Genomic DNA, 143,303 nt, shown 5'->3' on the forward strand with positions numbered 1-143,303 from the left:
GGGACAATGCAACTGCAGAAGCTGTGGTCATGGGGCCAAACCTGTCTATCGTCTGTCCTTCTCTCTCTCTTCCTCTCTCTCTCTCTCTCTCTCTCTCTGTTCCTCTCTGTTGGGTAGCTACTGGTGGCCAAAGGCCTGTGCTGTGGGGGGACCCCTCCCACCTGCAGCCCGGGGGGGCTCTGCCCTTTTACCTAGAGGAGAGCTGGGTGTTCTCGGCCGCCTAAGCCCTTGGGGGTTGAGGCCCCGTGAGAAGGGCCGAGCGCTGCGGGCGAGCCTGCAGCCGCTGCCCGGGAGAGCCGGGGCGCAAGCCCAGTCCACCGCCTCCTCCTCGCAGGTCACACGCGTGGGGCGCGCTGCCCTGCAAGGAAAGGAGACGTTGGGTTCAGTGCGGTTCCCCCGGCCTCCAGCAAGCAGAACACATCCCAAGCCTCAGAGGTGGGGAGGGGAGGGTGGCTGAGTGAGGGCCACACTTTCCAGAACGTGGGGGGAGGGGCGGGCTTGGTGGTGTGGGCCCCAGAAGAGGAACGGAGCTGGGGACCCCAAAACCACCTTCCTGCCACCCAAATGTTCCAGGAAAGCTCTCCTCACTTTACTAACACCTCGCCCAGCAGAACATCTCGACTCCTGTCCAGGCGGACCCTCGCCCTGACCCTAGCCCAGGGCCTGCTTGCACCACTTCACACAGATGCTAGTGTCTGCACTGGATGCAAGAGTCCTATCCCACCAAGTCCAGGTTTTTATTTCGACAGAAGGCTCAGATTGGGGCCTGAGGAAGAAGCTGGGCTCCACAGACGTGAGCAATATTAAGTGCGTGAAAGGAATCCCCTGGAAAGATTCCCAGGGTAGCTGAGATTCAAAGCCCAAATGCATGCCCGTTTGTTTTGCATTAGCTAACCATTTTAGACCATCACAGGGTGTGGGGGGGTCTCATTCATAAAATATCTTGCAGGCAGCAACGGCTGCACAGACACCTGCCCGTGCCACCTTCTCCTGCATTCCCATCGGCAAAATGATAATAATAATAGTGCTTTTCCCATTAAAACCATAGACTTCCCCACACACACACACAAGAGCCCAGGGTCAGAGAATCTAAGCTACGACAGTCCTGCACTCCTACAGCCCTTCCTTTTGCTTCCTCTGAAAGTTGCTTTTTCCTCTCCACCCCTTCCCCGAGGGGCTTGGTTAACCAAGTTGATTCAAAGCCGCTAGCCCCCGTCTGGCCACTTTCTCAATGATTCCCTTTGAGCTTCTTTAAAGAAGAGAGCCTGCAGAATCCTGGCACACTGGCTTTGATTAAAATAAAGTAAAATAAAAACCACAAATCAGATTGTGTGTGTGTGTGTGTGTGTCAGTACCTTATAGATTGTGTAGGAAGCTCGAGTCTTCTTTGAACAAGCTCATAAACCATGCGGGCAACGCTTTGGGAAACAGAAGAGAATGAAACGGTACATACCCCTGGAAGGAATTACATACTAACCAATGTATTCGTGGTGGTGGGATTTGTGTGTGTGTGTGTGTGTGTGTGTGTGTGTGTGTGTGTGTGTTTACTCTACTTCTTAAACTTGGTAGATGACACAAATGTTAGGACAAAGGCGAAACTTGCTGCAGGTGCCGGGAACGCATCACCTTTGTGAGAGGAATTTAGGAGGGATCTGAACCAAGTTATTTGCCTTGAATTTCCTCTGCCGTTCTGCAGGCGGGAACCATAAACAAGTGGAGGATGAGCTCCTACACGCCCTCCCCTACTCCACCCATTTCCGGCCCTCCCTAATTAGGCACCCAGGGCCCAGGAATTGCAAGGTGGGTGACCTGGGACCCTCTGGGCCTGGAGTGGGAGGGAGGGGCTGCTGGGGGAGGGGGCTAAAGCCACCCAAAGGGGCTGATCACACTCCTTTGCACCCCCACGGGCTCCCCACCACCGCATGAGGGAAAGGAAGGCCGTGTGGAAAAAAAGGCTGGCGGGGAGAAGGATCAGGTGGGATGGAGGGGGAGCTTCAAGGATTGCCTTTGAAAAACCAAACCAAACCCCAAAACCTAAGAATTAAAAAGTTCGTGCATCCCAGTGAACCCGCTCTCAAAGGTCTTGCCACCAACGCGTCTCCGCTGTTCTTCCAATAAGTTAGCGTCGTTTCACGTTTAGTCTTAGGTTTATTTTCCAAAAAGGGTAAGGGGGACACCGTAGTGTCTTTTATTATCGGTATGACTAGGCTGGAAAGAACGGATTTGTAGAAGGTCCGGAGGGCAGTCCTCAAGGGCATCTTGACATTGGCATTGAGAGGCGACATCGACGCTGTGGTCAAGCCTCGGTCTGTAAGTTATTTAGCTTTCTCGTCTCGTTAAACTTGGTTTTGTGTTTTTTTTTTTCCTCCATGATTGTATGTGTCGTCTACCTACTGAAATTCTTCCAAAGCCAATCCAATATTGTTTTAAAGCTAAAATTAATTTTTGTTCTGTTCTCCTTTTGTATTTAAAACATTTTTTTCCTTCTTTTTTTTAAATTATTATTTGTTTTTTCATTTCCTGTGTTTTTCCTCCTTGTCGCCAGTTTTACTACCTGGGCCTTCCCCAGACGTGTGCCTGTTAGTGGAGGTGGTGTTCAAGAACATCTTGTCCAAGCCTTTGAGGGCTTCGGTGAGATAGTTCTGCAGGGCTGTCAGGGCTGCGCAAATGGCCGGGGCGCCGAAGCCGTGCGTGATGAGGCTGAAGTGCGTGAGACAGCTCTGGATCCCGGGTTCCAGGATGGGGCTGGGCCGGCTGTTCCCGATTGGGGTGCGGTCCTGCGCCAGCAGGTCGGTGAACTCTTTGCAAAGCTGCCTGCAAGGGGGGAGGAGGGGGGATGGAGAAGAGACTTCACCACGGGGGCCCTGGGGTCACCCAGAGCGCGGCTAATGCAGCCCTTCCGCTCTGTTTCCTTCTTTCCTTCCCCCAGCTCCTCCGGGGGCCCCACCCCCACCCTGACCCCAGCAGCTGGGGAAGGAGCGAGGTTCCATCCCCCATCCCCCCCCCCAGCCTGCCTCTCTGCACCTCTGCGTGGCAGACACCCTATGCGTGTTGTGCTGTGAACCATCCCGTTTTTTATCTCTTACCTGGCATTCTTTCCCCCCAAATAAATAAATAATAAACAAAGAAATCGTGTTCCCCATCTTTCTCCTGCTTCTCCAACCTGCCTCTTAGAAACACACACACACACACACACACACACACACACACACACACACACACACACACACACACCGAGCCCCAGCCCTGGAAGATTCAGGACCCACAGCCACAAGACTGTCCCTCTCCCACAAACAGATTGCTAGAGCCTTGGCGCATGGCCCCGGGGCAAGAAGCTGTTTATTCGGAGACAGAATGCTGATTCTGTTCAGAAAGCAGAAACCTGTGTACCTGCAGTGTTTGGGGACTGAGGTATTTTCTACCTTCTTTTCAAAAAGAAAAATCTCTCTCTCTCTTTCTTTCTCAATTTTTACAAGTGTGAACTACTCCAAAAAAAATCACTGCATAACAGGATTGTTGCCAATAGAGCAGATTTCCACAAACTTGAAATCAGACTTAAAGGCAGACTGTGAAGACACTAGGGAGGAAAGATTTTGTTGTTGTTGTTGGTGGTGGTTTTTCAATTCCTCTAGGCACCTACAATTTCAGACATTTCCCAGCGTAAGGAGTCCTGTGCACTAACTATGGATTGAGCTTCTTGAAGAAATGTCTAATATCGAGGTGGGCAGGAGGGATGTAGGCCTGAAGGTAAAATGTCCAGCTCTGCCGGCCAGCCGTGCACCGGCCAGCAGAACTGCTCCCGGTCACCTGCCCCCACCCAGCTTCTGGTTCCTGGGGTCTTAAGAGAAGCAAAACTGTTAGGATCTTTGTCCTGGTCCCTAGGGCAGAGCCTGGGAGCTGATTGACAGTGCCCAGTGGTGATCAGGCCCAGGTTTTGGTGTTGAAGGATCCTGGGACCTCCTTCCCCAGAGTTCTGCCACTTTAGGAACAGGCCAGAGGTCAACCTACACCCTCCATCCCCTCAGCTGAAGGATGGCCTTGTAGATAGCAGATGTAGATAGCAGATACAACATACTGACAGGCTCTGTATTCAAACTCTGCCTTTTCATTCCCAACAGGCCCAGATGTCTTCCCATCTAGGGAGGAAACAAGGAACTGTTTCCAACTACCAAAGGTAAAGTGTGTGTGAGTGTGTGTGTGTGTGTGTGAAAGCTAAAGAGAGAGAGAGAGAGAGCTGCACTATCCTTGTTTTTTGGTTGTTTTGTTTTGTTTTCTCAGTGTTAATGCTCTACCACTGGAGGCACAGCTCTACTTTTTGGTGGTTAATTGGAGGGAAAGTCTCATGGACTTTCCCTGCCCAGGCTGGCTTTGAACCATGATCCCCCAGATCTCAGCCTCCTGAGCAGCTGAGATGACAGAATTACTAGAGGGACAAAACAATACAAACAACAACAACAACAAACTCTCCCACTTAATATCCTCCTAACCTTTCCAGTCAAAGGCTTTGGGGGAGAAGTCCAGGTATACATTTCTTGGGAAAGTTCCCTAGGTAATTCTGATTTTCACTCCAGGTTACAAAGTACTGGCAAAAATAATAATAATTTAAAAGGCCACAAAGCTCCAAAAGGGCAGACACACTGCCCTGAAGGAAGTACAGAGGCTTTGTGAGAACCTGTTATCTGGCGCACATCCTGCTTCTGTGTGTCTGTTTTTCCCACAAGGCACAACAGGTTCTACTGGCACCAGAGAGGGAGAAAGGAGCAGTAGACAACCCCCGGACAAAGATCTGTCCCATGCTAGCTGTTACATTAGGAGGGGACAAAGATCTGTCCCATGCTAGCTGTTACATTAGGAGGGGACAAAGATCTGTCCCATGCTAGCTGTTACATTAGGAGGGGACAAAGATCTGTCCCATGCTAGCTGTTACATTAGGAGGGGAAGCGGTACGTGCCAGGGTTTGATCACTGCGGGGAGATGGTTAAAGTCTTTCCGTAAGTTTGTACTCATTACCCAAGTGCCAAAAAAAAAAAAAAAAAGAGGAGAGAACAAATGTTTAAGAGTTAAACATTTTAAATCTTCAAAGCTTCACCCAGGGTCTGTAAGCAATTAAAGTTCTGGGACATTAATATTTTTTGACCCTGTGGAAAGGGGCAATCAAATTCCAATCACGTCTCAAAAACATCTGGACAAATTTGAGCAAATGATTTTTCAGCCTTCCATATATTTCTTTAAATTACGCTGTCAACGGAACAAACCGCGTCCTGAAGCACTAAATAAATGAGAGCTGCTGGTTAGGCCAGCCCAGCCGGCCCGGGAGGGAGGGAGGGAGGGAGGGGGAGGGAGGAAGAGAGAGAGAGAGAGAGAGAGAGAGAAAGACAGAGAGAGAGAGAGAGAGAGAGAGAGAGAGAAAGACAGAGAGAGAAAGAAAGAGAGAGAGATCGGGAGGGAGTGCAGGCAGGCAGGCGCATGCTCTGAGCACCGCCCACTTCAGGCCTGAGCCTGCTATAAAACACCCAACAATATGACACGGAACCCAAAGACAGGAGTAAATCAAATAAATAGAAAACCCACTGTAAAAGTTCAAATGAGCTCGAGACCTAAATTTAGCCAGAGATTTACTATTTTTCCCTCTGGAGTTGTAGTAAATTTTACAAGTCCACGGAAGATGACAAACACCACCATCACAATTGGAGTAATCAGAGCTGTGGGTAGAGATGGGCCCTCGTGGGTGACATACAGACACCCTGGGCGGCACGCACGGCTCTGGCAGGGAGTAGATGGGAAATCAAGGCAAAAATAGGCATCAGGGGTCCTGGGATGAGCTGGGGGGCAAAGGAGCCATTGGGGGAAGGTCTGCCTGGTATGCCTAGTGTTATGGAAGAGAATGGGGACCACCTGCATTTGGATTAATAAACGCCAGACTTGGAGACTCACCCCCAGCCCCTCAACCCTCCCCAACCCGAGGGAAGAGGAGGTGGCACCCCAGCCTGGAAGCCCTTGGCACTTTCCTGTCCCAGAAGAGAACATCAACCTTGCTTCCCAAGCCGGTGGACCAGCAGGGTAGGAGCTGGGAAGGAAGGCTCTAGAACACTCACTTGGTGGCCAACAGCATGTTCTTTCTAGAGTGCAGGTCGCTGGGGTCTGTGTGCTGCCGGTTCAAATACTCAGAGACGGCTTTGGCAGGAAACTCTGTTTCACAGATATACCCAAAATCCCGAGCTAAGTGAACAGCTTCGCCTGCAAAGACAGTGGGAGAGAATCGTCGCCCTGTCCCAAAACGTCTGAGGGCTGGAGTCACACACTTGTGAGCTCTGTTCAGATTTCCACAGGAGGCCAGGTGTTAGTGCAAGAGAAATGTAGGACAGATGCCCAACAGCCACAAGGGGTCAAAGCTAATCTTTGTTCCCGGCCTCCCCCTGAGCCAGGTCCTAGCTAGGCATCTCTTTGAATGGCCACAACATTTTCATGTGTTGTCTAAATGGGGAGTTGGACTGATCAATTCAAGAGCTACCTTTTCACTGAATCTAGACATTTGGCTAGATAGGCCAGCCAGATTCCTCCCCCGACACCTCCCATTTCTTTATAAAGATTCAGTTACACCTGTATTAAATAAAATTTCAACATCACTACCACCTTCCTGTAGATGTATTAGGAAAAATGGCCTTTATTAATAACTAATACGTACTAGCATAATCTACACTGGTGAATGTCCACAGATATTGAGGAATATATGTAAGAAGTCTATGGAAAGATTGTTCTTTTCTGTTGAGCAGTGCAACAGTGATTCTCCTTCCCAACTTTCCACCAGGTAGTGTTCAGGTTTCTCTCCTTGGTGCATTTCTGTCACCAACGATCCTTTCAAGATTTTCCACTGCTCAAAGATGCAGCTACAGAAAACCCGGGCATCTAAGGTATTTCAGAGCTTATGAGGAAGCCCCTTTTGAATAAAGATTATTAGCCTTTAAAGCACAGCCTTAGGGGGTTTGGGGAAGGATCACAAACATGAAAAGGAAGCATGTTGAATTATCCCATAGCTACATTACTTTTAAGGAGCGTGACTTACTTTTAATCATCATTATCATAATAACAAAGACTCCAGGCATGATGCTTACAAGGATCTATAAAACCCCAAACTGCCAACTGAAAGATTGGAATTTCAGTGGGATTTCCAGTTTCTTCCCTTCTCCAGCCCAAATCCTGCTCTCTGGGCTAAGATTACCTTTGACTATTTTTCAAAATGAGGATTGTGATATGAGCACAACCTACCCCCCTTCCAAGGGCTCAAAGTCAGCTGCCGATAAAGGGTAGTTGAAAATGTTGGAGGGCAAGTATAAGGCAAACAAATGTGCCCAAAAGATGGCAAAACGTAAGGCTGGTAAAGACGATGCTCCGGTGGTTGCTGTTTCAAGGTTTTTTTTTTTTTTTTTTGGGTCCGGTTGTGGGGCCTGAACTCTGGGCCTGGGCGTTGTCCCTCAGCTCTTCAGCTCAAGGCTAGCGCTCTACCACTTGAGCCACAGCGCCACTTCCGGCTTTTTTCTTTTTGCTTATGTGGTGCTGAGGAATCGAACCCAGGGCCTCTAGGCTTACAAGGCAAGCGCTCTACCACTGAGCCACCTTCCCAGCCCTGTTTCAAGGTTTTAAGATGCCCTCCTCCAAAAGCCAACTCCTCCGTGAAAAAAAATGGCAGAAAGAGCCAAGACCAACAAGCCAGAGTCTAGAGAAAACTCTGCCTTCCTCGGTGAGTGCCATCTGGCTGGGTTTCCCGCCTGCTTCCACTCCCGGCAAACTGAACTCTAGATATGCTTGTTCTAGATTATGCAGATGAGCTTCTTTATTACATACCAGAAGATCACCCACAAATCCAATCTGATGAGCAAATTCCAGGCTGCTTATTACAATCATGGCTAGGCGCTAGTGGCTCACACCTGTCACCTTAGCTGCTCAGGAGGCTGAGATGTGAGATTCAAAACCAGCCTGCCAGAAAGGCAGTGAGATTCTTATCTCCAATTAAGAAGCCGGAAGTGGAAGTGTGGCTCAAATGGTAGGGTGCCAGCCTTGAGCAGAAAAAGCCAACCCAGAGCTCGAGGTCCTGTATTCAAGACCCAATACCGGCCCAAACAAAACAACTACTACTACGGCTATTTCCTTCACAACTGGTGACATTTCGACTGAAGACCTAACTTGACACTTTCCCATCCATATTTTCCCATCACGCCTTTGCCAGTTTTCCCCCAGGCAGCCCGGCCTTCCCTGAGGCTGGCATCTTTCCCAACTGCCAGGCAGGCTGCAGCAGACAGGGCCCACGGCTTTCAGAACCAGCAGCCTGGCTCCTGCCTGCAGTGTGTTTTCTAGCAGTGAAAACAGGTATGGATTTCTGCTTGAGGAATTTCTATTGCAAGAATGCCTAAGAAGGGGCTTGCCAGGCTGTAGAGAGCTGAGGTGAACCCCCCCTAGCTGGCACTGATCACACTTGAGGACACAGGAAAGCTTGACAGAGTCCCTTGGCCATTCTATAACTGCTGGCTCCTGCTAAGTCAAAGGATCTTTGAACTTCTCCCCAGCGGCCGCTTGACATCCAACTCATAGAGGCCCGACCATTGCAATGATTTCCCCTTAATCATGAACCGTGTAAAATGTCAGCCTCCAGCCGACAGGGAGGCTAGCCCCTGGAGCCGCTGTCCAGGCGGCCTCGTGTTCTTGCTTACCTTCCACCAAGGAGGTGAGCAACGTGACGTTCGCAGCTTTGCGTCTGCCCGCAGGTAAGTTCAAACCGATCTTTTCTAGCCTCTCGCGCAAAGATCTCCCCCCATTTTTCGATTTGGCTCTGAAATGGCAAGAATTAACATTCTGATTAACCTCAGTGTGCTCCTGAAACGAAGTTTAGACTTAGCGATCCCAAGCCCAGCCTAGCCTGAAGACGTTTGAACTGGAGGTTGGCACTCCCCGCCACCCACCCCCTTTTTCCCCCTTTCGGATATTGGCTGATAGTTTGCTGAGGTTTGCTCAATTTCTGCAATACAGAGCATAAAAAATTCTTTAAAAAAAAATCTTTGAGGGGGGGGGCAGGGAATGGATCCCAGATGAGAGTCATTAGGATGCAGAGTGTCCGCACAGACACAAACATCCAGAGCCCTTAAACAAAACAAAGGAGGAACTGGGACCTCGGCGCTGAAGAAACAGAAAGACACACCCAGGTGGAAGTCCAGAGTAAGAGTTTTAGGAGGGGAGAGAAGACTGGACTGGGGGTTCACCACCAGCCTCCCAACAGCGAGGTTAACGCTTGGGTGGGGTTGCAGGGGGACCTTAAAGTACTGAGGTTCTCCAACTCTGAACAAGTTGTCTGCACCCAGGCACCAAGGCGGAGCTGGAGACCTCCCGGCTCCAGTGCTCAGAGGACTCACTCCAATACCCACCCGGAAGGAGAAGGAGAGGGTTCCAACTAAGAAAGTTTCTGGGCCACACCCCAGCTTTTCCCTGCACCTGCTGAAGTCTGGACAGACATAGGCGGGAAAAGCCACCCCTGCATTCATTCATTCATTCATTCTCTCTCTCCCTCTCCCTCTGTGCTATTCGCCTGGGCTCTGAACGTGGATTCATTTACCAACTCTTGTCCTAACGTCTCTTCATAAGCCACAGTGTCCCAAAGAATTTAGCAGGGACTTGACCTGGGAGGTCACAGGCCACCTCTCCCCTGGGACCTGGGGACCCCTGGGACCCAGGGACCCGAGTGCCGACAGTGGACGCTGTGAAGTGCCCTGTGTCTGTCTGTCTGTCCGCGGTGGGAGTGATCCCGAAGGGACTCGGTCGTGCTTAATGGAGGGCCACCGCGCACGACGCCGCGCAGCGGTGGTGAGATCCAGGCCAGCGTCTCCAGCGGCATTTTCAAGCACGCCATGGAGGAGAACCGAGTCGGATTACACGAGTGGAGGAGGACGGTTCCGGGATGCTCTGGGGGTGCAGAGCAGCACCCCGAGGTGCTTAGGAGCAGGGGGTAGGGCCGAGCCCGCGGGGGCGAGCGAGGCTGCGCGCGTGCGCCCCGGGCGCGCGCAGGGGCTCGGCCAGCACGTGGCCCGCGGCCGCGCACCGAGCCCGGGCTGCGCTGGGTCTCCGGTTGCTAGGCAACCGCGTGGGGCTCCCCCCTCCGTTCCCAGCGAGCCTGCGAACCCTACTCGGCGCGGTCGTGGGAAGTGGTTTGGGGGCTCCCGTACCTCCGCAGGACGCCGCCCAGGAGAGAAGCGTTGAGGCACTCGGGGGGCGAGAGCCGGCGCTGGACCTCCCCGACCGTCACCTTGTACTTGGAGGTGGAGCTGAGCAGGGACAGGCGGCCGGGCACCGAGCAGAACACCTCGCCCGTGTTGACCGACATGCCGCCCAGAAAGCCATCTTTATTCATCATCAGCGAGGTCACGGACTTGGGAGGAACCGGAACTAGAGAGAGGGAGACAGACAGACAGACAGACACATTCCATCAAGGTGACCGGGTTTCCATCCTGGCGACCTGGCCGGCAGGACGCGCGCGTGGGGACCCCGGCGGGGAGGCCCGGGGGCCGTGGAGCCCCTGCCGGGGGCGGGGTGGGGGTGGGCTGCCCACCCCTGGATGCGCGGCCCGGCCCGGCCCCCCTAGGCCACTGACGGGACCCTAGAAGCCAGGCCCCCCCCCCCGTGCGTCCTCTGGAGAGGGGACAGCCCGCATGCCCGGGGAGTCACCAGGGGCTGGCTGAGGACAGGGTCCCCCCAGGGCCTTGACCACCGTCCCCTCCTCTCCCTCCCTCTCTCTCTCTGGATTCAGATCTAGGACGGTCCCCGGGACCCCTGTACCCAAGACCGGGCAGGCCACCTGCGCAGAGGAGGTGGGGTGAGCGCCACACGCAGCTTTCCAGTGGGGTCCCTTCCTCCTCCCCTACCCCCCATCTGCAGGCTGGGGGCGACGCCCACCCGGGGGAAAGGCCACCGGCCAGCGACAGAGCCCCCGGGCCGGCGGGGTGGTGATTTACACCGCTGCCCCCCATCCTCCGCCCTCCCCTCGGCCCGCGCCAGCCGCGGCCTGGCCTCGCCCCCGTCTCTCCTTTCGGCACAGAACTGATAACAAACGCAGCCCAGGTATGCTTCCTGCAGAAGTTAATCGGAGCTGACAGCCGGTGACCACGGCTGCCCTGCGCGCCGGCCTGGCCAGGCCCCGCCCGGGCTCGGGTCTAATTGTGTTTCCGTGTCATCTGCACGTCAGGAGAGAGGCTGGGAACGGGGAGCAGTCAGCCCCCACCCCCAAACCCTGAAGTCTGGCCCCGTGGAATCGGACACCGCCCCAGCCCATTTTTCTCGCTCCAAAGCAGAGAAGATACACGTGCAGGTGACTTCTGATTTGCCTACACTGAGATGCCAGCCATCTGCTGTGTGTGTGTGTACACGTTTGAGGGGGGGTCCCTATTCCTATCTTGCTGATAAAGACTCTCTCCCCCCTTATATTCCTGACAGGAGAAAAGATGTACTCTCCTAGCTCTTCCTAGCATCTGGAGTCTAGAATCCTAGATGTGAAATAAGACGTACCACCTCCCTAGGTGGAGGGGATGAACTCACAGGATGCTCCTCACCGACCTTCTCCCACACATAGATCACAGCAGCCGGACGTCTATGATTGGCTGGAGACTTGTAAAAGCCAGACCGAGCCCCAAATCTTTTATTTACTACGACTTTTCATTTTGCTTTTCGTAAACACTTTATATAAAGTGAACATAAAGCTTCGCCAGCCACAGGGAATGAAGACAAGGAAGCAGTTCCTTCTGAGACTGCTGCTTGGTAAATGTATTGGGTTTCTCCAAAATTGAGGAGTGGTCTCAGAAGATCCCCTGTGCTATGGCAGAGGGAAGGACTGGGGGGAGGGGGTCCCCTTTCTTCTTGGGTCCTCATCTTCTTAGCAGGGAAGTTGCTTGCTTACCATGCGAGAAGTCAGTATAGCAACCAGACTTATGCAGCAAGTCAGTAGAGTAACCCGATTTCTATAACATCTGGAGTTTAAAGTCACTAAGTAAGTGGGTGATAGAGCTAGAGGAAACAAACCCTCCATCATTTTGCTGTGGCCACAGCACGCGCATCTAATCTAATCTACCTGATTTCCCGTGCCGTTCTCAAGACACTTCAGACTCCCATTCGAGGCACTCCATCCAAATGGTTCCAGAAGTTACCATTTAGTAAACTACTCCCCCATAACTATTGATGACTCTTTGCAGTTTTAATATGATGTATACTGTAGAAATAAATTCTATGAAACCCTCATTTTTTGCCACTCAGTAACACTTTCAGAATACTACGTTAACAAAGAGCCCTACTCACTAAGTGGAAAACACCACGTCTGGCCTCAGCTTTCTGCCCCTTTACACATTGGAATTTTACCAGCGTGGGGTGGGGGGAGTTGGGACTTTGGGAAACACTTTATAACCTGCCCACACACGGTACAGTCGTTAATTGCCTGATTTGCCTGACAAGGGCTGTTTTCTCTGAGGATGTGTATCTCTGTCTCCCCGGGGTGTTACTTCTGCACACCTTCATTATCACCTCAATGCCCTCCTTCTAGTGCCAGCCCCTCCCCCACCACGGAGCGATTCCCCTCCCCCAACCATCTTGAATGCAAGCAGAGGGGTGTCAGATTATACCTGCTTCTTCTGATGGAAGTGCCACAATCTGGTTCCTCTAACCAACCCTCTGTCCACCCCGGGGCCTAGCGCTGGTCCCTTCGACTGTGTCCTGCAGATTCCTCACCCCAGTTTCCCTTTTGGCCCAAAGCTTCTACGTGTGCCCCTTCCACCCCGACACCTGCCTTACTCAGCTGATTAACCTCGTGTTTTATTCTCTTTGTCTTCCCCCTTCTGCTTTCCTCCAGCTTATCAATAAATGCACCCAGCACCAGGGCCCGGTTGATTTGTTAGTAATTACGAGCTCACCGCTCCAGCTCAGGCAATGCGGAGATGACTAAGATAGGTTTAAAGCAACAGCAGGAAATAGTGAGGAGACGGAGCGTGGCAGAACTCAGCGTGAACCTATTGGTTCTTTACGTGTTTACAATTTTCTGCGCATACATTAGAAGTAGTCTTCCCCCCTTCCATTCTCCATTGGGTGGCAAATGCAACCTCTGGGTGCCGCCTCCCCAAACCTTTCTCATCCCTTTCCTTGAATGAAACGGTGAGGATGGAAATGGTTTAACGACGGATCGCTGGCTTGTGAGGGTGACTTGGAGCTGGCAGGAAGGAAGGGAAAACACTTACGAGAAAAATCTCCTTTCCTTATTTGTTGACTAAACAGAGCTAACGTGTTAATAGTCTAGCTGGTCATCTCTAATTTAGCGCAAACTTCCGTGTGAAAGCGTAGCTTTGAGAACTGTGTGTCTGATGAGCTCCTGTGGATGGGAAGATGGGGGCGGGGAGAGAAATCTTCCCCCATAGACTCCAGGGTTCAGGTGCTCTAAGAAGGGAGCAGCAGCAAGGTAATACCTCAGACCACTCTTCACCCCTGCCTCCTAGAGGATCTGGGTCTGCGAGGTGGAGCACGGCATTAGCTCTCATCTGTGCCTCGCCTGAGGAGACCTGGAGAAAGTCACTCACGTCTGCTCGGCCTCCACGTGCTCAGAGCTCGTGTCTGGGTTAAACCGCTCTGAACTGCAGCTGTTCCCTGGGTGGCCCCAGTCTATCTCAGGCTCTGTGGCTGGGAGAGGTGTTGAGCTCCAAGCCAGCCTCAGACATGGAAGCTGCTCTCGAAGCTTTTAGGGGGCACTGACAGACTCTGTGTACCTCCTCTTCTAGGCAAGAAGAGACCATCTCCCACAGACCCAGTGGAATTAAGATTTGGGCAGTTGCCTTGTCCCTCCTGCTGAAGAAAATCCTCATCGAAATGTGCGGGGCAGGGGTGGGGGTGAAGAGGCCAGCATTTATGGAAGAAGCAAAAACAAATGTAGAAGAGAGCAGAGACTGAAGTGAAACTAACCAAACAGGGCATCCCCAAGATCAGGAAAAACCCCACAGCCACACCTGTGAACTTGGACTCCAGCCTCACTGCCTTTCCAAGAAACTCCAGCACATTTTTTTGCTGTCTAAGGTGTCCAACAGATGGCATCCTGGCCCCTGATTGGCCCTCCCCCCCAAACCTTCCGAAAGCCCAGGTAAGCCGTGTTTTAGGGTGTAGGACAGTAGCCACGGTCGTTTCTGTTAGCATGGCACCTCCCCCATGCCCCGCCCACATTCCTAATCTTAATGGAACTGAGGGTTAAGAATGATTTTTTAATGTCTCGTTGGATTTTTAGACTGTTAATGTACCGAATCCTTCTCATTATTACTTTATTGATTGCTCATTGACCAGCCCCCTCCAAATCGTATTAACCACCCTCTGCCGGTTTAGATTAGGAGAGCTTAAAAAGCACCTTTCATTACCCCCTCCCCGGCTACCCCTGCCACCGACTCGAGACTCGGAGGCTTAATGGGAGCTCTAATGGGGCCGCCACGAGGAGAGGGCCGCGGTCCCTGCCGATTGCATTAATAGCTCAAAGGGGGCCAATACAGAAAATTAGCCGTAAACGAGCTCTGGAGATCTTCAAATGAAAGAGCCATTTATCAGGCCGGCTACCTCCCTCCACTCTACTGGGAACAACTCATTTCCTCTTAACTAAATTACTTCAGAAATGTCAGCTAAGCCCAGATAGCAAACATCACGAGAGAGGGAGCCGATCAGCGCCGGGGTGATACCAAAACAACAGCTGAAAAATGAGGCTGGTGACGTGCGAGGAGGGCCCGGCCCTCATTAGAGCGAGGGACGGGGAGAAACGGATCCCCGAGCCGCCCAGACGCCAGGAACGGCCACGCTGCACCGCCGCTGCCTCGCCAACAAGGTGCCACTTCCAGAAAACTCTGTGTCCATGCCCGTTAGAAAACAGACGATGCCACTCAGACCCTGGCTACTTGTTGAAAATCAGAATACTCAGTTCGGAAAACGTTCTCCCCCTGGACAGAATGGACCCGTTGAATCCTCCCTGGCGAGGAAGGGCAGAGGGCACGCAGGGCCTTTAACCAGTGGTGCTAAACCGAGCACTTCTTAGTTTGCCTGCGGCTCTTTAAAGATATAAATAGGATATCAGGAACCTTTCTTCATGTAATAAACTAAAAAACATCCCAAGTATCAAAGAATGGAACTGACACTCGTGCTCACCATCTCTCCACCTCAATCAGTTAAGGTGCTCAGGATGCGGTGTAGACTTTTTAAGCTGGAAGCAGGAGGAAGAAGGAAGAAGGAAGCAAGGAAGCAAGGAAAAAAAAGAGAGAGGGAGGGAGGGAGGGAGGGAAGGACAAAGGAGATGAAGAAAAGGGAAGTGAGGAAGAAGGGGAGGAGGAAGAGGAGGAGGAGGAGGAAGAGGAGGAGGAGGAGAAAGAAGAGGAGAGGAAGAAGAAGAAGAGGAGGAGGAGGAGGAGGAGGAGGAGGAGGTGGAGGAGGAGAGGAAGAGGAGGAGGAGAGAAAAAGGAAGAAGAGGAGGAGGAGAGGAGGAGAAAGGAAAATAATGAGGAGGGGAAAGAAGAGAAAGGAGGAGGAGAAGGAAAGGAAAGAGGAAGAAAGTAAAAGGCACTTGGTGGAATATTTTTAAAATATCCCCCACTTTGTTTAAATGTATAAACAAACCAAAAAAAAAAATCTAGACTCTGCAATTTCGGTCAATAGTCTCCTTTCCTTATTCCTGGAGATACGCGTGTATATACACACTCCCATATTGCTGACACATGCAGGCCGGCAACCAAAGCGCCCTACATCTAAGAATATTCTCAGCCCCATTTTGCTAGGCAAGCGAAGTTCCAAATATTTTTATTGGCCTGACTATTAATAACAGTTCTGATTGGTCATCTGTTTGGGCCCGTGCTAGTGCCAGCCCAGAGGACGTTGCTAGGATACAGAACCCAGAGCTAAGTGGTTCTAGCTTTCTGCGAAAGAGGGGGTGGTAGATTTGGAACAACAACCACCGCCCGAAGCGCCCCGGACAAGCTCCTCCCTCACCCCCGCCCCGACCAGCTCGCAATTAGCCGGCAGAGAGGACTCCAAGAGAATGGCGGCACCCAGCCTCAGTACCCCAGTGCACACAAACACTGCCCTGAAAGCCTGAAATGGTACGGAATGATCTTCTCTAAAGAACGAGAGGTGCTTGAGCAGCCCTGGAAATCCACACACACACTCCCAGAACTTTGCACCAGCCTCCAGAACAGTCATTCCAAAGCTAGATCACATCAGTTCAAGTATTGCCTTTCCTGGGTACCTTCTCCACGCTCCTCTGCCTGCCTCTGTGGGAGGAGAGCGTGTAGAACACCTCACGGTCTTCACTGCAGACCCCTTCTATTGTTCCAAATTGGCCCTGAGTAGCCTGCTTCCCAGATCATCTCCTCTCTCAAGGAAAGTCAGGTGTCTCAGGTGGATCATAAGTGCGTGTACTGCCCACACCAAACATAAAGACAGCCTTTCTCGGGCATCAATAAGAAAGGAGGGGTTACGGTAGCTAGATTTGTGTTTTCAACTACCGGTTCCTTCGATAATTAAAGATTGCACTGTTTACACATTCAGACTCCTAAATATGGGGCACGCGCAAGGCACTCAGACCTTTTTCTGCAGTTACACTAATTTCCATGCTTCCTCTCAGTGACTGTCAGAGGAGGGGGAAAAAAATTAAGCAGCTGCAATATGCCTGAAATGAGTTATTGTAATTACATTTAATTAGTTTAATTAGTTAATTATTTTGCTTACAGCTGTACAAGAGACTGCAAACATTTGTTAATATCACATGATGTTTAACAGTATGGGGGTGATTCCACAGTTATATTAAATCACGGGTGCATGTGCAGGAAGATTTAGATATGTACATAGCTTGTCTGGGCTTCTCAGGGTGTGCATCTTTAGCAACACATTTGGCACAATTAAAAATAATAATAAAAAGAAGCAACTCGTAAAACACAGGGAACTGGGGAGAAAATTACCACTGGGGGGGGGGATAAACAAAAAGCATGGAAAAGAAAAATAACATGAAGCAGTCAGGATGACAGAAGAGTTTGGTTCAGGAAAGTCCAGTTATCAACGAAATAATGACAGCACCACGTTTTGGAAGCTACCATTCCCGGCCGGTGGTACACATGATGACTGTTTAGTTATGTAAGATGCATGTAGCTTGGCTACTGCATGTATTATGAGAAAGAGAGAGCAGTAGTCTAGGCCCCTCGATTTCTCTCTTCCGGGGTTCTCCGTGCATTTTCCCCACTGAGATCCCATTCTCTTCTTCATCCTCCCTACCTAGTGATATCGGCCACTGCTGCTCAAGAACAAACATGTATATCATAATAAACCAATGAATCCCCCTAACGTGAAAGCTCATCACAAAAACATTAAAGCACAAGAAAACTTTGCTTCCTTTGGGAAGGAAAAAAAAAAACAAAAATCAAAACCTCATACCTTTTTTAATGACAGACTGGTCCAATAGATTCATGCCGCTGCTATTGGCATCTTCAACGGACTGTAAATATAAAAACACCACCATTCAAAACGACTGGATATTATTACAGAGTCCCACACATAAATCATGGTGCTCTCCACCTGACTCTCTGCTATTTCCCTTTATATTCACCCACAAAGGGAGATTTTGATTATTATCATTGTGACTTCCAGACTGACAGAGAAAGGGAATTTGCCCAATGTGGAAACTCTTCCAATGGAAGGCAAAGGAAAAGGAGCTCGGTGACGACCCAGACGTAGCCATCTTTGAATCATTTGCTTCGATGCATTGTGAGGCACAGCCAAGAGCTGCTTTTCACAGTATCAGTGGAGCCCGATGTCTGTGTTCTCTCCCAGTGCAGCTTAACCCCAAAGCGATTTTTACAAATACATAATCGCTTACACTATGGGATTTTAATTACAGTCTGAGCAATTTGGAATGGAATGCAAAGAGGAGTCCACAGGAACGGGTATGCAAGCTTCCCAGCCTGCTGCCGTCCGCAGCACACTCGCTTTCCTGGGAGCTGGGAGCTTTCTCCTGTACCCAGACAGTCCCTGCGAGAGCCTGCCCCATCCAGTGTCCCAGTCCCAGCCCCGAAGGTGCCCTGATCCACCCAGGGCACACCTGTGAGGAAGGCAGTAACCACACACACACACACACACACACACACACACACACACACACACACACAGCTGGACCCTTGCAGCCGGCCCCCAGGTAATCACAAGGAACATTCCTCTTCCTTGCCACCATTTCAGCCCTGTAGAGGGAAGTTTCAACTCTAAGCATTGGCACAACTTCTGAGGGAAGTAAGCTGTCGAAGCGTGTTTCTGAGTTGTTGGGGTGTGGGGTGTGCGTGAACAGAGTTCTGGCTGTACATCCCCGGGCATTCCAAAGCAGATCCACTCCACCTACGCCTCCCCATACCCAGTGCAAAGAACACAAACTTTCCCTGCACAACAGCTCCTTCCCACCTGGGGTGTGCAGAAACTCTCGAGTTTGTCTAAAAAGGTCTGAAGAAAAAATGCGGGAGAGACAGAGACAGATAGAGGGGAGCAAAGAGATAAAGAGGCGGGCAAGGGGGACCTTCCCACCGCTCCCTGAACTTCCACACACGCCGCATCCTCAGACAGGGTGGTGTGTGTTTATCACAAGTAAAAAGCCTGTCTACCCCCAAACAAGCAGAGCTGGGGAAAGGCGATGATCGAAGCCCTGGAGAACCCTGGTGGTGTGTTTCTTTTCCTTTTTCAGAGTGAGTCTTCCTCTCTTGGGAAGATGAGGAGACAAACTGTTAGCCTCTCTCTCTCTCTCTCTCTCTCTCTCCCTCTCTCTCTCTCAACTTGTTTTCCTCCCTTGCTCACCTTAGGGTCCGGGGAAAGTGGTTAGGATTTTTTTATTGTTTCAATCCCTTGTTTGTGACTCCGCAGGGACCTGATCTCGGACCCTGGCCCCTCCCCGCACACGCAGCCCCCCTGGGCACTCGCGCTGCGTGAGAACCGCCTCGGCCCGCGTCTGTGGGTGGGGAGCTCCGTGGTGCGGGGCCGGCCCTCACGTGGGTCCTGGATGTGCGTACACGCCTCAGCAGCGACGTGGGGTACTTGTGGTAGTTAATGAGAAGGCTCTTGTCTGATTTTCGATCTAATTACGGCCCCCGCTGGGTCCTTGTCCCGGGTATTCACGCCGCATGCTGGCGCTTAATCGGCACACCGAGGATCGTAAAGATTTAATTAGGACTGCATGCGGAAACGCAGCAAAACAACTCAGACTCGTAATTACTAGACTTCTTTAGTTAAAAGTGATACCAGGGCTTGCTTTAAGACACAGGGGTGTGTTTGAGTGTGTGTGTGTGTGTGTGTGTGTGTGTGTGTGGAGAGAGAGGGAGAGAGAGGAGTTAACTTCACATCTTTATACGTTTGCACTCACGGGTGGCGGGGGTGGGGGGGTTACACAGCAAAGTTGTGGCAGAGTTAGAAGGAAATTAAACAAATCCCAAACTAGGAGTTGGCACCCCCTTCCCTCTTCCTTTCTGTAGCCATTTCTCCCCCCTGGGTTTTAAACACTATCTCCTAACCTACCCACCCCCAACGCACACACACACACACTCACACACACGAGTGCAATGTAGCATACCAAGAACCCAAACAACGATTTGCTAGTTTAATAGCCCCTGTGAGTAAATTGAAATAGAAATTGACAGGGTTTTATAGTTTCATTTAAAAAAATATTAGAAGCATTTGGTTAATGAGCTCTCCTCCTCCTCCTCCTCCTCCTCCTCCTCCTCCTCGTTTCTCTCGGGGTGGTGCCCTGTGTGTGTGTGTGTGTGTGTGTGTGTGTGTGTGTGTGTCTGGGGTCCCCCAAGCCTCAGCGCAGAGTCCCGGGCAGCAACCTCCGAGGCGCTGGGGAGCCAGTCTGCGTTGGGGGAGCGTCTGGACATGGGACTAGTGACTTTAAGGTCCAGACTGAGCCACTGTCCCGTCCTCTGCTGTCCCTGCGGAGGCCGGAGGCTGGAGGGGAGAGGCCGGCCCCTTTGCTAGAGAGGTGAGAAGAAGGCCCGGAGGCGTGGGGGCTGCTGGAACTTTCTCTTCGGTTCTCCAGATCCCTGGCACTATCTCTCAGGAGGTGGATCCCATTCCTGACCCAGCCGCCTTCCTGGTGACCTGTCACCTGCATCCGGGCCCCGGGGGCTCGGCTGGCAGGGTGGAGACCAGTCTTCCCCGCACCAATCGAATCTCTACAATTCTCTCTCAGAAGCTTGTTCAAGGGACAGTGTGCAGGCTGCCCTGCCCCGCCGGGACACCGGCCAGGCCGGGAGAAGCTGAAGGGAGAACCGGGAGGCCGGAAACAGTGTGGAGGCCGCGGTTGGCTCTCTCTACCTCCTCGTGGGTCAGTCCCTAAGCCTCCCTAGAGTAACTCAGCCACAGTATTCCCGAGGGCCTTCTCCCACGACACCTTTGGCTGAACAGCTAAAAACCAATCACAATTCTGCCTTAAAAAAAATCTAAATCAAAGAAACTTGCTTTTCCTTTTGTGGGTTCAGTTCTCTGAGCCGCCCCCACCCTCCAGACAGCAGGGCAGTGGGAGGCCTTGGGTGCCGGAAGGATGTGTGGATTCACTTTCATTATCCAGCACGTCGAACCGCACTCAGAGAGGTTCATTTCAAAACTTTCTCCCCTAAGACATATATCCCCCCCAATCCCGTGCATTAAAAAGAAACTGTTAAATGTTTCCTTCCTTATATGCTAACCCCAAATGAACACCAGCTCCCAAAGGGACACAAGACTATCATCACTTCAACCGGGAGGGAGATTCAGCCACAAGACCAGATCACACACACACACACACACACACACACACACACACACACACACACACACTACACATAGATAATGTTTCTTTTTAAAACAATCGTCAGCTCTCGCACACCACTCAGACAGCATTTCATGTGGCCACATTTTAACTGTTGGGAAATACTTTTTTCACCCCCCACCCCCACCCAGGAAGGTGGTGCACCCTTTCTCTTCCATTTCCTCTCCCTTTGCTTCAGAAGCACGTCTAAAACAATGATGGGTCACATCTGCAACTCTGCCAATGAGGTCTAAGCCGGCGATTAAATACTTTTCCAACCATATTTCTCTTTTCTGGGGACTCTGACGTGGGGGATGGGGGCAGTGAAGTTCTGCTCAGAGTCCCACGGCCAGGTTTTGGGGAAATCAGTTCTTTGATGTTTCTTTGTTTAGTTTCCAAGCGTTCTCCACCCAAATCAGCCCCTGTGTGCAGGGTGCAGATGGAGCAGTAGGTGGGCCCGGAGGCCTGTGGGGCCTTTTGTTTTAAGAAGTAAGCACGTGACACCTCTTCCACTGGGGTGGTGGCTGCCGGTGTTCATAGCAGGAGGGGAGGAGGGAAGGATAAATGTAGAGCCTTGCTTCGCCCTCACTGAATGGACCGAAAGACAAAACTCCCACAAATACCAACCAACCAACCAACCACACTCAGCAAAGGAGCTCCATAATGGTTCATCGGTTCTCAGGGACTAACCCAACCTAACTGTGTGGCTTTCTGGGGTGTGTCCCTCACCAATAGAACCTGGACTCTGTGTGTGTGTGGGGGGGGGGGGGGGAGAAGGCTGTGGTTCTGGTGACAGTTGAAGCAAGATCTGGTTTAAGGAAGCAGATCTCAGCCTCTTTCTGATTGTCCCTGGGCAACTTTTTGTGGTGGTGGTTGTGGGCACGTGTGTCAGAGCCTGCCGGTCCTCAGCAGGCCCTGAGCCTCGAAGTGGCCTTGCACCTTGGGGGTGCTACCTGGGAGAGCTCTGTAGGCCGCTCTGGTGCGTGTGTGGTAGCAAGCCACAGGAGAGTAACACCATCCTGGGTCCCAGGGATCCTTAGCTACACACGCACACGCATGCACATGCATGCACACACACCTCCTTTGTCAGACTTGGATGTCCAGCGGCTCTTCCAAGCTCCCACCTCTAGCCATCTCCCTGTCCCAGCCAGGGAGCCCCCCAGCCTGCACCCCGACCCCCCTCCCTCCTCCCCCCCCCCCCGCGGGCCCCTCCCCGCCCTGGTTACCTGGACGTCCTCCATGGCCGGGTGGCCCAGGCCGTGCAGGGACAGGCTGTCGCCCATGCCCGCGTCCAGGCCGTGGTGCGCCGAGTGCAGCAGCACGTCGGGCCGGCGCACGGCGTGGTAGTCCCGGCGCGGGTCGAGGCCCGACAGCTGCGGCAGCGCGGCGCGGGGCTGGGGCAGCAGCGCGCCCGCGTCGGCGCCCACGTCCTGCCGCTGCCGCTGCCCCCACGGGTGCTGTTGCGGCTGGTGCAGCGGGTTCAGCGCGTACGGGTCGTTGACGTGCGAGTAGGGGTCCTGGCTCTGGTGGTAGGGGAGCGGCTGGTAGGGGGGCGGGAAGTAGGGGGGCTGGAAGTCCGAGGACGGGGTGTGCGACAGCGGCGGCGCGCTCGAGTACGGCCCCTGCGACACGGAGCCCAGCTGGGAGAGCCGGGAGCTGTGGCTGGGCACGCCATCGTGCCGGTCCTGGGGGAGGAGGGGGCAGGGGAGGGAGAGAGAGAGAGAGAGAGAGAGAGAGGCAACACATGGACAGGCCGCACGGCCTTGGCCGGACAGGGTAAGGGCAGCCCCCCGTGCCCCCCGAGATGGCGGGGTCCCCTTCCCAACCGGGTCCCCTTCCCAACCAGGGGGGCCTTCGGGGAGAAGCGGGAAATAATCGGAGCGGCTTTCTTTTGGGGGTGCACAGCAGGCCCAGGGGGCTGGGGTGGGGTGAGGTGGGGGGTGGGGGGGCCGAGCTACTAAATGTAGAGAAGTGCGGGCCCCACGCGGGGCGTGCGCTCCCCCGTCCTCGAAATCTCTCAGAGACACCCCCAAAGTAGCACAAAGGAAAGAAACTTCGCGGCCTCTGCCCCGGGTCCCCCGTTTTTATTTCTATTTATATATATGGATGGATATTAAAAGGCCGAGTCCTGCCCGCGCTGACGCGGGAGCGGGGCTGGTGACCACTTCGTTCCTCCCGCAATCTGGAGATTCCAGGACCTTCCAGGAACCTGCCCGGCCTCAGTTTCCACACCCCCCTCACCCGGCTCCCCAGAAGGAATGAAGAGAAACAAACTCAGTCGTGTCTCCAGGAAAGAGGGCTGGGGAGGCGCCCGCACCCGCCTGCGCCCCAGCCCGCGCCCCAGCCCGGCTGACTGGAGCTGTGCTGTGCAGGCGCTGCTTCTAAAGCCGGCTTTTTTTGGGGGGGGGCATCGCCCTTGGGGGGTGCAAATGCAAGATCTGCAGTTGGAGGAGACGAGCCTCCCCCTCGCCTCTCTCCACACCACGTTTTTGGGGTGTCCTGTCTAAGCAGGGTGCAAAATCCAGGGGAAAGAGCAAAGGGGAAGGGGGGGGGGGCTGGAAGTTTTCTCCCTCTGTGGAAATGCCCAGGTACAACCCACGGTGTGTGCATGTGTGCGTGTGCGTGTGATTGCAGAAAGCATCATCACAATGTCCCCGCTGCAGCGGCCAAGTTTTGTGCTTCTTTCCCTAGTCCGGCCGGTCGTGTTCCCTCCTCCACCGACTCTCGGAGTGGAGCCCGAGACGGAGACGCGCCGCGCGCAAGGCCGAGCGGCCTCCGCAGACCCCGGGTGCCCGGCTAAGCCACCCAGCTAGAGGCGCTGCCAGGAAGACAGACAGACAGACACTCACACACGCACGCGCGCGCACACACACACACAGACAGAGAGAGACAGAGAGAGGATGAGAAGAGAGAGCATGCAATGCTGGCCCAACGGGAATCCGAACTCACCATGGATGAATAGGTGTGGACTAACATCTGGAAAGAAAAGCCTGGTTACTGCTCAAAATCAAACAGCGAGCTTTAAAAACACATCTATCTATCTATCTATCTATCTATCTATCTATCTATCTATCTATCTATCTATCTATCTATCTATCTATCTATCTATCTATCTATCTAATCCATGTCTGTCTGTCTGTCTGTCTCTCATCTATAGCTATAGTCAGCAGCTATCAGCAAGTCCAGCAAAGAGTCTGGCGCTGGACACCCGAACCCGGCCTGAGCTGCGGCCAGGACCAGCCATGAAAACCATGAAAAATTAAAAACTGACCCCCTCCAACCAGAGTGGCCGCGCCCGCCGCCCGGGCAGGGCCGGGCATCTGCTCTCCCTCTCGCTCTCCTCTCTCTCTCCCTCTCTCTCTCTCTCTCTCTCTCTCTCTCTCTCTCTCTCTCTGGCCTCTTTCTTCTCCGCTTCCCGCGGGGATCCTCCTCCTCCACCCCGAGCCGGGAGCCGGGCTCACTCTGCCTGGGCGCCCTCTCCTTCCCCCCGCACTCGCCTACACCGCCTCATCATCATTGATATTCATGACTATTAATATGACACGAGCACTTTAAAGGGAGAATGGAGACAAATGGAGCGTGAAGCGGCGGCCGCGCGGGTCTCCCTGCCCGGGCGGATGACGTCCTGCGGCGGGCGGAGGGTGACTCGCTGTAATCAGAGCCGGGGGCCGGCCGGTCGGCCGGGGGGAGCGCGAGGGCCCCGCGCCCCGCTCGCTGCGGGTCCCGGGCCGCGGCTGCGGGCGCCCCGCGCCGTCCCGGCCAGCTGCGCGCGCGCGCGGGCGAGCGCGGGGGCCTGGGGCCCGCGGTGGGGGGCCCGCACCCCGAGAGGGACGCCCCCCCGGGGGAGGGGAGTGGGCGCCTCCCCCGCCCCGCCCCGGGCCTGGCTTTGTGTGCGGATCCCCACGGCGTCCAGAGCCCGGCCGGAGCCCGGCCTCCCCCTCCCAGCCGGCCGGGGAGCGCCGGGCCGCGGCCCGCGTGCGGCCTGCGCCGCCCGCTCCTTCCTGCCCTCCTTCCTGCCCTCCTTCCTTCCTTCCCTCCTTCCTTCCCTCCTTCCTTCCCTCCTTCCTTCCTTCCCTCCTTCCTGCCCTCCTTCCTTCCTTCCCTCCTTCCTTCCCTCCTTCCTGCCCTCCTTCCTTCCCTCCTTCCTTCCTTCCCTCCTACCTTCCCTCCTTCCTTCCTTCCCTCCTTCCTTCCCTCCTTCCTGCCCTCCTTCCTTCCTTCCCTCCTTCCTTCCCTCCTTCCTGCCCTCCTTCCTTCCCTCCTTCCTTCCTTCCCTCCTTCCTGCCCTCCTTCCTGCCCTCCTTCCTTCTCTCCTTCCTTCCCTCCTTCCTGCCCTCCTTCCTTCCTTCCTTCCTTCCCTCCTTCCCTCTCTCCCTTCCTCCGTCCTTCCTTCCCTCATTCTTTCCTTCCCTCCTTCCTTCTTTCCCTCATTCCCTTCCTCCTTCCTTCCCTCCCTCCTTCCTTCCCTCCTTCCTTCCTTCCTTCCCTCCTTCCTTCCTTCCCTTCCTCCTTCCTTCCCTCCCTCTTTCCTTCCTTCCCTCCCTCCTTCCTTCCCCCTTCCCCTCCTTTTTTCTCCTTCCCTCTCTTTTTTCTCTCCTTCGTTCCCTCCTTCCTTCCTCCCTTCTCTCCCTCTTTCCTTTTTTTACTCTTTCCTTCCTTTCCTCCCTTCTTCCTTCCTTTCCTGCTCTTTCTCTTTCCCTCCTCCTTCCTTTTTCTTTTTCCTTCCTTCCCCTCCTTTCTTTTCTTCCTTCCGTTCCTTCCTTCTCTTTCTTTCCTTCCTTCCTTCTCCTCCTTTTTCTTTTCCTCCTTCCTTTCCTCCTTCCTTCTCTTTCCTTTCTTCCGTCTCTCTGCTTTCTTCCTCTCTCTCGTTCTTTCTTTCTTTTTTTTTCTTTACCTCGATTTACACTCTACGCAATCCATCTTCAAGAAACACCGCACTTCTCCTTTCCAAGCCAGGCCAGGGGCCACAGGGAACCTTTTTGGCTCTTGGCAGAACCCGTGCAACCGGCCGGACTGCGGCCATTTCTGTTAAAGTTCAACCTCCGTCCAGACTTAAACAAAATCCTGCCTTCCACCACGCGCGCCCCTGCCCGCAGAGCGGCCGCCGCCGCGCCGGCCCTCGCCAATACCTCCACCGCGCTCGCTCGCTCGCTCTCCCTCTCTCTCCCTCCCCTTTTCTCTCCCCCCCCCCATTTTCTCCACCTCTCTCCCCCTCTCTCTCTCTCTCCCTCTCTCTCTCTCCCTTCTTCCTTCCTCCTCCGTCTTCTCCATTGCCCTTTATTCATCGCGGATCGGGGGTTCTCGGGGTGTCGGAACGCGGCCATCCCAAGCCGTCGGCCTCCGCTCTCCGCGCCCCGTGGATTTATTGCGCGGGGCGACTTTGCTTCCAGAGAGTTCTAGCGCCCCGTCCCGCTTGGTACGGAGAGGAGAGGCGGCCGAGCCCGCGGAGCCGGCGGGGCCGGGCCGGGCCGTGCGCCCCGCGCGCCCCTCCGCCGGGCCCGTCCCCCCCCCCCCCGCCCCGGCCCGGCCCCGCGCCCCGCGGCCCGGCCCCCGGGAGCCCCGCCGGGCGTCCGGCCCGCTGCGCCCGCTTCCCGCGACTTCGCCCGGCTTTCCCGAAGCCCCGCTGGCGGCCCCGGCCCCGCGCGCCCCGCCGCCTCCCCGGCGCCCGCGGCCCGGCCCCCCCCCCCCCCCGGCCTCGGCCCCCCGCGTCCGCGGGCCGCGATGGGGGCGGCGGGGCCGCGTCCTCGGGACTCAGCGCGGAAAGCCCGGGCCTCCGCCCGCGTCCAAAACGGAGTAAAAATGCCGCGCGGGCGCCGGCCGGACCCCGCGGGCCCCGCGCCCTCCCGTCCTCCCGGACACCCCGTCGGGGCGCGCGCGGGGAGGGAGACGGGGAAAGAGGCGCAAAATAGCCGATCGGAGGTTCGCGGGCCTCCCCAGCCGGCCGCAGCCGCCCGGGGCCCCGGGCGGAGGAGACCGCGGTCTGCCAGTCGGGCGCCTAACCGGCTCGTCCGACCGTCCGTCCGTGCGTCCGTCCGTCCGAGCGCGCGTCCGTCGGTCGGTGCGCCCGCGCGGGCCGGCGCGGGCCCCGCGCTCACCTCGTAGATGTCCTCGTACTTGACGTTCTCCACCAGCTTCCAGAGCATGGCTGCGCCCGGCTCGCTCCGCGGCGAGTGCATTCATGTGAACCGCGCCCGCCCGCGTCTCCCGGCCTGCGCGCCCCGTAATGAGCCATCTATAATTGAAAATGCGGGCGCGCGGCGCACACGGCGCCCCGCGCCCATCGCCACTTATATCTGCTGCCTCAGACAATGGGCGGCAGGAGGAAGTCTCAGCAGAGGGGGGGGAGAGGGAGAGAGGGAGAGGGGGAGAGGGAGAGAGGGAGAGAGAGAGAGAGAGGGAACATTAGATGCTAGGCTCCGGCGACGTGGGTGCGCGCACACACACACATTATTTTAAAGAATAACACGCGGATTTGCACTCAGGATCACAGCATCCGCTGGTGTGCAGCGCGCGTGGAAGACAAGATCAGCGTTCCCCGTGATTATTATAAATGTACTCACTACAAGTAGATGCAGGGTAAAGAGATACATTGTATCCATGTGTGTACATGGCTGTATAGATATGTATAGATGTGTATGCATGGGTGTTTAGATGTGTATAGGCGTGTGTGTATGCATGGGTGTATAGACATTTATAGACGTGTGTACATGGGTGTACAGATGTGTATAGACGTGTGTACATGGGTGTATAGATGTGTATAGACATGTGTACATGGGTGTATAGATGTGTATAGACGTGTGTACATGGGTGTACAGATTGTATAGACGTGTGTACATGAGTGTACAGATGTGTATAGACGTGTATACATGAGTGTACAGATGTGTATAGACGTGTGTACATGGGTGTATAGATGTGTATAGACATGTGTACACGGGTGTATAGATGTGTATAGACGTGTGTACATGGGTGTACAGATTGTATAGACGTGTGTACATGAGTGTACAGATGTGTATAGACGTGTATACATGAGTGTACAGATGTGTATAGACGTGTGTACATAGGTGTACAGATGTGTGTAAACCCCCTTGGCTGGAAAACGATGAATCATGGTAACCTCTCAGAAAAAGCCATGCACGATTCTGCAAGAGAAACGGGGGCCCCCACCCCCTGTGCTGGGCCAAGGGACCAAGGCCAAGGCCATGTCCAGCCTGGGGCCCAACAAACAACCAACAACCCACCCACCCACCCACCACCAACCAACCAACCAACCAACCAACAACCAAACAACCAACCAACCAACCAACAACCAACCAACCAACAACCAAACCAACAACCAAACAACCAACCAACAACCAACCAACAACCAAGCAACAACCAAGCAACAACCAAACAACCAACAAACAAGCAAACAACCAAGCAACCAACCAACCAACCAACAACCAACCAACAAGCAAACAACCAACAACCAACCAAACAACCAACAACCAACCAACCAACCAACAACCAAAGCAACAACCAAACCAACAACCAACCAACCAACCAACAGCCAACCAACGAACAACCAACCAACAAACAAGCAACCAACCAACAACCAACCAACAACCAAACAACCAACAACCAACCAACCAACAACCAACCAACCAACAAACAAGCAAACAACCAAGCAACCAAGCAGCCGCCACGCTGACCGGGCGCGGGTTCCCAGTCACTTCCCCAGCGCGTGGAGGCGACTTCCCGGGGCGCATCGCGGTGGCCACGGTGCGGCTGGCACCCGCTTCCCGGTGGCGGGGGGGGGGGGGGGGGGGGAGGGGTGTCCCCCTTCGGGTCCGGGCCCGGCCGCCCCCCCACCCCCTGATGGCCTCCAGCCTCTGGCTTGACCCCTCTCGCTGTGGCCAGCCACGCGCGCCCGCCTTGGCCCACGCGAGGGCAGATGGGGGGACGTTGTGCGTTGGGACGTTATGGGGGGGGGGGGTCTGGCGTCTAGAAGTTTCAAGTGATCTTCATTTTGGGGACGGCCGGGTCGCCGCGGTGTTTGGGTCTGGGCTGCGCGTGTTGCTGGGGGCGCGGGGCAGCGCGGCGTTCGCGGGGTTCCGCCGTGGGCGTCCCCAGAAAGTGACGGCGACACAGACGCGGTTCAACAGAGAAAATGAAAGAACCATCCAGAGTCACGTTCCTCCAAGCCCTTCCAAGGTGTGGAAGACGCAAGTTTCCGGGGTGGCTGGCGCACTGCACACGCAGCCCCCCCTTTCTTCTGCTCCCTCCCAGGGTGCCGAGCGCCCCCCCCCGGCCACCAGAAGGGGGGCTCTGGGAAACGTCTTGCCCCCCTCCGGGGCAGAGGGCGGAGGGCGGGCGCGGCCGGCGGGGCGGGCCGCGCGGTGGGGTGCGGAGCGGCCGCCCCGCCCCGGCCCCGGCTCCTCTTCGGACGGCCCCCGGCCCACGCCACACAGCCGCGGGGCGCCCGGGGAACCCCGACTTCTTCTTTAATTTGTTGTTGTTAAAAAAAAAACCCGTAAGTCAAATGATAGAAACAGGGAGGCGCGCGGAGGAAAACGCAGCTCCGAAACCCGCTTCAGTCCCAGCGCACAGGTCGCGTGACCCCTCCCTCCCTCCCTCCCTCCCTCCCTCCCCCCCTCCTTCCCTCCCTTCCTCCCTCCTTTCCTCCCTCCCTCCCTTCCTCCTTTCCTCCCTCCTTTCCTTCCTCTCCCTCTTTCTCCCCCTTCCTCTTTCCCTCTCTTCCCGTTTCCGACCCTCCCTCTTTCTTTGCTCCCATTCTCCTTCCTTTCCTTCCTCCTTTCATTTCTTCCTTTCTCCCTTCCTCTTTTCCTCCCTCCCTCCCTTCCTCCCTTCCTTCATCTCCCTCTTTCTTCCCTTCCTCTTTCCCTCTCTTCCTGTTTGTCTTTCCCTCTTTTTTTGCTCTCATTCTTCCTTCCTTCCCCTTCTTTCCTTCCTTCCTTCCTCCCCCCCTCTCTCTTTTTCTTCCCTCCTTCCTTCTTTGCTAGCAATGTAAAGCACACAGAATCGTCAGGCTTCTCCTCTGCAAAGATTTTATTTTTCGCCCGTGGGGTTGGAAGGCGCCGCTTCTGCTCGGGTTCCGTGGGGTGCATCGGGTCTCCGCCCGCCCGGCGCGGCCTTCAGCCCGATCCGTGCCCGCGAGGGCCGTCCTGGCGGACCTGGAGCTGGACCCTCGGGCTCCGCGGTCCCGCGCACCGCACTGCACCGCACTGCACCGCGGCGAGGAGCAGCCCGCCCCCCTCACGCCCGCCCCTCTTTGTTTTTTATTATGTAACGAACATCCTGACCCAACCAGAGGCATCTGGACAAATGGTCTTTCAATGTCTTAAACCTTCTGCTACAATGCTAATCACCTTTCCACACCCAACCGACTCGTCAGGAAGAAAGGGGGAAAATGAGCTTCAAGGAAACAAAGCAACCCACAGCCAGCAGTCCAGATACTCAACTTTTTAAACGATCTAGTGGGTGGGTTTTGCTGTTTTGTGGCTTCCTTAAAACGTATTTTCATAGAGGACACGTTACACGGATGCTAGGTTTGTGAACAGTAAACACGTCCATCCATCTGGTTATCATTCACTTTAGACTACAAGAAATGAAAACAAAACTTTTTTTTTTTAAAAAAATTAAGAATGGAATAGACCTGAAAGAAATGAACGTGCACGGCAGACAGGCAAACCCTGAAGCAATGCACAGGCGAACCCAAACCGCAGTGTTTTGTGTCTTTTCCGATGTGGACAGCCGCGGGGGAGGGGGCGGAATCCTAGAAAATTTGAAGGGAAAAACCCCATCCATCCATCTATCCATCCATCCATCCATCCATCCATCCATCCATCCACCCATCCATCCATCCACCCATCCATCCATCCACCCATCCACGCACCCACCCACCCTCCCATCCACCCACCCACTCATCCATCCACCCATCCACCCACCCATCCACCCACTCACTCATCCATCCACCCATCCACCTACCCATCCACCCATCCATCCATCCACCCAGGCCGTCCCTGGGCGGCTTCCCAGCATCCGGCGGGCGGCAGCGCCCTCTGTCGGGGCTCTGTGGAAGGACGCTCACAACCAAGCCGCCTTTCCCCTTTCCCTTGTGGCACTTTCCTGGGTGTTTTTTTGGGGGGTTGGGGGTTCTGGTGAGGAGTCTTTCAGAAGTTCAGCTGCCCATGACATCGATTAATTTTAGAAACGATCGCTTCGACCTCTACACATAACCCCAGGGCCTCAAACACGTGCCAACAACAACAACAACAATAGTAATAATACTCTCCACTGGACCAAGAAGAATGAATGACTGAATGAATGAATGGCGTCGCTAACGCCAGCCTTCCTCGGGTTGCCTTTCTATCCAGCTTTGCTCTTAAACGCCAATGCACGCCGGCCGGGAAAAAGAAGTCATTCCCGCAGGAACAAAGAGCGCCAAGGGGACTTCCCGGCCGGCCGCCTGTCGGTCCGCCTGTCCGTCCCCCCGGCTGCCCTCGGTCCTCCTCCAAGGCTCCTCCGCGGGGAAGGGCTTCCCCGGACGCCCCCGCCACCCCCGCCACCCCGATCGCCACCTCTGTCCCCCGGACCAGGACCGCGGAGACCCACGCGGCGCGCGCAGCAACTCCGGCGCCGGGCACCGGGGTCCCGGGCCCGGCCTGCGCGCGCCCGGCCGCGCGCCCTCTGCTGCCGGTGCTCGGAATCGCTCGGGATCACAGTGGGAAATGGCACCCAGACAGGGTTTAGCATTCTCTCTTCATTCTCCAACCCCCACCCCCCCCAAAGGAATAATCCGAATTTCTTGAAAATTCCCTCTAGTTAGTATTCCTCACCTCGGAGCCGATAGGTTAAGGTTATCTCCTGCTACAAATGCCAGAGAGTTCGCCTTTCCCCTTTTTCCTCCAGTGAATAATCTCTCCAGCTTTCCCTATAACAAACAGTAAATACTAACAATAACAACAGTAAAGGCAGAAAGCCTAAGACTTAGAAGTGCCCTTGCAGTGGTAAGTTCGAGCCCTGTCTCTTTCTCCTGGGTGGTGGGAAGCGCATCATACCTGATCTTGGCATCGCAAGGAGACTTGTGAAGGAACCAAGGGCGGCTGTCTGCATGGCTGCCCCTCGCCCACCTGGCAGGTGCTCTACCCCTTGAGCCAGGCCTGAAGCAAGGTGGGAAACGATTTAAGTTCTTGTCATCGCCTCAAAGCCCTGAGGTGGGTGCCGGGGAGACGTGGTTTTGCTCCCAGTCAGGAACTTGGGAATGTTTCTGCTTAGAAGAAAGTGGGGTCCGGAGCTGCACCCCGCTTCTCCCCACAGCACTGTGTGTGGCTCTGCCCGCCTCCGAACATTACAGTACTTTTCGACTGTCCAGGGTTATTTTGTCCTGGATTTATAAATAGGAGAGAGGCAGAGAGAGAGAGGGAGAGAGAGGGAGAGAGAGAGAGAGACAGAGAGACAGACAGACAGAGAGAGAGAGACAGACAGACAGAGAGAGAGAGACAGACAGACACAGAGAAGACAGACACAGAGAGAGAGAGACAGAGAGAGAATTGTTTAATACACTCTCAAACTGGCCACCATCCTGAAGCTCACTCCTCCAGGGGCTGGTAATGAAGACATGAAGATTCATTTTTGAAAACTGTGTTTGTTGTATATTTATTTATCTGATTTTCTACCCAGCTTCTGCCTTGACCTTCCCTCATGACTCTATTTCATTTTTCCTGATAGACGTGTCACACATCTTGACATCCACTTGGAAAGACAAACATCGAGCAGGTGCAAACCGAGCTCCAGACCCTGCTCCCACAGCTGCTGGCTTTGATACCACACAGGTTCGAACCCAAGTCCCTTGTACTGAATTGACATGAACTTTCTCCTGCACTTCTGAGGATCCATAGTAATTTCAATGACTATCTTAAAACATTTCTTATGATTAAGGTGCTGCCCAGAGAGGTTACCATTTCCTAAGTCAGGTAATGAGGACATCTTTTTTTGGACGTCACCCTCCCTCCCTCCCTCCCTCCCTCCCTCCCTCCCTCCCTCCCTCCTTCCCTCCCTCCCTCCCTCCTTCCTTCCCATTTCCCCCTCCCATGTCCATCAGGTTGCATAGTTCACTTTCAAGGTAATGTCTCCTGAGCCGCACTGCTTCGTGAAGAGCTTGAATGCTCTGAAGCCCCTGTTTTTCTGGCTAATTGTGAGCATATGAGCAATCGTTCAGTTTCTAGCTCCTGGGGGATATGAGGTGGGCCTGGAATACTGGGGTGAGTCCACGCAGCAGCCTTCCCAGCACCGGAGCCTTCACACTGTGTGAGATGTGAGCTCCCCTCTGTCCCCTCTGTCTCCTCTGTCCCAGGCAGAGCAGGAGACTTGCACTACGTGGACCTGACTCAGTGTATTGCTTTAAGAAGGAGCCAGTCTAGAAAGGTGAGGAGACCCAACGATTTTCTTTCAAAATGCAACCAGTAGACTAATACACATCTCTGAGAAGAAGAAAAAAATAGCAGATGAAGACTGGGAACAATATAGAGCAGAAATCTAACCTTTACAGCATGACTAAACACAGGCCGCAGACAGTATCAGAGCCAAAATATCTCCTAGGTGCAAGGGTCATTTGAGAGAAATTGTACCTTGTAACTGCGGAAAGTTCACATTTGTGCATAAGGGAGATTTTAGTTGTTGTGTTCTTTTTCAGGTATTGAACTATCTTCTCCTCGTTTGACCTTTCTGGGTATTGGATTTTCTATCTTGAAATGAGAAGAATGGTGTGGCCTCTCTGCCTTTCTCTTAGGATGGAACTTTGAGGAATATGTTCAGAAAAAGCACTGACAAAAGTACGAGTAGTAATGAACGGAAAATGTGAGCCGAAGGTGATCTTTTCTAAACGCAGACCAGCCAGCAAAATCTCAGCTCTTGGATACCTTGTCCTCCACGAGCCACACTTCTTGATATTCCCATGTTAGGGTGAGATTTTTGACATAAAAATTGTGCAAGGACACACATCTTAGTGTACCGTGTGAGGGGAGAGGAGAGCATTTCAATAGATCATAGTTAATGGACACTTTAAGAAGGGAAGCATCTACCTCTAGAGTTACATGTTAGGCTCCTAAAACAGTTTGCAGTGGTCATCTCCAAGTTGTGGTGACATATATATCAGGGCCTGGGCGCTGGCCCTCAGCTCTTCAGATAGGCTCCTGCTCTACCGCTTGAGCCACAGCGCCACTTCTGGTTTTCTGGTGGTTCATTGGAGATAAGAGTCTCAGTGACTTTCCTGCCTGGGCTGGCTTTGAACCTCAATTCTCAGATCTCAGCCTCCTGAGTAGCTAGGATGACAGGCATGAGCCACTGGTGCCTGGCAGTAATATATATATATATATATATATATATATATTTAAAAATAAGAATGCAATGGAAGTCATGTTCCATAGAAAATGCTGACAATCAGCCGGGCGCTGGTGGCTCACGCCTGTCATCCTAGCTACTCAGGAGGCTGAGATCTGAGGATCGTGGTTCAAAGCCAGCCCGGGCAGGAGAGACCGTGAGACTCCTATCTCCAATAAACCACCAGAAAACCGGAAGTGGCGCTGTAGCTCAAGTGGTAGAGTGCTCGCTTTGAGCTGAAGAGCTGAGGGACAGCGCCCAAGCCCAGAGTTCAAGCCCCACGACCGATAAAAAAAAAAAAAAAAGAAAATGCTGACAATCACGTCATTTTCCAGGAAAAGGAATAGATGGGAGAAACTTCAGATGAAGGATTTCCCCCCACAAACACCCCTGCCCCCCAAAAAAACTGGTATTTTAGGCTGTCCACGGTTAGTCATAAACTCCGGAACTGTAGGGACTATTCAGTTTACTCTTTCTCTTCGTTTCTGATTTCCTAAGCTGTGTGTTGGAGACTCCACGTGCCTTGAGCTCACCATGGTGTCTCTGCCCCTTGCTGGTCCAGCTGGGGTTGCTGCTGCGGTATCGTTTGTGGAAAGACATAAACTTTGGAGTCAGACAGACACGTGTGAATTCCACATCCATCTCACCTTCTTGGTCTTAGGAAAATTGCTTCACCTCTGTAAGCCTCAATTTCTTTATATGAAACACAATTCCATAGCAATAACCAATCCTCAAGTGGTCCCAAAGAGTAGAAAACGGCCTGGCACCCGGTGGCTCACGCCTGTAATCCTAGCTACTCAGGAGGCTGAGATCTGAGGATCGCGATTCAAAGCCAGCCCAGGCAGGAAAGTCCATAAGACTCTTATCTCCAATAAACCACCAGAAAACTGGAAGTGGTGCTGTGGCTCAAGTGGTAGAGCGCTCACTTTGAGCTGAAGAGCTGAGGGACAGCGCCCAGGCCCAGAGTTCAAGTCCTATGACCAGCCTCCCCACCCCGCCAAAAAAAAGTAGAAAATAGACTCCTTGTTACAGTCCCAAGCTGTGCAGAAGGTTGTACTATTTTTGTCTCCAATTTGTAGCTATCCCAGTAATTCTCCCAGAAAAAAAGTTTGATGAATAGAAACCAATTAGAGTCTAAAGGTCTAGTATTTAATTGGACACAAGATTTTCATCTTTAGTCTCTTATTTTTGAAAAAGGGAAACAAAATGATGAGACAAAGAACAAAGGGTGAACAAGGCAACAGTGATATACTCACAAAACACTAACTTGGAAATGAACTTTACAACATGGGCAGGGGGATGGGGGGGAGGGAACGTGGGAGAAAAAACGAGGGAGGGGGTAACAATATTCGACAAGAAATGTAGTCACTACCTTACGGATGTAACTGTAACCCCTCTGTGCAGCACCTTGACAATAAAATTTAAAAAATAAACAAGTAAACTTGAAAAAGAGGAGACATGATATTTTGTTTCAGGTGCTACTTGGGCTTATAGGACTTATGAGGACTCAAAAAAAAAATCTTCACTGATACTGACAACAAACCTAAAAGTTGTCATTTAACAAAGTTCAAAGCAAGAGACTCATGAGCTTAAAAGAGAGCTCAGAGGGCTGGGAAGGTGGCTCAGTGGCAGAGCGCTTGCCTTTCATGCATGAGGCCCTGGGTTCGATTCCTCAGCACCACATAAGCAGAAAAAAGCCGCAAGTGGCACTGTGGCTCAAGTGGTAGAGTGTTCACCTTGAGCAGAAGAGCTGAGGGACAGTGTCCAGGCCCAGAGTTCAAACACCATGATGGCAAAGAAAGAAAGAAAGAAAGAAAACACTTTGTACGTCTAATTAAAGGTAATTTTTTTGTTGGTCATGGGGCTTGAACTCAGGGCCTGAGCACTGTCCCTGAGCTTTTGCACTCAAGGCTAGTGCTCTACCACTTGAACCACAGCACCCCGTCCAGTTTTCTGATGGTTAATTGGAGAGAAGAGTCTCATGGAGTTTCATGCCCAGGCTGACTTTGAACCCCAATCCTCATATCTCAGCCTCCTGAGCTAATGGCACCTAGTATGGGATAATTTTTAAAAAGAAGGATGAACTCAAAAAAAAAAAAGAAAGAAAGAAAAAGAAAAAGTTCTCTGTGTCATGTTAAGGGAGAACAATCCGGCTCCCTGGAGACGGGAGGCGGTCTGTTACTCCAGGGTGGTCTTGGGGAAGGAGAGGAGAAAGAGGACATTTCCCTTGTCCATGGTGACCCTGGTGGATGCACAGCACTAAGATGCTCACAGCTGTTGTGGTGAGAGAACTCTCTCTCCAAAGAGCGAGGGCAAGAGCAATAGATGGTACAGGTTTAACTCAGGACCAGGAGGAGAAGGCAGGTGGGCTGGAGAAGCAGACTGGTTTGTGGTGAGCTGTCAGTCTCTGCTAGACAGCTACAGGTCTGCACAGCTTCAGTGAGAGACAGGCCCAGGCTGCCATGCAGAGGCAGAGAGCGCTGCCCAGGAGCGTGCTCAGAACACGGACAGGGTGGGTCCTCCCCCGGGAGTGCCTGGCAAGTCCAGGAGAACCACCGTGGTGCAGGACTGGCATTGGGCGAGAGAGCAGGAAGATGCCATGATTTCTGCATCTGTCCACGTATTATTGGATCAGGGCCTTGCGCACAGGGACGGAACCCAGCTTTCCTCCGTGTAATTCAGATGTTACCTGATTTCCACCGGGAAAGCAACCATCACAGTGATTGAGCTGCGTCGTTTGATTGGTGTGTCAGTCTCTGTCATGAGCATTTTTCTCCCTCCATGTGTAGTAGGATTTCTTGGGTGGTGGCTTATGGAATACAAACAAGGGAGTCTGTTTATTTGGGGTTTGAATGGGGAACCCTTCAACGTTTTCATTCCCATCCGTTTTCCTTGCATTCATTCATTCTTAAGGGTCTTCTGTTTTTAAATTTTGATCTCTGCAAAAAGAAAAAAAAAAGAATAAATCTTCTGCAGCCGGTTTATCCAGTGATCCCGCTCAAAACCAAACTTCCTTTGAGCGAGTTTCAAAAATCTTTAAGTGATTTAAGTAAGCACACAACGAATAGAGAATCACTGTGCGCCGCGTCTCCCCTTCATTTCAGAGGATTGGGAAGATACTTTCGAAGGCTTCCACTGGGATTTATGGAGGACTTGTGAAGAATGTCTTATTTCCTGCCATATTGTAAAATATTTTGATTAATCCCATCATCATGGCATAAACAAAAAAATATTTGGGACCATTTAAGCAGGAACAACCAGTTTTTCATCCTTTCTTACTGGTTTTCTTGAGAAACACTGAGTCAACTCGACACAGAATGTTTCCAGCTGGTGAAATGGGCACTTGCGTTGGGTCATTTTTTTTTTCCTGCTTTTGGATAACAACGCAAAGACCATTCTTTTTTTCATAATAAATATTCCTCAAGGGTCTGTGTTCTTGCAAGAAGTTACACGTATGCAAAGACACAGAAGAGAAAGAAATTGCTGTTAGTAAAGGGACCTTGGCAGGATGCAAAGTATGGGACCTGAGCTGGGGAGAAAAAATCATGACATGTTAAGTGGTATTTCCATTTGTGAGTTAAAAACTTTAAGTGCCTTGTGATATTTGATGGAGGGCTTGAAACGTGGACAAAGGTTGCTTTGCCCAAGCTTGGACATTGTTTTTTTTTTTTTTTAATTGAAAGCCTGGATTACTCATGGGTAAATTAAGTGCATATACATGAGTCTACTCGGTTCACACTAAGCTTGCAGATTCCAGATTTGGCATCCATTTTTGGAAGAAGGCTTGCATATGTTGCTCACAGTGACTTTCTCCTCAAAGGCTCCTCCTGCGTGTTTGCGGGTCTTGCAAGGGCTTGTCAGCAGAGGCCGATATCCGGGCCCTCCTCTTACCATCTTCTAAGCTTTTGGCTTTGGGCCCTAGGAAAGCAAAGTAACATTGTGTTCTGAAAGGAGGAGGAAGGTAGACTTGGCCTGGATTCCAATGTGTTCTCCAGCCCTGCCTTCCTCCCTGGGTCTTGGGCTTTTGTGACTGAATATTTCCACATGTTGAATGACAATTTGTGGAAATATGGTTCACAGAGAGACTCATCTAGGCAGCAAACTTGTCAGCTACTTGGAGAGGGTTGAATGCATCGAGGGCTGTATTTTTCATAGATTTGTTTGATTTTTCACAAATTTGTAGTGCAAGTCTAACCAGGGCTGACCTTTAACCCGATGTCATAGGTCTTTCTTATCAATTAACTTGATGTTCTTTAAAAAATGCTTTTTGGGCCCAGTGATAGCTGACAGCCGTAGATGTTAAGGAGGACAATTTCAGAAAATCTGATGCTTTATCTCCTCAGGGGTCTGCAAGTTTCTTACCCAAAGATAATTGGATAAATAAGGCTATTATTTCCAAATAACCTTTATACTCTTTTGCTTCCACACAGAAATCAAGTCATTTATTTGGGAATACTTCATTTGCTGGTTCTAGGGCTTGAACTCTGGGCCTGGGAGCTGTCCCTGAGCTCCTTCTGCTCAAGGCTAGCACTCTGCCATTTGAGCTTTGAACTTTGATCTTCAGATCTCAGCCTCCTGAGTAGTTAAGATTACAGGCGTGAGCCACCCGCGCCCGGCTGGAATAATTCTGTTATTAACATGCTCAGCTACCACCAACACATACGATTTATATTTATATTTCAATTGAAACTGTAGTGTTGCCCAATTTAAACTGCAATTCACCTAAATTCAGTCAACATGGAGGAGGCCAAAGAGGGTTGAACCAGAGCAGCTCCAGCTGTGGGCGGTGAAGTCAGAAGTCATGTTAGAGCTCCGAGAGCAAAGCCACCATGAGAGCAGGCCTGTCATCTCACAGAGCAGGGGGGAAAGAAAACCAAAAAGCCCAGTCCTTTCATCTGCTAATTTTTAATTCTTCCCCATCACCAAATTTGTTTCTATAAGGTACTATTAACCCTTAACTCTCAGAGAAAACATTAAGCCTGAGGATCTTTCTGTTTAACTTCCTGGGTGTATTGATTAGACCAAACAAGGGCATGGCACCTACAGAGATTTAACTTTATACCAGGTCTGTGGTTCATGTTTGTAATCCCAGCACTGGGTGGGGGGCATAGGGGGGTCAGGAGTTTGAGGCCAGACTGGGCAGCATGGAGAGACAATAAGCTAACCGTTTGTTATAGAGTTTTGTAATTGTGGTAAGCGGTGGACGACTTGATTAGCAGGAAGGAGTCCCTGACTTCAATCCCTAGCTTTGGAATGACAACATAAAGAAGTGTGTGATGATTGACAAGACATTTATTTTTTTGGGGGGGGGTTTGGTTGTGGGGCTTGAACTCTGTGCCTGGGCGCTGTCCCTAAGCTATTCAGCTGGATGCAAGCGCTCTACCACTTGAGCCACAGTGCCACTTCTGGTTTTCTGGTGGTTTATTGGAGATAAGAGTCTCACAGACTTTCTTGCTTGGGCTGGCTTTGAACCGCAATCCTCAGCTCTCAGCCTCCTGAGTAGCTAGGATGACAGGCGTGAGCCACTGGCTCCTGGCTAACACATCTATTTTTTTTTAAACAAAAACAATATAACAATATAGAAGTACCACATTCCATAGAAGCAACTTACTACTCGATGTGCCCATAGCTGCTAGATTTTTGTAACTTACAGATTTCAGTAATTGACATCAAAGCATGAATGACCTGTGTACTTACACACAAGCATTTATTAGGCGCCCCTCACGCAGAGCACAGCAGACAGTGAGAATGAGTGGTCACAGCCCACCTCTGTGCAGATTTCGTGCACCTTGAGTACGTGAGGGTGTTGACTCAGTACAAAGGACAGAGTTACAAAGGGTCCATCATCCATTCACGCAGATAGGCAAGGGAAGTGTGGGGAAGAGGGTTTTACTTTTGAGCTGGGTGTGGTGGTGTCCACCTGTAATCTCGGTGCACAGGAGGCTGAGGCAGGAAGAATAGGAGTTCCAAGCTGGTGTGGTCTACATGGTGCTGCTCTATCTACAAAGATGCAGTTCCAAGCTAGTGTGGTCTACATGGTGCTGCCCTATCTACAAAGATGCGTAGAGAATTAAAACAAATCTTCTTGCTTAATTTTATAATAGTGTAAACCAGGGAAATGAGAATCGATTCTGCTGTATGTCCTTAAGAACAGGCCAAGGGTGTGAATTTCTTCGGGTGCTAGTGATGTTAACTTGACCACGAGGCCAGAAGAGGGTCCGGGCCTGAGGGACGGAGGGGAGGGGTGGGGTTGGGACCGATGAGGGGGATTTGGGCAGGGTTGGCGCCGGTCAACACGTATTATACTCACACATGGACAGGTTGGATTCAAACCCTTTGTACAACTACTTGAAGATAATAAAAATAAGAGATGTGGGTCTCTGCCGGAAGACTCTACGGTACAGCAACTTTCCACCCTCTTCTGGTGTGACAATAGAAGACTAAAGGATTTGTGATATATGTAATCAAATACGTATTCAGCGTCAGGAAAGCAATACTTACAATGTTTGTATCAGTGGCCATCGAAGAGCATGTCAATTAAAGGCAGGACATGAGCTGAGATAGATACATTATATATACATATATTATCTATCTATCTATAGTCTATCTAATCACAAAAGATGCTACTGATGTAATGGACTTACTCTAAAAACAGGAAGTTCTTTATTTTGAAAATTAGGAAATGGACACTGAACTATTTGGGGGGGCGTAAAAGGGCACTATGAGTAGAACTTGATTTCCAATGGGTTTAGAAATCAACTGAGGGCCGGGAAGGTGGCTCCGTGGTAGAGTGCTTACCTTGCATGCATGAAGCCCGGGGTTCGATTCCTCAGCACCACATAAGCGGAAAAAGCCGGAAGTGGCGCTGTGGCTCAAGTGATAGAGTGCTGAAGAGTTGAGGGACAGCGCCCAGGCCCAGAGTTCTCTCGAATAATTCTGGGAGATGTACATAAATCCTCATTTCCACAAGCCCATCACCATCTTGTGCTTGTGTGTGAAGATTTTACACGGAGGCTTTGAGTTTCAGGGACTCCCTGTCCTCGTTGAGTTCTGTTTAGCTGGAAGACTGTTTTCCTTCATCTCTGATGGTCAGTTAGTTATGTCTGTGCATGCTGGGAGGCTCGGGAGGAGGTTCGGTGGGGCCTGCTAAGGAGGGGACAACTCATTTTTCTCTTTGCTTTCTTCCTGATTTCAGTGTGGGTGTGAGGCAGCCATCTTGGGCCATGACTGCCATTTTAAGATGGAGGCTAGGCCAGGAGCTGGTGGCTCCTGCCTGTCATCCTAGCTGGTCGGGAGGGGGAGGTCAGGAGGATTACATGTCAGCAAACACCTCTCATCTCTACTACGCGGTCATGGTAGCTACAAGGATTGCAGTCCAGACTGGCTGGGAACTGACCTCCAAGTAACTGAGGCAGAAAGAACAGAGAGGGTGCTTGCCTACAGAAGGCCCCAGTACCTTACAATCAAAGCAGTGGAATCGCCAGGGCAGGTGACAGAGCGGCGCTCAGAAGGGGAGGGACTGCAGATCCGGCATCACTGTTTGTCATCATCCACTACCTCTGTGCTTCTTCTACATCAGAGAAACAGCGGTGGTCTTCTCCTGCTGCTTTAGATCTTCCATGAGATCTGCTCCTCACGGCCTGGCCTTACTCCAATTATTATAGCAACATACAATCCCCAGGCTCCTAATGTAGGATGCTACAAAGCACATCTTCATGCTATTTGCCCAGTGTTTCAGCGTTGGCATGTTTTGTGCAATGATTATATGACTGAAGACCAAACTCCATCCAGCTAGAAACCAAACTCCAAACAGCTAAAAGACTGGGTGGAAAGTTTGGACTTGGAACTTGGAGGTTCCCAGATAGCCGAGGACCCGAGGGTCTGTGAAGGACTGTCCTCCGGGGCACAGGACACAGGGCAGAAAAATTAACAGAACCCAAAAAATTAACATAGCAGAGCTATGGGCTGCTGATTATTAGAAGATGCTGATGATCCCAGAACACCTTTATCTGAAGGGAAATTTATGAGAGAAAGCATTCTCTCCTGGCGCCGGTGGCTCACACCTGTCATCCTAGCTACTCAGGAGGCTGAGATCTGAGGATCATGGTTCGAAGGCAGCCCAGGCAGAAAAGTCCCTGTTGGACTCTTTATCTCCAATTAACCACTCAAAAAACAGAAGTGGCATTGTAGCTCAAGTGGTAGAGCACTTGCCTTGAGCTGAAGAGCTGAGGGACAGCGCCCAGGCCCAGAGTTCGAGCCCCATGACCGACCAAAAAAAGAAAAAAAAGAAAGGGCTGTCAGCAGCCCTGCTGCCTGCTCAGCACTGTCTGGCTGGTGTATGCTTTATAATTCCAGAACACAGACAGAGCCTTGTCTCTGAATCTCCCTTCCCTCCCTCCTTACCTCCCTTCCTCCCTCCCTCCCTCCCTTCTTCCTTCCTTCCTTCCTTCCTTCCTTCCTTCCTTCCTTCCTTCCTTCCTTCCTTCCTTCCTTCCTTCCTTCCTTCCTTTCCATCATCTATTTAACCTACCTACTTATTTATCTACATTGGTATCTGCTATCTGATTGTCTGTCTGTCTGTCCATCTGTCTGTCTGTCCGGCTGCCTGTCTGTCTGTCCTGGGTGGTTCATTGGCTGTGGGTGATATGTTGAATTGTAAGAAAGCAAAGTCATCTCTTCCACTTGTTGAGGTTTTGAGGATCGGTCAGTTCCTCCATTTTCCAGCAGAGGGCAGTAGAGTATGCTCTGGAGCTCATCAAGGCTTTGGGCAGTAGCTCTGATAACTCCAAAGGAACTAACTGCATTCACAAGTATCTGAAGGTAGAATGACATCCGTCAGAGCGTTGAGTGGGGGAAAAGAAAATAGAAAAAGCTTGCGGGGAAAGAGGAAGTTATGCTTTCATTCTAATTATAAATCAGGATAAAAATCATTTCTCACATTTTCTTCTTCTTTTGTGTGACTCAGAAGAAATCATCATGCTATAATGCTATAATTTTCCAATTATCTTTTACATCTCAATAACCTATTCTAGGGAATCTAAGGTTGTTGGTTTACTTGGCGAGGTAATTTGCGTCTTGTACTGACTGAAATGTAGAGTAGCTGCGTGAACTATGCATTTCCCCCCATGGAGTACATTTTGTTTCATTCCATCCTTCATCAATATACACCTCAACTCAGTCAGTGATAGAAACCCATCAGAACACAGCAGCTTAAACTCCCTACATTTAAAAATTCATTTGAAGGCATAAATTAGTAGTGAATTCCTTCCTGTGTGTGTGTGTGGGCGGGGGGGGGGGGGGGTTGTGGGGTTTGATCTCAGAGCCTGGGTGCTGTCCCTCATCTCTTTTGCTCAAGGCTAGCATTCTACCACTTTGAGCCACAGCTCCATCTCTGATTTTTGAGTGGTTAAATGGAGATAAGAGTCTCATGGAAATTTTTCTGCCCAGGCTGGCTTCGAATCACAATCCTCAGATCTCAGCCTCCTAAGCTAGGATTAGAGATGTGAGCCACTGGTGCCTGGCTAGAAAATTTTTTTTTATTCCAAACACCAAAACAACCATTAAAACAAAAGCATTTTTAATTAACAGGATATAATCTTTAAAAGCTCTTTTAAATGATCACTTGATATTATGTGAAACTAAAGTGATTTTGTTGGTATAATAGTTTGGTATAGTGATTTATTTCACTAATTGATAATGACTATAAGAAAAACTAATGAGGGTAATATTTTATTTCCTTTCAGTAATCTTTAACTTATTTTGGCTCACAATGCCTGCTTTCCTTAGATCCAAATGTTGTTCATGACTCAGGAATTCTCTGGGAACCATGGTAACCTACTTAACGCTGGCTCAGCTCCAGCCTTGCTACTCCCCACTCCTCAGACTACTGCGAAGGCTCTTTTCCCTTCACCACATAGTTTTACTTTCCTTTTTTGTTCCTTTTTTCCTGCAATGATTCCTTTCTTTTTTCTTCTTTCTTTTTGTCAGTTGTGGGGCTTGAACTCTGGGCCTGGATGCTGTCCCTCAGCGCTTCAGCTCAAGGCGAGCGCTCTGCCACTTATGCTACAGCGCCACTTCTGGTTTTCTGGAGATAGGAGTTTCATGGACTTTCCTGCCCTGGCTGGCTTTGAACCATGATCTTCAGATCTCAGCCTCCTGAGTAGCTAGTATTACAGGCATGAGCCATCTGCAGCCGGCTTGATTCCTTTCTTTTATTAGGTTTTGTAGCTGGGCAAATTGTCTTTTATCTTTTCCTAAGTTCTGTCACTCAGCCCTCATAATTCCATAATTATTCTCTTTCTGGTAAGCTATCTAATTTAAGATTCTCATGACACTGTTTGTAGTACTGGAAGAGAATGCTTTTTTATCAAGAACTGAGGAGGCCCTTTGAACAATTAGTATATACTAAAATTCAAAAAATGACAAAGCTGGGCACCGGTGGCTCACACCTGTCATCCTAGCTGCTCAGGAGGCTGAGATCTGAGGATCGCGGTTCAAAGCCTGCCTGGGCAGGAAAGTCTATGCGATTCTTATCTCCAATGAACCACCAGCAAAGCAGAAGTGGAACTGTGGCTCAAAATGGTACAGCACTAACCTTAGCAAAAGAGCTCAGGGCTAGTGCCTAGGCGCTGACTTCAAGCTTTGTCACCAGCCAAAAACAAAACTGGGCTGGGAAGGTAGCTCAGTGGTAGAGTGCTTGCCTTGCATGCAAGAAGCCCTGGGTTTGATTCCTCAGTACCACATAAGCAGAAAAAGCCAGAAGTGATGCTGTGGCTCAAGTGGTAGAGCACTGGCCTTAAGCTGAAGAGCTGAGGAACAGCGCCCAGGCCCAGAGTTCAAACCCCACAACCACCACCACCAACAACAAAAAGAATGACAGGAAGCTTAAAACAACAACAGGTCCTGTGGAGGGTGGAGAGCTAGGAGAAGGGGGAGGGGGACCTAGGGGAAGGGGGAGGGTGAGTGGAGAGGGTGAAGGAGGGTGAACAAGGTGACAACAGTCAATGCATATGTGTGGAAACAGGACGGTGGAGCCAGTCCTTGGTCCTGCTTAGAACCAGCTGACCAGAAGGAGGTCCCCGAGGCCGACCGGCCCCTCCCTTGCCCCCTTCCTGTGTGGCCGCCTCACTTGGAGAGATAATCCTTGAAGACTTGAACACGTGGCAGGTCTGACCATTGGCGCCTTCTCCCTGCGGCCACCACCTCTTCCGGTGTTGCTTTGGAATGGAAGCAGGTCAGGTTTTAACAATGCGTCTTACGTCCAGGACTGTCCCTCTCTTTGCTGCTCTGCAAGGACCTCGCAGACCTTGTCCACGTGTTCCAGACCCCTGGTGGCTCCTTCCACAAGTGCCTGGCGTGCGTGTAAGATGCCAAGTCCACGTGCCGAGGACCCCACTGCAGATGGGGCCCGAGCGATTGCCTGCGCCGCCAAACCAGTCTTCTAGGACATGAGGCAAACTTGCACGATGAAGAGACAGGCGCTGTAAGGGCAGTGAGCTCCCGCTGGCTGGCGTGGTGGAGGCCTGGGCACACCCGATCTCAACTCAAATCAAATCAGATCGGATCAGCCACAAGGCTGAGGGGCGAGTGGCGTCTAGCAGGTTAAAGGCCTGTGCGAGTGTTCTTACCAGTCGGTCTCATTTCCCTGGGCAGGGCGTCAGTGGCTGCTGCGGTGCTGCTCCTGTGCCCTGTCCGCTGGAGGCTGAGCCTCTGCAAAGCTGCCATTCACCAAAGCGCCTCACACTGCAAACAAATAGCCGGTCAGAAATGGCAAGAGGGCCGAGGTTGGAAAGCGCTCGCTCTCTTCTGAAAGAGGTTGGTGAGAACTTCTCCAAGGACTTTTTGTTTGAGGGGGAAAAAAAAAAATCATTCACTTAATTATGCATCAGGAATAGTTGCCCTTCATTAAACAATTGTTTTGGGTTAGTTTCAGACACAACCTCACCGCAACTGAATACATGCTGAAAACCTCCGTCTTACCACAAAGGCCTTTGAAAAGCTCAGAGTCAACTCTGGCGGGGGGTGGGGTGGGGGGGGAGGGTGGGGGGGGGGGTGGAGGGGGGGGGTTGAAGGGGAAGCACAGAAATGGAGGGACCGAGGGCGAATGAAAGCAGCAGTGGTCCCCACCAGACGCTATGTTGAAAATGAACTCCACGACTTGTGGGTGGCACGGGAGGGGAAAACTGGGAGAGAGGGAGGAAAGGGGTGACATTGTCCAAAAAGAAATGCGCTCATTCCCTGACTTAGGTCCCTGTGACTCCTCCGCAACCACGTTCATAATAATAATCACTTTCATAATGACAATAAACAGAGTCTAATGCAGTCACTGCCTCCATTTCTAGAACTTTTCTGTTCAGTTGGTTTTGTCTCTCGTGGCAGTTTCTGGCATGCAGTGATTAATTACCGTTAGAAGTTACTGGGATCTATCAAATCTTATTTTTGAGTTATCTAGGGGGACAAGTAAAGAATTGCATACGATTAAATGAATGGTGGGCAGCGATCAAAAGCATTCTCAAAAGCAAGGACTTGCTGCAGTCTATTCTGGAAATAAGCTTTCAGATTTAAGATTTGAAACGAATTGGAATTTGACAGAAACAAGCCCGAAGAGGCAGAGTTGCGAATAAAACATACAACCTAGTGCCAAACATTCACCTCCTTCACCGATGTGCGTAAAGTAATGACCAGGATAAACCAAATTCTCTCTAAATATTTGTCAAGTATGCAAACAAACGAATGTATTCTGTTTTTGTTCTGAAAAGGATAAGAGGATTCTTTCCAAAACGCCTACGGTCAAGAAGATCTGCGTGGATTAATTGTCCTGTGTTTCTGCTGGGCCCATGGGTGAAGCAATCTGGACTTTCCCAAGTTGTTATCTTGGGTTCTAGGAGATATATGTCTCAATAACAATTAAATGCCCCCTGTCATGATGCAGACATTTATCAGGGCAATGCGGGGAGATGAGTATGGAGGGTGCTCCTGGCAGAGTGTGGAGCTAAAACACAGGCAATCTTCTTCAGAGCGCTTCTGATGAAATCGTTACAGCACCGTTCTGTCTCTACGTCATCACAAGAGCTCTATCTCCTGCAGGATAAATGATGATCATTTCCAGCAGAATTTGGTCATTCATTAAGGAAACAAACATCGATCTGCCATAAAATGGAAGTTAAAGGAATTGCGGAAGGTGTGTGGGAAGCCAGAGAGGAAGCCCAGGCTTTCAATCCTAGCCGTCTACTCCCTCAAAAAGACATCCTGGCTGTACGGCAAGCAGGCCTGTGCAGACAAGAGGAGTCGGAAGCCTTTACAGCCATCTCAGGGCTCCTTTAGGGATGCAGGAATTTGTACAAAGAATGTGTTGCTGTGGCTGAGCTAATAAGCGGCCCCTTCGCTGTTCCCTTCCGGGCTTATTTAACTCTCGGCTTGAACCGTGTGCGGGAGGCCGCCTTGGAGTTGAGTTTTCTGTGTTTGTTCACGAGATGTTTTGTACCAATCTCTTTCTCATTCTACCACTGGGAATCTGAAAAAAATAAAATGAAAACAACTTGTAGGACTTCCAAGAGTGTAGGGTTGTCCCTATTCATGCCAGAAATTTCCTCCACATCTGTCTGCACCTTGGAATCATCCGGGAAGCACAGATGCGTTCAAGGAACTGAGCAAACCTGGCCAGTGATGCCAGGTGGCACCGGCGAGGTGCTGAGACTGGGGGAGGGGGGAGAGGGGGCGATCTGCCTTACACACCCCCACATTCCAACCTCACCACTGGCTTCCATCTCTGGGAATGGTGGCTATCCTCCCCCCCCCCCCCGCCCCTTCAAACCATTAACATTTGAGTAACACTAGGTCTCATTTTTTTTTTTTTTTTTTTGTCAGTTGTGGGGCTTGAACTCTGGGCCTGGGTGCTGTCCCTCAGCTCTTCAGCTCAAGGCGAGCGCTCTACCACTTGAGCCACAGCACCACTTCCAGTTTTCTGGTGGTTTATTGGAGATAGGAGTCTCACGGTCTCTCCTGCCCGGGCTGGCTTTGAACCGCGATCCTCAGATCTCAGCCTCCTGAGTAGTTAGGATTACAGGCGTGAGCCACCAGCGCCCGGCTCATTTTTTTTTTTTTTTTAACTCAGGGGCCTGGGTGCTGTCTCTGAGCCTCTTTGTGCTCAAGGTGAGCACTCTACCACTTGAACCACAGCGCCACTTCCGGCTTTTTCTCAGTAGTTTATTGGAGATGAGTCTCACGGACTTTCTGCCCAGGCTGGCTTTGAACTGTGATCCTCAGATCTCAGCCTCCTGAGTAGCTAGGATGACAGGCTTGAGCCACCAGCACCTGGCTTTTGATCAGCTTTGAATGAGGCTATGGGGTGAGGCGTGACCAAGTAACAAGAGCCTAGTATTCCTGTCGCGTTGTACCATCCTGACTGCCCGTGGCGTGCTGAGAGGCCCCTTGCCTGGGAGAGGGGGGAGTGGGTTTGAATGTAAGAACCTCCTGCCTGGACACACACACCAGTACTTCTGCGTCTGCATTGTGCAGAAGGGTTTTCTTCCTTCCCAGCTGGTCCTCTGGGACAAGTGCCTCGTTCCTCTGCTGTGAGAGGCAGCCTCATCCCAGAGGTGTAACGATAGTTAATTTGGTTAAGTTCTCTTATTTTTCTCTTTCTTTCCATACACATGGGGTATTCTCCGGTCTCATGGATGTGTGTGTGTGTGTGTGTGTATGTGTGTACATGCATTGTGGGCATGCACACCTGCATGCAAACATGCATGGATATGGAAAGAAAAGATGGACTGACCTGCTATTAAAGCACCTGTCCTCCTTGGGAATCCCCACCATAGTTGCAGTGCTGCTGCGGACTGGATTTGGTCTTCCACATCTTGGACAAATGGTGCAACGCTGAGGCCCATCCTCGGCCCTCCAAGATGAGAGTGTGGATCGGTGTTTGACTCTTGTTTCCTGCAGCCTCTTTTTTTTTTTTTTTTTTTTTTTTATTGTAAAGCTACTATACAGAGGGTCACAGTTACATGAGTGAGGTTATGAGTACACTTCCTCTTGAACATTGTTACCCCCTCCATTGTTTTCCCCCTACCATCCCCTCCCTCCCTCCCTTCCCCGAGGTTCTTTTTTTTTTTTTTTTTTTTTGATTGTGATTAAATGATTACATAATTTCAAAGTCACAAGTTCATTCTAACTTCCCTGGAGCAAATTGTCTACCACAGTCTGTAATATATAACAGTGTTCACATGTTATATACCATATTTGTGATCAGCAGCATGAGGATATTTAGTAGTGGTTCAACCAGATGAGCGGGAGTTCTTTGTTTCTTAAGTCCTGTTAGTTTTGTCGTATCACTAACCTTTTGGATTTAGCATCCACTTATGAGGGAGACCATGTACCGTTTGTCTCTTCGTTCTTGGCTTACCTCGCTCAACATGATTCCTTCTAGCTCCATCCATTTCCCTGCAAATGCCATTATTTTGTCATTTCTAATGGCTGCATAATATTCCATTGTGTATAGATACCACAATTTTTGGATCCATTCATCTGTGGTGGGGCACCTAGGTTGTTTCCATATCCTAGCTATTGCGAACAGTGCTGCAATAAACATGGAGGTGCACGTGTCCTTGTATATTGGTTCCTGTTGTTCAGGGTAGATGCCTAGAAGTGGTATGACTGGGTCGTAAGGGAGGTCAATCTTTAGCTTTCTAAGGACCCTCCAGACTGCTTTCCAAAGTGGTTGTATAAGTGTACATTCCCACCAGCAGTGTAATAGGGTTCCTCTTTCTCCACATCCCCTCCAGCATTTGTCGTTGGCTGATTTGTGGATGTGGGACATTCTGACTGGGGTAAGGTGGTATCTCAGGGTTGTCTTTATTTGCATTTCCTTCACCACCAGGGATGATGAACATTTCCTCATGTGTTTCTTTGCCATTTTTATTTCTTCATTTGAGAAGTCCCTCTTTAGTTCCCTTGCCCATTTAGTAATTGGTTTGTTAGGTTTGGGAGGGATTAGTTTCTTGAGTTCCCTGTATATACAGGATGTTAACCCCTTGTCTGATATATTGCTGGTAAATATTTTTTCCCAATTAGTTGGTTGTCTTTCTAGCTTAGTTGCGATAGATTTAGCTGTGCAGAAGCTTTTTATTTTAAGGTAGTCCCATTTGTCGAGTCTCTCTCCAACTTGTTGTGACCCTGGGACTCTGTTCAGGAAGTTCCTTCCTGTGCCTATTAGTTCAAGTGTCTCTCCTACTCTGTCCTGCAGTAGTTTCAGAGATTCAGGTTTAATGTTAAGGTCTTTAATCCATTTTGAGTTGATGTTGGTGCATGGTGATAGGCTGGGGTCCACTTTTAGTTTTCTGCATGTGGCTGCCCAGTTTTCCCAGCACCAGCGGTTGAAGAGGCTGTGTTTCTTCCATTGTATGTCTTTGGCTCCTTTGTCGAATATCAGCTGGCTGTAGGCCTGTGGATTTATATCTGGATCTTCTATTCTGTTCCATTGGTCTTCGGGTCTGTTTTTGTGCCAGTACCATGCTGTCTTTGTGATTATAGCTCTGTAGTAGAGTTTGAAGTTCGGCATGGATAGCCCTCCCATATTGTCTTTATCCCCTAGAATTGTTTTGGCTATTCTAGGTCTTTTGTTGTTCCATATAAATTTTTGGACTGTTTTCTGTATTTCAGTGATGTACGTCATTGGGATTTTAATAGGAATTGCATTGAATTTGTATATTAATTTTGGAAGTATCACCATCTTTACTATATTAAGTCGGCCTATCCAGGAGCATGGGAGGTCTTTCCATTTCCTAGTGTCTTCTGCAATTTCTTTCTTTAACTTTTTATAGTTCTCATTAAATAGTTCTTTTACATCTTTGGTTAGGTTAATTCCTAAATATTTTATTTTTGGGGAGGTTATTGTGAATGGGGTTGCTCCCTTTATTTCCCTCTCTTCCTGTGCGTTATCAGTGTATAGGAAGGCAACTGATTTTTGTGGGTTTATTTTGTATCCTGCTATTTTGCCGAAGTGACTTATGATTTCTAAAAGTTTGGGGATGGAGTTTTTGGGATCGTGGAGGTATAGTATCATGTCGTCTGCAAAAAGGGATAGTTTCACTTCTTCTTTCCCTATGCGGATCCCTTTAATGTCTTTTTCTTGCCTTATTGCCCTGGCTAAGGGTTCTAGGACTATGTTGAAGAGGAGTGGAGACAGTGGACATCCTTGCCTTGTTCCTGTTTTTAGGAGGATTGGTTGTAGCTTTTCCCCATTAAGTATAATATTGGCTATTGGTCTGTCATAAATGGCTTTTATTGTTTTTAGAAATGTTCCTTCTATTCCTATTTTCTCCAGAGCTTTTAGCATGAATGAATGTTGAATTTTATCAAAGGCCTTTTCTGCATCTGTGGCGATAATCATGTGATTCTTGACCTTGGCTCTGTTGATATGCTGGATTACATTTATTGACTTACGTATGTTAAACCATCCCTGTGTCTCTGGGATGAAGCCTACCTGATCATAGTGTATTATTTTTTTTATGTGTTTCTGGATTCTGTTAGCTAGAATCTTGTTAAGGATCTTTGCATCTGTGTTCATCAAGGAGATTGGCCTGTAATTCTCCTTTTTGGTTGGGTCTTTGCCTGGTTTGGGGATGAGTGTGATATTGGCTTCGTAGAATGAGTTTGGGATAGCTCCCTCCTTCTCTGTTTCTCTGAAGAGCTTGAGGAGTATGGGTATTAGTTCTTCTTTAAAGGTCTTATAGAATTCTGCTGTGAATCCATCTGGTCCTGGGCTTTTTTTTGTTGGAAGACTTTTGATAGCTTCCTGTATCTCATTATAGGATATTGGCTTATTTAATTGGTTAACTTCTTCTTTGCTCAGTTTGGGTAACTTGTATTTCTCTAAAAATGCATCCATTTCCGCCAGATTTTCTTCCTTTAGAGAGTATAGCTTTTGAAAGTAGTCTGTTAGAATTGTTTGGATATCTTGGGTACGTGTTGTGATGTTTCCCGTGGCATCCCTAATCCTATTAATATGGGTTTCCTCTCTTCTTTTTTTAATTAATCTTGCCAACGGGCCATCAATTTTGTTTATTTTTTCAAAGAACCAGCTTTTTGTTTGGTTTATTTTGGTTATGGTTTTCTGATTTTCTAATTGGTTAATCTCTGCTCTCAATTTGGTTATCTGGCTTCGTCTAGTAGCTTTAGGTCCCATTTTTTCTTGTTTTTCTAGCTGTTTTAGTTGCAACATGAGATTATTTACTTGGTCTGTCTCCATTCTCTTGATGTGGGCACTGAGGGCAATAAATTTGCCCCTCAGGACTGCTTTTGCTGTGTCCCACAAGTTTCTTTGTGAGGTGTTTTCATTTTCATTGAGTTCTAGGAAATGCTTTATTTCTTCTCTGATCTCTTCTGTTACCCAGGCCTTGTTAAGGAGTGTGCTGTTCAATTTCCATGTATTAGAGAAATTTCTGCGGTATGCTTTGTTATTGAGAGCTAGCTTGATTCCACTGTGGTCAGATAGGATACAGGGGATTATGTCGATCCCTTTGTATTTGCTTAAGTTCCTTGAATGAACTATGATATGGTCTATTTTGGAGAAAGTTCCATGAGCTGCTGAGAAGAATGTGTACTGTGTTGTTTTAGGGTGAAATACTCGGTAGATGTCAGTTAATTCCGCTTGAAGTATGGCCTCACTTAATTCGGTAGCTTCTTTGCCAATCCTCTGGTTGGTAGACCTGTCCTTTGGTGAGAGTGGCGTGTTAAAGTCTCCTAGTATTATCGTATTGGGATCTATTTTATTCTGTAAGTTTGAGAGCATTTGTTTAACATATCTGGGTGCACCGATATTTGGGGCATATAAGTTGATGATGGTTATATCCTCCTCTTGGATTGTTCCCTTTATTAATATGTAATGTCCGTCCTTGTCTTTCTGTACTGATTTTAATGAAAAGTTTATTTTGTCAGATATCAGGATAGCTACACCTGCTTTCTTATTGGGGGAATTTGATTGGTAGATCCTTTTCCACCCCTTCACTCTGAGTTTGTTTGTATGTTTGGCTGAGAGGTGGGTCTCCTGAAGGCAACAGATGGATGGGTCTTGTTTTCTGATCCAGTCCTCAGTTCGTTTTCTTTTAATTGGCGAATTCAGCCCATTTATATTAAGAGAAAGTATAGAGAGATGCATTGTTGTCCCTGCCATTCCGTTTTCCTAAGTTTTTCTTCTTTCCTTTCCTCCTGTGCTTGCTCAGTTAGACTTTGAGTAATGCCTGTTTGGGGCAGGTCCCAGTTCCTGGTTGCTTTCTTCAGGTTGTGTCCCCCCTCTTAGAATTCTTTGTAATGCTGGCTTAATGTTTATGTATTCATTTAGTTTTTCTTTGCTATTAAAAGTTTTCAGTTCTCCATCGAATGTGAATGCTAGCTTTGCCGGGTATATCAGTCTGGGTTGGCAGTTATTGGCTCTCAGGGCTCGTATGGTGCTTTCCCAGGCTTTTCTTGCATTCATTGTTTGTGTGGAGAGATCTGCAGTGATTCTAATTTTTTTCCCGTTGTAGTATAGCTCCTTCTTCATTTTTGCTGCATGCAGGATTGTTTCCTTATTATTCAGATCCATCATTGTTACTATTATGTGCCTAGAAGTGTTTCTCCTGGGATCTTGCTTGTTGGGTGTTCGATAAGCTTTTGTGATGTAGTTAAGATGGTCGTTTTTGAGGTGGGGAAAATTTTCATTGACTATCTTGTTAAATAGGTGTTGCATTCCCTTGCTCTGGAATTCCTCACCTTCGTCCACTCCGATTATGCGAAGGTTAAATTTTTTAGCATTATCTGCTTGCTCTTGAATTTCCCTTTGGTTTAATTTGAGTGATTTTTCCATATCTGTCACTTTTTGGTCCAGTTGGTGTATTCTGTCTTCTGTATCTGACACTCTACCTTCCATTTCATTCACTCTGTTGACCGTGGCTTCTATTGTGGTTTGCATGATGGAAATGGATCCCTTTATGGATTCAATGTTGGTTCTCAGAGTACTGATCTCACCTCTCAATGAGGTGATATCAGTATGCATTACCTCTAATTTGGCGTTTATCTCACTTCTTACTGAGGTTTGTGCAGCTTCTATTTTTGCATCCAATTTTTGTTTGATATCCTGTATATCTTTTGATAGTTCATCCTTGTGCTCTTTCAATTTCTGATCCATTTCTCGCTTTATTTCTTGAGTCATTGCCTCCAGCAACCCTTGGATGTAGTTTTTGTCTTCCATTCCTGCTTTGCTCCCACTGGGGCTCTCCCCTGCGTGGCTGCTGGCTTTTGAGGTGAGCTTGCTGTCCTGGGTAGTGGTAAACCTTGTGATTTTTCTCTGTGATTTTCGCATGGGGGTTCAGGAGACTGCTCTTCAATCTTGTTTTGGTGTGTCTGTCTTTGCTTGGTTGCTGATTCTCTATTGGTAGAGAGAGTCTGTGTCTGATCTGGATTCTGTTGGGAGCCTATTTCCAGCTGCTATTCACTTAGGATTCTCAGCTCTCTGCTGTAGCAATTCCCGCCTTTGGAAGGGTTGAGCAGCCTAGACTGCTTGTGTTTGCTCCTGCGGGTGCTCTTGGGAAGATCAGATGCTCTGGATGCACTCTCCCAAATACTGGAGTCTGCTATGGGCTCCTGATGTGTTTTTGTTTATTTTGGGCTGGTTGTGGGCTTGAACTCTAGGTTTGGGTGCTGTCCCTCAGCTCTTCAGCTCAGGGCTGGCACCCTACCATTTGAGCCACAGCCCCACTTCTGACCCTTTTTGCTTTGTTCAGGCGCCGGTCCCCTGGCCTGGTTCCGGCCCCAGCCTGGAGCGCGCTCGTTAGGCCTGTGCTAATGTGTATACCACCTTGGTTATGCAGCCTGGAGGACACAGTTCAAATTTCTTCTACTGTTGGTAGTCTTGACCCAGGGGCACTGTTCCTGGCTTGAGCATTTAAGCTCCCTTCCCGGGGCGCTCTTGCTCTGGCCTGGCCAGCAGAGTGTGCTCCACCGGCTGGTGGGGCTCTCGAACAGTTCCCAGTTTTAGTGGGTCCTGTGGTCCGGGTGTTGGGGTAGGGAGTCTAGGTCAGGGTCTGGGGATTCCCTCCAGCTCTGGTCTCCCTTGATGGATTCCCTGTCCCCTGATGGGTACTCACCCTGTAGGTCGTCAGTTGTTGTTGCAGTCCGTCAGTTGTTGTTGCAGTCCGAGTTCAGTTGGGGTGGTTGCGGGCTGGGTTGGGCGGCCCCCCGCCGGGTCGTTGCGATCGCGACAGGTCCCTTTGTGGCGCTGCTGGTGCCGGGCGGCTTTGGCGGGATGGAGCCTCTCCGCTCCGGTGGAGAGTGATGGGTGGGGTGGGATCCTCCTGGAGACTCCCGGCTGGTAGGTTTCTCTGTTCCTGGCGATCTGCTGTTCTGCAATCCGGTACCTGGTGATCTGCAAGCAGCCCCCTGTGTCTCTGTGGCTCCGGCAGCCCCTGCCGGGCCGGCTGGCCGGCGGCTTGGCGCACTGCCGCGCGGCCAGTAAAGGTTGGGGGAGGGGTCTTCGCTCTTCTCTGTTCTGAAATTCTTCTTTTCCTCTCTTTCTTTTTTTGTTATTTTCCACCTCTGGTTTTTCTCTGAGTGTTCGTCTTTTTGTTGTTGTCGGTCTCTTGGGGAGATTAAAGGTTGGAACTCGAAATCTCTTTTTGGTTGGAGAGAGCTGTGGCGTTTCCCTACTGCCCCGTCGCCATCTTGAGAACTCTCCCCTGCAGCCTCTTGAGTCACATTTCTTGCCACATTTCCATGCGGGGAAACTGTTCTCTACTCTAAGATAGGGGAGGAGGGTTGAACAAGAAACACAAAGATGCATCTGCCTGCCCCTTTTCAAACCAGCATCTTGCCCTAGTGGTCTGGGCACTCCCAGAACTCTAATGCTCCCTTGATTTCCCTCTTCTTCCTCAATCTGTTCCCTACTGGGCCACGAAGCTTCAGAGCAAGTTAAAGGTCCTGTGTCCTGTTCCTCCTCAGGCCCCAGGCTGGAATCTGATATGGAAACGCAGGAGAAACAGGTCTCCAGGTAGAAAATCAGCTCTCAGAACTGAAGGCAATACCTGTCCTGTTAGAATCTAAGCAGTTGGGAGACAGTAGCTCTGATCTGACACTAATTCTGAGTAAACATCTATTGCAATCCTTACCTTACAGATGGTGACCTGGACAGACATAGAGAAGGTCAGTGCTCAAGGTCACACAGTAGCAACTGAAAGAACCAAATTTGAGTCCAGGAGGTTTGGCTGTGGATTGTATCTCCCTATAGCCCTCAAAGCCTTGCCTCCTCTCACGCATTACGTATTACAAGCGAAGTACCTTCATTGTATAAAGGATTCTGTGTGTGTATGTGCCAGTTCTGGGGCTTGAATACAGTGGGCACTGTTCTTGAGCCTTTTCACTCAAGACTAGCAAAGTACCACTTGAGCAACAGCTCAGCTTCTGGCTCTTTGGGGATTAATTGAAGAGTCTCACGGACTTTCCTGTTCAGACTGGCTTCCAACCATAACCCATAGATCTCAGCCTCCTGAACTGTATAAAGGATTTTTGATACATTAAAAAAAGGTCCATTACCAGGTACTAGTGGCTCACGCCTGTCATCCTAGCTACTCAAGAGGCTGAGATCTGAGGATTGCAGTTCAAAGCCAGCCCAGGGAAGGAAAGTCCATGAGACTCTTATCTCCAATCAACTACTCCTCAAAAGAGTCGGAAGTGGTGCTGTGCTCACATTGAGTAAAAGAAGCTCAGAGACAGTGCCCAGGCCCAGAGTTCAAGCCCCAGTTCCCCTGTGGGGGGGCGGGGAAGAGGTCTGTCCATTGGAACTGGTGGAGTGGTTCCAGTGGGAGACAGAGAGGGAATCCAATAGTCTAAGATGCTTCCAAAAAGGCCTAAAAGAAAGGCGTTGTAAGAAAAATGGATTCTATATTCTTTTCTTTGTTATTTCTAGGGGTAACCTATGGTCACGCATACGGGGACAGCACCAGGCAGCAGAGGTCTAGCTCTCGCCGTCCCTCCCACACCCACATGCCCGGGCCACGCTCTTTTCTGCTCGTTGAAGAGAGCTTAATGGGAAGGAGTGGAAAGCAACCAGGAAAGCAGGGCACACTGCCTTCCTCCAGCAAGCAGGGTGGAGTGAGCACTTGCAAGTGGCAAAAATGTGGAGAAAGAGTTTGCATTTTTTTTTCCCTCCCTGGAGCCACCAAATTTGAGTCAAACGGTAACTCGAAGAAATTAGTGAGAGTGGCCTTTAAGCCGATTCTGGAAACATCTATTTTGTTTTTATGGAAATCCAACTTGCTCCTTCACGGGAGTTTGTCACATCATCATCTGTCTTGGTAAACACACCAAGATTGCGCATCTTTCGTCCAAGTAGTCATCCATCGGAAAAAACTTTTTCATTCTTTTATTATTACAGCACTGAACGGAATCAGAGAGAAGATTCTGTTCACTCTCTTCCTTCATTCTAAACCACGGGAAGGAGAATTGCTCTAACTTCCTTGTTGACATTCTTCCATCTACTAGTTTTCTTTATTGGGCTACATTAAATATGTCTCTTTCCATTGAATGGGATATTGTGAAACTATTTCTTTATTCAGATAGAATTGTCCACGCACGAGTACAGAAAGGAAAGGTTGGAAAGGCTGCGTCCTTGAGCCCATTTTGGACAAAGAACAAGCACACATGCATTAATTCATTTATTTAAAAAGTATTGAGAACCTATTATATACAAGCCAAAAGTTGGTATTAACAATGTCTATTCGAATATAATAAATGGTGATTCTAAACAGGACCAGTCCATCCACTCGTTTATGCTCTTGTGGCTGGTAAGTTAGGACAGAGGCGCTGTCGAAGGTTTTTAAAGCACCCACCTTCTTGGTGAACAATATGTACTTGATAGTCATACTTCTGTTTCAAGGCTAACAAGTAACAGCACCCCACGGAGGGGTTTAGAACCCAAACTAGTCACAACTAAAGGTGAGGAAGAAAGCCAGTAATATAAGCCAGATCTAATTTTTTTTTCATTTGAATACTGGTGAACATTTGACATGGCAAATAACTACATTAGGTACCGAGCAGATATGCATCTCAATTTTATATTAAATACATATGTAACTGTTCATGACAAATGGAATGAAAGGAAGTTGGTGTGCAGACTAATTGAAGAAAGAAGAGTCCGCATGATCTGCATACCACTTTCCTACTACTTATTAAGCTGAATTGTTCATCACTTTCATTTCATGTGTATATTTTACATCATGGGAAATTGGATGTAGGATGGAATCATTTATTTTGGGAAGACTTGGAGCTGCAGGACAATGTTGGCTTTATTCTATTGAATTTTTTTTAAATGCAAAGCCATGAACAATGGTAAAATTTTCAAAAGGGAGTTGGCCCCGTGAAAGCATCACTCATGACTTTTACCTTGCTTTATTTCAAGCTCTTCCATTGCATAACAATCTGAAAAAAAACAACCCACTGAAACTCTTCACCAAGGAATTTCTTCCCCAAGAGAGAAAACTTAGGTTGTCATTGAATGCGATACTTCTCTTTACAAAATTCAAGGTAAAAGTCAGATGATTATGAGAATTGCCAGGTTAAAAAATATATTTTTGTATGAAATTGACGCAGATGTTTTTGAGCTAATTCCTCCCGTTTAAATGTACTACTCCTCGATGAAGTTAGAATATGACAAGGTTTTTAAAGGAATTGAAATATGCTAATGAGAGGAAAATACCTTCATGCTCATCTAAGTGCGGGGAGCCCACACATGATTAAAATTCATTTTTTAACATGATGACTTATGTGTTTAATTGTCTACTTAGAAGCCTGAAAATCGTCAGGTTAGTACAATGTGGTTTCTGGATACATACAGTATTACATAAACCCAAACTTCATTCCATTCGCCCTGGTCTTTGCAGCTAGGAATCTCTTGTTTTCTGCGTCTTAACTCAGGGTCACTGAAGTTATAAGAAAAAGCATCTTAAAAGTGAAAGCCTTCTCTGATCCATCTGTTTTGTGTGTGTGTGTGTGTGTTCTATTGAGCCATGCCTGAACACTTTTGTGTGTGGGACACAGTTCTAGAGCAGGTAGAAGCAGCCCAGCAATAGAACAGAACCGGCTCCTGTTGCAGCCACAGTCACCGGCAATCAGTGCTTCAGAGGCAAAACCATAGTCGTGGCTCCCACGGCCATTCTTTTCTGGACCAAGCAATGTCACTGCATTCACCAGGAGCCCAACTCTGTCAAGAGAATCCCCTTCAGTAGCCATCTACCCTGACCCCCACAGAAGGGCTACACCAACTGTTAGGTTGGTGGTGTAGACTCGACAGAAGACTCTTCTGTCCTTCCTTCTAAGGGCATGCCTTCTAAATAATCTCCTTAGCTGTCAGGGGCTTAAGTGAACCAGGAGAGAAGGGACTTGGACATGGGTGTGGTGGGGGGGGGTGGTAGGGGGGGAGGTTAACCTTACCATCCCAGGCACCGGGAGTTAAGTTGTTTAGGGATAGCCATCATCGAGAACCTCTATCAGTTCACAGGATTAAAAAAAAATATGTCAGGATTGCCCTTCTCAGTTTCCCCAAACATTTATTAATGGATTCATTTCCAGATCTGTCTATTGAGAGCAAAGAGGCACTGGTCAGTTACAGGAAGTGAAGTCCAGACTGAAGACTGGAAGCCGGGAGCCCGACTGGCCAAGTCCGGTTGGGCGCCCTGCTGTCTTGATTCCTAACTGCAATGCGGCCTGCGGGGGACGTGAACCGCCTCGCCCACCCGAGGCCAGGCCCGGAAAACCCGTGGTGTGGACAGTTCAGAACAATCAACTACGTGCACAAGAGCGGTTGATCATGACCTAAAAGTAAAAGTGACAATTTCATCACATAATAACACTGCTGTTTTCCTTTTTTTTTTCATTTTTTGGGGGCGAGGGGAGGATTTGTCCTTTTTTTTTTTGTTTCCTTTTTCATTTCCATGTGGGTTTTTTTTTGTTTTTTGTTTTATTTTTTTGTATGGAGGGGCCGAGGGAGGAGAGAGAGTGTGTCCACTGCAAAGCCGTCGCCCTCAGTGATAGACAGACTAGAAAAAATATCAGCAGCAAGACCGTCTGGAATCGATTGTGTTTGATGTAGCTAGTCTGTCTTTTCTGTTTTGCCCTCTTTCATGGCGGCCTCTGAGCTCTTCCGCAGGGGAGCCTTCTCCGAGGTACCATGTCCTTGGCCGGAATCCGCTGCGCTTCCGTTTTTGTGAGTCGTGTGTTTTTCCAAGTAGTTCAGCATTTCACTGAGGACGGTCTGGAACGTGCTCAGGGCCGCACAGATTGCAGGAGTCCCAAAGCCATGAGTGATCAAACTGCAGGTACAGAAAACCACAAACAAAGCTATGAGTGATCAAACTGCAGGCACGGAAAACCACAAACAAACAAAGCCATGAGTGATCAAACTCCAGGTACAGAAAACCACAAACACACGCAAGAGAAATGGGTGAAAAATACCCCCATTTTATGTATTCTTTTTTTTATTTATTACTATTATTTTTGTTGTTGTTTGTTGTGGGGCTTGAACTCTGGGTCTGGGTGCTGTCCCTCAGCTCTTCAGATCAAGGCAAATGCTCTACCACTTGAGCCACAGCACCACTTCCAGTTTACTTGGAGATAAGAGTCTCACAGACTCTCCTGCCTAGGCTGGCTTTGAACTGACATCCTCAGATCTCAGCCTCCTGAGTAGCTAGGATGACAGGCATGAGCCACCGGCGTCCTGCTAAAATACCCCCATTTTATCTAGTACATTCTTCCTAGCCTTTATAAGGCTCTCCAATGTTTCTGAGCACTGTGGTGGATAGAACGTGGTTCAGGTGTTTTCCCTTCACCTCAGAGATGGGCAGCACAGATGTGGACACATTTTTGCCAAGTGTGTGTATTGAACACAGGACTTGGCCCTGTCTCATTAGAAGCTACTAGAACAGGCCACACACTATGTGTGGGGATCACCCTACCTTCAACGATGTCTCCTGCTGCTAGAGGCATATATCGCGCATGAAGAAGTCATGCTTTGTACGAGTAAAAGGGGGGTTTATGAGCAAAAGAGGGATAGGCAGGGATTCATATAGAGGGGAGAGGAATGGAGGGTATGGGGTGAGCACTACTGAAAGGTCTTATGGGTATGGGAATTGTCACAACAAAATAAGCAACAACAACATATTAAATAGAGCCGAGTGCCAGCGGTTCACGCCTGTAATCCAAGCTACTCCAAAGGCTGAAATCTGAGGATGGAGGTTCAAAGCCAGCCCACACAAGAAAGTTTGTGAGATTCTTTATCTCCAATTAATCATCAGAAAAGGCAGAAGTAGAGCTGTGGCTTAAGTAGTAAGACGCTAGCCTTGAGTGAAAAAGCTCAGGGACAGTGCCCAGGCCCGGAGTTCAAGCTCCAGGACTGGCATACATGCACAAAAACAAATACAAAATGAGAAGAAGCATTACTGTGAACTGAAAACATTCAACACAGCAGTGGAAATACTCAGCAAATTGAGAAGACAGCCTTCCTCACTATAATATTTATAATGTATGTTAATATAATGGGGAAAATATTAGCAAGCTGTGTATCCAATATGGAATTAGTATCCAAACATAACATATCTCAATAGCAACAAACAACCATTCTGGTTTTACAAGAGGCAAAAGATACTAGTAGATACTGTCTCAAAGATAACGTAAAAATGGCCCTAGGGTAAAGGAAAGATGGTAAAACCACTAAGCACGAGGGATAGGTGCATTAAAACCATGCTGAAATATGTTCGGGAAGCTGTTTTAAAAAATAAAAGAGACAATAAATGTGCACGGCGGTGTACATTGTTGTGGAGAATGTAAACCAGGAAATGATGTCAGTATTAAAATTAAGAAAAATTTTTAACAGAAGCCAACTTTGGAAAGATCTGAATGTGGTAGAGACCTTGATTGCTGGGAAAAAGACCAATTTTTATAAAATTTAGGAGACACTAAGGAAACTATGTCCACTTGGATTACAAAAACAAGTCAGTGTCACAGTGTATCACAAGAGAGACCCTATCCTAGAGCAACTCCCAGGACAAAGGACTAAATTAGTAAGTTAAATTTGAAAAAATATCAAAATTCAACACGAGAGGTTTGCATCCAAGATGGCAGCCTTCGAACTCACGACTTCCGTCCCCGGTGGACTGCGTTCCCACTCATTCCCCCTTGGACCTCAGATGGAGGCCAGCACATTGGCTTTCCCTTCCTATTACCAATCGGAGGCACAGAAAGGCTGGGCTAAGCGTCTGTGAGCGGTAGCTGCCCGCTGGGTGGATGCCACCTGATGGAGGGAAAATATAACTTCCACTTAGCAGTCATCTCCCTAAGTTTATTCCTGGTGATAAAGCTCCTCTTTTCATGACATCTCCTAATTAACTTTCCCTCATCCTTCTTGCGGCAGCACAAGCGATTTCCTGGCTCGGCTGGCAGCAGCCAGGGTTGGAGATGAAACTGAATTTCCTCTACTCCCTGAGGATCGAATCACTGCAAGGATTTGCAGTTCAGCCATTGAAAGGCCCCTTCCTTGGAAGAGAGCAGTGTGTGTGTGTGTGTGTGTGTGTGTGTGTGTGTGTGTGTGTGTGTGCAAGCGCACCTGTACGCAGGCACACTGGCGTTTGGGTAAGACCTGACCACTCTGAGGTATGTTTTTCTTTATTACTTATGCCACTTACTTTGAACTTAAAGTTTTAAACTTCAATTTCAACTCACAAAGAAGGTTACTTGGGAGACTGAACTTTCTTTTATCACTCAACTTCACGTTCTCAGTTGGATTTTTTGTGTAATGCTTGTAGTGCTATTACTTGTGCCACACCTCCAGTTCCTGTGGCCTTTTTTTTTTTTAATATCATGGCTTTAAAAAAATATCATGGCTGTTCATGAGCTTTTGGGGTCAAGAGTGGTGCTCTAACATTTGAGACGTGGCTCCACTTCTGGCTTTTCTGGTGATTAATTGGACATAACAGGTTTGTAGGCTTTCCTGCCCGGCTGGGTGGAGCTGTGATTCTCAGATCTTGGCTCCCTGAGTAGCTAGGATTCTAGGGGTGAGCCACTGTGTCTACTCCAACATTCTTCAACAACATAGAATTAGAACTCCCTTTGAACTAGAAGATCACCCTGATGGAATCTTATTGTGAATTAAATTATTATTAATAATTTAACGATTAGATTATTAGAATAACTATTTCTGAAAGGATACCATGCGTTGATACTTTCTGTTCTTTTCTTATCAGATCAGAGCTAGTTAGGTTCACTACCACTTATGCTGCGTGCCAGCGGCTCACACCTCTAATCCCAGCTACCTGGGAGATGGAAGAAGGAGGATCTGGGGAGAAAAGTTTGTGAGACCCCTTCTGACACTAGCTGGGCACAGTGGCCCATGCCTGTCACCCTCAACTACGTAGGAGCCCGAGGTCCAGAGGACCGCGCCTCCAGTCCAACCTGCGCAGAGAAGTCCTCAAAACGTCCCCTCCGTGGAGCCCGCAGCGGCGATTCCAGCAACCCACGGGAAGTCTAAAGATCACAGTTCCGCCGCGTGTCTGGGTGGAAAGTAAGAGCTGATGCTAAAAACAACCAGCAAAAGCAACAATAGGGCTGGAGGCACGGCTCAGTGACAGAGTGCCGGCTGAGTGGACGCGACCCCCTGAGCTCCAGCCCCAGAGCACGAATGCTCTGACAAGATCAACAAAACAGAGAATATCAACATTTCACCAGATTCAAAGCACAAGCCGCCGCCGCCGTTTCCAGCTGCTCTCCAAGCTGGACCAGGCATGAAGCACGCGAGCCTCCAGCTCCTCAGAGAAGGCTAGCTCCCCGGCCCCCACACCAAAGCCAAGGCAAGGGTCCTCTCTTCAGTGTGGGCCAGACTTGACTGAAACCAAAGGAAATAGGCCAGGAGGAGAAAACTCAGGAACAGGAGAGCTGCGCTGAGAAGCTGGGAGGGAAGCAGAACTCCTGGGCGCTTGGAGAGCGCAGCAGAGAGATGCAGAGTGTTCTGGAGGAGAGGAAGGCACGCCTGATGGCTGGCAGAGACGGAGGAGCAGACTGTCCCCGGAAGACATCAAGCCTGCATCGGGATCACTTGACAGAGATATGGGAGAGAAGAGCTGAAGGCCAAGGAGAGTCAGCTATGCAAGAGGACTTCCACACTGAGAACCAACAAAGAGAATGTAATCGCAGGCAAACAATGCCTGTGTATTCCCTACTTTGAAGACATGGAACAATCCCGGGGAGTTCAGCTCTACAGCATCAGTTATCTCTTGGCTTAAACGGGAGAACTAAGTGCATTGATCATCTCTCTTCACCAGGCCAAAGCCCGATGAGCACCGACACATCATGGCCTTAAGAATGAGGCAGTAGAGAAACTATCTAAGACGTGATTGATGTAGTATCATAATCTATATTTATTGACATAGATCTATCAGACATAAGTGCAAGGTGTGCTACGGCCTGTGCAGAGAGACAGGAGAGATTTTCTTTCTTTTTGTCTGTTGTGGTGCTTGAACTCAGGGCCTCGGCGCTCAAGCTAGTACTCTACCACTTAGCTGCAGCTCCACTGTTGGTTTTTCTAGTGGATAATTAGAGATAAGGGTTTCACAGACTTCCCTGTTTGGGATGGCTTTGAACTATGATCTTCAGAGCTCAGCCTCCTGAGTAACCAGGATTACAGGCATGAGCCCCCGGCACTGGTGAAAGATTAACTTGATTGCTACAAATAATCAGTCATTGTGCTTAAACCTTTTTTGTAGAAAAATTTCCATATGTTCTCTCTCTGTCTCCCTGTCTGTCTCTGTCTCTCTGTCTCTGTCTCTCTGTCTCTGTCTCTGTCTCTCTCTCTCTCTCTCTCTCTCACACACACACACACACACACACACACACATTACTAGAGATGGAGTCCAGGGTCTCCTGCTTACTAGACAAGCCGTCTACCATGTGGTCGACACAACCAGTCCTTTTGCTCCTGTTTTATTTTTGAGACAGGCTTTGAATTTGGGGTTCTCCTACCTCCCTCTCCCAAATAGCTGAGATTACAGGCATGTAGCCCTGTGCCTTTGTGTCTTTCTATGTCATTATTTCCAATTAAAGAAGTCTCTAAACCATGGGAGAATCTCTCAGTCATCCTGTTGCTCCCTACCTTTAATGCATTAAAAGACAAGAAACAATATGTCAGTTTCCCAGAGGTGCGGAGGGCAGGTGCAGATTATACACTGAAAAAACAGATCTTGACTTTCTGATAGGCTGTCCTTTCTGAACTGAGCAGTAACTCATCTAACTCCTCTTTGTTGACATTGTCGTAGAGGCTTTTGCTTGGCTTCAGATTCAGTGAAATGATGAGAACATACGAATCAAAAAGGACAGCGATACCTTGCTAAGCTGTCCTGGAATCTCAAACAAGGGACTCGGGAACTGTAGAAAACTAGGTCTGTGCTTTTTCTCTCTGAGCGGGGCCTGCTCTCTTGGGGAAGCCACTGTGCCCCTGGGGTCTCCCTCCACTGCCCCCCAGTCCCAGTCCTGGGACCTGCGTCTCTGGGGCCACGGGTAAGTCTCCATCAACCCTGCCCTCCTTGTGGTGGGTGTCTGGGGCGTTTTGTATTCTGCACGACAACCCACACTGGTGCTGGCCCTCCAGAAACTCTAAATCATGAATCAGCCGGACTCCGGTCAGGTGGATTGAAGGCCAGCCGTCTTCCAGGCTGTGAACTGGGTGAGGACAGTCACGCCCATGCTTGTGGCTTCTTCACGCAAGCCGGTCTGTCACCAGCCACGAGCCCTGGACGTGGGTCCTGCTCTCTATCCCAGCACACCCCACCTGCCCAGAGCAGGTCGCAGCTCTCTCCAGGACCCGCTGGACAATGTCCCAAGGGATGATTTCCTAAGAGATGGTGGGCGCATCAGGTGATGCTACTAATTCCACACTCCTTCACGCCCATACCATCACGTTCCTCTTCATTTCACTCCTAGCCAGCTCTTAAGAAAAGCAGGTGGTGGGGGAAGGGAGGGAAATCAGACTGGCAGTCCTCTGCTTTCCAAGTCACGTGAGATATGTTTCCATGTTTCCTTTCAAACCACCTTTTCCTTGAGCTTCTGGTTCTGTCAGAATTACGGTTACCACTGTCAGCAAGAAAATATGAAAGAGATGTACCCAGCATATTGGCAGACTCTTATCTAAAGTGTCTCTTCAACACGTTAGTGTGTGAGACAGAGCTTTGCACAAGTCTTACTACCTCTTCAAAATGACTCAAACACATTTTATGCATAAACGGACATGTTAGTTGAAAATATTCTTGTACAACCATTTGAAAATAGCAATTTAAACAAACGAATTAGAGGGCTGGGCATGCAGCTTCCTGCTGTACTGACGAGCGTGTAGAGGGCCCTAGGTTTGATTCCAAGGCATCACAAGTGAAAAAGAAAAAGGAAAAGGATTTATTTTTTCCAAAGATGGAGGAATTATTGGCTTAGAAATCTCCTAGGACCATAGTTCGTAAAACTGCCTATCTACCAGTATTGGTTTCATGGTTTCGAATATAATACGGATGTTCAAGTCTCACCTTAGACTTCCTAAATCACATCTTTTACATACATACCTTGTGCAGTTCTCGAGAATTTTTGGAAGAGCTCTGAGGCTGATTCTGATCTGAGAGCAAGTTCAAGGGCTACATTTGTATAATGAAGAGTGAGTTTCACAGCTAGTCAACGCTAACATTAACACTTTGTGATCTTATTTTATTGTTGCATCATTTGATAAATGAGCAGCAAAAACTGCAAACACTTCAATTCAATTGAAGCTGTATCATGAGCCTTCGATCTGGATTTTTATTAGAAATCTCAACTACGCAGACTGTGCTTAAGAGGATATTATTTAAGACTTGTGAAAGAATGAAGTTAGACCTTTGCTTTTATGTCTTCTATAAAACTTAACTCAAAATGGATCAAAGCCTTAAATGTAAATTTTGAAACTGTGAAGTCTTAGAAGAACAGCTAAGGAGAGCTTCAACACCTTAGACTAGATTAGGATTTCCTGGGCAGGATTAAAAAAAAAAAAAGCTCAGGCAATAAAAGTAAAAAAAATGTACAAAGTAGACCACGCCAAAATTTATCATTGGGCATCAAAGACACATTCAACAGAATTAAAAAAACAACATATGGGATAAAAGAAAATATTTGCCAACTGTATATCTGATAAAAAGAATAGCATTCAGAATATACAAATAACTCTCGCAACCCAGCAACATAAAACCAAATAACTGTATTTGTAAATGGACAGAGACCCCAAAGATTGCAAAGGAATGGCTAAAATGCTTATGTAAAGATATTCAAAACCGCTCCTCACTGGGCAAATGCAAATAAAGACTTTCATGAAATATTATCAATTAGGATGGTTATTGTTTTTTTTTCTTTTTAAGTGAGCAAAGGATGTGGAGGGATGGAAACCTTTGTGTACCATGGACAATATCAAATGGCGCCATTATTAAACTCAGACACATGGTTGCTCATTTTTTTGAAAGAAAATTTAGATTAGCCAGCGATTAAACAATCTTACCCTGAGTATGCAAAAGAATGGAAAGGATTTTTCAGAGAAACTCACAAAACTGTGTTCACAGAAGCAGTATTCCCCCAAGCCCATATGCTGGGCCAGCCCATCAATAGATAGTGATGAGCTTTGGGAAATATGCTTAAATGAACACTTCGTCAACAAGAGACAAATACTTATGATCTCCCTTAGACGAGGAATCGCGTAACCAAACCCATGTGAATGGAAGGAGCTGAGGGGAAGAACTGTGGAGTTAATTGTTTTAAAAGGTATAAAGTGCCAGCTTTGCAAACTAAAAAAGTGTGGAGCTTAGCTGTATAATAATACAAGTATGATTAACACTACTAAATTGTATACTTCGGAATGGTTACAGTCGTACATTTTTACATCATTTAATGTTTAACTTTGCTAAATTGGACATCTAAAATGGTTAGGATCATATATTTTACATATTTTACTCTACTAAATTGTATACTTAGAAGTGGTTCCAATCATGCATTTTATGTTGTGTGTGTGTTTTAAAATCACAATTTCTTAAAGAAAATATTATGTGTTTTAAAAATGCATGTAATTTAAGAAATCCGCTAGAAAAGCCAATTTTTGCTAAATGAGTTTCCTCCTACTGTCCCTTAGTAGATTTCATCTAAGTAAATAATCTACAAAATAAAGAAAAATGTTTGAAAAAGCATAGTGCATAGGGAATCATAGTTTTATGATATTCAGAATACTTGATATGTAAATACCTATATGAATGCACTGTTCTTATTGTGAAAATAAAATCAGTACCCTAGTTTGCCCTTAGTAAGTGCACCATATACAAGATAAATTGAGAATCTATTTAGTGTTTTATATTTCAAATACAATCTTTCATTTTTACTGTGGGTGAGAGTAGCCATTAACCCTATATTTTGCTCTGCTTGAAGAAACACGTTTGTGACCATTTCCCCCCTTCCTTCCTCCCTCCCTTCCTCCCTCCCTTCTCCCTCCTTTCCTTCCTTCCTCCCTCCCTTCCTCCCTCCCTTCTCCCTCCTTTCCTTCCTTCCTTCCTTCCTTCCTTCCTTCCTTCCTTCCTTCCTTCCTTCCTTCCTTCCTTCCTTCTGTCCTTCCATCCTTCCTTCTATCCTTCCATCCTTTCTTCTTTCCTTCCTTCCTTCCTTCCTTCCTTCTGTCCTTCCATCCTTCCTTCTGTCCTTCCATCCTCCCTCCCTCCCTCCCACCCTCCCTCCATCCCTCCCTCCGTCTCTCCCTCCCTCCTTCCCTCCTCCCTCCCTTCCTCAATCCTTCCTTCCTTCCTTCCTTCCTTCCTTCCTTCCTTCCTTCCTTCCTTCCTTCCTTCCTTCCTTCCTTCCTTCCTTCCTTCCTTCCATCAGTCTCGGGGCCTGGGCACTGTCCCTGAGCTCTTTTGCTCAGGGCCAACATTCTCTCACTTTGAGCCACAGCATCACTTCTGGTGTTTTGGTGTTTAATTGGAGCTAAGAGTCTCATGAACTTTCTTGTCTGAGCTGGCTTTGAACCATGGTCCTCAGATCGTAACCTCCTGGGTGCTACAATTATAGCTATGAGCTTCCAGCACCAGCCTGTTACCATGCCCTCTTTGGGGAGGTAAATACAGGCTTTGTAAAGCCAGCGTAAGAAATACCCACTTCATGTTTAGAAGGGAAAGTTCATTCTAAAAAATCTATGGCATAAAGTTTGGCAACTGAGTGAAATACCCACCAATAAGCAGATTGTGTCTGGGCTGAGAGAGCAAATGCTTTGCCCCTTTCCTTCTCACACTAGCCGATGTTCCATTTACCCATCGAAATTCTACTTTGCTTCAGGCTAGAAATGCAAGGCTCACTGGTCAATGAAGGCTTCAGCCTGTATGGCTGAAAACAGCCTAGTACACAGAGCATGGAGTCCCATCCCCTGAACTTTTCTTAGCCAAAGTTTGTAACTCCACCAACTTCTTTGGTCTTGAGTAAATAGTAAGTTCTGAATTTAACTTCTGTAAAAATTAGATTCGTTTAGTGCTTACAGAAGCAAAACCATGGAAAACACTCATGCAATGTGATAACGTGAAGCTGTTTGTACTTTTAAAACTTGGTGTGGTAATGGAGACAGACACTATGCCATTTATGGAGTGTTTGCTTGCATTCTTTAACCCATTCTAGTTTACTACCACTGTCGTATAGAGAGGGGCTTTATCATTTAATGGGAGGGAAATAAATGTTCTAAGAGCATATCAGTTACCCCTAAGCAACTCATTTCATACGAATAAGGGTTCAAAGAGAAAAATGATTCTCTTGACTCCAAATATATTTTTGCCTTAATTTTTCTAGGCATTGTGTCTCCTCCTCCTACTTTTTTTTGGTGCTTATCCTAGGGCTTGAATTTATGGACTAGACACTGTCCCTGAGCTTTATTGCTCAAGGCTAGAGCTCTACCACTTGAGCTACAGCCCCACTTCCATAGTTTTTGGTAGTTAATTAGGGATAAGAGTCTCCTGGACTTTCTTGCCTACGTTGGCTTTGAACCATGATCCTCAAATCTCAGCCTCCTGAGTAGCTAGGATTACAGGTATGAGCCACAGGCATCTACTTTCTCCTACTTTTGCTATCTCAGTTGAGTAGCAGGAAAAGGCTCTGTGAAATATATTCCACATTTGCTACATTTGTGGAAGATAAATCCTAAGCTCAGTCTCTCGAGATGTGTTTAATACGTGTTGAGGAGACATCTGACATATTGGAAGAGAAAATATTATATTTAAAATTCTCTGCTTTGGCAGGCTAAATTTCAGCTCATTTAAACATTCATTATTTCAGCCAACAAAGTAACAGACTAATCTTATAATCTTGAGAAGGCATTGGAAGCCTTTTTTAACTTAAGCTATAATAATCTTTCCTTAGCATTGTTTTATTTTAACCAAATGCTCACTAAAAGAAGACGAAATATTTTATACTAATGAGGCTGAGCACATCGGCACTAGAATTCTAGAGCCTGAAAATGGGAAGGCACTTGAAGAGCTATTATTTATTTTTTTTCATTGTACCTAGGGAATAAATTAACCATAAAATATTCTATTCACTTCTAAAATATCTCGGAAAATGAAATGTATGCTTTCAATAATGCATTCCAGGCTGTGGTGTTGGCTCACTTAAGAACTGGGTGCAGTTTCTAATTGGGTAGAAATGATCAACATACTCCTGCAAAATACTTCAGAGGCCAAGGACCAGCCCCCCATCAGGCCCTGAATCGGATGACACCTTGATCTTGAGCGATGAGCAATTATCTCTTCTACAGGCCATGCTATTGTAAGTCCTAATAGGTGAGGCACTGCCATATTAGTTTCCATGTGGTTTTCCAAATGGAACTGTGATGACCATACAATGGGCAGATAAGAAAGGGCGTCTCCACACGCTTATGAGAGAACCCAAGCAAAGGGGAAACAGGCCTTACCTGAAATGGGTTAAATGTCTCTGGATGTCGAGGTCGAGAATGGGAGTAGGTCTGGAAGATCCTAGTGGTGACCGGTCTTGACTCAGGAGGTCTTGGAATTCTTTACAAATTTGTCTAAAAGGAAACATAGGAAATAATTGAAACTCTTGAAACTGGATTTTTCCCTTTTTCTGTTTGTCAATTGCCATTGCAAAGGTGATATACAGAAGGGTCACAGGTACATAAGTAAGTCAGGTCGTGAGGACATTTCTTTTTGGACAGTGTCACCTCCTCCCTCGCTTTCTCCAAGTTTTCCTCTGCCGACCCCCGTATGATTCATTTTCCACATAGTGTGTAATGAGTATCACCACTGCATTCCTTCACCCTTTAACCCCCCCTCCTCAAAAGAGAGAAACTTACACATAAGACCAAAGATACAGAAAACAAAGCAATAACAAAAAACAAAATAAGGAAAAAAATCCCTTGGAGTTCATTTTGATGAACGTTATTTCGCATGATCATATGTGCATAGCTGTTGAGTCATGGAATGATACTTTACTAGTGATTTTTATGTCTTTGAAAAAAATCTCTGAAGTTCCACCTACAGTATAGAGTTCAGGTTCACCGTGGTGATTCTGAGATTAAGGACCATAAAGAGATTTGAGGCAAATAACAATCCTTAGGCACTGAGAAGGTCAAAGTTCATCTTTTCAAGTGAATATTCATAGGTTAATCTTAGGTTAAAAAAATCAGTGACAAAGGATTATAATTCATAAGTGCTCTTTAGAAAAATTAAAATGTGACTTTAGGACTATCGGATCTGTAAATGAATTTCACTGAAGTTACAGGCTTATATCATTCAGACCTGCAACCTAAGTTGATGTTAGAAAAAAATTTTCCCCCCAAATATTGTATTATTTTACAGACTCTCATGGACTAATTTCATGCTTAATGTTTTAAGCAAGTAAACTCTTACCCAAAGATTAGTTATTGGTCTCACACAAACTGTAATATTATATTTCATTCAAGCTGGTAGCTTCCAAAAAAAATGCTCTGTAGGACATTTTTTTCTGCTGTTTTTCTTGCCTTACATGATTCTGAATTCTGCTCATTAGTCAAGAGCTTGGCTGTGTATGCTGAATAACAATAATCTGAATGATGAAATTCTAAAGAAAGAATATATGGAGAAGGCAACGACAATAATACGCAATACAAGATGGTGCTAGGGCCTCATTCCTGTAATCCTAAACCATTCAAGAGGCCGAGATCTGAGCATTGCAGGAAAGTCCGTGAGACCATCCCCAGTTATCTACCAAAGAAGCCAGAAGTGGAGCTGTGGCTCAAGTGGTAGAGCGCTAGCCTTGAGCACAAAAGCCCAGGAACAGCACCCAAGCCCTGAGTTCAAATACGAACAAATGACAACAAAAACCCCAAATCCAATTAATGCAGCGAGTAATGCTGCCCCTAAAGAGTGAACTCAAGAACTATCATAGATGTCACGAATGACTCAAAACCAACCCGCATATGGACAGGAAGGAACCAGATGCAAGACTTTTCTCTCACTCTATACAAAAAAAAATCAGATAAAATGAACCAAAGACCTTCGTCTAAGACTTCAAACTTTGATATTTGCACGGGAAAGCACAGGGCAAACACTTTAAACTACAGGCATAGACATAAAGAGCAACTATATACAAGAAATACAGTCAAGGCGCATTAATTACATTTAAATAATTAAGTGCAACTTTACCTAGGTATTTTTTGCTGTTTCCTGGAGACAGTAGTATCATTTAGGCTATTATTTGTTATTTAAGAGAGATACATTGCTATTTTGGCTTCTAAAAATTTAACTAGAGCTTCATGAAATCATTTTTTTTCTGACTAATAGCTCAACATTATTTCCATGTTCTCTCTTTCTCTCCTTCACACACACACACACACACACACACACACACACACACACACACACACAAACACACACACACACACACAAACACACACACACACACACACACACGAACACACACACAGAGCCTCCAATTGTCTGAAGACTAGTTGTAAAACTTTCTCCCAGATTGAAATAAGTTTTCAGAATTTAAAGAGCAAAACATTGTTTTCGTTCTGGGGGTGTATGATACTAGGTAACTGAATAAAATAGCATGTAGGCTGACAAATCCACCTTTTTCCTATATCAAGTTATAATAAAATTGATGAGTAAGAAAAAGGCAAAGTAGGGGAAAGTCAACTTGTGCTACATAATCCAACAATACCACACATTAGAATTCATATCTTGGATATTTCATTCTACTGCCTACCTCACTGACATGACATAGTTTCTAGAACTGAATAAAGGTGATCGTTTCTTCATAGGCAATTATTGTCATTGACTCATTATTACAGCTCCAGTTATTATTTTTATGACTAGCTCGATTCTTAAAGTTTGGTTTCTGGAGCTATAGTGTGAGATATTCTTACATCTCAAAACAAAATGTCACACTATGAATTATATAACACACTAATCTTCGCTGAATCACACATTCTAACTTTATCATTTACGTCATTGTTCTTGAGCCTGTCTTTTTCGTTTGTAAAGTTGATTTCTGGATTTAAATTTCTGTCTTTCTCCTACTGGCAGTTAGGAGAAAGTTTAAATGTTCACTTTTCTGCCTTATCTTAACCTAAAACAAACACAGAAATGTAAAACATAATTCTAAATTTAATGAAGACGTTGTTATATGTTTTCTATTAGCCAAGTAGAAAGTAGTTTGTCTGGTATGTCTATAGAATTCCAAAAGGCATCTCAGTTTCTCATCTTACACCAAGATATTTGGTATGAAATGAAGAAGAATTATGAGACCAAAGACCCTTCATGGGCCTTTTATACAAGTGTAAACTGAATACAACAAACTTAAACAGAACAAAGTCTGTCCCTTGTCCAGGTGAAAAAGAAACCAATAGGCCACTTGATCCAAGACCACCAGCATCTTGGATCTTGGGTTCAACAAATTTGGTTTTAATATTATATATTTTGAATATGTATTTCAATATATATTATATATACATAATCCTCTCTCTCTCTTTCTCTCTCTCTCTCTCTCTATATATACATAGAGTATTATCTGGTTGAATTCACTACTTTCAAATGAATGTCTCATGACAACTTCAACAAATCTGGAAGTATTAATCTGGAAGGATTTCTCTTATTCTGTGGGAAGAACACCTCATTAACAGTTTGAATGCACTGAAAGACTCCCACGCTCTTGCACAGAATGATGGTGGTCTCCCGGGGACAGAAACCTGTGTGTGGAAGGCTGTGGAGGTTGAGGTAAAGTTACACAACTTCCTAAGGAAGTGGAGTCTGGGAGAGGGGGTCTCTTTGGAGCAGCGAATGTAACTCTTAGAATATGCATGAGGAAACCACACCCAGATCGTCTTCAGAAGGAGAATAATTGAAAGTGTTTTCTTCTCGGGTACTATGTGATGGGAGACAGCAGACCCACTGGGTCACCAGCAGCCACTCCAGCCCCCAGCCAGCTGACAGGCCCCCAGAACACCTGGAGACACCATCTGACCTCTGAAATGATAACGTTCTCAGAACCTGTGATAGGTTTGACCTTTCCTCTGAGGTGATGAAATCAGTTATACTTGGCAACTCTGTGTTTTCAGCTCTTTTCGGAGAAATGGCATCATAACCAATGAAGACCTTCTGAGTTAAGTAGCTATTTGTGCCAGGCTCTGTAATCCCAGCTACTCAGGAGGCTGAGGTCTGAGGATTACAGTTCAAAGTCAGCTACGGCAGCAAAGTCCATGGGACAGACTCTTATCTTCAAGTAATCACCAGAAGTGGATCTGTGGCTCAAGTGGTAGAATGTTAGACTAGAGTAAATATAAAAGCTCAGAGACAGTGCCTAGGCCCTGAGTCCAAACCCTCTATGGGGTGGGAAGTGGGAAAGGGGAGACAAGGAAAGCCAGGAAGAGTACAAACAAAATGGAAACAAAGACCAAAGGTCTAGATAGAGATCTTCCCACTAAAATGGTGTCAGATATATTGAACAAGGACAGGGTTTATCACCAAATTTTATGTCTTAAAATTTGTGTGTGTGTGTGTGTGTATGCGTGTGTATGCAGTGTGTGTATGTGGTGTGTGTATGTGTGTGTATGTTTATGGTGTGTATGTGTTTGTGATGTGTGTGTGTTTATGGTGTGTGTGTGTGTGTGTGTGTGTGTGTTGGTCTGCATTCTTTGCTTTCTTGGTCCACTTAGCCTTTTTCCCCCTCTCTTTGCCTCTACTTTAGTTTTATTCATTTAAACAGGATGAGAGAATTCTCCAGAACTCTCCAGAAAGCAAAGCATAAACATATTCCTACACCCTACAGTATGAACCAGAAGGGTGTGTGAGCACTGTGTAAAGTCTTGAGAATTGTGGGTACGCTCATTAGCTGACTCGTCCCCCACATCAACCCCCGAGTTTGTACATTTTCTGAGTTACATTAAGAACTAGGGAAAGTGGGACTATTTACTTTGAGAATTATGCATTCTGACTCGGCTTAAATTTTAGGCAGCGCTCGGTACAGAGGGAGATAATTATTATTGTGGCCGTTTCTAAGAAATAATGTTTGTAACACTATATTCTACAAAAGTTTCTCTTCAAACATCTTTCCCAAGTTAGTTATAAATGCTGTTGCATCCACCTTGAACTACCCACCTGGAACAATGTCTCCTAAACTCTGATTACAGAGCCAGAAAATTATCTAAGATGATTAGCTGCAGCATCTGGGTTCCATATACTGAAGACGAAAGAAGTATTTTTCTCCAAAACCCTTGAATGAATTACAATGGTATTTCAGGTCTGTTGGGGTTTTATTTCCCCATAAATGATCAAAGAACTTTCTGGAGTTGTAGAATTTGGAAGCCTTCTGATGTCTCATTTCTTATGGTGTCGGTAGATTTGCCAACCTTAGTTATTTTAACTTGCATTTTAGTTGGGCTTAGTTTCTTATGTTTTATACCCTTTTGGTTTGGGCTTTTCTTTGTCTGAGTTTGAACTCAGAACCTTGTAGCGTCAAAGGTGAGTGTGGTGCACTTACGGCAGGCTCTTCCCTCCCTTTAGTTTATTTTTCAGGTAAAATCTCATTTTTTTTTGAGGGGGGCCCTGGAGCTGGTCTCAGACCATGATCCTCCTTCTTCTGAGATCCCCAACAGCATGTGCCCTATAACTTTATTTATTATTTAGCTTTTTGGTACCAGTCCTGGGGCTCGAACCCAGGGCCTTTAGCTTTTTCACTCAAAGCTAGCACTCTACCATTTAAACCACAGCTCCATTTCTGCTTGTTGAAGATAAGAGTCTCATGGACTTTGCTGCCCTGGCTGGTGTTGAATTGGGATCCTTAGATCTCTCTTCTTGAGTAGCTAGGATGACAGGTGCGGGCTACTAGGGCCCCGGTAATACCTTTACTTGGAAACAGTATTGCTTTGGGGGAGTCAGTGCAGGGTGTTTTGGCTTAATTATTCACAAGAAAAGATGGGGCGCTAGCTGCTGCTGGTTCTTGGGCCTAGAAGTCTTTCCTTCTCTGTCTCCATCTTTCAATCCCATTCTTCAGGCATAGTGTTCTGAGACCTTAATCATCTCATTTATTGAAGGGAACAAAGGAGACTTCCTGCAACCTTCGTTACTTCAACACCTTTGGAGTGGTTTGTAACCATGGCTTGGGGCAGATGGGCAGTAGTGTTTGTTGCATGGTTTCACTGCTGGAGTGTGAACCCGTGCATGATAGAAAGCGAGGGCTTTCTATACTGTGTCCCTCGCTCACAGAAGCCAGGAGAGGGATGAGAGAGGCCTGGGAGCTTACTTGGTGGCTAGGATCATCTTTTTCCGTGCTGTCTGCTCCTTCTGTTCCATGTGTTGCCGGGCGAGATGCTCTCCTACTGCTTTGGCTGGAAACTCGGTTTCACACGTGTAGCCAAAATCCCGCGCAAGGTGCAACGCTTCCCCTGGTGGCAGAGAACACAAGTCAGTTTCTTCACCAACACCCAGCCTTGTAACACCAATAACTCGTCTGGTCCCTTAGGCTTAGGCCTGCTTCCGGTTCAATACAGATTCTTTTTTTTCTTCTATTTATGCTAAACATAGATGTCCAGAGAAGAAGGATGAGGAAGAGCTGAGGAACGGAGAAGGAACTTTCTAAACCATGTTATGTGGTCAATCAAGAGGCAAAGATAGAAACACAGCCCAGGAGCTCTGTCTCCGTGCACAGTCTGACCCATTAACCACACTGACATCTAAGACACGGTAGAATTAATTCCCAAGGATAAACTTCCACAAATGTATTTTGTTTCCCAACTCCTGTGCCTGCTTATCAGTCTCCCTGAACTTCCTCCTAATGCCCAGGACACCTACCAAAACAAATGTCCAGCAGAGAGTCCAAATAACTTTTCAAGATAGTACATTGGAACAAAAATAAATAAATAATACCATGTTCATAACAACACATTGCAAAAGATAGTATAGTACATGATTAGAGAACTAGCTACAATATATGATAGCATAAAGTACAGTGTTACAGGGTTACAGGGTTACAAAATTGAGCATACTTCAGTAAATTTTTTTTTGGTCAGTCGTGGGGCTTGAACTCTGGGCCTGGGCACTGTCCCTCAGCTCTTCAGCTCAAGGCTAGCACTCTACCACTTGAGCCACAGAGCCATTTTCAGCTTTTTCTGCTTATGTGGTGCTGAGGAATCAAACTCAGTGCCTCAAGCATGCAAGGCAAGCTCTCTACCACTGAGCCACCTTCCCAGCTCCTTTTGGTAAAATTTTAAGAAGTGCGGTGGAAATATCTTACCTGGAAAAATAAGATTTAATAATGAATGTTTGCCTAGAATATCATAGTTAGTTTTTACTATAATTTTTTACTATAGTTTGTACTATAGTTTTTACTATAAAAGCTTAGTCAAAGCAAACCTAACCTGATAATGTAGACTTATTTAAAAATCCAGCTATCATTATACTGGAGGTATTGTTCTGTGATGCAGGGATTGCTTAGTACATGCCAGGCTTTAGGTTTGATCCCTAACAACTTAAACATTCACATATACATGTGAACACACACACACACACACACATACACACACACACGTATGAAACTTCTACTTTACCGCCTTTGTTCAAGGTACAACAGTCAGCAGATGAAAAGGGAAAGAGAGAGAGAAAAAGGGATAGGAAAGATTGTTGTCATAGCAATAGTAGTTTCAATGACACCAACAAGACGCCATATAGGATAGTAGCATTGTATAGTTTTCTCTGCATTTCCATAAACATCATCTTTGATTGTGGATGGTTGCTATAATGGTGACCTTATGATATGTAAAAAGAAAGAGGTAAAAAAATGGTATGAGGAGGAATGAGTTAAGGCAGTGATCATGGGAGATGATCGAACAGAGACATAACGAATTAAACTTTGTCGTGAAGAGATCAAAAGATCTCAGGCTTGATGACAAAAATCCCAGGAATCTTGTTCAGTGCTTGGCCAAGAAGTGGTGGGGGTAACGGATTTTGGGATAGGCAGAGTCGGAGAGTCCATAAAGGAAGGAGGATAAATAAGAGGAGAAAGTGCTGAAAGATGAAAGCTAATATACAAAATAGGCTAGGTGAAACAAAACTACTTTTAGCATCGACACTTACTTTTTTCCTAGAAAAATAAAAGACATCATAGTCTTTCCGATTGGGAAACTCCTATTTACTAAGAAAATAAATGATTATACAACACAGGAAAGCATTTTAAGTTAAAACAGAGCAGAGAGACTAGAACCCAGGGAGAAATTACTACTATCTTCTTACAAGTAAGTAGTTCAACAAGAAATAGTAAATTCACTTTCTAAGGTTTCTTTTTCCAGACATATAAATATAAAAATTCCAAGTACGCAGCAAAGCTGCAAGAATTCTGCAGTACACTCATCTTTCATAGTACTCTAAGCCTGATTCTTCATTTATCTGACCATCTGTCTACACTCTACCCATCAGCTTTTATCAAGTACAAGAAGGGAGAAGGCTGAGAGGGCATTGGGGCTCAAACACAGAGACTCGCATACACTAAGCCAGCCCTCTGCCACTGGGCTACACCCCATCCCTGCTTGTGGGAAGTAGGCCTGATAGCTAAACAAGAATTGATGGTGTCTGGCCTTTTGTTTATTTGACCAAAGAGAACTTTCACACATGTGATGACCTGCTAGGCGAATAGGCAGACATCAGCTAACATTCTGACTTGCGTTTTCAGTGTATACAGATATGAACCAAATGATTCTTGCCTATATGCAAATATGTTTAAGTTACTTATTGCCACATGATGCTGAAATTGCCTCTTGTTTGTGTATGACCCATTCAGGCTGGAACCATTTTTCTCATTCCTACATGGTGATAGGTCCTGTTAGATGATGTCAATGAGTCTAATGTAATTACTCCTAAATTTTTAGTACAGACAAGGTTTTGAGTGGGTTTTTTCTCTTCTAAAGAACCTTTAAGATAAACAATAGCAAATCTGTAATTGAAATTTTCATACTAGTGAGGTAGAAAACCTCATTACTTCTTTTTTTCAGTTTGCTTTATCTCATTTTATTTTTCATTATTTTATTCTAAATTTGTGTGTGTGTGTGTGTGCTGGCACTAGGATTTGAACTCAGGATATCTTCTCTTGATTGGCTTTTTCACTCAAGGCTAGTACATTACCACTTGAGCCACAGCTGGACTTCCAGCATTTTGCTGGGTAACTGGATATGACTTTTCTGTCAGGTCTGGCTTTGAAATGAGATTAGTGTGAGTACTGCTGGGTTAGTGGAGAATCACTGTTTGGCTAAGGCTGAAACCAATAAGCAACATTTTAAAGGTGATTTTCCCCAGTACTTCATTAATGTAAGAAAAGAGAAACATACATCTATTTGGTGGACAAATATGACAATGCATTGCTATGTAGAATCATCTTTTCTTTTTTTTTTTTTTGCTAGAAATATGAACAAGGGAAACTATTGAGAAATTTAAAAACACCAAAGTGTGACTCACCAAATAGTGTTCCCACGCCCTTCCAGAGGATAAACTCCTGGCTGTTCCCAGGCTGTGTTGTTTTGTAGGTAACTCAGTAACACTGTGTGTAATTGCAGCACATCAGGTTGTATATCTGGGATAGCTGCACAATGCACTGCTAGCACAGATAATTAAATAGCATTTGGACAGCAGCATGCCTCTTGAAGTTCCTGCTAAAACCCGATTCTCCATAATCTGCTCCGCTCACCGTGTGGCGGTTACAGAAACAGTTTGAGTGGAACAGCTGCTATTTACATCTACACTGACAGCCAGATCCTTCCTTCCCTTCTTTCTGTTTACTGCTTCCACCCCCCTCCCGCATGCCATGAAACATTGTTACAGGATGCAGAGCGATGCTACATCAAAAGCAAAAAAAGTGGCGAGTGAAGACACTGCTATCCAGTTAAAGCGTGTATCTCCTGCCACAGAAGCCTGGTGGGTGAAGATCCAAAGACGAACCAGAAAATGGATGCATGAATTAAGATACATGTGCTGTTAAAAAGACAAGAAAAATATAAAGTCAGATTCCTCAATACTACATTAAAGAAGTGGCAAGTGCAGATCCAGGGTAAGGGTCTATCTCCTGCCACAAGAGCTTTGTGCATGAAGATCTAAGAATGAACCAGGAAATGAATCAATAAATTAAAATACATACGCTATTAACACGCACATGCAACACAAAGGCTCAAAGCCTAGGCGCCTCTGATCATATGAAATATTTATCGAGATGAACTCCAGGAAGTGAAACAAGAGTGTTTTTTCCCTCCATTGCCATTTTTCTTTTCTTTTTGTCTTGTTTGTTTACCTGTCTTTGGGAGGGTAAAGGGGGCACAGAAATGGAGACGCAAAAGATGGACAAATGCAGCAGTGGTATTCACTAGACACTGTGTTGAAATGAACTGTGCAACGTGTGGATGGAGGGAAAACCTGGGAGAGATCTTGGGAAGGGGTGACACTGTCCAAGAAGAAATGTACTCTTTGCCTGACTTACATAACCCCTCTGTATAACAACCCAGAATAAAGAAAAACGTACACACACACACACACACACACACACACACACACACACAGACAAAACAAACCCATCATGTTAAATTCTCCATGTCAGATAACTAAGAGTTAACAGGTTTAGAGGGGGAAAAAATCACAATTTTAGGATCATACAAGCATATGAATAAGCCTCTAAGAGGTTTGATTGATGTGCGACAGTAAGGACCTATGAACTATGGCCTGTGAGCATCTATGACCTGTGAACTATGGTGCACAGCGAAGTCCAGACACAGGAGTCTGGGGTGGAGCAGAGCCTGCCAGGAGGGACCAGGAATGCCTGGCATAGCAGCGGGGTCCATGCGTACCCCGGCAGATGGGCTTAATATCCAAAGTGCAAGGCTCTCTGTTCCACGTGTCAAGTCATTGTTCCCCACCCCTTCCACAAAGTAGAGCCAGTGGAAGATATTCGCTTTTCCAACCATGACAGTAACAGCAGATGCTGATGTGCTCAACGACTCCATGGATGTGGGCAGACGTAAGTTATAGAACATGGGGAGAACATTAAAACAATGCTCTCTGGATTTCTAGGAATTATTTTCCATACTGGAAAGCAAAAAGTAACAAGAAAAATCTAGTTAAAAAAAAAAAGTGATGAGGAAAAACGTAAGTGCCCCATCAACGCTACCCTGCATGAAAAGTGAATGGCAGAATAGTTTCTGCAGATAAGGAGGGCGGCATGTTCTGTGGAGGTTCTGGTCTTGCAAGGAACAGATAGCTCAAAGTGTGCTTTAAATTAGAAGACAAAGTACCTGATTTTTAATTTTTCCTTTTTAAAAGAAAACACATTTTTATTGTATTTTGGGGAAAATGTTCTTTACGTAACTAAAAGTAAATTTTGAACCCTAATTGAAACAAAGTAGTACTTCTGTACTGTGATTCATTCAATAGATTAGTTTAACCAATGATCACTTTAAAAATATTACCAGCAAGACTAATTTGGGCTGAACTTAGTATTCTAAGGTCAAAGGTCATTCTATTTTTACTACAACGTAAAATTACAGACCACTTCACAAATTTGTCCGTCATCTTTGTGTAGGAACCATGCAAATCTTCTCTGTGTTGTCCACTTTTAGGAGATGAGCTGCCCAAGCAAGCACTTCCATGTCATTAAATTTTAAAAAATGGTTTATATGTCTTAAGTTCCACTCATATAGCTACAGTTTCAGTCTTATCTCTGTGTGTAGTAGATTCAAACCCATAGAACTTTTTTTTTCAAGAAGAATCTATGTGCAAATTTTGACTGTAGTTTCAAACTTGGATCTTGTGTTAAGTATATTGTGTTGTAATATAAAACTGCACTAAAACTTAGAGCTGAAGAACAGAATTAATACACCTCAGTTTTAGAGCAATTGGGACAGGAAGGCAGCGTGACATGACATCTCACACTGCTGGGAGCTGGGCAGGGCGTCTCCCTCAGTTAATCATGGTTTTGTTCAAACTCAGCATTCTGTGTTCCCAGTCATAGCTTTGTTCTCATTCCACACACTGCCACTGACATAGCGTCTCATTTCATATAAGCTTACTTTAAAGGAAAATACATGATCTATTATTTATTATTCTTTATTGGTTGATTAAAATAGTCTGCTGAGGAGTTCTCCCAAGATTTATAATGCAAAAACGAGTACAAAAGAAACTCCCTAGAAAAGCACATATTAAAAACACGCACAAACATGAGTGCATTACTCTGTTGGTGTAGCCTTTGATTAACTAGACCACACTTGAAGGTAAAGCTACTAACCCCTTGCTAACCTATAACTGGAGACTTTGCTTAATTGAAGAAGTCTAGATCCCTCCCATATCAGTTAATCTCTGGCATTAGGGATGACCAGTTTTTGAAAACTCCAGAAGTAATTTTCTCAACAATGGTTGAAATTCATGGTGAAGAGTAAATGACTGTATCTAAGGATTCTGTGATGGGTCCAGAAGGAAGACATTCACTACAGGTTGGGAGAATCTGTCTAGCTAGGTCCTTGCACACCATGTCCATGTGCATTCTTTTTGAGACAGTGACATAAGGAAACATGGGAGGAGGAGGAGAAGGAGGAAGAGAAGGAGGGGGAGAAGGAGGAGGAGGGGGATTATCAGGGAAACAAAGACATTCACCATTGAAAAATCTACCATTCTATTAGAGGATGCCAAGTACACTGGAACTTGCTTTCCAACCTCTTAGAGAGACGATGCATTATCAGTACAAGGTGCTGGGACAAGTGGGTGGCCATCTGGGTAAAAGCAAAATTGGATCCATACCATACAGCCAACAACAAAACAAATTCCAGATGGATCAGAGAAGTGAGCATTAAAAAAATAATACTCACAAGGTAACTGAAAGACAGCATGGACTGGCTTTTTATAATCTTGAAAGTACAAGCCTTTTATGGTATTATAATAAAAACTGAAAGCTGCAAAGTTATCTGCGAAATAACAATGACACCAACTTTTTAAAACAGTTCTGCCTGCCTGGTAAAGGCCGCACAAACAACAAATTACCGTAAGAGCAAACAGAGGACAAATAAAAGCCCAGAGTGAGGATGAATACTCAGAGAAAACAGCCCATCATCTTCACGCAGAGTGAACCCATGTGAATGAACAGAAACTGAAATATTACCCCACAAACACAAAGCAAACACAGGCACAAATCACAGAAGAATCTCAGAATACAGTCATCCTTTATAAGAAGAACGTTGTTTTACATCTCATCATCTTAGCAAAAATAGAAAAGAAATATAGTGTTACCTACTCAGACTAGAGGACAATGCTATCTTGTCATGGCTTCTTATGCCTATTGCTGAGAAGATTATAAAATTGTGACAACTATTGAGAATAATCTGCCAATAATGTATGAAAATTGCAGATGCGAACATCCTATTCCTAACATACAGATATATGCTCTTGGCTCATAAATCGGGAAGAATGAAGCTAATCTGGGTTAAAAATCTGAAATCTGATGCTATTTAGAAGGTTATATTATTCTTGTATGAAGAGGAGAAAGTACTAAAGCAAGGGCTAATAGATCTTATAAGTGGCACAACTGGTGATAGACATATGCATTTATATATAACTATTTTGAATATATACAAATTATTCAACATAAGTATCAGTATTAGCTGTTGTACCACTTCACATACAAAACTGAGTTATATAATACATACAAAAATAAAGACTTTTAATTAGCAGGCATTCGCAGGAAATAGCATAGTCCTACACGGAAGGATAAAGTAGGAAAAAAATGCCTAAAATCAAGCAATTTGAAGATCTCTACTTAGGGGAATTTATACTTTTGGAGCTGTAAAAGAGTCAGAATTTAAAAAAAAAAAAACATTTAAACTGAAAAGGATTGGAAATCATACACGGTATTTGGAAATAATACAGGAGAGAGGGGGGAATTGAGAAAGAATGGGAAGGAGTGGAGAGAGGAGAGGAAAAGAGGAGAGGAGATAAAAAGAGTTGGAGAGGAGAGGGGAGGGGAGGGGCAGCAGAGGGGAAGGGAAGGAGAGGGGTGAGGAGGGCGGGAAGGAGATTGATTGTCATGTCTCGGACATCTCAGTGCTCCATCCCTTCTGCGCACCGTGATGAGAGCAGCCATGAATGCCCGTGGCTCTTTCCCGTGCCCTGGACAGCACCTTCACAGACTTGGGGGCACAGGGCATTCTTGAGGTTTTAAATTTTCACACCACTTAGAAATTCCATGAGAAGTCACAGTTCATCTATCCTGAGTATCTGGGCGCTGGTGGCTCACGCCTGGTGGCTGAGATCTAAGGGTCGCTGTTCCAGGCAGGAAAGTCCATGAGACTCTTATTTCCAGTTAACCACCAGAAAACCAGAAGTGGCACCATGGCTCGAGTGGTAGAGTGCTAGCCTTGAGCTGCAGAGCTGAGGGACAGCGCCCAGTTTCAAGAGTTCAAGCCCCATGAGAGCCCCCACCTCCCAATCTATCCTGGGTAGTGGGAAGGAAGCCAAGGAACAAGCATGTGAGTCACACCTCCAGACTGAACTTCACCGGGCATGGAACTGGAGCCTGGGGGACATCTTAGTAGCCCCTCTCAGCTGGTTCGTCTGTACAGCCAGGCTTCACAATCCTGCCATGCACAAGACTCATGAATGCCCACTAGTATATCTTAAGCAAGTGTTAGTTTTAATTTTTTAAAAAAAAACATGATTTTATTTCAAAGAAGTAGGAATTCAGAATCAACCCATTAGTTGAGGGTTTTTTTTTTCCAGTACTTATTTTAGCCTTCCTCCAGCCCACAGGAGTGAATGAGAAGTCAACTCTTCCTACTAAGCTAGCACTCCTCACCAGCAAACACAGTACCCAATCTAGGACACACTCGTTCTCCACCCTGCTTGCGACGAGTGTTTCATACGTTAGAGTTTTGTCAGGTTTTGGAGTTGTTGTTTTTGTTTTTTTTTTTGGGTCCGGTCGTGGGGCCTGAACTCTGAGCGTGGGTGCTGTCCCTCAGCTCTTCAGCTCAAGGCTAGCACTCTACCACCTGAGCCACAGCGCCACTTCCGGCTTTTTTCTTTTTGCTTATGTGGTGCTGAGGAATCGAACCCAGGGCCTCATGCATGCAGGGCAAGCGCTCTGCCACTGAGCCACCTTCCCAGCCCCAGGTTTTGGAGTTGTTGCAGAGACCTTTAATCCCTTATGTGAAAATTCACAGTGGTGCTGCTGTTCTGATTCCATCTCCATCCAGACAACACTGCCCTCTGACATTCCGTGTTTCTGTCTCAGCCTCGTGAATGCTGGGCACCTGCTCAGTCTAAGAACATGGTCATTCTTCATGTGCATCAGGCAATGCTATGTAGGGGTAATATGGAAAAATGCCAAGATGACTGTGTTGCTTGTTTGTTGTTTTACCAACTCATTCCTACATGACACAGACAATTAGCTGTTGCAAGGTGTGTCATTGGTATGTCTAGATGGAGCTCAGCATAAAAGGCCCTTGTGATTTATATATTAAACATGAATAGCATTTTGGATGATAGAAGAATATTGCTTTGATATTGGAAAGTTCTACCCTATAGATTTTTCTTTTAAAATGTCTAAAAATGCTTCTCTTTAGAAGAAGATGGCTTGGGAATGTGTAAAATATAGTCATTATAGAACACACAAAGGAGAAAATTTAATTCAGAAAAAAATAACTTCTAGGAATTTACTTCTACCTCTTTCCTCTCTTCTCCTAGGGATCCTTAGCCTCTCTCTGACTTAGATGATTCTTTCATAAAGCGTATCCTCTCATAGTGAACTTCACTATGCATTTATTTATTTATTTCTGGTTGTGGGGCCTGAATTCTGGGCCTGGGCGCTGTCCCTCAGCTCTTCAGCTCAAGGCAAGTGTTCTACCACTTGAGCCACAGCGCCACTTCTGGCTTTTTCTGCTTATGTGGTGCTGAGGAATCGAATCCAGGGCCTCATGCATGCAAGGCAAGCGCTCTACCACTGAGTCACCTTCCCAGCCCCTCACTATGCTTTTAGAAAGTCTACCAGGATTAACAAAATGCTATTCCAGGCTCAGTATCTCACCTAGACTCCTATGAACTCCTCATAAAAATTATTTATCCTGTGTGTCATGTTGTACTGAATTATAATGAGTTAAGTCAGGCCTGTGTAAACGCTAAAATCACAATTAAGAATGGCAATAGTTCAGTCCGATTGTGTTGCTGTAAGTTAGGGGATGCTTTCCTCGTCTTCTCTGTGATCACCAAGAGCTCTTAAAATGAAGCCCTACTCAGTCATCTGCACTCACGTCAACCATGGGATTCACCATCACTGTTCATTATCTCGCTTAAAGGTCTCAGCAGAAGGAGAGAACCGTCAGCGCCCCCCCACCTCCCCACGGGCTCTGCAGTACCGCAAGCCTACCTTCCACCAGGGAAGTGAGCAGGGTGACGTTGGCAGCTTTCCGTCTTCCAGCCGGCAGGTTCAAGCCCAGGCGATCCAGCTTCTCCCTCAGGCAGCGGCCTCCGTTCTTAGATTTTGCTCTGTCCAGAAACAAATTCAAAAGAAAGGACGATGTGAAGTTCCCGTGGTAAGGTAAGTCACGAGAACCCTTGGCCACGCGGGCAGGCCAGGCCGGACGAGGGAGCGGGGTGTGGGGGGAGACACAGAGTGGCAGGCCACAGCTTCCTCTCACCTTCGCAAAATGCCTCCCAGGAGCGAAGCGTTGAGGCACTCTGGGGGCGAGAGGCGTCTCTTCACCTCCGCGATGGTCACCTTGTATTTGGACGTCGAACTGAGCAGGGACAAACGGCCAGGAACCGAGCAAAACAAGTCCGTGGGATTGACCACACAAGTGCCACCTTGGAAGGAACGAAGAAGCACACATTAGTGGGAGTGAGAGGCAGGGAGGATCACAAGGCCACAGGAGACGGGGACTACAAGGTAACTGTTGCACAACACATTGTCCTCACAGTCTCTGATCGCTGCTCTGAAGACGCCTTCTGAACACCCATCAAGAGTCTGTCTACCCCGGATCACACAGAAGAAAATGGCTGTGAGTGCACAGCTGAAATGTGAGGGGAAAGAAATCACCATCTTATGGAACATAGGCTAGCTCGCTAGAGTTAGATTTGGCACTATGACATCAAGAAATACTTCAGTTGATTAAAACACCAACTCCAAAAGATAACCCTCTCCCCAAAGTAAGTAATATTTATTCGCAGATCCTTCAAGGAAAGACAGCTTCACGTTTCTTCAAGAAAACATAGATCAGCTGGGTGCTGATTGGTGGCTCATGTCTGTCATCCTAGCTACTCAAGAGGCTGAGATCTGAAGATCATGGTTCAAAGCCAGCCCGGGTGGAAAAGTCCATAGGACTCATCTCCAATGACCAGAAAAAGGCCAAAAAGTGGAGCTGTAATCTAAGTGGTAGAACACCAGCCTTGAGTAAAAAATCCAGATCAAAGTGCAAAGTCCTGAATGAGTTCAAGCCCCAGTACCAGCACAAAGAAAAAAAAAGGAAAGAAAGAAAAAAAGGAATAAGGAAGGAAGGAAGGAAGGAAGGAAGGAAAAAGGAAACAGATCACTCCTCAGTCTGTCTGAAGTAGATTTGAGAGTTCATTGATGATCACCAAATACACATGTCCTGCTGCTCACTTGCAAAAACACTGAACCAATAAAAAATATATGATCTTGGCTATATGATTTGTGGGTATAAGATGCCTTCTTCACACCTGGAGTCATTTGAGGGCAGAATTTTAAAAGCTTACTGGCAAATTCAAGCTCAAAGCTGCCTTTTCTGAGACAGCAGCTTCTTTCTTGAGTTATGGGCAGGCTAAAGGGGGAAAAAGTGGGTGGAGAGAAAAGAAAATGGGCAAGCATACGTGGTTCGCATGCCTTTGCCAGAAACATACCATTGGCCATTGGCATTCTGAGCAAGGAGGCGGTGGGAAGCAGGGCATCCCCCATCCAATCTCAGACTTTAGGAGTCAGAATCTACATGGTTACAAGATCGGAAGGTGGGATACACACCATTCAAGTTCAAGAAACACTGGACTAGACTCAGCCCTTGCCGCCACGCCTAACTAAGAGTCAACCTTTTTGCATTTTCTTTTAACTAAGCAGCACAGAGGAACTGTTACATCATTGGCTCTAGCAGTCAGATTCAACTACGTTCTAGGCACCTCAAAAGGAAAAAGACCCTGGCTTGGGGGGCGGGGAGAGAACAAGCTAATCTCACCCTACTTTTCTAATGCTGCCATCATTGTGCTGTTGGAGGTCCCCTTAGCTGTTCTGCAGTCCCTCGGGTTTCCCCCCAGGGCCAAGAACGGTGGCTGTCTCCCTTAGAGTGCTAGGTTGTCAGAAACCCTGCCCACCTTGCCAAAACTAGACAGAGGCTATTCAGCCGGAATGTCAAGACAGACTCCCAGGGCTGGAAGTCAATTCTTGTACACTTAGATAAAATCCCTGTGCCCGATTCCTAGAAATCTGCCCTAAGTTTGAAGTTGAAAAAGTTATATCTCAGTTTTTTGTGTTTGTTTTTGTGTTGGTCAGTCATGGGTCTTGAACTCAGGGCCTAAGCACTGTCCTTGAGCTCTTTTTGCTCAAGGCTAGGGCTCTACCACTTTGAACGGCAGCACCACTTCCAGTTTTCTAGCAGTCTCACAGACTTCTGCCCAGGCTGGCTTTGAACCGCAATGTTCAGATCTCGGTGTCGTGAGTAGCTAGGATTACAGGTGTGAGCCACTGGCACCCAGCTTATATCTCAGTTTTTTAAACTAAAGCTCAACACCACTACAAACAACATTTGCTCCAAGCATAAACTCACTGGCACGCCTCCTCTTCGCATTCCTAGAGAAGTTTAAACCACAATGATGGTGAAGATAATGATGGCCATACAATTACTATTCCTTTTTTTTTTTGAGATTCCCAGACCAGTGGCTACCATTCACCTTCACTAATATTTTCATTTTTCTCTGATGGGTATAAAGTGCATGAAAAAGAAAAAGAAAAACTACAGCCACTTTTCAAAATTTCAGACAAACTGGAAAGCAAGTTAGGGATCAGGGGATCTAAGCTTTAATGTAATACTCCAAGAATCTTGACCAAGATTGCATTAGGATTTAGGTCAGACTGAAGAAAAAAATATCAAACAACAAGAACGGAAATCACTGGCCAAATCCAACATGTACACAGCCCTCTAACAGGAGCCCCTTCCCATACTTACTATGAATCCTAAACAATTTTATGTCTGCATACTTCCATCTCTCTTGTACCCTAGCCAGCCCATAACAGAGAAAAAGGAATCTCACTGAACTGGGACGAGTTGATTATGTTTGAGCTTAGGTATGGATGGTTTTTCCTGCCTGCTCTCGACACAAAGGGCACAGTTTTAGGTCTGTCCTAATCGCCAGTGGGTTAAAACATTTAATTAAGGGGTAGGGACCAGGGGGCAGGAACTGGAAGAGAGAGAGGGGAAGAGTGACATTGTCTAGAAAGAAACGTACTCATTACCTGACTTAGAAAACTGTAAACCCGGGCTGGGAAGGTGACTCAGTCGTAGAGCGCTTGCTTTGCATGCATGAGGCCCTGGGTTCGATTCCTCAGCACCACATGAGCAAAAAGAAAAAAGCCGGAAGTGGTGCTGTGGCTCTAGGGGTAGAGCACTAGCCTTGAGCTGAAGAGCTGAGGGACAGTGCCCAGACCCAGAGTTCAGGCCCCACAACCGGACCCCCCCCCCAAGAAAAAAAACTGTAAACCCTCTGCACATCCCCTTTATCACAACCATACAAAATAAAAATAAAACTAATTAATTAAGAAATGTGGATAGTCATCTTTAAAAAAAAAAGAAGTTAAATCAAATTCTCCTCCATTTGCTTCTGTTGAAGTAAAGTCCATGCCGGAAGCTTCATTCCTGAGAGGGGCAGAATCTACTACCTTACCATCTGTTAACTCCCCGGACTGAGTCTCTCCTCTTATACCCAGGTTGGGACTTCAGCGCGCGCGCACGGGCATGTGGTAGGTAAGTTACACAGGCTGCATATTAAGAGTATGTGTTATGCACACACAAATTGCCTGAAGGATTTATTTTGTATTCAGTATTAGCCATCCACTCTGGAGTCTTTTATTTTTTTATGTCGCAGCATCTTTAAAGGGAATTTCTTTTGCTTTGATACTTGGCATTGCTGCAGCCTTGGGGAGCTTTTTCGTTCTGGCTAAAGATTTGGCAACTTGTAGAGTTTACAGCAACTTGGGGAATCTGATATCTTTCTTCTTGGGGGTTTCAAATTTTAGGAAAGGTAGGGGAAAAAATAATAGAGTTTTGTATTTTGTCATGGAGATAGTAAGGGGCAGGAGTTGTCTAAAGAGAACTGGTTGATAGATGGATATAATGAGCTGTCTAGGATGGATGGCCATGTATGCATGGACCTCACCCAGCAATGCAAAGCAGGAATGCCCAATCTTCAGGGTGCCTGTGGGGTGGTGCGCATTTATGCGCCTTGGCCCTCACTACAGGTGTGTGATGCACAGCGGTGTCGGCTGCTCAGGGACATCTTTGGTGCTAGAATCATGGTGTTCACACAGAATCTTGTCTTAAAGTCAGCTCTTTTGTTTTTCCATTCATAGTGCACAGAAGCAATTTTCCAAAGTCAGTTTTCCCCCATCCCTGTTTTCTAGTAATGAGCCTTGACCTCAGGGCTTGGATGCTGTCCCTTAACACATTTTTGCTCAAGGTTGGTGCTCTGCCACTTTAGCCACAGCTTCACTTGGAGCTTTTTTTATTTGGTCAGGTGGGGCCTGAACTCTGGGCCTGGGCCCTGTCCCTCAGCTCTTCAGCTCAAGGCTAGCACTCTACCACTTGAGCCACAGCATCACTTTCAGCTTTTTCTGCTTATGTGGTGCTCAGGAATCGAACCTAGGGTCTCCTGCATGTAAGGCAAGCACTCTACCACTGAGCCACCTTCCCAGCCCCACTAGGAGCTTTTTGGAAGTCAATTGGAACTAAGAGTCTCATGGACTTTCCTGCCTGGGCTGACTTTGAACTCTGATTCTCGTCACTCAGCCTCCTCTGTAGCTATGGCCTGAGCCACTGGCACCCAGCTCTGTCAAGATATATATTTTTTAACATCTGAAAATGTGAGACACCACTTTTCCATTTCCTGTCACATGCAAACTCTATCCAGTAGCCACAGCAACACTGGAAATATTGACTCTAAGCCAATTGTCTAAGATATGGTTTTTAGACTAAAAAAAAAAAAAAAAAATGAAGGAGCTTGCCAAAGCCAAGTAAGAAGCTAGCTAAACACGCAGGGCTGAAGAAACCAGGCGCAGAATACACAATGAACACACACACACACACACACACACACACACATACACACACACACACACACACACAGATCCTCTAGCCCTTGGACCTTGTTTGCACAACATGAAGTAGATGGAGGCTGCATCCCTCTTACAGCAAGTCCAGGCCTCTGCCCCTGTGTCTGTGGGCAGTGGGGGTGGGGAGAGGTGGAGGGAAGTACTGGGCTATAAGGAAGAGCTTGGTAGAGCAGCACACCACACTTCCTTGGGTTGGGTTGTAGTTCTTTAGGCCTCTGTTGGTCTCCCCCGATGGAGGGGCGCTGTGCAGGGAAACTGGATGCTTCCACATGCCCAACACGAGTCTCCGCGCACGGCCACGTTTGGAGCGGCTACCAGGTCACAGGGCGCGCACGCTGTCACGCGGTGGAGCTGGTCCGTGGTCCCTGACTTTGTGCTACAACGGTGCAGGCACCTGGGAGCCAGACTCCCTCCCCTCATTCCAGAGGACAGCAAGCCTTGGGCCTCAAGGACAGCCAATGGCTTCCCTGGGGCTTGAAGGCTGCTGTGAGCCACAGGCTGGCCCGGGCAGCTTCTCACACCCCCCTTCCCCACACCTACAGTGTGTAAACGGGGAGGGGACCCCCAAGCCCCCTGCAGACGCGGAGTACTTCCAGGCCCCGGCGTTGAAGTCACAGAAACACACCCCACCTCCATCCCTTTCACTTGTCTCCCCTGTTGCTGTTGACACAATTAGACCAAATCTTAGGAGCAAAATAAGTGTTCTGTTCCCCTCACAGCCAAACAGATGTTTACAATGCAAATGAAAGAAATACCAACGGCAGGGATTTTCTCTTTCCTTCTTCATCTCCAGTGATCGCTCTTTTTTTTTCTCCTTTTCCTGACACATTAAAAATGTGTAAGCGATTAGAAGGGTTTTCCGGCCTCTGTTTGTTCTGAGGCTGTTCTTTGGTGAGGAATGCTGGGCGGGGTTTCCGGGAATGCTTACCCTGGGATCTTTCTCCCTCCTGAACTCCCTCCACCTCCTCCCGCGATCCCCACCCCTCCACCCCCTCACGGCAGCAAATATTAATTGCAATCAAACAGCAAAGGAGGAGGGGACTTGATTGCCACCAAGTGAGCCTTTGACGAGGTATCCGCTGTGCCTGGTGTGTGTTGCAGTTGTAGGAAGGAGACAGGACTACTAAAGGTGTTACTGGGAAGGGAGAGTTCCCGCCCCTGCCCAAGCTGATCCTTAGCAGAACAAAAGGCAGAGCCTCAGCCCCTTGCAGGGCCCTAGGGCTGGACGGGTCAGGGCGTGTGGGGAGGGGTGGTGAAGCAGACTGAGCTCAGGGCTCCGGCAATTTTCAAAGTAAGGACCTGGGGGAGGAGGGGCGGAGGCCATGAGAAAGCACACCCACCCACCCACCCACCCACCCACCTTCCAACCAGCGTTCAACAAAGGATGCCTCCAGATCCTATGGGCCCAGTTCAGACTTCCTGTGAGGAAAGAGCCTGGATCTCAACCCTGCGGTCTCAGGCCAATCCGTTGGCTCTGTGTTCACCCAAGAAGGAAAGAGCTCAAGAGATGACTTAGGTGCTGACAAAGGAGAGGGAACAAGAAGGCCCTGTCCAGCCCGCGTCACCCCTTCCAGAAGCTGTTGAAGAAAGCCAGGTCTGCTCCTGCACAGCACGTGGCCGCCCAAGGCGTTTGCAGGACCCCCGAGGGGCGAGGGCAGGCTGGGTCTCCTGCCCAGGCCGATGACACCCTTGGAGAGAGTAGCAAGAAGGAAGAGGGGTCAGCTCCACCAAACGCCCCAGAGGCAGACTGTGGGAGGGTCAGGGGAGGGGATGGAGCCCAGGCTGCGCCCGAGAAGCACTGGAAAAAATTAAATCCGATCGGACAGTGTTTGTAAACGCCTCCACCTTCAAGCGCCAGTCACCTTTAAGCGATCTGACAAACTCTAGCCCACTGAAAAACGCACAGGGTTCAACTCATATTAATCCCCCCCCCCAAATGTTTTGATTCAAAGTAGTTTGTATTTGGTGTAGCCACGGGCGATCCGAAAGTGTCCTGCGCGCCGGAGGCCAGGTCGCTCTCGGCCCCGCGTGGCCCAGGGGCTACGGCAGTATTTAAGCTTCTGAAATTAGCCCCGGGCTGCTGGGCTGGCCGATCACAAAGGGAAACAAGGGCCCTTCCCCATTCTTCTTCTTTTTAATCCAGCCCCCCAACTCTTCTTCTTTGCTTTTCTTTCTTTCTTTTTCTTTTTTTTTAGAGTGCCATTCCCAATTTCACAAAAGAAGACAGGGCCAAAATGTCACTTTCCACCAGCTCTGTGAAATGACTGGGTCTCTACTCCAGCTCCATCTGAAGGCCACAGCCTCCTACCCACTTGAACCCCTACCCTGACACCACCACCCGAGCCCCTGCCTTATTAAGCTCATCATCGTGGTCCTTGTCAATATTGCTCTTAGTATTAAATATGGAGAGCGGGGAAATGAAAGGGACTGGCGTCTCTCAGAGGGGAGGGGGCCGCCGGGGCGGCCCAGAAGGTTGGGGGGGGGGGGGGAGAATGGGTTTTCTTTCTTTTTCTTTTTAATGATTAAAAACATAGACGACTCCTGTAAATAGAAGCCTCATTTCTTCAAGAGATGCCTTTTGAAACCCCGTATCTGAATACTCAAGGAAGGCAAAGCTCCTCTCTGTACGAACAACATTAATATGATCTCTGCAGAATTTGCTACTCAGAAATATTAACATATCAAAGCCGACGCCCGAGGCTAAAGAAGCTATCGATAGGCAAGCACAGGGTAGAGTAAAGATTATTGGTTCTGATGGTTGGAGTGGCGGGGGCTGGGGCAAAACCACGCACACCATTAACTGAGAGGAGCGAGCGAGCAAGCGAGCCAGCACGGGAGCAGCTCCACCTCACCACGGAGGCAACAAATATTTTATCTAGGTGGTAATTACTTCGCCGGTGCCTTCTCTCACTGAGCATCTTTGGACTATGGGGCCTCCTTTCCAGACAAAACAAACAAACAAACCCTACGTAGTTGACATAAAGTGACTCTGAAAACTGGCAGGTGGATTTTAAGGCATCCAAGCGGCCAAATTTAAAGAATATCTGTTCAAGTCTCACCCTTCCACCCACCGCAAACCAAGACAACACGCCCCACACCCAGCTCCAGTCAGAACCACATGCCTCTGTGCTTTTCCTCAAGAAAAAAATAGATTGGAGGGAGGGTCTTGAGGGAAGCAAAAACTATTTTTCTTGCCATCCTAAATTCTGGATTTGATTAGCAATGTACAAGTATCCAAGAATTGTTTGGGCAAAAATAGCAAAATTATTCATAGAAAAGCAATGCTTTGCAAGAAATCCCGTTCTGTGTGGAGAAAACCCTGGTCAGACCCCTGCTCCACTTCGGATGACAGAGGCTTCTGTGAGCAAGCCTAGCATAGACCGGCGCGGGACTTAGGCTCCTGAATTTTTATGAGCAGAGGTGATCCAAGCTATTATTAGTCCCATGCACAATCCGGACACAAGAGAGAAGTCGCTTTCGAAGTGTGTCGACAAAAATGGAGAAGCCAGGGCACAATGTGTTCCCCATTAGAGCAGCATTTCCTAGGCAGCCAGCGCCCATGAGCCTCAACACAAGATAACTGCAGACACAAGGAGACAGATCCTTCACTCCGGAACTCGACTTGGCCTTTCTCTCCAAGACAGCCGGAAATGCCATCCTTAGCAGCAGAGCCTGGAATGACTTCTTCCCAGCTAACCGAAGAATAGAAACACAAACCTGCTGCACCTTCAGAACTGCCGCGCTCCCTCGTATAACCAATGCTTGGCTTGAAATAGCAAGACAGGACGTGAAGACAAGACTTTTCATAGACAGGAGGAACAGGGGCCAAGTTTAACAAGAACAATAAAGGGCGTCATCTAAGGGACCCTGATTTCTTTGTCATTGCTTTGCCCCTTGGAAGGATGGAAAGAGATGTGAGGGTGTTCGCATGTCTCTCCCTGTACATTTAACTAATTTCACAACTGAGTCCTCGGGTTCCCACCCTAGGCTTCGAATTCCCACCCCCTGGCATCTACCATAGACAGGGCTCAAGCATTGGAGAGGACGAGGCTCTAGCAAATACCAAATACAAAACCAAACTGCAGGAGCGCAGGCGAGCGCGGGAGCCGGCTTCGGACGGAATGAGAGGAGCTGTCCTTCAGCACCACCCGGGCGCCCCGGGCGCGCGAGCCAAGGCTCCCACCTCTGCTTTTACCCGCCCCGGAGTACTTCCTTACCTGCCCAACAGTGCGCGTATTTAATTTTAACATTCAAACATCTTGGGCCTATTTCCTAACACTTTACATGTGGCTGCAAACTCGCTCCTGGCCTAGCTGGCAAATGTAGAATTGTTCATATTAAAAAAAAATCTGCAAGGAGCAATATCAGTGAAGATATGTATATATATATATTAATATAATATATATATATATGAAGTCATTTTTAAACCCCTGAAAGGTACAACTATAGAGTTGAACAACTCTTTAAAATTTAAAGTAAATTCCAGGAACAACACAACAGCCTATTTCCAAGAGGAAAGCACCCTTTGTTCTATTTCTTGTTGAATTGAAAAGCTCCTATTGGGTATCTGGTTGTGACATTTTCAGTTTAAACAGAAAAGAATCCACTGCTATCTTCCAGCTTGTTTCTCTCTCTCTGAGAGAGAGAGAGAGAGAGAGAGAGAGAGAGAGGCAAACCATCCAAGTAGCTTTGACACAAATGGAGAGGAGAGAAGGGGTATTTACTTGGTACCATCAGAAAGGACGCAGCCTTCGTGGTTTGGTTCCTAAAGACAGCAGAGGGGCAGGGGCAGGAATTAGTCTTGGTGAACAGGCCATGGCTTATTAATTCGTATGAAGTTGGGGTAACAGCTGGTCCCTCTCTCCTTGTCTGCTCCTCGGGTTACCCAGCCTGCTAGGAAAATAAACTTCAGAGGCTCTGAGTACAGTTAAGCAGGGGGAGCTAGCGAAATCTGTATTGCCTGGAGGCCCTGTGAAAGTCATAGTTCAAAACCTTTTGTCATAAAGGAACATCTCAGATGCAACCCCCTTCAGAGAACTGAACTGAGAACAGCTCCGTCCTCTCCCGCCTCCCCTCCCCCCTGCAACCTTCCAGTTCTGTGGGTAGCTATGGGTTCAGATGTTCCCCAACAGATGGGAAGAAGAAAGCTTTCTCCAGTACACTTAACACTACCTCCCCCTCCCTCCCCGAAGGAAAGACATGTACAGGACACTTGGAAAAATAAGGCCGCAATGATATTCCTGTTTCATTAGCCTCCCCTCCAGCCTCAGCAGATCTAGCCTTTCACACAGAATCTCCCAAAGCCTTGAGCGAACACCAGCACCTCAAACACTCAGGCGTTGGCTGGCACATTAGGGGCCTAGAAGAGACCCCAAATTCTGCTCCAAGATGCGGTATTGGTGATTGGAGGAAGGGTGTGAAGGTTTTTCCATTCCATCTTTTTTTCAGTTTTGTTTTGTTTAATTTCCTCCCTTCTAACTTTGCTTGTGCCACGGCCCTGGAGGAGGGGGCGGGGGGGGGGGGGGGGAGGAAGAACTCCTAGCACCAGATTTCCAGTGTTTGCCCAGAGTCCTGGTCTTGCCGGAAGAAGGGAAGCTTTTGTTCATGCACCTGGGCCTGCGGTAGAGGCCTGGACATTTTGACTGAAGCAATGGTTTTCTTAATAAACAGATGTAGAGACTCAATGTTTACCAGGACCACCAGCAGATCGCCAAAACAGAACAACAGATAAGACAAGGATGTTTGTAGTCAAAAATGTTCCCGCTTACCTCTCCTTATCACTCCACCTTGGCCATTGAGAAGGAGCCCGCACTGAGCTTCTACAGAGCCCTTAACAAAAGAAAAAGAAACAAAACCACTCCATCAGGCTAAGTATGACCAGGCTGGGAAAGCATTTCCAAGTAGCCCTTCCCCAGCCCTGTCTCAGGAGACCCTTAAAAGCAACCATCGAGGTAAGGGTAAGCTGGCCAGCAAATGCAATTTTAGGAAAACAGATTTGCAAGAAAACCACCACCTCAAAGTCGCATAAATCTTAAGGCATGCATTTGACATCACCATGCAATATTACACTTCAAAGTGCCTGGAAGCCTTTTATCTTGGCACAAGAGAACGGGAGGCCCTTTGAGTCTTTATCCAGGCCCATACACTAGGTGCAGATGGCGTACAGTCAAGCACTTTCTGGGTGGAGAAAATGACACCTCAAGTGTCAAGTCTGGGGTTGTGGGTGTCTTGGGGCCTGAGGAGCCATTTCAGACAGAGGACTTAGATGGAGCCCATTATAAGGCTTCTATAGCATGCCAAATGTAGAACCATCCTACAGAGCCATCCAGACTGGGCCTTAGAGAGGGCATTCCTTCGGCTTCACCCACTGTAGACCTCAGGGCTCTAGTGGATGGAGTGATCATTGGAGCTGGAGGAATGGAAGAACTTGGCTGATTTTTGGTTAAGAAAAATTAAAAATTTCTCTCTGTCTTTGTTTTCCTCTTTCTCCCTCTCTTTCCTAAATCAAAATGTGTTAAAGGCTCATTTTCCTTTACAAACAAACGAGGTATTGGACATGAAAGAGGCCTTGAAGGGTGTTAACCTAGCCAACAGCCCGTGAAGAGTTAAGTAAATGCGGAGAGAGTCGGTGCATAATAAAAACCCACTTTACAAAACAACCTTTACAGCCCCAGCTCCCCGATACCTCCCACATCACCATATTGCGGCTGGCCTGTAAGACCCTCCTTTCAACCTACTCACCAGCTCTTTCTTATTTTAAATGTTCTGCCTTAAAGTGATTATCAAATCAATATGGAAAAAAAAAACTTGGGGACTGAGCATAAATTAAAGCGGTGATGGGAAAAGGTGTGACAGTTTTCTTTGTCGGCCATAGCAAATCTTTTTAGGGGACTCAAAGATGGAACTGAAGCCTCCACAGAGTTTGCATCTGTTAGGCAGACTTGGACTGCCCTGCAAACCATTGGACTTTCACTTAAAATTCTGTGCAGGGAAAAGTATATTTACATTTGTTGCATTTGAAATGAGGCATATGCTGATGAATGTTTTAAAAAGGAAGAAATAAAAGAAAAGAGACTGGGGGTTTTCTCCCTGGGTTCTCGTTTCAAATGTAGCCAGGACACTTTCCCTTTTCCATTCTGCCACTGAAAGTCTGGGAGAGTGGGAGAAAGCTAGACCAGCTTCCTTCATAACATTCACAGATACCAGATAGGAGCACAGATGTATCGATATGATGTCCCTATCGACAGACATAGATACATTATACATCACACATCCTATTGTGTTTCATCTAGTATCTCGGAGTGCTCCCTGTCTGAGAGGGAGTGATTTTCTTTTTGCCTTAGTAGGATTAATAAAAGGAAAAGAGAGAATAAGTAAATACGAAAGAGAAAGGCTGAAGAAAATACTTTAAACCACCAGAAATGTAAACAGGCAAGGACTCTGGAGCTCTTGAAGGGTATGGACACTTTCCTTCCCATTGTTTTGCTGCGCGAGTTAAGATGTTTATTTTTCAGGAAGAAACAAATCTTGCTCTCTTTGCTTAACAAACTTTCCCCCCTCATAAGTAAAACATGTTGTTTGGTCGGATGACATTGCATAAATGACCAGTTGAATGGCACTAAGTCGAAAATTGGATAAACTACGGTGTGCATTTGCACAGGATTCTCTTTGTCTGGTGGTTGCAAATGTCCTAATCCCCTCTTTTGAAAAAATGCCCGGCTTTGTGCCTCGCACAGAAAAAAAATTTGTACAGATACAAAAAAAAAATCAGCAGCAGACGTGGCTATTAAAAGGAGTAAATAGGTTTTAGTTGAACTAAGCAGTGAATGGCAGATTCTCCCTACTCCCCCAGACAGAAAGGATTCTTGTGAAAAATGAAAAAAAAAAAAAGTCCTAAGCGAATACAATTATTTTGTGACTCTACGGTGTAGAAAGTCAAACTTTACAGAGGGCAGCATCTCTCCCAGTGCCCCAGTCTCAGAACTGTGAGAAGTGGAAGAGCTTTCGCTGTCGTTTAAAAACCATTCCTTGCCCCGAGGTAAGTAAGGGGGGGAGATTTTCTGTGCGCAACAAGGGGTCTCTCCCGTCTCCAAGATGAGCTCCGGGGCCAGCCCCCTCCTCGCGAACGGGGGAGAAACTGGCCAGCTTTGCGTGGAGCCAGGAAGGAGGGCTCCTCCGCCAGACCCGCACTTTCGGCCAAAAGAAACCACCCGTTTTACTCTTCTAGACTGTTACTCGAGATAGTTGTGAGCCTATGTGTTTAACACGCACCTAAAACAATGTGAGTGTAGAATTACAGCTGCTTGGTAGCAAAGAAGATGCAAAAATGCGTTCAGGAAATAAATTCCTGAATTCCTTGTCAGCCTCTAAAGTACCTTCCTTCCTTCCCTCTCCTTCTTTCCTTCCTTCCTTCCTTCCTTCCTTCCTTCCTTCCTTCCTTCTTGTTTTCTTTGCTTTGTCCTCCCTCCCTTCCCCTTCTGTTCTCTTACTTCCTTTACTTCCTGGTTTCCGTCTGTATAGAGTTGGATCTTATGCACAATCACACACAGATGGACTGTGCGCTGAGGAGCACACACGCGGACACACACCAGGCCACAGAGGACTGGACTCAGTTCCTGGCAGGCCATGTGCAGTGTTCCGATTCTTACACTGGGGTTGAGTTTTGGGGGCTCTTGTTTGCTGTTCCCCACTTTTCACACAGCAGTCTTGGGGGTTGGGTGAAACTTTTGTTCAGCCTCAGGGCTCCAACTGTTTTCTGAGAACAGCTTCACACTAAGATTCCCCAGACGGACAGACCCACGGATGCCCAATCAGTCTGGCACACACAGGCCCCGGGACCAGTCTGGAGACTGAGGGTGAGATGGGCCGTGGACTTACTGGGTCTCACTCAGTGCTCACACCATCACCCCACACTGGGGGAGGGGGGGGGAGGGTAACACTGGATTCACAGAGGCCTTCTGTGGTGGGTGGACAGCAGGTGGGGGCCCTGGCGAGGGGCCCTTCTAGGTGAAATGCCCAGATTCAAAGAGAGGGAGAGAGAATAGAATAGGCAATTTACTCCTCCCCTGGTGGTTTTGATCACTTCTCTCAAGCGAGGTGTGTGTGTGGTGTGTGTGTGTGTGTGTGTGTGTGTGTGTGAGAGAGAGAGAGAGAGAGAGAGAGAGAGAGAGAGAGAGAGAGAGAGAGAGGGAGAGAGGGAGAGGGAGAGGGAGAGCGCGGTCCAGGGGGGGAGAGAGGCCGGCGGGGAGGGGAGGGAGGAGGGAGGGCGGGCGCAGGGAAGGTCCTGGCTGCCTATTTACCTGCAGGTCGTCGGCCCCCGCGGCGGCCAGGCCCAGGCTAGGCCCGGGCACGAGTCTCTGGTGGTCGGGGTGCATTCCATACTGGGAGCCGTGGCTCATGAGGGACAGGTCGTGGCGGCGGTACGCGTCCAGGCAGCCCAGCTCGCGCCGCTGCTGCTCGTCCAGGCAGGAGGACTTGAGGGCGCGGGCATTGTGCAGGTTGATGAAGTCGGCGGGCTCCCCGTGGTGGAGCTGCTGGTAGTACTGCTGGGAGGGGTGCAGCGGGTTGAGGGAGTAGGCGTCGGGGGTGACGGCCGGGTGGCTGTGCTGGAACTCGTAGTGGAAGGACTGGTGGTGCAGCGGGGTGTACTGGTGGTTGGTGGAGAAGTAGGGGGCCGCGAACTCGGTGCCGGTGGTGGAGTAGGTGAGCGGAGAGGAGGAGGAGTAGGCGACGGTGGAGTTGGCGACGGATTCCAGACAGCCGAGCTGCATCAGACGGTAGCCGTTTGATCCGTCGTGACGTATCTGCAGGGAAGAGGGGGAAAAGGCAGAGCAGAAAAACTTGAGGTTTGTCATAGTGTGGATTTTGGGGCGCCCCGCTCCCGGAGCGGGGCGCGCGTGTTTGGGGATTGTGTCGGGGTTCTTTTTGGGGGGGTCTTTTGGTCCTTGGGTATGTCCCCCCCTCCCCGCCCCGCGCGCGCCCCGCCGCCGGGGCTGAGCGCGGTCCCAGCCAGCCTCCGCCAGGCCCCGCCAGGCGCGCAGCGGGGCGCGGCCCGGTCCTCCCCGCAGGAGCGAGCCGAGCGCGGGGGAGAAAAAAAAAGTCCCTCACCCTATATAGGTGCAGGCGACATCACACACACGCGCGCACACACACGCACACGCGCGCGCACACGCGCGCACACGCACACACACACACACACAGCTCCCTGCCCCAGTCGTGCGGGGAGCCGGGCATCCGGTGCCACCGCGAAGCAGAGCAACCCAGGAGTCGTCCATGCGGTCCAGCCCCGCGCGCCCGGCCGGGCTCCCGACCACGGAAACCCCCTCCCCACGCGTGACCACGCCGAGGCGGGCGGAGAGGGCCCCAGGCGCCCAGAGTGCGTCCACGCGCGCGCGTGTGCATGGTCTTTACGAAACCAGAACCCCGGCCTCCGCCAGATCGTTGGCTTTGCCGTCTGGGGGGGAGGAAGAGGCAGATCGACCTGTCCTTCCCTGCCTTCCCTTATACACGTGTAAAAAGCCCATTCCAAAAGGGGGTGCGTTTCCCCACCCCCCCTTGTCCACCTACCGCCCCCCCAGCAGCAGCAGCCCCCTTTCTCTGCCTTTCCTGTCTTTATCTCTTCCTCTCCCCCTCCCCAACCCCATTACCACGGTTCTGTTTTCTTCCTCATGATGGCAAAAGAAGTGTCCTAACGTGGCTGGCAGAGAGTCGCCCTTGCTGGGCGGCAGATGCCAGGACAACTTCCTCCCCTTCCCTGCCTTAACTTCTCCCTGAAAGCCAGATTATAATTAAACGTAACGGTCCAATATAGATTAGAGACGCTGCCACCGCCCGCCGCTGCCGCCGCCACCACCGCCACACACACAGACACACACACACAGACAGACACACACAGACACACACACAGACACTCACACACACGCGCGCGCACTCCAAAAAAAAAAAAGTAATAATACCTCAGCATCGTGGACTAGTCCCGGAAAGGTAGCTGACATGTTGGATTCCTCCAAAAGCTAACGATGCAATTTCCCCCTCCAAAAAAAGAATCGGGAGGGAAACAAAAAAAAATCCCAAACTTCTTGTATTTTCCAAAAAAAAAAAAAAAAGAAAAATGTTTTAAGGCAGAAAAAAAAATGTGCTATAGATAGAGAGCTAAATTGTAATGGTTTTGCCCAGATCAGATAACTCCTTATCTCATCCCCACTTAAAAACCTGTAGGAACAAAATTTTCCCTCTGCACAAAAGCAGCTCCCTGGAACAGATTTTGTACTTGCTGAGTATTTCTTTCGCTGATGTCGTAGGTCCCTTGGTAATATAGAAGTTTTGAAAATTAAGCATCAGCACTGAGAACTCGGAGGACAATAGCTAGAAGAGATTTATCCCAGGAGACAAGGAATAAATATTGTATCTTCGCCTAATAAGGAACTGGAGGTTCTTTCAACATTTTTATCCATTTTTCCCCCAACCTTTATCATGCTTTTCTGTACCGACTGAGGTGGGAACTCATTTCTTCCAAGAGGATTTGTACACAGTTCACTGTGAAGACAGCGATAGAGCTAGCAACACCAGGGCTATATTAGAGATACAACTATATATTAATTAAAGCTTCCCCCCCCTTCTTTTTTACACGAGTAAGTGTTCTCTCCTATTGGTTCCATTCTCTAGATACCTAAAGCTGCTTTCCCCCACACACAACAAGCAACCATAGGCATCAGTTTTCCCCAGATTGAGGAATCTGCCTTTGCCCAACTGGAAGCTGGACTCATCTCTCCATATTTACATTGAAATTTAGGTTCATTTCCCTTTTTTGAAAGGCAACAACCAGGCAGTGGTTTTACACTTTTCCAGCAGCTTTTTTTTTTTTTTTTTTAATAACCATGACGGACAGTTCAAGTTTTCATCACACAAAAGAACTGATAGAAATGAATGAATTTAGAGTGGGAGATGCAAGTAAATAAAGAGGTGGCACAAGATCTCACGTTTGGGTAACTGTCTTTTACCCCCAACCCGACCCAACCCAGCCCTTCTCTTTTTTTTTCTTCTCTTTTGTGCTTTTGTAAACAGTGACTGTTTGGGGAAGGGAGTGTACCCCATTTAACAGTGGACCCAGGTATGTGAACAGCAGAACTTAAAATAACCTTTAACTATGACCTTGCAAGTTAGATTTTACTAAGAGAGGTAATGAAGGCGACAGCTCACACCTCCCTCTCCAATTCTTGGGTTAAACATTTTTTTTCTTCAACTTTTGAACAATTTTGGAGCTGTCCTTCATCCCCAATTGGGCTCCCTCTACCAAGATATCTAGCGTCTGGAGCGGGTGTGTGTGTGTGTGTGTGTGTGTGTGTGTGTGTGTGTCTTCAAGCTCAAAATTCTCAGTCTTTGCAAGAGCTGCTCTCCAAGCCCCCCCCCCTCTCTCCTAAGAAAGAGCTGACTGGCCCACAGTCCTCTCATTGATAGAAGGGGGTAATTGAGTCTTAATTGGCATTTCATTTGGATAGCTTTTAAGTGTTTAAGCAGAGAAGGTGTCTTAATAATAAGCCACAGACAGACAGACATGTAGCTGTGGCTTTTTTTTTTGTAGGTAGTGGTCTACAGGAGTTATTAGAATCTGCTCATGCAGGCTAACTGAAGCTGTCACTCAGCACTCTTTGCTTTATACAAATGGACAAAGGCACGCGCCAAGACCTGAAATGCCGGGCTCTGGAGATCCGCGGCGCATTGCTACCACACAGAGGCCAGCAGCCAACGCTTGCTCCCTAATTCAAGGTGCTCTGTCCCCTACTCCTTTTCAAATTCGACAGACTGGTTTCTAGTGAAGGCAGGAGACAGACCAGTAAGGGTGGCCAGAAAGAGCGTGTGGCCGGATCTTTCCCTAGGAGGGTAAGGGCCTGATGTTGGCGCTGAGAGGCGCAATCTCAAAGTGCTCACCTTGGAGTCTTTGTTTGCCGGGGCTGAGCTAGGCCTCCCTAAGATTATCCATACAGGAAATAAAGAATCGAATCATCTATGGGAGTCGAGATGTGCCTCCAGGATCTAAGCCCAGACATTACCACCCCTAAGAAAGCTCAGCCTACCCCGGAAGAAGATGTACCGCCTGAAGCTTGCATTGCAAATGGCCAGACATACTTTTTTTTTTTTTTTTTAAATACTGGTGATGCTGGTTTTCCAAGCACTCTGTGAACTCCTCTAGAAAAGGATGGATGGGACTTTCTCAAACAGGCTTCTACCACCCCCCCCCCATACTGTCAGATCTTCACTGCAGGCAACTGGGACCCTCTCTTCCCAGCTGAGGTCGGAGGAGCTAGCAAGCAGCAGATGTAAAGCCTCCCCTGGGAGCAACTCTGAGGCTCAGGAGCCCCAGTATGTTTAGCCCAGTGTCTGTGCCCGGCCCAGCCACATGCCGCACCTGCACTGTGGTTCTTCCACCCTCCGTGCTAATGAGTCTCAGCTTGGAGTTGAGAGCCTCCCGTGCAATGAATGGCGTCCAGTTGTCCCCTGTTGGAATAGTTCAGGACTTGACTGGATTGTGGGCAGCCCTTATTCCCACTCCAATTTTCTCGAGTGACTTTTAGGGTACCCAGGGCTTCATTCATGGTGCTTATCGATATCCCTTTGGATTTGGTACAAGCCACAGATCACAGTGAATGGGAAAAGTCTCCGAGGGCAAGGAAGCAAGAAGCAGGAAGTGTTTCCCCCTCGTGGTGCGGGTGTCTCCGGTGCTGTGTGCTAGGCTCTTGGAAAGGCCTCCGTCTCACCTTGGTAGCACGCTCCCCACACAGCATGTCCACTGCAGGGAAGTGGTCACGTGTCTGCGGCTCCCTCCCACCGGTCCTCAATTTGGCAAAACAACAGAGCCAAAGTAAAACGCTTTCTCCTTGAAAGGGAACTTAGAGACCTCATCCATGCCAGGAGCACATGTGCTGGCTAGTAGCTTTGCCACCTTCTTCCCGTGGCTCAGCATGCCTGTTGTGTATAGAAGTCCATGGGAGCAGAGGTGTTGTTTGGTGTCTGGTGTGTGATGTGCACGGGCCTTTCTCCCTTTTCCCCTCCATCCTCCTCCCCCCTCCAGCCAATTAATTGTCACCAGCAGTTACTAAAGCACCAGCATTACTAAGCACCCAAAGTCTGGACTTCTCAGTTTTATCCCTTTTCTGGAGAGCAATGTACCACACATTCTCTATAGCTTGTGGCCCAACTGAATTCACTGCCCCCCCCCAACCATATTGGAGACTCAGTGACTGGCTAGCTCTCCCTAGTTTTCCAGGGGACACTGGTGGAGAACATTCTAGCTCCAGCCAGAGGTCAGTGCCTAGCCACTCAAAATAGCACAGAGAAAGCCCATCCACCTGGTCCTCTGGGAGCTGGAGAGGTCTCCATGGACGCCCAGAACCTTTTTTTTTTTTTTTTCCTTATGCTTTATACCCCTGGAGATTATCTTGGTGAAGTCACTCAAGGCCAGTTACCTTAAGTGAGATTTCACTGAGAGATGTCCATGCAGGTCACTGCCGTCTTGGTTTGGGCTCATGCTGGAAAAGAGTTTTAGGAAGACATGGTTCTTCTCCTTTGCCTCTCTGTTGCTACCACAGGGGTCAGTCAGTTGATCCAATCTCTAGCTTCTCTACCGACTAGATCTGCCATTGATGTTTCAGGCAAAAAATGACCAGCCAACTGTAATGAACAGATTCCTCCTTCCCTCCCCTTCTTCCCTTCCCTCTCTCCTTCCCTCCCTCTCTTCCTTCCTTCCCTCCCTCCCTCCTTCCTTCTTTCCTTCCTTCTCACTTTCCTTTCCTCTTTCCTTCCTCTCATTTTTATTTTGGGGTGCTAGGGATCAAAGTCAAGAGTTTTCCATACACTATAAAACAGAGCTCTAGATGAAGTCCCTATTTGGGTAGTTTCTATCAAGAATATTTCCTTGGATTTATTTATATGTATGCATTAACCCTTCCTCCCTTTCCCTATCCCTCCTTTTCTTCTTTCCTTAATCCTTAGAGGAAAGTAGAGATGAAGTTGAATCCCATGAACCTATGCCTTAAGTAAGCATATGTGCAACTTGTTGAAGAACAACACTTAGTGTGTTCTACACCGGTGGCCACTGTGCTCTGTAACGGGACATGAGTTTACATGATAGGAGACAATTTCTGGGGTCACGAAGACCTGGCTTTGAAGCAGGGCAGGCTTGGAGCAACACTGGGGCACTGAGGACCAAATGAACACAGTGCGTGACTCAGGGCTCCTCATGGCAGAAGGCTTGGAACGTAGGTGTGTGTGTGTGTATCCTCTCCTGGTGCCTTTTGAGGCTTTACTTTGGATGATCATGAAAAGGATGCCTTCAGAGAACCCAGGGAAGCCAAAGGACATCTGTGTCCTGTCTGTCCCGGCTGCTCTGGTTCTGCCTGCCCCCGGGGCACCCTTCCACTCCTCCGAGAGTCCCAGTCCTCTGATCACCTCTAACTGGGGTAGGCTTCTGAAATAGGCTGGGCCAAGGCCCCTAGAGCCAATCAGGGAAGAGTGGCCTCTCTCTGGGAGGTGTCTGGGTTTCAGTCACTCAGGGTCTTTAATGAGCTTGAACTTCTGCAGTTGTGGGATTCTAACATAGTCCAACCTGGCCCCCTCACAGCTGGTGGGTGAGATAGAGTGGGGATATTGCAGATGGAGAAATTACAAATCTGCTGGGGGTGTCCAACAGCGTTTGCACCCCTGGTTGGTTGGCTGGTTGGTTGATCTATCTTCATTAGTTCTGTGTGGGAGCCAGTGTTTTATGTCGGGGCCTAGTTACCTGGGCAGGACTTGGGAGAAAAAGCATGGGACTGTTTGGGTGGGGAGCCCCCAGCCCTTCTCTCTCCCCCACTCTTTGTCTTAATCATTTGCTTCTGTTTCTTTCTGGTTCTTCTTGACCCTGGGCTTTTTTTTTTTCTTCTAGCTCCTCCCTCCTTCAACTTTGAAGGATGGAAACTACCTTCAGCCACAGAAGGGCGAGGTGGGGGCTGGAGGGGGCTGGGTGTGTGTGTTACCTAATGGCTGACCAGTTTGTAGAAAGAAAGAGCTTTAGAATGTCTGGGGGAACTTAACATTTCTGATAGATTCTGCAGTCATTTCAGTTTAAGGCTTGTCATTGATTTTTTTTTTTTAAACTCCCCTTCCTTCCTTCCTTCCTTCCTTCCTTCCTTCCTTCCTTCCTTCCTTCCTTCCTTCCTTCCTTCCTTCCTTCCTTCCTCCCTCCCTCCCTCTCTCCCTCTCTCCCTCCCTCCCTTTCTTTCCTTCTTTCCTTTCTTTCCTTCCTTTCTTTCTTTCTTTCCCTTCCTTCCTTCCTTCCTTCCTTCCTTCCTTTCTTTCTTTCTTTCTTTCTTTCTTTCTTTCTTTCTTTCTTTCTTTCTTTCTTTCTTTCTTTCTTTCTCTCTCTCTCTTTCTTTCTCTCTCTTTCTTTCTTTCTTTTCTCTCTTTCCTTTCTCTTTTTCTCTCTTTCTTGTTCAAAAACAACACACACACACACACACACACACACACACACACACACACACACACACACACACACACCCCAACCCACCCTCCTCCTCCTGGACTCTACTGAGGTCTGTTTGTCTCCCTGGGGGACCCGTGTTCCAGCCCACAGGCAACGTGGATTCCAGCATCATAGGGCGCAGACGCCTCCGCCAGCTCTGGAAAAGCCTCGCGAAGGCGTCGATGGGCGATGAACCCCCCCCCCCCCCCGGGTCTGACCTCGGTGGACCGTGGGGCGGGCCCCTCCGACTGCTCGCCGCTGGCCTCCAGCGATGGCTGAGCCCAGGCCGGCTGGGCCCCGCGCCCGCTGCACACTCGCGCAGGTGGGAGCTGGGGAGGCGCGGGGAGCCACTCTCACCGCTGGCCCGCCGCGCCCACCCGCGGGCGATGGGGCGGAGACCCCGAGGGCGCGCGGCCGCCCAGGCCTCGGGGCGCTGGGGAGCGCACGGGGCGGGAAGCCCCCTCATATAAAATCACGGTTTTTGTGGAAGAATAACAGAGACAGCCGGTGATTGCGCGCCACGCCCGAGCGCCAGGCCTCTGCACGCGGGCGTGATTTCATTCTCTGGAGCGTGAACGCAAACCGACGTGGAAGAACGAACTTGGGGCCCCCGCGCCCAGCCCTCGGTCCCGCGCCCCAGCGCAGTAGGCAAACTGAGGAAAGCAGAGCTGGAAAGGTTTAAGGGACCCCGCCAGGCTTCCTGGAACTCCCGTCCGGCGTTGTCCCCCAGCTCTTTTGGCTCAAGGTTCTTGCGCCCCCCACCCCACGTTGAGCCACGGCTACAATTCCGGTTTGGGGGTGGCTAATTGGAGAGAAGAGGCTCACGGGCGTTCCCGCCCCGGCTGGCTTCGAACCTCAATCCTCCAGTCAGCCTCCAGAGTAGCTAGGAAGGCAGGGCGTGAGCCACTGGCGCCCTGCGCGGACCAGGTTTCTGAACCATGAAAGGGCACACGGGAAGCGGAGGCCACAGATTCAGCCTCCAGACTCCAGACTTCTGGGATCTGCCTCCAGCTCAGCCCCGGGGAGGCAGCCCCTTCCCGGGAGGAGCACCAGCTGGCTCCAGCCGTGAACTCGGGCAGGGGCCCCGCGTTGGGCACCAACCAGACCTAAATGTTGCCTCTTCTACTGGCCGGAGGGAGGTTTGCTGAATGGGTTACAGGAGCCAGGCCAGGCTGTATTAGAAGGCACCTTGCTTGCGTAGGGAAGATTCTGCCCCCCCCCCCCCCAATTTTCAGGCTCTTGGGCAGATGTCACCAAAAGAAACAAGGTTGGAGGAGACTTCAGAGGCGATCAGATCCCACACTGTGCCGAAGGAGAAGCCCCAGAACCAACTGGGGTGAGAATCATCCCGGCCCAGGGCCCTGATTCAGGACCAGGGAAGTGGAGAGCTCCACCAAGGCCCACCTGGCCTCTTCTCCCTCCAGAGCACATCCCCCTGCTCTGCGCACCGCCTGGCGTCCGTATTTCTCCTCTCTTTTCCTTTCCCTTCCCTTCCTCTCCCCTGCCTCCCCTCCCTCCTCATCCCCCCACTCCCTCCCTCTTCCTTCCCTTCCTCCCTGCGTCCCTAGTCTCTCTTTCACCCCCACTCTCTATTAATGTGTCCCAAGGTCCCCTCCTGCTGTTTTCCAGGAATCTGCTCAGCCTTAACAGCCTGTCCTCATCTCCAAAGGTTTGTTTGGCAGAGGTGTAGACGCTTCTATCTGCAGCGCTTGGCTTCCTGTGTCCTGGGCACGCGTCCCCCCCTCCCCCCAGGCCCTGTGGTCTGCCTAGTTGCTGGTGGCCAGCCCTGGTCTCCCCTCCCTCTGCTTGGGGGCTTTAAGGAAACCAAGGCTTCCAGCTCCACTTCTGTCCTTAAAAAGCTTTGTCTGCCCTTTCTGTCAATTATCCTCGTGGCCTCTCGGAGGCCCATTTATTTTTCCATTGACCTTTCCTTCCTTATGTACCGGAACAATGCCTTATTATTTTATTTATCTTAATCTCTGGTGCAATGGTCCTTTCATTCTCCAACTTGGCTGTGCTAGTGCACGCCTTTACACTTTCTTGACTTCATTATGTAATCTTGCCGAATCTCCACGCTCCGTGCATGCTGTTTAGACCTCACACTTGTCTTTGACTTACCCTTGAATAGTTTTGTTTTGAAACTCCCGGCCCATCCATATTTACCTGAGTCCTTTGTTTGCTACGCTCAGTAATGCTCATGGATTCGCTCAGGAAATTGGTGCTTGATTCTGCGTGGTGATATGTCTTGCCCGACAGGACCATTCATTTAAAAGTATTCTTTCTTTCTACCTTGACTCTGCTACTTTTGATGGCCTGGCTGGCTACTAGCCCTTGCTCTTCAGCCAGTTTTACCTCTAGACCATTTGGTCATCAGAGTTGCTGGGGTGGGTTCTCTCCTTTCATTTCCCTTTCAGCAAGTGGAAGATGATGAAGCATTTATCCTCTGCTGCTAATCAGCTTTGTGAAGCCAGATGCATCATAAATCACTGCTCTCTCACACAGCCAAGCTGGACAGTGGAAGGACAACGTATATCTATTTGTCTATACATATACATATATATGTGTGTATGTATACACACATACACATATATATACACACATATATACATACATACATATATATATATATATATATAAAATGTTGCAATTTATACAGGCTTTAACATGAGTTGAGAGCAAGATGGGTAGGCATGTAGGCCAGATTGAAGCACTAGGCTTGATCTCCAGATACACACAGACACACCATACACTATATTTCTTTCTGCAACCCACTTTCCTTCTAGCAGTCTCCTCAGTGGATTGGTATCGCCTCCGAGAGTGAAGAGCCTTGCGTCTCTGTCCATTGTGTCCTGGTCCTTCCAGCCTTGGATTCTGGTCTGCCTTAGTCCTAGGCACTGCCCCTCATGTCCTTGTTAGAAGACTGGGTTCCAAGAGGTTGCATTCAGAAGAGGATTGCTTCTATTCAAAAAGTGCTCCTTTGTGTGTGTGTGTGTCACAAAGCCCTTCAGGAGCACAATATTGTCACCTTTCTGTCAGTGTGCGCTGCCTGTCATAGTTCTCTGCCAAAGATGAAAACTGCAATCCCAGAAACAGCTTCCTAGGAAACCTACCATTAGGTGATCCTCTTTGACTCAGAGCTATCCAAGAGTTCCCCCCTCCCTTTTTTTTTTTTTTGCCTTCTTTCTAAGGATATTACTGCCTAAAGCGAAACAGCTCACTCTAGCCGTGTGTGTGTGTGTGTGTGTGTGTGTGGTATGTGTGTCTCTGTGTCTCAGTTTGTATATATGTGTATGTGTACACATGTTTGTGTATGTATATGTGTATATGTACATATGTGTGTGCATATATGTTTGTGTATATTTATATGCATGTATGTATGAATTATGTGTGTTTATATATGTATGTGTGTGTGTGTACCAATACCAGGGATTCGATTCAGGACCTTTTTTTTTCTTTCTTTGGTGGTGATTCTAGGGTTTGAACTCAGGGACTCATGCTTACAACACCGGTGCTTACTATTCGATCTATGCCTCCTGTCCAGACTTATGTTCTTGCTCAGCTTTCTTGCTTACAGCTACCACTGAGTCACACCCCCTGTCTGGCATTTTTCTAGAGAATTGACTTTTCTGTCCAGGCTTGCTTCAAACTTCAGTCCCCTAGGTCTCCACCTGCTAAGCGAGGATTATGAACACGAGCTATTGGTGCTCACTCTGCGGTCATTCTTGGAATCTTTTTGGAGCATCCCAACAATCTGGCCCAGATTTGATCACACAGGGAAAAGTCCATTTTAAGAAGCTCACAAAGTGGGTGGAATAGGTTGGTACTGTTATTTTTCCTCCAGATATGAAAAATGCCACCTTTATCCTTTTTCGAGAAATTAGAAATTAGAAACCATTCTAACATTAGGACTTTTCTCTGCAAACACGTATAGACTGTGATGAATTAAATATGCACCATATATTAGAAATATCTGTAATGAGTGCTGACGTTCTGATAAATAATACAGCATGAGGCTCTTTGTATGGCTGAGCACTATCTACTCCTCAGATATTCATAGGCTAGCAGCCAGAGAGAACAGGTCTTCTTCCCTAGTTAACTACACTGAAACAGCCTAAGTCTTTTAGGATGTATTACTGTCTGAATGTTAAGATTTAGATGGTGACAAGACTACATGAAGGCATCCTGCCTGGCAATTTCAAATATGACTTAGAGGAAGCAGCCTTTCCATTTCTTATAGAGATTCCAGTAGCAAAGGAGGAGATGGAGTTCAGAGTGATAGATAAATGTCATTTCAGTGTATATTGTCATGTGTGTGCCTGTATGTATACCAGTCCAGGGACTTGAACTCAGGGCCTGGGTCCTGTTGCTGAGCTTTTGTGCTCAAGACTAATGTTCTGTAACTTGATCCACAGCTCTATGTCTGGCTTTTTGGTGATTAATTGGAGAAAAGAGTCTCATGGATGTTCTTTCCTAAGCTCTCTTTGAACCGTGATGCTCAGATCTCAGCCTCCTGAGTAGCTAGGATTACAGGTGTGAGCCACCACACCCAGCCACTGGAGCTTTAAGTGTACTTTTAAGTGACAAGGCCAAGTGCAACTATGATACTGTTGGCAGCAAAATTAGAAATTCAGAAGTCACATTTCAGCCAGATGCTTGGGCTCAGATAATCCTAGCTACCCAGGAGGCTGAGATCTGAGGATTGTGGTTCAAAACCAGCCCAGGCAAGAAAGTCCATGAGAATCTGATCTCCAATAAATCACTAGAAAATTAGAAGTGGTGCTGTGCCTCAAATTGGTAGAATGCTAACCTTGAGCAAAAGAGCTCAGTGATAGTGCCCAGGCCCCAAGTTCAAGCCCCAAATACAACAAACAAACAACAACAAATAAAGTTACATTCTTTGACCACATTCTTGCTTATCAACTTTATACAGACATTCTATCTTCTATATAAAAGTGATATGGCACCCTCCAATGAGCCATATAGGGAACTTCAAATAGTTCATTCTGAGAATTTTTTACTCCTCTTCAAAATCATTAAATCAAAGTTCACCTCAAAGACTATTTTTTCCCAGAATACATTGAACCTACTTATAGTTCCATCGATAAAACTATCATGCTATTAGATCATAAGTATGAAAAAAGTTTTTCTTGTTTCTCCCATCTAACATGTCAGATTTATTGCTGTTATTGCTCTGACTAGATTGGAACAAATGTTTTAAGTAGTTATGGTGGAGTGCAGTACCATTTTACAGTGCCATAAAATATATTCTTAGGAAGTAATCCATTCTCTGGACATTAAGAAATTTGGTATGGCATGGAGATGTTTTATGTGCTTTATTTTATCTCTTCATTCAAACTCACCCTGACACAGAACACAGAGCCACTTACTGCCTCGATTCAGAACTGTTTTAGGAGGTCGATACATTGTGGTGAAAGAAGATAACATAAAGAGGAACTGAAGAAATTTTACAGCTTGCTTACCTGTAATGAAACTTGAAAAATCTTGATTCTATGCAGCATTTTCTCCAGCAAATACGCAGACTCGATCTCAGATTGTCCATAACTGTGATGTCTTACAGAGCCCTGAGTAGCACAGGGGGTCATAGAGAACTGCTGTGGAGGGAGTTATGTCCCCAGTCAATGTGATCTCTCTAACCCCCTGCTTGGAGAGAGGACCTGGAAGATGACAATCAAGGTGAGCTGAGGTCTCAGCGTGGGTAGTTAGGACCAGGCTGCCAAGCAAAGAAACTTCTTGAGAACACAGACTGCAGGACATCTTGACTTTGGGCTTCCAGTCTTCAGGACTGTGGAAAAACTGATTTGGGTCATTTTCCCATCTGGGGTATTTTTCTTGTTTAAGCAGCAGCTCTCACAGACTCACATAAGCACTTTGAGGAACGCAAAGACAACCATGGCCTTTGAAACAGGAAGCAATCAGCCCTCTGCCCTCAGCCAGGACTCAGCATGGCTGCAAGCTGAGCTGGCCTTCACTCATCAGTGGCGGTGTTTTCCTGTTGAAGCCCCTCTGCATGTAGGATCAAGACAGAAAGAGCACTGAACGGACCATGTATGAACACCCTCTAAGCCACAAAGTACCTGTGGTATCCCTCTTCTGGCTAATGTGAGTGAGTGATCAGGAAATACTTTCTCATCAATTACAGCAATAGCATCCCTGTAGTCTTTGGGCCACGGAAAAAAACTGGGTGCTGTCCCTGAGTTCAAGGTTAGCACTCTACACTTTGAGCCACAGTTCCACTTCTGATTTTTTGTTTTGTTTTGTTTTGCTGGTCATGGGGCCTGAACTCAGGGCCTGGGCTCTGTCCCTCAGCTCTTCAGCTCAAGGCTAGTGCTCTACCACTTGAGCCACAGCGCCACTTCCGGCTTTTTCTGCTTATGTGTACTGAGGAATTGAACTGAGGACCTCATGCAAGCAAGGCAAGCACTCTACCCCTGAGTTACCTTCCCAGCCCCCCGCTTCTGATTTTTTGAGTGGTTAATTGGAGATAAGAGTCTCATGGGAACTTGTCTGCCTGGGTTGGCTTCAAACCTTGATTCTCAGATCTCAGCCTCTGAGTGGGTAGGATTACAGGTGTGAGCCACCAGAGCCCAGCAAGGATAACATTTTAGATGTATACTGATAAAACCTTTTGTGGAAAACCAGTTTCCCTTTTCTCCCATTCCTCTCCAAGAGGCAAATGTTAGAAAACTTAGTGTGTAGCGGCATCTCATTTCTACTAAAGGGTGTTAGTTTGTAATCCCTATCAAACGACCAATCATTGATAATTCTGACTGTGCAGAATTTACTTTTTGTTCTTTTGAAGGAGTTTTTAATTAGTCATATTGCCAAACATCACACAGTGGACAACAAACAACTCCTGATCTCCATGGCTTAATACAACAAAGGTTTGTTTATCTCCAGCACCAGGCCCCTGCTCTCAGTTTGGCGATGCAGAGCACGGTGGGATTTTATCTCCACTCGATCTGAAAGTGGAGGTGAGGAGAGGGTCCTCCAGGTACACCCTGGCCAGATTTAACCACAGGGGCCAAGATGGGAGAGTGGAATCTTCCCTATTCCCAGAGAAGGAGCGCTGAGTGTGAGTTACCATAGTCACAGCCGCCGAGCAGATGGAGTTGCATGGCCGACTTTCTAGTTTGACACAGATGTGTGGAGGATTTGGTATAGGACCAGGGCATGTTGTTCAGGAGAGCTGAACTCCAGGGACGTGAGCACAGGTGCTGCTGATACCACTAACAGGACTCTTACCGGTTTGCGTTTAGTGTTTCTATGACAACACTTGGATATTTCCAACTGCTTAGAGGCGATGCATGCTGACGGATAATGCAGCATTTTACATGTTTTACTCATATTGAGATGAACTTTAAAACAAAGTTGTCCATTTGAAAGTTGTCCATTAATTAGATTAAATACAACAAAAGAGAGATGTTTGTAAGGGTTATGTATATTTTTGAAATGTTGGGTCATCCTTCTCCCTATCTATCTCTCTCCCATGTCCCTGTCTGTCTGTCTGTCCATCTCACTCAACAAAGGTTTTATTATATTAACAACAAACTGCGATCCCTGAGCATTCGTTAGTTAAAAACCCTTCAATCTGCAGGAAGATTCCTAAAATCCTGGCAAACTTGGCCTTTCTCATCTTCAAAGCTCTCCTTCTAGCAACTGGAAAGTTGTTTGTAGTCAGCCCAGGGGAAGAAGGAGGGTCTGACAAGCTTTCCCCTCCCCTTTTGTGGCTAAACTGAGAAGGCTGCTAGTCTGACTAATTCTACCAATATAGATCAGGAGGTTAGTTTCTGGGGGGAGTGAGCGGGTGGCTGCGTGGGGTACGAGAGTGGGGGAGGGGATTGTGCACTTGATCTCACTTTTCCACCCTGCCCTATCTCCAGGGACCCCCAGCCCTCCAAGCCGGCTCGCCCCCAGCAGCACAGCTTAAAGAGAAAGGAGCTGTCCGTTCAGGACTAGAGCCACGTGTAACCTGCCCGCCAAAACACAAAGAACTGAAATATTAATTAAAAAAAGCCAATCTGCTCAATCCTCCGCCCGCAGGCAGGCTCTAACGGAAAACCACATATGCTTTCCTTTCCTCCTCAATAAATCTTCATGTGGGCATTAAAATACCTAAAAGGATTAGTCATTAAATGCTTGTACATTTGGCTTAATGCGCGAGAAAACTGTGTGTCACAGGGTTACATCAGAAGTGCAGTTCAATCTAATTTGCAGCATTTGCGTAAACGCTTTATTTCGTCTGCTGATTGTTGCAGGGGATAATATTAATATCCCAAGCATCCAGAGGGAAAAGGTTCTCACACCCGCTCAGGAATAAGCTGGATGCATAAAACTATCAAAGCTTCTTTTAGGGGGAAACACACACACACACACACACACACACACACACACACACATATACACACACACACACAGAAAAGTAAATGGGAGTGGGTTTTTTCCTCCACAAGTTGCATCTATTAATAATAATAATAATAATAATTTGATCCTGAGGTAATAAGGAAAATGTTTTATGGTGTTTTGAAAAGGATGCGTACTTCAGTTGGGTATGCTGGCAGGCGTATCACATCTGAAGCTTTCTGTAAGGTAACAGCAAAGCTGAGGCTTGCAAGGATCTAGGGGCAGAATCCTTCTTTCCTTCCCAGGATGCATCTTGGGAGCAGTAGCTTCAACCCAGTGAGGAGCCACACCTCACGCGGCCACCCTCCTCTTGAAGCGTTTCTCCCTGCTCCACAGAGCTGGAGCACAGATTCTGCATTAGGTCATCTGTATCTAGCCCGGATCTACTTCACTTTTGGTCCACTTACGTTTTTTAGAGGTTGTTTGGTTAACAGTGGAAAAGTCAACCCCCCTCCCCCCTTACCCCCTCCCCAAGAAGAGATCACATTCTCAATACCATCTACAAAAATGGATTAATGCATTAAATATAGGTTTATTGATTACCTACCCAGTGCAAACACTCTGCTGTGTGTTTTTTTTGCCTCTTAGTGTGTTTTCTGAAATCATTTGTTGATATTGTGCTTTCAATGCATTCTAAATGAATGAAAGAAGCTGTCATTAATTCTTCTCTTCTTAGCCCAGAACACCATGGAATTATAAACCCAGGAATTCCTTAAAATATATCTTTAAAAATGTGTGTATTAAGTAGATTAGTTTTTTTTTTTTTAAAGAGAAGACAGTACTCTTAGGTAGGCACAGACCATACCAATTCTGGATTTTCCTTTGTCCAAGTGTGCAGTATGACTTGTGCAGTTAGGTTTTCTCTACTAACCAGGCAGCTTACTGATACACTCACAGTGTGTGTGTGTGTGTGTGTGTGTGTGTGTGTGTGTGTAGAAAAGACAATACATGGATATTTTAAAGCATCTCTTGGAAGAGAAAACACTTTTAAGAGAATTCAAAGTAGCAGCACTTACAAATGGGTCAGTGCACATAATTATTGATGACAGATGGATCAACAATTATGTATTACAATGGAAAGCACACTGGAGGATGCATTTTGGATATTTTTCCATTCCTGGTTTTGTCATTACTTTTCCTATGCATAGCAAATCTCCGAAGCCCTCTTGGTCTCAGATATCTCAAGGTAGGAGTATTCCTTATTTCAAAGATTCTTCATGCTGGGCGCCAGTGACTCATGACTTTAATCCTACTCAGGAAGCTGAGATCTGAGCATCATGGTTCAAAGCCATTCTGGGCAGGAAAGTCTGTCAGACTTTTATGTCCAATTAAATACCAAAAAATCTAGAAATAGAGCTGTGGCTCATGTGGTAGAGTGCCAGCTCTGAGCCAAAAAGCTCAGGAACAGCTCTGAGGCTCAGAGTTCAAGCCCCACTACCAGCACAAAAACTAATAAACAAAGATTCTTCGTGCCCTGATCTCCTATGACTCTAATTGTGGATTTCATTCTGAATCTTATCATATCACTCTTACCTAAGTCAAAAATTATTATCTTTTTTTTTTCTTTTTCTTGTTGTTGTATTTTGATATTTCTTTTTTTTTTTTAATTTAATTTTATTTTATTTGAGAACATACTGTACAGAGGGGTTACAATTACCTGGGCAGGATAATGCATACATTTCTTACCAAGCATTGCAGCCTCCTCCTTTGTTTACCCTTCACCTCCCTTCCCAGCCTCCCCCCTCCCCCCCACCCAATCATACCCCCCCCCTCCCCCCCCCACCAACATTGTAAAGCTGGTTTTGACATGACATTTTGTACTTCTCATTGTTGCAACAGGTCCACCTGAATCCTTAAACGACTTGTTTGTCCCCGTCTCCTCCACATGTTATACTGACATCAAATATAGTGAAAGCGGGGGTTACACTGTGGGGGAGGGACATACAAAGCAACAAAGAAATAATCTTATAAATGCGTTAGAAACACATGCATGAAAGAAACAAAAACATTAAATTACACATTTGAGGGTTCGTTTTCCTAACATCACATTCTCTGACTTTTTCCGCTTGACTCATACCTATACTAGATATTGCAAATAAGGGAAACCATGGGACCTATGTTAAAAATTATTATCTTAAAAAGTATCTTCTTTGTTTTGTTTATTTCTATGCAGAGACAAATAATGTGGAACTGTAGTCAATAGATGAATCTGAAATCATTAGGATTACTTCAGCTTTTATCCAATTTCTTTAAAAAATAATTGCAGCCAGGTTCAGGCAGCTCACACCTGTCATCCTAGCTACTCAGGAGGCTGAGATCTGAGGATTGTGGTTTGAAGCCAGTCCAGGGAAAAAAGTCCCAGTGAGACTCTTATCTCCAATTAATTACTCAAAAACCAGAAGTGGAGCTGTGGCTCAAAGTGGTAGAGTACTAGCCTTAGCAAAAGAGCTTCAGTGACAGTTCCCAGGCCCTAAGTTCAAGACCCATGACTGAAAAAAAAGATTTATCTAACGCTTTTACTCCTCCCAAGTCCCTTTTATCTTGCATTATTGTAGAATAATTAATTGTGTGGAAGAACTAATTACTAACAAGTACAGCAACGTACTCACTGAATACAATGTTGAAAATGAACTATACAACTTGTGGGAGGGATGGGAGGGGAAAAATGGGAGAGAGAGAGGGAAGGGGTGACATTGTCCAAAAAGAAATGTGCCCATGACCTGACTTATGTAACTGTGACTCCTCTGTAGATTACCTTTATAATAGCAATAAAAATTAAACAATAATTATTTGCCCAAATGTAGATGTTGTTGTTACTGTCTCAAAATATTTAACCATGAATTAATGTTTTTAAGAGAGATCCATTGCTTTAGCTTGAAGAAACTAGTTTTACAAAGTTAAACCTTCTAAAATCCAATATTAGGTTTTTTTCTTTTCTTTTTTTTTTTACAGTTGTGGGTCTTGAACTCTGGGCCTGGGCGCTGTCCCTGAGCTCTTCAGCTCAAGGTGAGCGCTCTATCACTTGAGCCACAGCGCCACTTCCGGTTTTCTGGTGGTTCATTTGAGATAAGAGTCTCACGGACTTTCCTGCATGGAATGGTTTTGAACCTCTTTTTAAAATTTTTTTTTTCTCTTTTTGGTGCCAGTCCTGGGACTTCAATTCAGGGCCTGGTACTGTCCCTGAGCTTTTGTGCTCAAGGCTAATGCTTTACCACTTGAGCCACAGCTCCATTTCTGACTTTTTGGTGTTGATTGGAGATATGAGTATCATGACTTTCCCGTCCCTGTTGGCTTTGACCTGTGATCCTCAGATCTCAGCATCCTGAGTATCTAGGATTACAGACGTGTGCCAATGGTGCCTGGCTTATTCTTTGTTAGATGTTTGTATAATGTACTATTCTCAGGAATTTAAGAAAAAATTAGGTGAAAACAGCTAAGTAACCACTAAGCATTTATTATACCAAGTACCATTTTCCAGTGTGAGGAAGGCATTATAAAGTATATGAGATGTTATTTTTGGTATTTGAGGAACTTAACCCTCTAATTGAGTAAAGAGGAAAAAAAAGACAAAAATTATAGACACAAAACACATGATAATGAGTGCCAAAGTGGTAACAAGATAGGATTCCATGGAAAGGTGCAGGCAACCGTATAGATTAGAGGGTTCTGGGTCCTGTTGAGGGGATCAGCCCAACACAGTACAGTCACATGACATGAATAAAACCAAAGTGACAGGGAGCGGGGCGTGGCCGAGGGGGCAGAGAACGCACAGTCAGCACGCAGCCAGAGGCAGAGTCCATCAGCCCCAAAGTTACAGAAGCACCATAATATATGCACGTCTTCCACATCGGTAATTTTTTTCTTCCACTTTCATATTAGAACATGCCCAACATTTCATCCTTTATAAAAAGCCCTTTTCTTCCCAGCCACTTCTCATGTTTTCTTCACTCAATAAAAAAGAAAATCATACATTCAAAGCCTAAACCTGAACTTCCCACGAGGCGGTGTGGATGGGAAGTGGATAAGAGAACTACATTGGGGCAGAAACGGGGGTCATAACAAACCGAAGTGGGAGGGTACCAGCAAGTGTGGTAGACTGTGCTTTAGGGTCAGTCCGACAAGTCGTAGGGTTCCCTAAGAAAGAATAATAGGATCGTCACTGAACAACAACTTGAATTTGTGGCTATGTACAGCAGACTCAGAAGAAAGAGAGGCTTGGTCCAGAATGAACTGCATGGAATAGAAGGCATGACCATGATTGGCCTGACCTAAATTGGCACGTGGACCACAGATACTGCTTGTTCCTAAGCCTGGTGAGTCCAGTGCACTGGTAATTGTTGAACATGGAGAGGGGGGAGTTCAGGAAATAAATGTATCTGCAAGATGATTGAATATCATCTGTTGTTTACAAAAATACACAGCACTTGCATCTGACTTGTATTTTTAACTATTGTTTTGAGAAAGTTGCTTCTACGATACATGTGTCCTTGCTAAAATATTCTATTATAGTCAAAATGTATAACATAGTTTGAAAGGAGAATTTAAAGGGTGGCATTGAGATCCAAAAGGTAGATTAGAAACATCTTATTTGGGACGACTAATTATACCTATAATGAGTTGAATTTCACGACTGAGAATGAATAAGCCGACACATTGAGAGTGAATATTGCAGACATTGCAATCAGTCAATATATTTTAAAACCGAGGGTGATGTATCTGATTGAGTCAAAGAATATTAGTAGCACGCCTTATTTTTTCCCCAGGGTTTTTCAGATTTTGGAGTACCTCTTCCCAAATTTTGCTAGAGGTATTGAAGAGTTCAGGTCCAGGACAAAATAACGGACCTGAGATTTCAGGCTCTACCAAAGGCCAATGACAAACAGCGTGCCTGGCAGGCTTTGTGGAGGAAAACGTCTCTGCTTTGCCCACACATCTGGCTGGCAGGGCACCCTAGTTTTCTACAGAGAGATGTCACAAGGGCAAGAAGTCCTTCTTCTGCGTGGGCTCCTCCGACAGGAGCAGATCCTCCCATGTTTCCTGCCAGTCACCTGATCCTTACCTGATGTCAGTCCACAGCAGAGATGGAGTGCTGTAACACACAGGTCTTCTTGTGTCTTTGGTTTACCCGATCACAGTGAGTAAAGAAAAGGCTGATGGTTATACTTCTCTGTGGCTCATTTCCACAGACCACCTCAACACGTGGTATCTTGACATGCACATTGCTACCTTTCTATTCTTACTGCCTTTTAAGAAATTACCTTTTGGGCTGGGAAGGTGGCTCAGTGGTAAAGCACTTGCCTTGCATGCATGAGGCCCTGGGTTTGATTCCTCAGCACCACATAAGCAAAAAGAAAAAAGCCAGAAGTGGCGCTGTGGCTCAAGTGTTAGAGCACTAGCCTTGAGCTGAAGAACTGCGGGACAGCGCCCAGGCCTAGAGTTCAGGCCCCACGACCAGATCCCCCCCCCCCACAAAAAAAAAAAAAAAAAGAAGAAAAAGAAATTACCTTTCAAAAAGGATTTTCAAGTTATAATCTTACTGGGCAGGGGAAAAAAATCCCCACAGCTCTGAAATGCCAGTTGTGTTACAGTTTACGCTACACATTTCAACAGCCACACACATCCATACACACATGTATGCTTTTATATAATATATATATAAAATTTATAAAATATAATATGGGAAAGTGAAATTGTAGAGTGATTTTATAAGAATTGATTTGGCATTTTCAGTGGAGGAGCTAACATTTAAGTCTTGACAGTTTGAGCTAGGCCAGATGGCTCATGCCTATAATCCTAGTTCCTTGGGAGGCTAAGTAATTGGGAGGATTGCTGTTTGAGGTCAGCTCAGGCAAAAGGTTTCTGAAACCCCCATCTCAGCCCATGAGATGTCCCATGCAGTGGAGGAGTCCACTATCATCCCAGCTACTCAGGAAGCATGCCCTAGGAACCTGTTTTACTTCCTCCTCCCCGAATCAAACCTGCGGCTGCTGTATCTGATTTGCTGGGCCCCGTTTATGAGCCACCCCTAGTTGAAATGAGGCCTCTGACAAGTGCTAGCTAACATTTTAGGTTCCCCATCTCCCTTCTCTAACAGCGAAAGACAGGTTCTTCTTTGTACCAAGAACTTACAAAAGGCTAGGAATTCAGAAGTAGGATCCAAATCCAGAGGGTCACACAATCTCAGCTGGTCACCCTGCTTCCCATCCAGGGTATATTTATCATCTGCCCAGATGTGTGAAAGAACTGTTCTCGAGGGCAAAAGTCAGCTACTGATTGGTGTTCTTCCAGCTCTCACAGTGTAACTGTCCAAGATCTGTCAGTCAGTGGTAAGATAATGCCTTCCTAAAAATCCGAAAGGATAAAAAATAAAAATAATGCTTATGTAAGATGAGCAGAATAATTTAACATGTATATGAGTGTCTATATATAGCAATGGAAATCATCTTTCAAGACTTTCTTAGAAAGCCTTCACACTTTATTTTTATATTTTCACATCATAGATGCGGCCAACTGTATATATACACTGTTTTAGATGTAACATTGAATATCACATAGGATTTAAAGGTACTTATTTGTTTTTATTTATTTATTTTGCCAGTACTAAGGATCTTGAGTTTGCTGAGCCTTCTTTCTAGGCTATCATTCTACCACTTGAACCATATCCCCACCCCAACATTTTGCTGGCTATTTTGGAGATGGAGTCTGTTAGACTTTTCTGACCAGGGTGGCATTTTTTTTTTTAAAGAGCGCCTACTTTTCAGTACCAAAAAAAATCATTTTCATTTTCTTTTCAACTCAAAATAATTTATAAAGATGTAAATTTTCCTACATTTTAGGATTTAAACTAGGATTGGGTCTCAAACCTGTGTTTTCTTTTTGGTATAATTCACTATATGAGGAAGCTGAAATGATTTATATTCTCTAGCTCCTTGAAAATTCGTCTGTGTCATGCAAAAAGAAAATGTTCTTTTTAGTAGACAATGCTTAAAATTTTAAATTTCACTTGAAGTCAACCAAAACACAGAGAGAATGGTTTAGATGTGAACATGATACGTTGAAAACTCTTCATGTTTAATTTTTATGTGGCGTAACACAGGCCTCTGCTTTTTTGAATAGACTTTCAGAAGTGATTTGCAATTTGGAAGGACAATATGCTTCAAACGGATGTTAGTCAAGATTGGAATAATTTTCAGAGTCTAGTCTTAAATTATTCCTGAGAATGTCCTGTGGAAAGAAAGTGAACTAGAAAGGGATTTTGTAGGGAAAATTCATTTTGCAGCCTAGGTACAACAGAGGACCTGTTGAATGACATCTTTAAATGTCATTTAAAAACCCTCTTTTAGATGATGAAAACTGATTTCTCACAGGTGGTAGGGTAACCAGTCTTGCATGTGGAAACAGGACTTGGAATTCATTTACTAAGTAACGGACACCATTGGCCAGAGCCTTCCCACTGTATCTGAGTCTGGATATGTGGTTCCTTTTTAGCTTTTGGAAATTATGGCTGCTAGTTTTTTTTTTTGTTGTTGTTTGTCTTTGGTCAGTCGTGGAGCTTGAACTCTGGGCCTGGGCGCTGTGCCTCAGCTCTTCAGCTCAAGGCAAGCACTCTACCACTTTGAGCCACAGCTCCACTTTCGGTTTTCTGAGTGGTTTATTGGAGATAAGAGTCTCACAAACTTTCGTGCCCAGGTTGGCTTTGAACTGTGATCCTCAGATCTCAACCCCCTAAGTAGCTAGGATGACAGATATGAGCCACTGGCACCCGGCTGCTAGTTTTTTTCAGTCAACATTTTTCAATGTGAGATGACCAAGACCATTTTGCATTATTGCTGACGTATAAATTCTAGAATGATATTTTTCAGTAAATACAAAGGAGTCCCTGCTGTGGCTCTCTAGACTCACTATGCTTGCTTGAGGAGCAAGGATCCTTGCTTCAATATGATTAAGCATAGAAGCCCACCATCAAACGACACATGTCCCTTAGCTGACTCAGAAGGTGACACTTCAGGCTGTCAATCTAGCATGTGCTTTGAGGCCAGGCCATTGCCCTTCTGAAATTCCAGTTGTTAGAGGCTGTTGAATCTCCTTCAAAATAGCTTGATGTTGCTATTATGTGTTGCTTCTGAATGTTATCAACTTTGACTGCTTATTTTAAACAGAGAAACGGATGCTGTGGGTCATCTTCCTCACAATGCATTGTTTCTCCCGGTACTCTTTATTCTGACACAATTCTGCTCACCTATGGTGTCTGTTGGTGTGAACGGAGCATCACTCAACACAGACTCACCCCTCTCTGCCCCCAGTGATTAGAGTGTATTTTCCTGCCCTATCCAATGCTGGCCTTGGCCATGACTTGATTTGGCCAATGGAATGTTCTAGAACAATCACAAATTTGCTTTGCTTCTGTATTTCTATCATTATAAAAATATGTTGCCCAGGTTGATCTCAAACTCCCAGACTCCGGCAATCATCCTGCTGCAGTCTCCTGCATGCTTGTACTATAGGTCTTCACACTGTACATGTTTTTATGTTTTTTTTTTAATATAAAGAAGGGATTTGAGCTTTAATAAAAGTAAAGTGAGTTTGAGATCTATTATCTGGCCATTAGTTGTCAGATGGAGGTGGGTGAGTTAGTTCAAGACTTTATTATGTCCTCCATTGCAAATACACAAATGTGTAGTCAAGGGAAAAAGGGAACGTATATTCTTCCTGTCTGAAAAGAGGTTGTTGTAGAGATATGATTGTATTATGATTCCTGGTATTTTTGTCACTTAAACTGAAGGTTGGTTTGGGGAGGAGGTAGAAGAATACCAACTTAGAATGTTAGTATTTGTGTAAGGCTACGTGAAAGTACTCGTATACTGATTTATGCCTCTAGGAGCATTAGAGGCCTTGAATTATTCTTCCTCTGTCCCTCAGGTTTATGATAAACTAGAGAGGAAAACTCTATAGGAACCAGAGGGACATATTTCTTCCTTTCCTTTCCCTCTGGAGAGATTTTCAAAGCACACAAAGTCAAAACCACTGGATAGCTACTACCCATTTTTCTAACCGTAACTAATTTCTCCCTGTGACCACGGACCTTACATTCCAGTTTCATCTACCTGTACATACCCCTAGATAATACTCGGAAATGAAGGGGGAGGCACTTTGATGGTTAGATGAAAAACAGTCTACTAAACAATAGATTCAGCATCTTTGAAAGAAAGTGATATAATGTCCAGGAAAAGGGCACAGCACTAGAAGAAAGAGAAATAGTAAGTTACTTTCTGCTTCTCCAAAATCTCCATCAGCAAGTCTCCTTTTGAGCAGCTAACCTAAGTGGAAGAGCTCCTTGGAAACCAAGGGAGTTTGACCCTTTGGATTAAGAACTAATTTTATAGTCCTCTTCTTCTTTTTTAACCTTCTTTCTTTTCTGTGCCTAAATCTCTCCAGACCTTGCTGAACTTCAGTTCTTCACTGTCATTCCAGAGCTTTCCTCCAGGCTAAGAAATCACTGGAAGGTGGCCAAAGATAGTAGTGTATTTCCTTTTATTTAACGTTTCCTTATGTTTTACGATGAGAAACTACTAGCCAGGTTATGAATACCTCTCACTTCTCAGCGTTAATACTTCTCACTTCTCGACTGCTACATAGCTCACGATGGTTGCTTTTCTGACACTTCGCAATTGAGATACTAAGCATTTTGGAACTGTAATTACATGAGATAATTCAGGAAAGGAGTGTCTAAGTAATAAATCTCTCTTAAAAATTCTGTAATGTAATTTTAAAAATTGCCAATTTTATTCTACTGGGAGACTAAATCCTTCTCTAGCTGAAGTGATGTAATTGAGAATACCTTTTAAGTATCTTAGAAAATGGCTGCGATTACAATATGACATATCATTGAGATGATAAATTGTAAAACTTCTTTATAAAATAATGATATTAAACCAGAAGAAGGAGATATCCATTGATTAGAGGTGCATCCCATGCTTTGGTATGATAGACAATTTTCTCTTGTTAGATTTCTTTTTGGAACTCTTAAATCAGAATTACTTTCTGTGTTCTGAGAAGTCACATGGTAAAAAGGGTAAATTCCACTTTAACTCTACAAAAAAGAAATTTCATAGATATGCTAGAACTTTCGTCCATTAATACCTCTTGTTGTCAGGGAGAACAATTTTCAAACTATTTAAAATATATTAATAACACCCTCTTGCTTCTGAAAGGATTACATGCCAATTGCAAGCATCAAGTCAACTAATTATGGAACATTTTTGGAGGAGTCTTTCAAACAAAGCTTCATGAATCCAAGAGATTTGAGAATAAATTTCATTAGTAATAAAAAGGCTTTAGTGGAGAATGTTATTCTTAGTCCATTTCTTTGGTAGCTCTATTGTGTGTGTGTGTGTGTGTGTGTGTGTGTGTGTGTGTGTGTCTGTGTCTGTGTCTGTGTCTGTGTGCATGTGTGTATATCCTGGGGCTTGAACTCAGGACCTGTTGCTATCCCAGTTTTTGTGCACAAAGCTACCCTTCTACCACTTGAGTCGCAGCTCCACTTCCAGCTTTTTTATTTTTAAAGCTGGTTGTGGGGCTTGAACTCAGGGCCTAGGATCCGTCTTTGAGCTCTTTTACTCAAGGCTAGGGCTCTGTTGCTTTGAGCTATAGCGCCATTTCTGATTTTCTGGTGGTTAATTGGAGACCAAGAGTCTCTTGGACATTCCTGGCAGGGCTAGCTTTGAACCATGATCCTCAGATTTCAGCCTTCTGAGTAGCTAGGATTACAGGCATGAGCCTCCTGATCTAAACTGTACTTCACTTTTTAACATAAATATAAATTAAGAGTTTATGATGTTACAGAGCAAAATAACTTTCAATTAGAGACTTCAAGAGTCAGTGAAGAAGGGGGAAATTAACTAGGGAGAATGGGGAAGAGGTCATCGGGCTGACATTGGAGACAGCTCTTAAGGCTCAAGTTTCATGGGAGAGAAATATTGTAGGAACCAGAAACAGATCTGGACCAGTGTGTGTCAGGAGAGTTCAGAGAGGAGCAAGGAGGGGATTGTGGTCAGAGAGAACATGTCAGAGGAGAAAGGGATAGGTCAGGGATGGAAGAGACCTGATAAATTTAATGAGGAGCTCTCTCTCTCTCTCTCTCTCTCTCTCTCTCATCTTTTCATTTGAGTCAGATGAGAAAAGATTACAGAGTTCTGACCTAATTTGACACGATAATGTCATCCTGGTGCTGTGTTGAGAATTTTCATGAGGGAAGCAAGGACAAAGGAATTAGGAAGACGTTGCTCCAACGACGTGACAGATGAAGACCACATAGGCTGGAAGAGCGAGGGTACAGGCGGCAAACACTGGGTGTAACGATTCTCTACAGATTGAGAGAGAAAAAGAAGTTACGAATGATCCCCAGATTGCCATTCCAGTGACTGGACCTCGGGAGTTCTAATTATGGATGATGGAAAAGTTGGGAGGGATGGATTGAAGGAGATGCCTATGACTGATTTGAAAGACAGAGAACGTAGCGATTCCGGAGAGAGAGGAGGGGAAGGGGAGAAGAGAGAGAGTCACTCTAGGAGTAACAGTTCTAGTGTGGGAATGAGGGTGGGATCCATTTTGCAACTGTCTGAGCTGCCTGGGACCAGGGCCTGTTCAACTTGAATGAAAGAAGGGGCGCGTATCCAGTCCACACGGAAGTGCCTATGGGAGCTGAGGAGATCAGGCAGAAAAACATTGGAGGACTGAGGATTGAAAATAAGTGTGTACCAGACCTCTGGGGGCGGGGTGCCAGGAGAGACCCGGACATGGAGCGAGCCATCTGGTTGGTCACTGCAGATCACATCAGCCAATGAGCTGTTTCCTTCCCCATGCTTTTCTCTAGGTCCCGTAACTGTTCAGGTCAATTATTAAGATTCTGTAATGCTCACTACTGTGCATCTAACACTAAGACTCAGTACTTGCTCTGCAGGAGCTCATAGTTTACTGAGTCCAAAGGATCAGTAAAGTAATATAAAAATTTTTTCCAGATGATTTCTCTGAGTGATATATAGTTTGTTTAGGCTTTCCTATCATTTGGTAGAACTCAGTCTTTCCCATACCAGTTGGCAATGTAACATCAAATATGAAAAATAATCATCAGAGAGTGGTTTGTACCCTTTGATAGTTGGCATGTCCGTGTGAAGTATATCTGCAGTACTTATAAATGATTGTGAAGTGTTTGCTTTAGGGAAATGGTTAGAATTATGAAGCGAGACTGGGACATGTGACCCACATTCCTAGTTAACCAATGGAAATCTGGGACTGGGGAGGGCAGGTTGTTGAAGGGTTGGTGCTGGGATGCGTGCACCAGTCTTCTCCCACCACTTCCTGGCCTCCAGCCAGAAGTCCACGATTCCCAAGGCTCGCCAGTAATTCTCACTTGTCTTCCAGCCAGGCCTGGCAATGGACTTTTCTATTTAGCAAGTCATCTCACCTTTTCGGAGTTTGAGAAAAGAAATATGTCTGGTTTCATTCGGAGGTTAAACCTGTAATGATTCAAAGCCACTCAGAACTGAGGGGAAAAGGACAAAAGAGAAATGAAATAGGGCAACAGATTTTCATCTTCGTGGTTAGTGAAGGCTTGCTTATCATCAGGCACTATGTAAAATATAGAAGAATACAGAAAGAAAAAATAAACCCCCTGATGGGTGGGGTTGAGATACTTTGGGTGTGGGAAAGATGGGACGGGTGAAGTCAATTAAGGTGCATTGTCCTCATAAACAGACATCATGAAATCCTCTTAAAGGTAATAAATACAAAGCTATAATGCCTAAATGAAGGGAGAGAATCTGCCCACAATTCCACTCTGTCACTAGTTTCTAATTCTCCACTCTGCATAGTAGGCTTCATGAATTCATTCGGTGAAAAAGAATTCGTATGGTTGATGAACTTAATTGTCACCTTTCTTCTTAAATATCTGAAAATATCCAAGGTTATTTTTACTATATTATGTTTGGGTAGATAGCACACATGGAAAATCTTTTCATTTTCATAAAGGACTTAATAAAAACACACATTCTAACTAGTTCTGCTAGCCAGTTAGTTAACTAATCAGAGACTCAATCTTTGAGAGTCTATTGTATGTACCTTGAATTATTTTTAAAAAGGCAGCCTATATGTTTGATGCACATAATGCATAAAATAAGAAAATTCTTGGTTGATAGTTTAAGTCGATGAGATATAGCACTTCAAATTTTCTATTTGCAGATTTAACTAGGAGTGTTTGGTGTCTTTTTTTTTTTTTTTTTTGTTGGTCGTGAGGCCTGAACTCTGGGCCTGGGCACTGTCCCTTGGCTCTTCAGCTCAAGGCTAGCACTCTACCACATGAGTCACAGCTCCACTTCTGCCTTTTTCTGCTTATGTGGTGCTGAGGAATTGAACCCAGGGCCTCATGCATGCAAGGCAAGCGCTCTACCACTGAGCCACCTTCCCAGCCTGGTGTCTTTTTTTTAAAAGTTACATGCTACTTGTTAGTGAAAAGAAGTGAACACAAGTTGTATATAGACTCTCACATTACACACACACATGTACAGAGCACGTATGTGCGTGTCACACACATAGACAGAGGCAGGCACACTGAATGAAACAGGCAGAGAGGGACAGTCTTGGAGTCAACAGCTTCGTGCAGGCTTTGCAGTTGGGGGTAGCTGAGACTTAGAGGAGACGCCAGGATGACCTGTGCGTCACCTTTTCCTAAAGACCATAAACAACCAACTGAATGAGAAGTGTATTATTATTAGTACTTATGTTTTGGCTTGTGCTCTATTATTCTCAGACAAAACAAGAAAATTGGAAAAACCAGATCCATCTGTGCCTTTCTTGTTGCTTTTTCGTGGTGGTAAGCAATCTCCCTTTTCCAGTCCTCCATTCCCTTAATTGGTCCTTAGAGAGCCCTCACCTGCAAACCTTTTCAGTGGCATCCAGTGAGAATTTCCAGCCGGAATCCCTGGGATGGCTCACAAATTACAGACCGAACTCAAGCTGAATTACTTCCTTCCTTGTGCCATGTTTAATGCATGAGTTTTCCTATTTGGTCCGGCTAAGCAGATGACATACAATCGTTGTTTCTTTTTAAAGCTTCATGCAATTCTGTGAAGGTGGCTCAAAATGTGCTCTATAAAAATGATTACATGGGAAACCTTGGCATCGATTGTTTTCTCTGCTCGCGACTGAGAGCCAAGCGATCATGAGTCGCTGGTGGTGTATCTTTTGAAAAAGTAGAAATCGTCTACAGAAACGGATTTAAGATCCTTAAAAGTCTTGGATTCTGTTTTGACAGCGCCACACAAAGAAAAGCAGGTTTGGGAAGACTTGCAGCTCTTTTCCAGATCTCGCAAAAAAGAAAAAAAGCCTTACATTAAATCACCTGCAACATGTTTCCACTATTGTGTAGAGAGGGCTTCACATGTGGGAGAAAACTTGAATCACTTTTGTTGCTGTTGTTGGTCGTGGGGCTTGAACTCTGGGCGCTGTCCCTCAGCTCTTCAGCTAAACACTAGCGCTCTACCACTTGAGCCACAGCAGCACTTCTGGGTTTTGCTGCTTATGTGGTGCTGAGGAATCAAACCCAGGGCCTCATGCATGCAAGGCAAGCGCTCTACCCTTGAGCCACCTTCCCAGCCCCAGTTGTGCTTTCTGTGCTAGTACTCTGATGTGAACTCAGTTGTGCTCTTGTTCAACCTTTTCTCTCAAGGCTGGCACTCTACACACTTAGAAACTCCTCCACTTCCTGGATTTTGCTAGTTATTGGGAGACCAGATTCTCTCTTCACCTGCCTGGGGAGGCAAACCAAGAAAATGCCTTTGAGAGGCTCCTCAGCAGCATTGCTCACGACGGCAAGACTGAAAATGTGGCCAAAGAAGGGGGAGAAATGATTAAATATCTAAAGTCAGTCAGTCTGTCTGTCTGTCTGTCTGTCTGTCTGTCTGTCTGTCTATCTATCTATCTTTCTATCCATCCATGCAGCTATATATCCAGTTAGCAATTGTACACATTTCTCAGTAGAGGGCTTGTCTTTTTAGTATAAATTAATTTTTTTCTGTCTGATAGTAGCTATTTTTTTAAGATAATGAAGTCTGAGTTTCTCATCCTTTATAATAATGCTCTGGTATTCTTTTAAAGAAATATTTGACCTCATTTCAAGGCTACGAACATAGTCCCTTGGATCGTCTATCGGTCTATAATTTTTAGTTTCCATATTTAGGTTTTATGAGCCCTTGTAAAATATAGTTCTACATCAGAAGAATTAAGAGTCAGGTCCCCTTTCTCGTCCTCCTTGGATACTGTGACATAGAGCCATATGTTGAAAACTTCACTCTTCCCCTCTGAATCAAAAATTTCCTAAATGGTCTCCTTGCCTCAATTTTTGCCTTCTCTAGCATTGGTATTTGTGCAGCAACCAAAGTGATACACACACACACACACACACACACACATACACACACACACGGTGTCATTTCCATACTACAAAATCCAATAATTACCAATTATTCTCAATAAAATTAAAAAATACCCACAACTCACCAGAACCTACCTTACCTGTTTTGCACACAAATGCACACTTCTCACCTTGTGCTTTGCTGGTCTTTCCAGCTCTCATTCTGCTGCACACACATGGGCACATGCACACACAGGTGCACACACATGTGCACACACATACCACTTCCTTGCATTTGCCAAGTATGTTTGGCTTCAGAGCCTTTAAACTGGTGTTCCACACAATTCTGAGTGTCCATCTCTGGCCTTTGCATACTTCAGAGGACCACAGACCTGATGTCTTGTCTTGCAGAGAGATCTCCTCGGACTGTTAACTGTTCGTGGTTTAAAATGACATTGCTTTTCTGTCCTTTTACATTTCACCTCTTGGCTCTATTCCTTCTTTATTGTCTGTCTGGCTTCTGGCTTGGAATGTAAGCTTAATAAGGAGAAAAACTTTATTTATCTTTACCTTTCAACCCTGGAACAGAATGAGTAGTTGGCATATTCATATAGCAGATAATAGGTAATATAACATGTGATTATGAAATGCATACAATGTCATATAGCATACTTAGCATAATATGAATCTATGGTGTGTTACATGATAGTAGGATGGAGTAGAATGTATATTAAGTCTCAGCATTTGTTAACTCATTGAACAAATGGGAGTTAACAATGCTGAAAGAAATACAAAAGTACAGACAGAGAATAAAAGGTGAAAAGTATCTTTTTCCTTGTTTGGTGTCAGGATATACTACTGTTTCTTACTGGTGATTTTGCATATATTCATAAAGTAAAAAGATTGTGATTTAAATATTAATTCTTTAATATAACAGGTCTGATATGTTTACAACCCTCTGAGTCTTAATTATTTAGCTGGAATTAAAGGTATCTGCTTAGAAAAGGTCAAAAGCTATGTACATATGACCATATAAGATGATGCTAAGCGAAATGAACCCCAAGATAGGGACACAATTGGTTTTTATCTTTCTTGCTGTTGTTTTTAATGTATTTATAATGCACTATGTCATTTTTTTCTTTTATATGTTCTTCCCCCATGGTATAACCCCTGTTTTCACTGTATTTGATTCTGGTACCCTGCATCTTGTATATACATTTTTCTAATTTGAGGAGGAGAAGGGAAATAAAATGCTGAAATAAGGATACAGGTTGATCCATCGAACGATGAGATGTACAAGACACTATGCTGAAAACGAACTTTACAACTTGGGAGGGGGAGGGAGGATTTGGGGAGGAGGGGAGGGAAAGGATAGTATGGGAAAAACAAAGGAGGAGGTAACAATGCTCGATAGGAAATGTACTCAATACCTTACTCATGTAATTGTAGCACCTCTGCATAGCATCTTTACAATAAAAATATATACATATGATATATATATATATATATATATATATATATATGGTACCTTCTTTGCCGTGCCATTGTTATTAGACCACAAATAACTCAGGTAGAACATCTACCAAAATGTATGCTCTGTGGTATGATGACAAAATGGTAATGATTTTCACCATTGTATCACCTGCCATTTATAAGTTCAGTGAAAGAACTTTTATATTAAGAATATTTTCCATCTCCCAAGGTTGCTAGCAGGATACTTTGGCACACACTGAGAGCACCAGAAATGTTTGTTGAGTAAAGTGAATTGGTGCTGAGGCCCTTTAAAAATAGATTACAACAGGATCCTGGTTCTCTTCCTTCTCTTCCAAATTGATTTACTGATTAATAACAGAAGTAAGCTGTCCTGGTGCTAATTACAATAGTCTTTAGAAAACAATCACCATTTTTTCTTTGTCCTAGAAAAATACTTTTTGACACTTATTTCTTCTGTCACGTGGGAGCTAGACATTTCTGACCCATGAGTGTGTGCCGTTTTGTATTTTAATGTCTTCTTTCAATAGAGAAAAATACTTTCCACTTGTAAAACCCCACAAGCTGTTCAAATGTCCATCCCTTCTGCTCCATTTCCCCACGGAAATCCTATCACATACCGCATGAATTTTTAACCCTAACACCTGTCCACCCACATGTTTCTACAGGGGTGGATTAAGAAGTACATTGAATAATGGTAAAGACCACACATATTCCTATTTGACTAACCCACTAGTCTATAAAATATAGTTTGCCAAATTGGTTGCCTAATGTATACATAACCCTCATGACCAGAAGAGTACAAATCAAGTAATAGAACGATGAACCCTTGTCCATTTTCTTTAGTTCCCAGCCAATGATTTTGTTACATTTGTATGATATCAAGGACCCGGTATTCAGTGTTTGTGTGTTATTGTCCAGGTGTCGATCTGGCCTCTAGGCTCATAGAAATCCAATTCTGTGAGATCTGTTCACTTGAGGGTGTGGTTAGTGATGGAAAAGAACAAAAAGGAAGCTAATTGTTACCAATTTTAACTGATCTATTCACTACTACAGATAGGCTTGATCTGATCAGGGTTTTTATTGTTTTAGGTTTAGATAAGGAGAGTTTTGAAGAGATCTTTCCTCTGAACTCAGATCTGTGAATATTCGAAATTCTGTCACTGGAGTCAGCTAATACTCCTGAAGTGGCCCCTGGAATCATCCATAGGTGTCCTTCATTTTCTGGTACTTAACTTACACCAGCCTGGGTTCTGGTTCTGTGGTATTAATGACCCAGTTGGGAACCAAGGGGAGGGGATGTTTAGAAATAGCCAATCCTGCAGGGAAGGACTATTTATTAGCCATTGTTTAGAATCACTGCTACAAGGTAAGAGCAGCCTTAGATTTATTTATTTATTTATTTATTTATCATTTATGATGATGACCTGATTTCTTCTTATTGACACCCAGACCAAGTTGCTGACGCCACAGTGATGTGAGATGGGATTCCAGAGTCAGCCTTTTAAAAATAAATCGCTGTATCACGAGAATTAAGAGTCAAGATTGTTTTCTTTCCTTATATGGAAACCATGACATAGAGCTATATATTGAACACTTCATTTTTCCTCCTTTGACCCAAAAGTCTCCTAATGGTGCCCTTCCCTCCACTCTGCCTTCTTCTCTAGAGCTGATATCTATACAGCAGCCCCAATGATTAAAATATGTGCATACACATTGAACAATATCATTTCCATACTCCAAACTCCCATTCTGTTTAATACAATAAAAAATCCAACCACTCACCAGAATCTTACCTGTTTTGTACACAAATGAAGTCCATCTTTCACCTCAGGCTTTGACAGGTTTTCCATCCCACATTCTGTTGTACACACAAACACACACACACACACACACACACACACACACACACACACACCACTCATCCTTGAGTTTGCCAAAGATGTTTGGCTTCAGAGCCTTTAAGCTAGTATTTCACACAACTCTGATGTCCATGGCCAGGTATCTGCATGGCTCAGTGGACCACAGCACCAGATGGTATGTGTCCAGAGATCCCTCCATTTACCACTGCCACCACCAGCACCACCACCATCAGCAGCATCACCACCACCACCACCACCATCATCATCATCATCATCATCTTTTTAGGTCTACGTTCTGCGTAACAGTGAAAACGTGATTATTATCTTTCTGCACCTCGTTTACCTTGTTCTATGTGAGGATCATCAGTTCAGTCGATTTTCTTGCAATTGGACAAATCATTCTCCATTGTGCATGCATAGCACGATTCCTTTACTCACTCCATTTATTCCATTGTTGGGGACTGAGGCTGATCTTGTAGCTTGCTTCTGTGAATAGCAACCATCATCATCTTAAAAAGAGATGTTGTTTTTGGCTTTTTGATGATGTCTGAAGTGGTGACAGTGGGAAAACTAGACTCAGTGGCCCAGTGGTTGTGACCATGAAGGGTGGATGAGGCCATCTATCATGTATGCTCTACCTCACAGGGTGGCTATGTGTGAGGACTTAGCAGGCTGAAGTAGTGTGATGTGAACATCTATTCTTTACTAGAGATAACCCTTTATCAAAGCAGCTAAGTATGATTGATATTTCCTGTCATCAAAGTATCTACTTTAATACTCTTCTAAGAAAGCAGCTTCTATTGATATAAATATTACAGTACGTACTCTTTTTTCATTTGACCTCTATCACCTTCCTTTGAAGTAAGGAAAACATGATTACTCCCACATACCAGCCTAAGGAAAATGAACATTCCAAACAGGAACATGAGTTGCTCTGGTTTGTATCATGTGGCCATCAGTTGTGCAAAGCAGATGGTGGATAAGAAGAAGAGGAGAGAAAATAGATGCAGCCAGGACTTAAAACTCAGGCCATAAAACACACAGCAACGAACTACTAATGTACAGGAGGAAACACAGTGAAAAATAATTTGGAATAAATGTTAAGTGTAGTTTTGTGGGTAAAATAGATTTATCCTTTTACAGAAGAACGTAGGGCAATGCAAACCCCTTTTGGAGAATAAAGAAAGAAAAGAAAAATTAGCAAAAATAGAAGTGTGTTTTAGAAGAAATGAAATACCGCTAGGGGTCATGTAAATTTATGTGGCTAACTTAAGAACCTTTAGGTTCTGAAAAAATAAGCTGCAAGCTGAGAAGGAAATATAAAACTTCAAAACTTCCGTGTAGGTACTCTCTAGCACAACATAGCTCTGATTGCCTGCTTGGTTAATTTTTTTTAAATCAATTCCCCTGGTAGTCCTAAGATCAGGACGTGAATAAATTTCAAAAGAAAAAAAAATCTTTGTTGTTCGCATAGCACATCTTTCCTATCGGTTGGAAAAAAAAGTTACTAAAATTTCCCTTGAAAAGCAGTGATTGAAATGATCTGAAAAATTCAAAGAACTTTTTTGAAAATATCAGCTTCAAAAATGATATTTCTCAAGGTTTTTCTTACACCAAAACACCAAAACCCTTATGGGTGCTCTCTTATCTGTGGCCTGTATGTTTTTAGCTCATATGATACTCTGAATTATTGTGAAGATTTTTTTTTTTATGGCTCATGGAGCCAGATTTTGCAAGTCCTCAGATTCATGCTGGCATTGGATTAATGGTCACTTACTTGTTTTCTGTGAGAAGGACTTTAATAAACCTTTCTTGAGCCCATAGTATGGGTCACAAACTAATCTATTCGTTAATAAGATACATTTGTACTCGATGCATACCCACAAGTTTATGTTTATAGGTGGCAGAGCAAAAAAAAATTAATGCTAGGGAATCTCTACCAGCATTTATTGTTTCTTTCACGTCCTTTAGATACTCAAGTTTAGACAGATACAATGACCCAAGACTCTCCAGGGATATTTGGTCGAGATTAAAGAGCTGTTAGGTTTTCCTATAACACTGTTGAGATACTGATAGGCCTTTATGGTAAGCAATCCATTTAATCCTTATTTTTCCTTTTAAATAAGCCAAAGACTTATTATCAGTGGCTGAGTTATTTGACTCCCTTACTGACAGCTGTTAGTCCCTTTCTTGGTATCCTGACTGTTTTAGGCAAAGGAGTATGAGCAAGATGGCCCTTGGAACTGCTCTCCTGGTAACCTATCTATCTTGAAGTCTTTACAATCATTTTGGGGTGTGTAGAGAGAGGACCATGGTAACACACACTCCATACATACATTTTCACTTAGGCCAGAAGGGAGGTGAAGAAGAAGGACTCTGATTGGTGGGAACCACATCTTTGTTTATGTAATGAGCTGGTGTGATTGGTGCATCTGGCCACGCCCCCTTCCTGTATACCTAAGCAGTCTGTCTGGCTCCTCTGCTGCCCACTGGTGCTGTATCCTGGCTCCAGCAAAAGACATCTCTCGAAAGGTCTCTCCTTGCCTATTTTTGATCTTTATCATTCATAGAATGGGTTGAGCTGATGCCATAAAGATAGAAAGATGGAGGTAGCAACAGAAGAGCTTCATATCTAGTTGCAGACACTCAAGTTAGCTTTGCCGTTTTTTGCTTTTTTAATTTTCTGAATTTCTTTAGCTTCAGGAGAAAAGCATAACAATGTCCCTGTTTAGCTTCAAGTCTTTCAATTTGCCCAGGCTGAACAACCAGCACCACAAATCTAACACTGAAATGGCAACAGTGATGTTGGTATTTCAGATAGTTGTTTGAGCCTGTCGACCAGGCCGCGTTTCTAGCTAGAGGATTTAGGGGTGCCAATGTGAGACTTGGAGCAGTTCTCAACTAGAGCTTGTGATAAAAGTTATTGTGATAGTTCACTACCCTTCTAAATTAGTACCAAGCAAGCACCAAGGTTAAATTTTTGTTTTCCCTAAGCGTTTTGATTTTTGATTTTCTAATGGTGCTGAATTTTAACAACTAATTCTAAGGATGCTTTTGATCAATGTTCAATCAATTCAGAACAGAATAGATACCATTCTGTCCAACTTCCAATTCCATTCTTTTCTAAACATTTAAAACTGTATTTATACATTCAATATATGCAACGCTTACATATTAGACCAGATTTAGACTTCACGATGAAAACCTTCCCAATTACTGAAAGGTGATACATCCTACAAACTTAGCCATAGAGTCAACCACAATCTCTCAATCACTTCAGAATGTTTGCAAACTTTCCAACTGGAAACTGGAAAGCTGGAATCAATCATTTAATTATATATCTTGCATAGCTAATGAAATATCTACATTTACATATTGAATGGCAAGGCTTACTCTGAAAGATATTTATTTAACTTTATAAACATTTTAAATACTGAGTCTCCAGGTTACGTTTTACATAAAACAATAGCATAGCTTTGATCTACTTGTTAAAAAAGGACTTCTTAGCAGTCAAAAGACATTTGTTCCCCAAGTGGACATTCTTCTCTCGGAGAACATCCTGGTTTCAGTCCTGGGAAACCATAAGACTAGAAAATTCTGGCAAGGATGTAAAATGAAGGTTGTAGTTAAAGGCAATTTTCCTAAACCATGGTCAGCTATGTTGTAGGGGTTTTAGGTTCTACAGCAGTCGGATTTCAGTGAGCTGCAAGGATGTGTATTCCATAGCCCATGGCCCTGAGTTCAAGTCAATTTTTGTTCCCCACCTGAATTTGGTAGTAGAAGGGCCCATACTATTTTCAGTGTTGCTTTGAACTGCAATCCCCATGAAATAAAATACTATTCCAAATATAATATATGTTATTCCATCGGATAGTTCTAACTTGTAAAAACTCTTTTCAAATCTTCTTTTATTAAAAAAAAAAGATTCCTCAGAGCCTCCTTCATTCTGGGAAAGCTGCAAAACTCGGAGTGAGCTCCAATATTATTATTTAGTATTTGCTAAGCGTTTTTATTCCTGTCGGGTGAGGGGTTAAAGACTACAAAAAAACAGTGAACATCTCAACATTCGTGGCCAGGGCTGTGTGGGAATTCAGCCATTTAAGTGATGCTGGGTTAAGTCAGGCAGCTGGAATGACACAGAAATGGAGGCAAAAAATCTAGTGAAGAAACTTCTAGTGTATCATAAACCCGTCAAGGAGAGGAATCGTTTCTTATGTAACTGTATGTCCTAAGACTTTGTCTTAGGTGTTGAGTAAAACATTTATCCAACTGAATAATAGCAGTAATAATCAAATGCGAGTTTGGGGTTGAGGTATCAGGGGCTTTTATCACAGCAATGCATGCTGAGCTGTTGTGGATGGAGGCTACCCAAAATGGAGCCATGAGCCATTCTGAAGATGGAGGCCTTGCAGGACAGTCCTATCTGGCCGTACTAGGAACCAAGACAGCTCTGCCCGGGGAGTCTTGGGTTTTAATTCTGATTGCACGAGGCTAGTTTTTAGGAAGACACTTGTGAGAACAGGCCAAATGAGTGCAGAGAAAGGTGACCTAGCTGAGGAAAACTCAATACAGAAATATCAGAACTGCCAAAGACGATCAGCGTTACTGTCACGAAACGGCCTTCCATTTCCATCCCCAAGCCTCATCATGAAATAGTTTTATTTTTATTTTTTAAGAAGTTCTCTTCTTCAGGAGGAGTATAAACTCTTTCAGGAAACTGCTCTGGGAACTCCATATGGGCCCAGGCTGGGAGCTCAATGTCTTACCGGAGTGTTTCTGAAAGCACAGATCTATTGGACACATAGTTCAAGGTCACCTAACTGCTAATTCCAATGAAAGAAAGATACCATGCCAAATGCTTGTAATGTTTCCTTTAAATAAGGAAAAAAGAGTAATGTTTTCCTTAAAGGTTCTGCCGTTAGATGTTAAAAGTAAGCGTATACAGTCAGAAGAGACTCCCGGCAGAGGAGGGAGGAATTGGAAATACCATGTCTTTAACCCAGTCAGGTAGTAAGGGATGAGAAAAAAGCATTCATCTTTTGATTAACTTGGATCTAGGCTGATTGAACTGGAAAGAGGCTAAGATAAATTACTGATAACTCAAGGAATATTGGTTAATAATAGAGCCCAATAATTTTAACATGCAATATGTTATATTTGACTTAAGATTAAGATGCAAGGTAAGAACGATAGAAAAAAGTTAAAGGTCAATTAAAACTGACCGTTATCTTGTAGAAGTTTCCTTGTAAGTTATCTTTTCTCCTCTGAAAATATGATAGGGGAATGTATCTATTCAACTTACGGTCAGTGAATTTGCGAAAGCCTTGCTAAAGTTTATAGAGATTAAGATAGGGGGAGAATGCTACAATTTGAGGCAGTGTGAAGTATCTATATCTCTGTTAAAAATCACAGTATTAGTTATGGGTAGAAGGATGGATATTATCTCCTGTTGTGGTAATGATGGAATTCAAGTTGAGTCTCCATTGAAGAATTTTCATTGGTGGGTAGAGGGTAGGAAAGCATTTAGATAAGATCTATTAAGAGCTGAGCCAACTAGACTTACAGATTTGCCTTCTCCTATTAATGAGGAGTTGATGATAAAGATCCTTGAATTCCAGGATAGCTAAAGGTGAGCAGGATAAAGTTTCCATCCCGAGAATTAAGTGGAGAACCATTTCTCACTCCAACTTGGATTTCTAAGCACATAGAAGAGGCCCCACACCCAGTGGGTGTACATACAGGTATACACACTGCACCAGCCTTCAGATGAGATATTCTGAATTTTCTGACAACCTTAACTGCAAAAACAAAAGATAAACCACATGACCACAAAATGAGTGCTGATCATCCATTAGATAAAAATCTTAACCACCAAATTCCATTCCAAAAGAGAAATCTTCCAGTGCCTCCACGCTGGATTCTCACCTTCCACTTGTGATATGTTTGAAAAGAAAAGAAAAAAAATGATAAAAGTTCTATTTGTCCACATTTACGTGACTCAGGGAAAAGCCAGCTGTTTAATGATAGCATCGGCCCAGAATGAGCCATTCTTCCGCCTCCATCCAAACACACCAGCCAGGTGTCGGTGCCCATGTCCACGGTGGAAGGTACAGGTGAAGACAGCAAGGCACCAGGAGTCAGATTCCCAGGACAGAACTCTCCTCTCCCCTCCCACCGGCCCCCTTCCCTTCCCAACAACACACTTGAACTTGAATTCAAAACCAACAACATGCTCATGCGATTGTAACCACTCTTTACAGTATTTTTAAAATAAAAAATATATATTATAAAACAACCACAACCAACTTTATCACTTGTAAGTTTGCCTGTTGTGTCAGCTAGCTTTAATATGTGATGTGGCATGGTCAGGCTGGTTGGTTTTTCTTTTAGTGTTTTGACAGTCTAGCAGTAAACAGAGTGTAGTGTGCCATCTCTGAATCTGTGGAAAATTCCAGTCTATAGTTAGGTGTTCTGAGACATGGAAAAGGGGCAATTTTGGCCATTAGCCTGTTGCGATACATTTAGAATTAAACATGGTGTGTGTTGGGATTCTGTTCTTTGGGTATGGCTAGAAAGGAGAGAAAAATCAGATGTGAAATAGCTTGTCTAGTTAAGGTTATCTTAGCCTTTCCATGAGAATCTGTCAAGTCCTCACAACGAGATAAACAATGGTTAACTGTACCCTAATTCCCTTTGTATTAATATACAAGGAGCAAAAAATTGGCTAGAGCCATTTGGTCATCATCTTCTACACATATACTTCACTTCACATACAGTTGGGATCACTGCTTTATTTCCCCAGGTGTAATAATCCCAGTTCTGTTAGATTCCTTGGGGCTATTTTGTCCTGCAAAGCTTACCAAGTGATCACAAGTTAGCTCTCTTGACCGCTTTGCAGTGCTGAGACAGTCCGTCCCATGAATTGCTTTGTTCACATCCTTGCTTGCCTCCTGGCTGCATAGTAGGATTTAACAGCTGAGTCAAGGGCTGGACTCACGAGAAGGCAGCCAATAGGCAGTGAGTAACCACAGCCCACAGGCCGTCACGGCTGGAAATCCCGTGGATGGATCACAGCAACTCAGGACTCTGTGTTCACAAAGTTCCAAGACCATGGGCTGGGAAGGTGGCTCAGCAGCAAAGTGCTTGCCTTGCATGCATGAGGCCCTGAGTTCGATTCCTTGGTACCATATAAGCAGAAAAAGCCAGAAGTGGCCCTGTGGCTCAAGTGGCAGAGCACCAGTCTTGAGCTGGAGAGCTGAGGGACAGCACCCAGGCCCCAGAGTTCAGGCCCCACAACCGACCAAAAAGAAGAAGAAGAAAAAAAAAGAAATAAACTCCTGGATTCACAACTTAAAAACAAAACAAAGATCCCAAACCAGTCCTGACTTTCCAGCTTCAGAAAACGTTGAACTTCCAGATTGGGGAAGAATAAGTGGAATTCTAGTGGGAGGTGTGGGTCCCCAAAGACGTGTTGCAGTAAACCTT

At 46.4% G+C, this 143,303-nt stretch overlaps 2 protein-coding genes and 1 non-coding gene across 6 annotated transcripts; all 3 read right to left on the reverse strand.

Moving 5' to 3' along the window:
• Positions 1-1,344: 1,344 nt before the first annotated feature.
• Positions 1,345-27,120, reverse strand: Tfap2b (transcription factor AP-2 beta). 3 transcript variants are annotated; one of them, XM_042672012.1, is made up of 8 exons: positions 26,938-27,120; positions 23,792-23,818; positions 22,069-22,527; positions 17,458-17,518; positions 10,209-10,428; positions 8,706-8,824; positions 6,096-6,237; positions 1,345-2,814 (listed from the first exon to the last, which is right to left on the reverse strand). In XM_042672012.1, exons 1-8 carry the CDS (start codon positions 27,016-27,018, stop codon positions 2,514-2,516), a joined length of 1,410 nt encoding a protein of 469 aa, XP_042527946.1. In that variant the 5' UTR covers positions 27,019-27,120; the 3' UTR covers positions 1,345-2,513. The 3 variants fall into 3 exon arrangements, with proteins under 3 accessions (XP_042527946.1, XP_042527948.1, XP_042527947.1); XM_042672014.1 differs by lacking the exon at positions 26,938-27,120 and adding an exon at positions 25,737-25,951; XM_042672013.1 differs by lacking the exon at positions 23,792-23,818.
• A 33,215-nt stretch (positions 27,121-60,335) lies between these two features.
• Positions 60,336-103,134, reverse strand: Tfap2d (transcription factor AP-2 delta). 2 transcript variants are annotated; one of them, XM_042672092.1, is made up of 8 exons: positions 103,096-103,134; positions 101,440-101,943; positions 97,909-97,969; positions 87,450-87,615; positions 87,179-87,297; positions 77,048-77,189; positions 71,220-71,333; positions 60,336-60,555 (listed from the first exon to the last, which is right to left on the reverse strand). In XM_042672092.1, exons 1-8 carry the CDS (start codon positions 103,132-103,134, stop codon positions 60,336-60,338), a joined length of 1,365 nt encoding a protein of 454 aa, XP_042528026.1. The 2 variants fall into 2 exon arrangements, with proteins under 2 accessions (XP_042528026.1, XP_042528024.1); XM_042672090.1 differs by lacking the exon at positions 103,096-103,134 and having other exon boundaries at positions 101,440-101,994.
• On the reverse strand, positions 82,310-82,415 carry LOC122101652. Its single transcript, XR_006146401.1, has one exon. It is a non-coding gene; the product is annotated as a U6 spliceosomal RNA (small nuclear RNA).
• Positions 103,135-143,303: the final 40,169 nt, after the last annotated feature.

The sequence above is a fragment of the Dipodomys spectabilis genome, unplaced genomic scaffold, assembly GCF_019054845.1.
Source record: "Dipodomys spectabilis isolate Male_0828 unplaced genomic scaffold, ASM1905484v1 ptg000669l, whole genome shotgun sequence".
NCBI classification, from domain to species: domain Eukaryota; kingdom Metazoa; phylum Chordata; class Mammalia; order Rodentia; family Heteromyidae; genus Dipodomys; species Dipodomys spectabilis.

What these genes read in the sequence shown, in the direction of transcription:
- Tfap2b (XM_042672012.1), bottom strand. Translation starts at nt 27,018, where the DNA reads ATGCACTCGCCGCGGAGCGAGCCGGGCGCAGCCATGCTCTGGAAGCTG. An exon ending in AGTACGAGGACATCTACGAG is followed by an intron (nt 23,819 to 26,937) that starts GTGAGCGCGGGG and finishes TTTTCTTTCCAG; the next exon opens with ATGTTAGTCCACACCTATTC. An exon ending in CCAGTCTGTCATTAAAAAAG is followed by an intron (nt 10,429 to 17,457) that starts GTATGAGGTTTT and finishes CCCTCTCTCTAG; the next exon opens with TTCCGGTTCCTCCCAAGTCC.
- Tfap2d (XM_042672090.1), bottom strand. Translation starts at nt 101,994, where the DNA reads ATGACAAACCTCAAGTTTTTCTGCTCTGCCTTTTCCCCCTCTTCCCTG. An exon ending in CTGGGAGGCATTTTGCGAAG is followed by an intron (nt 87,298 to 87,449) that starts GTGAGAGGAAGC and finishes GTTTCTGGACAG; the next exon opens with AGCAAAATCTAAGAACGGAG. An exon ending in GCTCACTTCCCTGGTGGAAG is followed by an intron (nt 77,190 to 87,178) that starts GTAGGCTTGCGG and finishes CTCTGCCACCAG; the next exon opens with GGGAAGCGTTGCACCTTGCG.